The 142,929-nt window shown below is 48.6% G+C and overlaps 2 protein-coding genes and 1 long non-coding RNA gene across 7 annotated transcripts; all 3 read right to left on the reverse strand.

Moving 5' to 3' along the window:
* Nucleotides 1–927: 927 nt before the first annotated feature.
* On the reverse strand, nt 928–75,838 carry PROM1 (prominin 1). Of its 5 annotated transcripts, none has more exons than XM_054688030.1 (29): nt 75,774–75,838; nt 75,352–75,494; nt 72,484–72,555; nt 63,071–63,124; nt 51,929–52,312; nt 51,674–51,700; nt 35,381–35,436; nt 32,586–32,612; nt 31,904–32,109; nt 26,324–26,444; nt 24,412–24,475; nt 22,889–22,978; nt 20,486–20,703; nt 18,361–18,435; nt 16,194–16,257; nt 13,319–13,478; nt 11,551–11,703; nt 10,885–11,008; nt 10,122–10,225; nt 8,679–8,763; nt 7,100–7,246; nt 6,435–6,506; nt 5,269–5,361; nt 4,101–4,154; nt 3,779–3,859; nt 3,604–3,675; nt 3,008–3,100; nt 2,239–2,354; nt 928–2,026 (listed from the first exon to the last, which is right to left on the reverse strand). In XM_054688030.1, the coding sequence occupies exons 5-29, from the start codon at nt 52,128–52,130 to the stop codon at nt 1,990–1,992; spliced, it is 2,541 nt and encodes an 846-aa protein (XP_054544005.1). In that variant the 5' UTR covers nt 52,131–52,312; nt 63,071–63,124; nt 72,484–72,555; nt 75,352–75,494; nt 75,774–75,838; the 3' UTR covers nt 928–1,989. The 5 variants fall into 5 exon arrangements, with proteins under 5 accessions (XP_054544005.1, XP_054544007.1, XP_054544006.1 ...); XM_054688032.1 differs by lacking the exon at nt 75,774–75,838 and having other exon boundaries at nt 928–1,248; nt 1,750–1,773; nt 75,352–75,767; XM_054688031.1 differs by lacking the exon at nt 75,352–75,494.
* Nucleotides 75,839–90,862: 15,024 nt separating this feature from the next.
* Nucleotides 90,863–95,098, reverse strand: LOC119261111 (uncharacterized). Its single transcript, XR_005128920.1, has 3 exons — nt 95,025–95,098; nt 93,725–93,878; nt 90,863–91,794 (listed from the first exon to the last, which is right to left on the reverse strand). It is a non-coding gene; the product is annotated as an uncharacterized LOC119261111 (long non-coding RNA).
* A 2,631-nt stretch (nt 95,099–97,729) lies between these two features.
* Nucleotides 97,730–142,777, reverse strand: TAPT1 (transmembrane anterior posterior transformation 1). Its single transcript, XM_037529034.2, is given in 15 exon segments — nt 97,730–98,862; nt 101,023–101,183; nt 102,376–102,452; nt 105,500–105,568; nt 105,912–105,971; nt 107,310–107,419; nt 108,646–108,726; nt 109,595–109,664; nt 109,839–109,936; nt 111,238–111,373; nt 112,510–112,672; nt 122,176–122,294; nt 133,456–133,586; nt 142,595–142,681; nt 142,684–142,777. Coding segments are annotated over 15 exon segments (1,674 nt in total). The 3' UTR covers nt 97,730–98,644.
* Nucleotides 142,778–142,929: the final 152 nt, after the last annotated feature.

Consider the following 142,929-nt stretch of genomic DNA (forward strand, 5'->3'; position numbering starts at 1 on the left):
TGTATCTCAAGTAATAGAAGTGATCAAACTGGGGCGGGTCTCTCAACGTTGTCTGTAAATTAGAAACACCTGGGAAAGTGGAACATTCCACATGCATCGCAACACCCCTACCAGTTACATCAGAATCTCTGGGGTTTGGACCAAACATCAGCATTTAAAAAAAAAATGCCTCTAGGTGAGTCCTCAGAAGAGCAGGAGCTGGGCCTCGTGGTGGAGATCGAGAGACAATTTATGTCCACGGGCCGTGGATGAGCGCCGCGGCCTTGAATACGGACAAAAGGAAGAGGGGACTGAGGCACTGCTTTGTGGGAGGTCAAAGAGTTTTTCATTTACGGTCCTTTCTGATGTCGTTAATTGAATTTGAGGCCTGGGTGTAGTGGGGACCTCTTCCACATCCACGTTGCTACCATTTTGGCTATTTGCTGCCACTTCTGGGTGGCTCTACTGGGTTAAATGATGTCCCCTCTTTGCCCCCCATTTTATGTCACCTAGCACCTGTGAATACTTGCAGATAGGCTGCCTGCAGATGTGATGAAATTAAGATGAGGTCATTCCTGGTTGGGATGGGTCCTCCTGCAGTGGTCCTGAAGAAGAGGGGGTTGGACACAGCCACGTTAAGGAAACTTCTTGTGATGCCGAGAGACAGTGGAGTAAGGCTCTAGAAGCCAAGCAAGGCATTGGGTTACCAGCAACTGCGGGCTCTGGGGCGGGCCGGGGAGGCTCTCCCTCAGTCCCTCAGGCCAACCCTGGGGATGGGCTCACAGCAGACCCCGGCCTCCTGGCTGAGGGAGAACGCATTTCCCACGCTTTGAGCACTCATCTGGGCACGAGGCACAGCAGCCCTTGGAAAAGCAGCAGTGATGATGCCAATGGTACTGACTGCATCCAGGGGTGTCTTTTCAATAAGAAGACCAGAGGCGTGTTTCTGAAGCCATCCTTTATTGTGACACACACATCTGCTCTCTGCTGAAACTGCACTGCAAGTCCAGCATCTTGTGTAATGAAACGCGACAGAACTCGGGTCGGGTTCCAAAGACCCCACTGGAAATTAACACGCGCGCTGCCCGAAGAAGTCTTCACCAGGGCGAGGACGCAGGTGAGAGCAAAACTTGGGAGATGAGCGAGCGATCATGGCACCTGCCCTTGCTCCCGGGCCCCAGACCGGTCACTCAACTCTGGGACAACTCTGGGACGTCCCGAGGGAAGGTTTCTCTTCCAGTATGTAACGACACTGCGGATCAAAGTCTCCTGCAGAGTGGAGAGACTTTGTTCACACAGTCTGGTTGGGGTGATGTCTATGAAAATCAATATTACCATTTATCATACTGCAACAAAAATAAATAGGTCAAACAAAACAAAACAAAACAAAAAGCTCACGTTGTCTCTAAGATGAAATCTTCACACCATGCATTACAAAGACAATGCACGGTCATGAAAAGTATGTGACAATTTGGTAAATCAGCAAAGAAGCTAACAATTTACATTTTGTTGCCTTTAAAAGCCAAGTATCAACACATCCATTTTGTAGGTTAACAAGGCTCACATGTAAAGTATTTCCTAATTCAGCAACTCTTTCTACAGTCCCCTCTGTGCCTGGGCTCATTGTAAGAGACATTGGCATTTATTTTTAGCTGGACATACTATCGTTTTGTAATTTAATGCTCTTATCAATGTCATTTTAAAAGCCTTCATGTAACAATAAAGGCTTCCAGTCTCACTTTATGATTATGATAAAAAAGGAAGACTTACATTTTCACAGGTGCAGTTTCAAAACTACAAAATACAAAAAAGGGAAATACAATTTTTTAAAAAATGACCATTACCATCAACAGCTTCCCCCTGGCACCCCCATTTTACTCTGGTAAGGCTCCCAAGGATCCAGATGCAGAAGCATGTTGAGGAGATGCGTGCAGTGAAACTGAAGCACAGAAGTTCAGCAGACAGAGAGGAGGCGGACTACAAAGCCCAGTGCAAACTAGTGAGGACCAGCTACAGAGTGAAGCTCGAAGCCTCAGGCACAGGAGAGCTGCAAAGTAGAAACAAGAGCTGTTCATCCAGGAAGCCAAGAAGAGGAAGCAAGAGGGAAAAAATAACAAGCATCAGAATATCAGTCCAGAGCAAACACAGAGCAGGCACGGCCCCCCTCCTAAAAAAGTGAAGTTTCTCTCCTGGGAGTTGTTTTTTTTTAGCACCACTTAGAAATGGATCCCACAGCCTCTGTGGAAATTCGCCACTTACTCTTCATACACGTCCTCCGAATCCATGCAACGATAGTACTTGGCCAGCTTCACGGCAAAAATTAGAGCCGGGGTTAAAAAAAAAGTAGCTTCTCCTATGCCAAACCAGAAGAGATTCTAGAGGAAAAGAGAAATTAGAAGAATGAAGTGTGGAAGGGGAGACATTAAAACCACAGTTGCTTGGAGGGAAGTGGTTTGCAGTGTCTTAATGGAGTTCTCAGTTTTTTCATTGAAACCATTTGTGAGCTTCACAGGAGCCAGTCACGGTGCAAAAAGTACCTGTGATCCTAATTAGTAAATGAAAACCTTGGATGGCGCCTGCAATGTTTATTTACAAATGGGGAACAGCGGCATCTAGTGGCGAGGCAAGGGTTTGCACCTAGGACCCCAGAACTCAGGGGGACAGGTGTGGGAGGCCTGCCGCGTGGGCTGGAGTCCCTTTCTGAGCTCTTTGTAGTCAGGGCGGCTGGTGAAGCTCTCTGGCCGTCTTCTGCCTCTGAGCAGAGGGACCACAGCATCTTCATCCTGTTACAATATTGTGTGAAGGAAGACAGAAGCCATGCTTGCACATAGTAGGTGCTTTTTGAATCTTCTAGTCTATTAGGTGTTATACGCACCCACCTACATTTTAGATTTTAGGTCGTAGATTCTGTAACCATAATAGATCCAAGCAGAAAATTATTTTATGTTAGAGTATGTATTACCAGTTGGATAAGAGAAAAAATGAGGAAAACATTGGGTCTCCTTATTTGCGAGAATGGAATTCGTACCGTGGGGCCAATAATGTAGCTACACAGGAAGATGTCAACAGCAGAATCTAAAGCGTTGGCCACGGGTTTGCAGGAGGCCATCTGCTCTGTGATCTGTGGGGGTAAAACACAGCAAAATTTGAGCCACTCCTCAAGGCCAAAGAACCAGCTACACCTTTTCCCTTGGCCGATTCTCATAAAGGAAAGCTGTGGCCTCTGAGATGTGGAGCTGGGAGACGAAAGCGCTGAGAAGCGTCCTTCGGTTTCTCTGTACCCCACTTTCTGTGTTATGCCTGTGCTGTGAAAACCTCCCAAGTCCCAGGCATCACCTCCTAATAGCCCCTGGGTTGGCTCCTGGATGGCTTCCAGATTCACACTGCTTCTGGGTCATTGCTTCTAAGACGCACAAGGTGAGCTGGGGGGGATTCCAGGGCATGATCCCCCCCTGGGTCAGGCCACTGTGCCAGCCTTCAGGCACGCCCAGCACGTTCAAAGTCTACTTACTTATAACTAACCACATGACAGAAATTTAATTTTCTTTCCCCCTGATTTTATCCCAGAAAATGACTCCTCTGACACATGAACTACTTCTGTTCATACAGGAGAAGGCTACTTACAGCACCCTTGACCCACTGCAGGTAACGTTCAAAGCGCCCTATTATTCTCGTCTCCACATACTTCTTGCTTTCCTGCCAAGAGGTCCAAGGGTAGAAGACCATTAAAATAACTGTACCACGCGGCTATGTTCGCATATGTGCCATTGACATCATTACTTTATAAAAGAAGACTTACTTCCACAATAATAGAGGAAATACGGCTCGTGATGAAGTCCTGGATGGAATCCAAGGAGGCCAGGATGCTCGTCACCTTTGCCTGGAGAAGGAGCACCCGTGGACGTGGTGTCCACAATGAAGAAGTTAGTCAGCTGGCAGTGGATGCTGGGGCTGACTTACAATTGTGCCCACCTAGAACTTGCATGGTGTTATAATGCAGTGTTACTTCAATAATTGTTTTTTCCAAAAGAAAAATGAATCTGCGGGCTAACAAATTCTCTGAATGCCTGTATATGCTTTTGTACCAAACCCTGAGCCAGGAGCAGAAAATCAGTCCTTACCTCCATGCCACTGGTCAGTTGCTGAAGCTCCTTCACGCCTCGGTGTGCAGAGTCCTGGGGAGCAGACGAGAAATATTTTTCGACTTTGTATGCTTCAAGCAGTGAGAGCACAAGACTTCTGTCCCTACTTTCTCCCCCCAAATCAGCTGTTCAATGTGATTGCTTTGTAGTGGTTTAGCTCTAGAAAAACAACAGACGCAGGTAGTTGTGTGCACAGTACATCTGTGCTGCGAGAATCTGCAAAGGAGAAAATCTGGGTGTGGCCACTAAGCAATGAAGGGCAGGATGTCACAGGCCAGGGGCAAAGCCCCCCCAGGAATTGGCTTTGCTCAGTGTCGACATTAATGAGAGTGGCTGAGGTGAAGTGTTTTAGCTGAGGGATGGGCAGACTTCATCATTGAGGTGCCAGACAGTAACATTTTAGGCCTCGTGGGCCATAACCCAGCTCCTCAGTGGTGCCGGTACAGCCAAAAGGACCATTTGTAATAAGTGGGCATGAGCGGGGGCGGTTTCCAATAAAACTTTATTTATAACAACAGACAGCAAGCAGATTATATAGTCCAGGGTTTGTAGGGACAGAACCACGTGTCTGTCGGTGGACAGATTGCCCCGGTTCTGAAAAGATCAAAGAGAAAGAACAGGCCTTACCCTTGCCTCACTTATTTCCTGGCAGGGTTTGGACAAAAAGCACTGGAGAGTAAGAGTGAGCTCAGAACAAAAATACCAGTCCCGAGCTGGGTGCCTGGCCTGGAGACCTCAGGAGATGGGAAGGAGAGAGAGTGTAAGCAGCAGCTGCAGACGTAGTCTCGCTGCGGACACTCAGGAGGGGAAAGGCAAGGATGCCTGCAGAAAAGGAGTGGTGAAGAGGAATTTTGTTTTCTTTAAAGCTCAGCTACTATCCTTTTTTTTTCTAGTAACTCAGTGTCTTCGCCTGAGGACATGTCTTAAGGGAGGACATGGCAGGGAAATTCCCTCTGGGGCTTTGCCTCTGCGATGCAGGGATAAGGGCAGTCACGGGCACCATGCAAGCCCCTCTAGCTTCCCCTTCCTCGGCGCCTCTGGGGCATAAACGGTCAACTGGGTTTGACCCACGGGGATGCGAGCGTGTCCTTAAGCTAAAGGAAAACCAACAGGTCACAGTGACAGGCCAGCCACCCGGGATCGTTACCATGGTTTGTTGCAAAGGAATGACTTGGTCACGGTGAAGATTTCTAAGGGTTTGCACGTTGATTTTTAGAGAGTCTTTCAAGCTTCCAGGGGGCTGCAAAGAGAACAAAATAAACAGAGATCAATATCATCTTTCTAGACTCTGAAGCACACTCTCTGGCCATGGGAGCCGGTCGGGCAGCTGGGCGGGCGAGCAGCCAGGGGGGTGACAGCTTGGGGGTGGCGGGGTGGGGTGGGGGTGGGGCAGCAGGGAGAATTGGTGCCGAAACATCCTACTAAAATCCCAGACCCGCAGGGTCCACGCGTCAGCTCTGCCTCAACACCAGCGGCTGTGCCTCCTCTTGGCCATGTTCTATAACAGAGCCAGGGGGCGGGGGGCGGGGGGGCGCCACTGCACAGAAGTTATGTCCCCATTTTACCGATGGAAAAAACTGGGCTCAAATGAGTAATTTTCATTGAACCCACACTTTAACAGGGTCCAAACGACTGATGTACAGCAATCCTATGCCCCCCGCTTCCAGGTGCAGGTGCGGCGGCTCAGCCACAGAGGGAGACACATCTTGCCCAAGGTTTGCACAGCTAGGAAGTAGCTAAGGCAGGATGCGAATCCCCACCCTCCCCCAGAGCCCAGGCTCCTCATCACAGAGCCTGCTTCTTCCTGGGAGGGACCCTCTATGGCCTGTAGTCACCAGCCCCAGAGGCACCGAGGAAGGGGAAGCTAGGGGGGCTTGCACTGTGCTTTTGACTTCCCTTATCCCTGTGTCATTGCAGAGGCAAAGCCCCAGATGGAATTTCCCTGCTATGTCCTCAGTTAGCCCTCTCTGCTCTGCAAGAGTGTGTGTGTGTGTGTGTGTGTGTGTGTGTGTGCGTGCGCGCGCACGCGCGCTTTCACGTGTGTATGGTGGTGGAGGGGTTGATGGGTAACAACAGGTCTGGGACTAATGCAGCCAGGGCACTGACCCTGAGGTGGAGTGAGGTAAGGAGCAGCCATGTGCACCCCGAAGCTGCTGGGGGGCCATCATACAGGACATCCTTTCCCCCTAACAGGCGCACTGGAGGTGGCTTTGAGCCTGGGTGACCTGCGGCACCAGGAGCCTCCTCGGCAGAGTCCCTGGGGACAGTGTTGGCATTTGACATTCCCGCTTTAACAGCACGGTGTGAACTCACCAACGTTCTGACTTTCGCATCTAGATCTTTGGCAGATGATAAGAGATCCACCTTTGTGGGAGTTTTACTTGTCTGTGAAAGAGGTGGGGAAACAAGCTGTGTTATGGACGTGGGATTGTTTGACCCCCAGAAAATCGCACCCCCCGGTGAGGGTGGTGCCATCGCCTTGCTAGGCGCAGGTAAGAACACATGACAGCACATTCTCTTCATGCAACTGCATCATTCCACCACAAGAAGAAATAAAGGGCAGATACACTACACGGCAGGAGAGTCACATCAGGATACGTGAAAGGGACAGTTGCAGCGCGAGATGCCAGGTCGCCCATTGCACGCCCTCAGGAAATACCCAGAATGGGCAGATCCACAGAGCAGAGCACCAGGATGGTGCCAGGGGCTCAGAGGGGAATGGGAGCAACCACGTGATGGGAAGAGGCTTTCTTTTGGGGTGATGACGATATTTGGGAGCTAGAGGGGGTAGTTGTGCAAGCATTGTGCTCAGTGCTGGTGAGCTGCTTGCTTTAGCTCATTTTATGTTATGTAAAACTCATTGCAATAAAAAGAATCAAAACTACAAACCAAAACACAAACATGCAAAATAGAAACACACATATCTGACACTCAAAATTTTCCCGAAAAGATCAAGCATGAACCCCGGGGCGCTGTACCTCAGCCAGGTAGGCGCGATAATCTAGTTTGTTGACTCCTGAAGAACTGAAATCCAGAAGGTTTTTTCTTCCTGTGTCATCCAGAAGAATGATATTGTTAACATTTATTTTCAGATTTTCAAATTCCTTGTTTATCCTGCCGGTATGCTGCAGGATTGAAAGAGAAGTTGCAAATAAGTCCAAGAAGGTCCAAGATATTCTCCAAGAAAGTCATAAAGTGAAGGCTTTAAAAGAGCACTAACGTAACGCAGGACGAAAGACTAAATCCCTGATTTCCTGATGCCTCTCCTTTTCCTTCCTCTTCCCTCCCTGCGGCCACCAGGCAAGAGAGGGTGTCATAATAAGTCACTGAACTGCATCAGGGTACCAGGGCAGGGAGCCTCCCACTGCGGGGGCTGGGAGACACAGACATGTGCCTTCTGAGCTGGAGGCCGCCTGTGGAGAGGGCTGGTCAGGCCGCACCCCGGCAAGGAGGCAGGAGGCCTCGGGCAGGGGTGGGGAGACTTGCAGTCCTGGAGACACGGGCTGTCCTAAGAGCAGGTGGCAGTTGCAGGCAGGGTTGGTGCCTGAGGTCTGGGACTGTCCAGCCTGCTTACCATGGCGCAGAGAACATGGCTCAAGGCACACAGGCAAACGAATAGAGGGCATCTATTTTGGATTTGGGCACAAAATTCTTGTTTATTATGTATAGAGGCAAACAGCATTTAAGGAAGGATTAGCAACACAAACTCGTGTATAGCTTTCAAATAAACCTCTTTGCCTTGCAAACGGGTGGCCATTGTGGCCTCATGGTGCCTCTGGAACTTTCTGTGGGTGCCAGTGGGCAGGCCAACACCCTCTTCTCTTGCATCCCTTGGTGTCTGCTTGCATTTGGGATGCCCAGAAGAAAGAATGTTGCCGAGTTCTTCCCTGCATAGCCCAGGAGGCCAGGGGAGGGGAGAGGAATAGGCCAAGCTCATGGCGCCCCCTAGGGCTGGGCAGCTGAAATGCCCCTGCTCCTTCTCTGGACAGTCTGCTCTGGAGTCGCCCCTCCTGAGAGTTTAAGACTCAAGCCTTGGTCTGGGCTTGGGCAAAAGAGAAGAGGTCACTCCATCTCTCTGCTTCCACCCTGGTGGTCAAGTTGCCTCTTGCCATGGGCCAGCCAAGTTGGGCCCTGGGCCACAGCCATGATTTGCAAGAAATGATAACAGTGTGGGTCATAGTTCTTGGTGCCTTATTTCTTCTGCAGGGACTTGGCAGAGAAGGGTGGCCGGTTTTGGGGAGCCACATCCCTGGGAAACAAGTGGGGCTTGCTCTTCTGGGAACATAGGTGCTCAGTGAGTGAGATGGAGGTCCTCCCTCCCGAGCATCCACCACAGGCCCCTGCAGAGCCGGAGAGTGATCTACAAGGGACTCATGCCTCGAGAAGGACACTGGCTGGGGGTGATGAACACGTTTTGGAGCTGGGGTGAGGGCTGCACAGCCTGGTCGCTTCAAAATAGTTAACTTTACATGCATCACACCTTAGCAAAAGGAAGCACAAAAACAAACTGGCTTTCGTGAAGAACGCGTCATCTCATGACTGGTTCTACTGACTTACCTTCCGAATGTCGAGATGCTCACTGATGTTGTACATGTTCTCCAGCTTCAAGGTCGCATAAATACCTCTGTTCTTTTTGCAGTCACTAGGGGAACAAGGGAAATCATGAGCTCTCTGTCCACACAAAGAGACAGGGAAAGGTTAGCTGTCTGTCTTTGTGTCGGCTGTGGACATAGAAGTGGCTTCTGGTGTCCACCCAGTACTCAGTCCCGGGGCACCCACCAGCCCTGATGCCATTCTCTGCTCTACTCAATGTCCATTTGGGGAAGACACAATAGCTTTGGTAACTAAGTTCTCATTCGTCTCCTTTGTGCTGTTTTTCAGTGTTGTGAAGGATCACTGATTTAAAAATTGGGAAGAAACCAATTCTCATTAACACAAGATAAAACAAAATAGATCCACACTTTTTGGGAAAATGTGGGTTACAAAGGACACCAAGAACTTGATTCAAAGTTCTATCAAGCCCCAGTCCGGCCACGTGCCTCCATATTTCCACAAGTACAGAGCTGACATTTGCAGCATGTGAACATAAGTCTCCAGCTGGGAGAAGGTGCTGACTTGGGTGAAGGAAGGAGACGAGGAAGGGCTGCAGACATCCTCCAACATGGGCAGCGCTCTTGGCTGCAACCCTACCTTGGCTTCACTGAGAAATGTCCTTCGCTACCAAGTCCAGGAGGGTGGACTCATCTCGTGCCTGTCACTGCCAGGATGGGCTTATTTTCTTCGCCTGCAGCCAGAGCCCTCGAGCCCTGGGGCTGCCTGGGGGAAGCAGCTTGCCCACACCTCTCGAGGCGTGCTGCCCCCTCAGGAAGCCACAGGTTGAGGTGCTAACTGCCTGTGGTTTCTGGGCTGAGAGGAAAGCACTGGATGGCCAGTGTCTGGGGAGGGCGAGGGCTGAGGGTGCACAGGTCTGCCGCTCACTTGCTGTCTCTGTGATGTGATGGGACGCTCTTGGGGTTCAGATTCGATGCCCCCTGTTGAACAGAGGGGACGTGGAACTACCGAGGTCACAAAGCCCCTGGGGCAGAGTCAGAACTGAAGCCCGGGCAGCCGGCAGCCTTTGCTGGGCCACCACAGGTCTGTCTGCAACTTGGGCCCAGTTGTGAACTCCTGTCATGAGGCTGTGGGGCAGCGCGGCCTGAGAACAAGAGTCTTCACAGGGTCTCCTGAAAGCATCTTCGAGTCCCAGTGACTGCTGGTCAGTCAGACTCTGAGACAGCACCATCCCAAGGTCTGGAAGGAACTTCAAGCTTCCACAGTCAGAGGAGCGACTGGTTTTTGGTCTTATTTCTACTCTCCGTTTGCTAAAACCAGAGATGTGTCTAATTCTAGAAGTGGAAAAGTCTTTTCTATTTGATTAAAGATACTTTGAAAGCAAAATTCTCATTCTGGAATACTAATATTTAAGTAGGAAAAGAAAAAGCACAGTGCAACGATTGATACCTGTAAACTTGTTCAAAAGTGAGGGTAATATTTGGGTTGTTTAAAACCAGGCCAGAGAGATAGTATTTCCATTTCTCATTTATCAAATATGGTGTATCCACAATCTGAAACAAATTAAAATTATTTTTTAAAAAGAGACAGTTTGACACTAACATACACACATGTAATAAAATGAATATTCTATTAAATATTTCGGGGTGAGGGGGAATGTTTCCACAGCAGGACTTTCCTTGTGAAAATAAAGGCATGGAAGGAACAAGTCTGTCAACCCCTCCAATAAGTCAAGACGACTTCCTAAAATTACCTTCTCTGGAGAACATGCCATTTTAGTAAAAGAAACACATTAGGACTGGGAACAGAGTAGACGACTCAGGAGAGCAGCAGAAGGCCATGACGCAGCTCTCCGGAAGGCATCTGAGATGCCAGGAGATGAGGGAGACAACAAAGAATGCAGTGAGACTGGCATGGGGGGTCAACCACAAGGAGCAACTGGCATACAAGCCATGGAAATAGCTTCACTGCCGTGGCTTACAGAAAAGCAAGCCGTTCATGGGAGACGAAGAAACAGGTGAAAGCTCTCTCCAGCGCGGCCTCACCGGGTGCTGTGTTGTTATAGATTCTCGTCAATTCTAAATCAGGGAACCCGGCTTCCATCTGCAAACCGCTCACCTTTTTGCACCACTCTTGAAGCGGCCCACAAGCAACGGGCCACCCAACCCGGCGCTCCCGCCCTGTCTTTCCAAGGCACAGAAACCGCATTTACCTGGAATAGCTTCCTGTTGTGGTAAGGCTCACAGACCAACTTTTCCACATTTCCACCAACGACGAAAGTGAGGACCACGAAGGCCATGCTTATCCAGCAGATGAGGAAGCTGAGTCCGACCCCGCTGGAGACAGAACAAAGCAACTTAAGAACAAGGAGCGATTCGATGTTACCTGCGGTCACCGGCTCTGCCTGCTCAGAGCATGGAGGGCCCAGCTCTGCAGCGAGCAGCCCAGCGGCCCAGGGCGGGAGGAGACAGCGGCGGGCCCTGGAGGGTGAGCGCCCAGCTGGGACCAGGGACCCTGGTGGCCGGAGCCTGGTCTCCCTGCCGCCCAGAGCCAGGACGCAGACACGGGCTCAGAGCCGCTGAGGGAACCAGGCTTTCTGCAGAGACACGGGGAAGGTTTTGGGGCTTCTGAGGCAGGAAATGTCCCCTGGGAGCATCTGGAAGAGGCTACTGTGGCTTTGCACCCAGAGGGATGGCAGAGAGCAGCATGCAGGGCTGCCGGGGGGCAGGTGGGGGTGCCCCAGACAGGGCCTGGTGCGTGCAGGGGGACGCTGCTCTCCCGTGAGCACAGGTGGGACACAGCCCGTTTCTCTCGGAAGAAGGACACGCTGCTGAGTGTGAAGGTGAAGGGTGGGGGGGTGAGGGGGGCAGACACTCACACCATGAGGAAGATGCCGCCGGTGTTGGAGATGCAGCCTCGCCTGGCCGGGGTGGCCTTGGGCTCATAGCCCAGCGTGCCACACAGCAAGCCCAGGCAATAGAAGACCACCACGATGGTCAGCACCTCGCAGATGATCAGGCTGCCCAGCCACCTGGGGAGGCAAGCGCCGCGTCACACACACCCAGCGCCCTCAGCGGCGGCGCGGGAGAGTCCCCGCACTGGGCCTGGAGCCCTTGAGCCATCCTGGCTGATCGGGTGTCAGATTCCTGTCAGTCTCTGAGGGTGCCAGGTTGTGAGATGCCCCCTTCCCGCCTAGCCCCCAGCCCGGCCAACAAGAAGCCTTAGTTATTAGCTTGGCTTTGCAGTTCAGGGGCCGCTCCTTTCTGCCCTCGGGGCCACGGGGCTGAGCAGCAGTGTTCATGCAACTCCAAGGCCACCGATTAAAAACACCCTTAAGACTTGAGTTCTTTTAAGGTTCCTGAGGCTGTGCGAGCTTACTGTAGTCATGATGAGATGTAGACAAGGATACAGAAATCCCGGCTCTTTCCTGTGGCCCTCCTCTAAAATGTTGCTGTAGGAATCTTAGGGAGCCGAAGGGGAGCGGCACTGTGTTCTTTACTGAGCCGGAAATGTTCCATGTGGTGAGTGAGATGGATATTTTAGAATTTTAGGAGCATCCTAAGTCCCCTGCCTGCAGGATGCAAACCTCGATGTCGTGTCCTGTGGGGCATTTCAGGTAATGGCTCCTCAATTAGGTCTGGCTGGCTTTCCCAGAGGCACCACTGTTTCCCGCTGCTGAGGAGTATTCCCCAGGAGAAATGCCTCCCAACCTTGAAAACACTCAGAAATAAAGAATTTGCTTCTGCAACATAAGCTGCCACTGAAGTTTTTCATTCAATTAAAAGCAACCTCGATAATTTCAATAGCCATCTGCAGCCATTCGTGGGCTTTTGTCCCAGCTACTGGGAGCACAACACTAGTAGGCTGGGAAACCGCCGCAGAGATTTCTCCAGTTAACGCAAGCCCCCCAATTTCTTTTTAAAGATCAGCTTGACATCTCAGGGTTGGGGGAGGTGAAGGCCAGTTTGACCAGTAGGATGGTGACAGTGTCGGGGCAGAAGGGAGAGGGCATCTAACACCCTCATGGTCCTGGACACCTTCCCTCCCGCACACTGTGGCTGAGACGCCTCCAGCCTCTCCCCCGGGCAGCCTGCCCACCAGACGTTTCCAGGCAAGAGCCTGAGCTCTTACAACAACTGACTGGTTTCGAGGATGCTCCTTCTGCAAAAGCTGACTTCTGCATATTTATTTTATTAATCAATGAAGAAAAGGATATTCTCCACATGCCTTTCTCAATTACTTTGAAGCTTTGGAATTCTGTTATATGCCTTAGATAATTAGGACTAAGATTCTAAAAGTCACTATTGACATTAAAACTGAAAATTAGTGACAATGTGGCTCAAGAACTTCCAGTCTTCAAATTAAGTGTGTGTGTGTGTGTGTGTGTGTGTGTAATGCTACATGAATTTGTACCACGCCTTGTGCAGGAACCATGTGAATCTTCTCGGGAAAGCTCCAGTTTTTAGCATATGAACCTCCAAAGTGAACACCTCAAATTTTTAAATGAATATAAACTTGAGTTAACCTTATCAGGTTCTGGCTTCTGTATAATTTGCTCTCAGGATTATTCTGGTTATAATGCCAGTTTTTATCCCATTCCATAGCAAGTTTTGTTCTTGTTTACCAGCCCAAAGGTGGCAACTCACCTGTACAAATCATATTTTTCCACTAAGGGTAAATAGTGGTCGAAGTAAGTTTCAGTGTGATTCAGGTAATCCAAATAAAGGGACAGCTTATCCTGCAAAGGGAGCTGTTGAGTCACTTTGTCAATATCTGAACTGAGGGAGTTCAATTTACTTTTGACATCTGAAAGCAAAGAAGCCACAGCGAGACATTTATAAGACTAGAGGAAACACACTTTGATTTGGAACTGAACGTTTCAACCACCTTTACTTCTTTCAGAGTCACATGTGTTTAAAATATGAAAAGTTTCTACAACAAGCATGGATATAGCCAAGACATCAAAAAGCAGTTATGTAACAAAACAGCAAGCTCTGCCACTGACTTTGATGATATGGTGCTGAAATCAAGCCAGAGTTTTCTTCTTTAGTGACTTCACTAAAGACCAAAAAAGGCATCAGGTGATCAATTAATGGAAGGTGTGATGATGATGGGCTAGGTATTTTTATCAATATTAACTCACTTATTCCACTGAGAGAGCTTTTCTTACTCTTACTAAGTCACCCTGAGCTCAGGGAGGTTAAAGTAGTTGCCTATAGGAATTTTTTTCCCCAGAAAGCACAAGAAAGGGAATTGAAACTCAGGTTTATGTAATGCTATAGTTTCTGTTAGGTGATTTTGAAAAAAAAAAATGAAATGACACAGTATTTCCTCCACACTTAAAGTGGCTTTCGGGAACACAGTAATTCTCCAGCAACGACTCTGAACAACTGACCGTGGGGGATATTTTTGTTGAAATATAATTTGACTTGTACAAATCAAGACTTACTAAAATAGCACATTTATGTCTCTTCTGCAAAAAGAGACAGTATTCTCAGTGGTCAAGCAGTTTTTATTACTATCCAGCCTCACAGTTCAGAGAGGAGGTGAGCTCCAGTTTTCTGAAAAATGGCGGCCCTGCCAGGACAGGCCCTGGGGTCAAAGCCATGGCTCCCGCAGGCCAGAAGCAGGTCTCAGCCGCAGTGATTCTTGACAAGGACATACTAACCAGTGAATCTCCACCGATCCTGAAAGGGAGATAACTCTCTGCACTGACAGAGACAAGATTAGCAGTTCTAACAATGTGTTCCTGGGACTCTTGGTGAGCCTGAGTGGCAGGTTCCGTGGCTCCAAATGCAATTCTATCAGAGCGGTGGGAGCATTTTCCAAACTGTACTATTTGCAAAACAATGAGATCTTGAGAGCTCAGTGCTTTCCATGGTAGCTCAGGGCCTCCCCCCAATGCCTTGTTTGCCCAAAAACCCCAAGATTCCTGAGAAGATCCCAGGGGTCTCTTTCTACACCCTGGGATTTCTGGGATTTTGAAAGAAGAGTGTATGTAACCCTCCCCCTTGCCACACAGCACGGCTCCTAGGCTTGTCAGCGGCGGTGACTATGTGGCTGGGATCCCCTCACAGCAAATATCTTCCTAAGGCCTCACTTTGGATGTCACTTCCTTCACTTCCACTGCTCTCTCCATGAGGACCCCTTGCATGTATCTCATTATGGCACCAGAGGGTGATCAATGGCACCTGTAGCCATGCTGAAGACAGGCATGGGGCACGTCTATTCATCACCCATCCCCAGAGTGCAGCGGAACCTGGCACACCACAGGCGCTCAAAATGTGTGTGCAGGGTAGGACCAGATGTGCAAAATATGGGAGTTAAGGGTTTTTATTTCTTCTAGAAGGATGTGAAAATAAACAATTGCTGTTTGGGCTGATGGAGGGCTGCTGGTCCAGACCCAGGAAAACTCTGGCTTGTGTTTAAGCAATGACACTGTGTACAAAGGGCCTCACTCATGCCCATTTCACACCTCGCTTGACCAGACTTACAGGGGGGGCTGCACGTATTGGCAGAAGAGGTCCAAAGGGGAAACAAAAAAAGTAAACACAGAGATTAGTAAGCAGGTGGCTATCAGACATACAACATGCATTAGCCTTCAGATGCTAGCAGAGGAAAGCATAAATTTTGCCTTAAATATCTCTTTTTTTTTAATGTATAATCTTAGATTAAACAAAGGGAAACTCACAAACTATCTAAAGCGCTGTGAGGAAGGATCAAATACATTCACCCAAAGTCTGAAAGGGTTCAACGAACACCATTAGGGAAAAGAAAATTAAAAACCTTTAACACAGTATTTTAAAATTGCCTAGTCAATAAATAAAAAAGCACAGAGATTTTTTTTTAAATAGAAAATAATCTTATGGTTTCAGAGATTTCTCCTTTTAGCAAATAACCCAGCTTTATTCCCATTCCTGCCAAAGAATTGTTTACGATACATTCATTCTCTGTACTTTCACCCCCAATACAATAACCTGAATGCAACATGATTCAATCAACTAAGGCCAGCAGAATTCTCTCAACATCAGTTCTATCTCTCCAAAATTGTGAACAACCTTACGTGACTAAAATACAATTATATCGGCACCAGATGTCAGATGAGCATAACAAATCCTTAACATAGCATTCCTTTAAAAGTAAATTTTAAGTTCATTTTGAAAATATAATCATACAGTTTTTCCGCAGTTAAAAGCACAGAATGTGACTGTGGCTGCTGTTAGCTGTGACAACTCAAGCTTGTCGTCACTGTAGGGCACTCAACCGTGCAGCTTCCTGCCAGCTCAGTGATGTTGGTAACTGTTCAATAGTATGATTGTTATTTTTAAAAAATCAATATCAATGTGTAAAGATAGCACAATTGAAAAGCTCTGATATCTGCATAGTTTTCAAGATTTTGTAATAGTAAGAGAATGTTTTGAGAGGAAAAGGAATACAATTTTTAATAGAACATTGCTTTGTACTAAGTATCCAATTCTTCCCAAAGAAAGGTACAAAATTACTGCAAACTATGAGTCTCACCTAATATGATGTCCATGGTTTCATCTTGCACCATCTCAGGTATATCATTAAAGGATTTATTGCCCTAAAAATATTTCAAAATAAATTAATATTCACAGTAAACAGTTAATAAAACTAGTATTCATTTTGCAGCTTAGTACTGACTAGAGAAGCAAAATTAAAATGCAACATATAGGTTAAGGTGAAGATCATCACCATAGGGTCCTTAAAAGTCTAAAATTGACTCCCCTTAGAGAGGATATTCTATAAAATGTATACATCGAAGATCATGTTAAAAGTTTTTAAAATCTTTAACTTTTAACCCATGTTAAAAAGCTTTACATGCATTTATACCAGTGTTTCTCAACTGGAGAGATTTTGTCCCTTGGGGGATAATTGGCATTGCCTGTAGACATTTTGGTTATCACAATTGTAAGGGTACTACTGGCATTGTGTGGCTAGGAGCCAGGGGTACTGATAAATATCCAAAAATGCAAAAGGACAACCCACACAACAAAAGGTCACCCACTGCAAAGTGCCAACAGGGATGAGATGAAGAATCCTTGAGTTGCACAGTGTACCATGTGCAGACACAAAGTGAATCTCAAAAATTAGTCTTACTTTCCAGTGCAATTAAAAATAAAACACAAGCTCTAATGTTGTAGAAGACAAAACTGTGTCCTAAAACACCGCTTAGAGAGATACAGATTGTAATGAAGCTAAAACAAAAACAAAAGAGCCACTAAGCTGTATCACTTTGGAGCTAAGTCCAGGACAGAAAGATGTCATTATTTCCAAGCAACTCAACTGAACATCTATCTTTTCCACTGGAAGGGTTTGTGTTTTTGAACTATCTGCTGGAGTATGTTGCAAGGGAACAATGTAGTGATTACAACCTGTTATGAACTGAATGTCTCTGTCCCTCCCAGACTCATACATTGAAACCTTAATAGCCAAGATGATGATATTAGTAGGTGGAGACCAAGGTTATTAAGTCATGACAGTGGAGCCCTCACGCTGGGGTCAGTGCTGTATGGGAGCTCTCCCACCCATATGAGGACACGTGATGAAAGTCAATGACAGTCTGCACTCAGTTGGGGCCCTTTACCAGAACCCAGCTGCACTGGCACCCTGAACTGTGAGAGATGACTTCATGTTGTGTATAAATCACCCCATCTACAATATTCTTTTGTAGAAGCCCAAGCTAAGACACAAATTCCTAAGATTCACGGTGCCAGCCAGTTTCCACTTATGCTAGCTGTGTGTCCTCCATCGTGACCAAGTTATCCACCTAGAACAACGGTGCTGGGCTGGTTTTCTGTATACCTGAGCCTTCCATATTTACCTTTGTTGGGCCTGGTGGCCCATAACCCATTCGAAGAGGTCTAATGGCTAGAAGGTGGCTGGTCTCCTGGTTCAATTCCTTCTTCTAGCAACAAGCTGCACCAACAGGCAAAGGTGGAGCGTTTCTAATGACTTGTGTGAACTTCAAGTGCTGACTTGTGTCAGCACATGTAAATGAGTGTTTAATGGGTATTGGATAATTCTTTTACACCCGTGTGAAAAGAGAAGAATAAAACTATTCTTTCCCTTCCCTGTAGGGCACTCTCATTGAATAATAATTTAAAAAGAATGATTACTGTGTTTGCAATATATTGGTTGAATAGCGATAATTTGTATGTTGCTGGGGAAATGAGTGTTACAGACAGATGTGGTCCCTGCCTTTGGGAAGATTTGCAATCCAAGTGGCCAGTGCTTGGTTGTCCAAGTAGCCAGGCAAAGGGGAGGGGAGAAGGCGACCATGCCAGGCACAGCACATATGTACAAAGTCAAGGAAGTGGGGAGAGATCATCCCAACACGGCTGATTCCTGGGGTGAGCAGGAGTATGCTGCAGCGGAATCAGCACCAACCCTTCACATCTGAGCACTGGGAAGGTGAAATCATGTCTTTCTTTTATCTCTTGTGGTCCAAGCATGGTGATTTGCACATAATAGATGCTTAATAAATACCTTTTGCATTGGCATAATGAACAGAATTACCTGGCAGCTAAAGAGTTCGGTCTTCTTGGCAATCCCTCTCCAGAATGGCACTGCTTTTTTTGCTCTTACCTATGATGTACTAATTTACTCTTTAAAATGATATAAAATAAGCTATTGTATTTTTTCCAAAAAGAAAGAAGCAACATACCTTTTGAACCAGGCCAGACAAATCCGTTTGAAGAACATCATTAATAGTATCGATGTGTTTATCTAAAGATGGGAGCTGAAAATGCATGAAAAAAATAAAAATAAGGAGAGATGTAAGATGATTACTCCCCCTCCAAATAATTTGTCATTAAAAAAAAAAAAAGGCGTCATTTCATATTCAAGTCCCTCAGTCTTTATGTGACAGAATATGATCTAAATTTCATTTGAACAATATTCTACAGTTCAGGGAAAATGGCCTCTATGGAATTGCTAAATTTTATTTTATTTATTATTTTTTAAATGGTTAATTTTTTTTAATTTTTTGGTAAAGATTTATTTATTTATACAAGAACCAGGGTACAGGCCAGATGCGCAAGAGGGTGAGAGAATTCACCAGAGACAGAGTAGGGAGCAGAACAGGCACAAGGACTGAAGACACTGCTGAGGGGAGCAGCAGGCAAGACAGGAGAGGTCTGCCGCGTCATGTGTGAATCCCCATGGCCGGCTGGGAATCGAACCTGCACTGCAGAGGCTGCGGACAGCTTCACCGCGCCGCGCTCAACCCTGCTGTACCACCGGGGAGGCCCAGAATTACTAAATTTTAGGTGTTTGGAGGTGTCAACTAAAAAACAAGGGAAAAAACTTTTACACAGATTAAGTATGTATGACCTCACAATTTCAGAGACTGAGTATTGTTGGATTGTAAAAAGCTTTTTAAAAACATGTTTAAAAAGTAATGCAGTTAGTGGTTATAACGGTGAGGGGTTTGGAATAAATTTTCCATTTAAAGCAGTATACAGAGATTTAAAATGTTCTCTCTTTCACCAATATTGGACAAATGTCATGGGCCTCCTGACACTATGTACCAAAAATATCATTTTTTGATATCCTTGACGATATGCACAACTCAAATATAATCAAGGGGCAACATCAGACAAACCTAAATTGAAGTTTCTTCTAGAAAACAAGTGTCCTGTAGTCTCCAGAAATGTTACTATCAACAACAGAAAAGCTAGACCCGGGCACTGTTCCGAATTAAAGCAAAGTAAGAGACGTGACGAGCGGGGACCATACATTAAGGGAAAAAATATCTGTGAAGGGCAATTTTTAGAAAACATGGCAAAATATGAAAACAAGCCGTTTCTTAGATAGTAGCATCAGGTCAATGTCATATGTCCTAATTTTGATAATTGTACAGAGCTTCTATCAAGTTAGGAAATGCAGTGAAAGATTTAGGGGAAGGTGCCCGGTGTCTGTAAGCTATCGCCAAATGATTGCGCAAAGAGCAAATGGCAGATGATTTTATACACATATTTGATAACAGTAGGAGACAGAGGTACCTAGGCAGGTAAACAGGGAAAGGATAGGATTAAGGAATGGAGCAAATTATCGACAAGTGGTGACTCTGGGTAGAGCGGGTGGGTAAGGATTCCTTGTCCCAACCTTGCAAATTTTTGGCATGTTTAAAGGCACCTGAAAACTAAAAGTCACCCCCACCCCAAAGACTCATCTCAAACAATTTAAACGCAAGAGTCAAAGCTAGGCTCTGAAAAGCTGTTGGATGATGCCTAGCCGGTGGGGTGGATTCACAGACAGGTGTGTTGGTTGTAAAGCGTCTGGATAAAGGTGATTCGCGAGGTCTGAAGGTGAGAAAACATGGCCACGCCCAAGGGCTCCTACAGCCTGCTGCGTCTCCATCATCACACCGATATAGTCAAAGTCGCCAGCCGACACGATTATTTTCTCTACATTCCAGAACTTTAAACACTTAAGCTGCTCCCTCCCCCCCTCTAACCTTGTCCTTGAGAACGCGGGGAACTATTTTCCCTTAGGCATGTGTGGCTAGTGTCTGGGCGCCGCATGCAAGAACACATTTTAATTTTTAAAGCTCTATGAAAATGTGTTCTGTGGCTTTTTTCTTTTTAAAGCTGAATCCATTCAGATATGTTTCATGGAACTGATCACAGGGGCCTCTTAAGGAGGGGGTTCCCGATATTCCCTGTCTCCTGCTGCTGCCTTTTCAGAAAGGGCCACAGAGACCCGGAGCCCGTGCACCTGGCTGCACCTGGCCATGCCCACCCGCACCCCACCTGTCCCGCGGCCAGGCCTGGCAGGGGGCGCCTCACCTGACCCGGGTTGGCGTTGCCGTCCAGCTGGCTGAGGGACCGTCTGATGCCCTCACACGCCGCGGCCCCCGACTGCTGGAAGCATATGGGGTCGTTGAGCGAGTCCTCCACCTTCTGCCTGACGTCCTGCAGGCTGGCCATGAGCTGTGCGTTGGCGATTTTCAGGTCTTCTAAGGTCTTGTTCAAGCTCACCAGGGCGCCTCTGGTCTTTGTGATTACTGCAGGACACCGACACCGGCCATTTCAGAACAGAGGCATCCGCCTGGCAGGCGGTGGCAACATCCCTGCCCACCTAGACAGGTTCCCTAAAGGGACTTGGGGAGAACTTGCAAATGCCTGGGGAGCAGCCAGAGAGCACCGTCAGAGAGGAACACAGGGAATCACCAGCCTCTCCAACCTCAGAGCTTCCCGCCTGGGGCTGATTCAAACACAAAGCAGGGCATGTGCCCACAGAGCAAGGGGAGTCTGGGCGCAGCACCCCCAGTCCAGACAAAGACACACTTGAGTCCTAGACAGTTTCCACCCTGACACCCGTCATACCCAGGCATATTTGAGCTACAATATCCAAGATGCTGGGACGAAACCCAGGGCCACGGTGGTGAGCGGGTTTTGGATTCGGGCCAATCTATATGCAGATCCCAGCCTCACCACTTGCTCTGTAATCCGAGGCCCATTCAAGAAGGTTCTGGCTACTTTCTCATCTGAAAATAGTAAAACCAAGCACTATAGTGTGAAGTGTGTCTGAGATGTGTGGATGGGCGCTCAAAGTCCTCAATGGCATGAGTCTCTCTGCTTTATTTGGGGAGTCCCACCGCCCAAGACAGAACCTTCTACTTGGGAATCCCTAGTAAATGTTTGCTGCCCAGATCGTGCCGTTGTGCAGAGATCTTCCGTGCTCAGCGCTGGGAGGGAGCGAGTCACAGCTCTTCTCTATGGTGACTGAAAGCCCTGGCAGGGCCAGGTGCAGCCTTAACTGAGAGCGGATGGCACGTGTTCTAAGCAGCTCCTGGTCTGCGGCTCGCCAAGAAGCTGACCAGGCATCAGGCCACAGGGGGTGGGGCTAGGGAAATGTGTCTGTCCTCAGCCCTTAAAACTGGCTCCTCCACTTCCCCTGACAACTACCTAAAACTCACCCGGGAAAACTACGCCGGCGCGCACACATACACACCCACTCACGCGCACACATTTTAAAGCTTCCGTGTCAAGGAATCTCACTGAAAGTAGCCCGAGCTGTCACCTCTGCTCTGTGGCTGCCTTGTCATAAGTAGCTCCTTGGACAAGCTCTTGTACCTCTCGGGACCTCGGATTCCTCATCCGTGAGAGAGGCTGTTCAGGCGCTCCCCGCGGACAGTCTGCAATTCTAGGTTGTTTCCCGGCAGAGGCAGACTTGCTCTTAGGAGATGCCGCCGCCCATGATAACTAGGTCTGACTTGGTAGCGGCTGTTCTTATCACCCAAGATGCCGTGGAAACCTGGCCCGACCAGTGCCCCGACACCCAGGGTCACGCTGTGTGGTCCCTGGGCCCAAGTTCTATCACCTTATCTGAGGAGAAAACTTTCCAGTCTTCTTCAAACCACCTTTTCTCTGGGATTTTGGTCCAGCTGCACCGTAACCACCTTTGAGGCTAACATAGTATTTAAGACTTTCTCAGACAGGCACGCTGGCCTCCACTCTCATCTCTTCCTCCACCCTCCACGATGGCCGATGGAGCCGGCAGCTAGGCCTGGCCCTCCAGGCATTTCTGGAGAGCTACACAAGAGGCAGAGCACAGTGGCAACTAGAAACACACACACACACACACGCAAGCCTCACACTTCAATGCTGGGGCTCTCCCTTCCACTTGGACTTCAGAATAGTCAGCCTAAGGCGAGGAAGAAACAACAGCTGCAAAGAGTGATGGGGGACAAAGTGAGTTCACAGGCAGGCCCGCCTGCAGTCAGCTTGGCTGGGGGCTCTATTCTGTCACGTCCCAAAGAGGACAAGAGGGGACAGACGCCTGTTTCCCAAAGACGTCACGGTGCTGCGCGTCTGTGAGTCTCTGTGGGGCCCTCTGGGGTCGCCCCAGGCCGACCAGGACCACAGAGTGTGCCTCTAAAGCCAGCGGGAAGAGGTTTGTGGGCTCTGAGAGAAAGCAGAGGCACACGGCTGTGTTTCAGTGACTTCACTGACAGAAACGGGGGTCAGGCCCTCCTGAAATTCCACCACCATCACTTCAAGTGACTTTTGGGTCATTAGAACCCCAGCTTCGGCACAAGCTTTGAAGAGAAACAGAACCATCATGACCTGTTGTCCCCGCCTGGCCTGTTGACGTGAGCACAGAGGACCCATCCCTGCCACCTCCCAGGGAGACGGGAAAGGCGGGGGCGCGCGGGGGGCCTAGATCGCTTCTGTGGCAATTCTCACCTCTTGCCATGGCCATGATGTCATCCAGAACGGGCATCACTCTAGGTCTTAGTGGCTCTTGAATCCCACCTCCCAGCAGGGTCTTAATATCTAAAATCAAAGGAACATGAGGTAGGTTCGTTCACATCTTCATCACCCTGAAGGGTCTGCCCGGGAAGGCATCTTTCATTCTCCTGCTGTACAAAGTCCATTTTTCATTCTAGGATCTGTTTAGGGGCTTTGTTTTTAAGTAACGCTGGCTTATAACATTGCAGGTTTCAGCTGGATGAGCTTGCACATCCACATCTGTGTCTACAAGGGGGTCGCCACCAAAAGTCGAGCTCCCACCCTTCCTCTGGCAGTGGGCCCGCCTCCCTGGTTGCCACACCCCCCTCCCCTCTGCCGCTGGTAACCACTGTTTTGTTCCCATCATCTATTCTAGTTTGCGTCTTCATTTGCTTCCTGTAAAACCACCTCTTTCCCAGCCAGCACCTCTTTCTCCTTCTAACTTATTTCACTGAGCACAATACCCTCGAGGTCCATCCGTGTTGGTGCAAAGGGCGTGATTTCATCTTTTTTGCTTGATTTTTCTTTTGTAGCTGAGTAGTATTCCCCTTGGGTATACACCACATCATTTTTATTTATTTGTTGATGGGCACTGAGGTTGTTTCCAGTGCTTAGCTACCATCAATAATGCCACAAGGAACACGGGGTGCATTTAAACCTTCAAGCTCGTGTTCTCATGTTCTCTGGATAAATACCCTGAAGTGGGATAGCCGGGCAGAGGGGCCTTCTATTCTGAAGGTTTTGAACACTGGGGCTGACTCCTGTGTGGAGATTTCCTGACACTCTTTCAAGTCCCCACCCTGGCAGTGCCCAGTGACGTGGAGTCACCACGGACTCGGTATTTATTACCCCAGGGACACGGTTTATCATCTTGCCCCTTAACTGCATGGCCCCTCGTCTCCTCAGCCAGGCCAGGGGTTCTCAGCCATAGCAACTGGGGCTGGATGATTCTTTGTTTTGGGGCATCCTGTGCATTGTAGGGTGTTCAGCAGCATCCCAGGCCTCTAGCAGCACCGCCCCCGACCCGAAATGTTTCTGGAGTTGACACGTCGCCTGAGAGCACCCGTGGGTCTGCCTCCCCTCCTCTGTTTCTGAAGCCCACGGCCTCTGGGGTGTGTGGTGGGGGAGTCCTCTCTGTCCTTAACAGCCCAACAAAGGCCATTTCCTCACTCAAATGGGGACAAAGGGACAGGCGTGTGACTCAAGGCAGCACCAATGTCCTCACAGTGAGTGCTGCTGCCCGAGGGAGGAGCTGCAGGTTATCACTGACTCCAGGAAATTTCTTTTCTGCCTTTGCCCTACTTTCACGAGGAACTTGTAGAAGCAGCAAGCTTCGTTTCTTCCCCTGTGTTTGCTGAGAGCTGGTCATCGAGTCTCTTAGTCAAAACAAACAAGCAATTGCTTCTCGGAATTTTGGCCGAGATCAAGTGCAAAACAAACAAGCAGGAAAATGGGAGACAGCTCTAAAGGTTACTCACCGTCCAGGTCGGAGAACACCCTTGTCTTGGTGGATTTGAACTGGTCTGTCACATATTTGATTTGCTGAAAAAGAAGAAGAAATGACATGGAATCTCCTCTTGGAAGGACCAAGAACACAATTCAGGGAAATTTCACATAGAAAAAGCATCCCTGGTGAGAGCATTTGAAATGAAAGCAGGTTTAAAGTGGTATTTCTATTTCTGGTCACCCAGCCTCCAAGCCAGGCTTACTGGCCTGGGCTCATGATTTCTCATGTCCCGCGGACTGGCTGCATGGACCTTGGGGCCAGCTGAACCCCTCTTTCTCTGCAGGTGGACTCTCACCCTCCAGGTGGCCATCTGGTGGGGGGGTTATATATCCAGGGCAAGAGGGCAAGATGGACCCCTATGGCCTCTGAAACCCAAGCTCAAAATTAGCATGAGGCCACATCCGCCACATTCTTTTGGACAAGGCGAGCGGTACTTGAGGGCTTAGAAAACAGATCCACCCCCTGAAGAAGGGTCTACGAAGAATTTGAGACCATTTGTAATTGACCTCACTAGGATCCTTCGATGGAGCGGTGCTGGCTGAACCAGCCTCCGAAGGGGCTGCTGGTCCTTCTGTCCCTGGGTCTTGCATGTTTCCTTCCCCGAACCCACTGCCCGCTGGAGGCCGCCACTTAAAACCTCCTCGCCTGTCTTCTCAGCGAACACACACATCATTATGTGATCTTTCACGTCTTCAGGCACGAAAATGAGTGTAAGTGGCAGACGATGTTCAGGGCCAGTCACATTTCCTCTGCAAACTGATGATTCATGTTCTCTACTCCAGTGTTTCATAGATGTGTTAGAGCGCTGCATAGATTCTGAACTACAAAAGTTTCCTCCAAAGTCATAACAATTTGCCAACCTTCCAGTGCAGGACTGCAATCCCAGAGTTCCCCAGTCACGATGGCTGTGTGGTTAATTTTGCCAACTTTTGAGGGAAGGGGTTTAACTTTGGAGTCTTTAGCATGAAGGACAAAATATCAAATATAAATATATATATTCACAGATTGGAAAAATGTAAGATTTCCCCCCGTGCACAGCCTATGGAGCTGGATACAGTGAGGTTCTCTCATCTCAATGCTAAAAAATGCCCACACTCTTTGCCCTTTTAGTTCCAATGGAATCCTAAAAGCTAGTGCACTATCTAATGTGCTTGTTATATTTTTTAGAATATAACCAGCTTGGAAGAGCACATTCCTGTGTGGGAGGCCCATGGATTTAGAGTCTTTCTAATGAACCCAGGAGTTGGTGCTGTGAACTCAGCCTCACGCTGGGGCTGCTTCTGCACAGGCATCCTGGATGAAGGACTCAAAATGCTTCTGAGACAGAAAGAAGGGGTCTCCAGTCACCTGGCTGCCCTTCTTCAAATACAGCTCATGTGCATGAGTGTGCGTATGTGTTTATGTACAGGAGGGTGTGTGTGTGTGTGTCCTTCCAAGGGAGCTTATATGGCTACACATATGTTAGCAGATGGTGTTAGTAAAGCAGAAAGGTCTCATTACAAGCAAATGATGGGGAGTTTCTTATATTGCCCTCCCAAAAAGAAAGGACAATGGCATCTAAAGATTTTTCCTTTAAAAAGAAATCACATGACCCTTAAGTATTTTTATAATATGCACTATAATTTTTTATTATGCCTTTAAATAAAAACACCAACTATGGCACTATAATTTTGTTCACTCATGGAAATCAGTTGGTGGTCCCTGCATTTATTTATTGATAACAGTAAAAATTGACCCCTGTCTACACTGATTCACTGGGTTTCTAGAAGGTTCAAATGAGATCCTAAATATATATACATACATACATATATGTGTGTGTGCGTGTGTGTATTCTGAAAGACCCCAAGCAGAAAGCGTCTGCAGTAAATGGATAGAGTTTTTACCTCTGGAATTTCATTCAGGAGAGTTCTCATGTCTTTGAAGTTGCTGTTTACGAGATTCCCAGTCTTCTTGATCTGTGTCCGGAGGCGCTGGTTGGCCAGAAAACCACATAAGATGCCAAAGCTGCAGCAAAGAAAAGGGGGTGGGAGAACATTGACTGTCAGACCCAGGTGGAGTGCGGGGTACAGGGCAGCCCTGCAGACCAGCCTGTGTAGAACCCCAGCAGGGACAGGCTTCCTCCACCATGACCTGCCACTGTCCAGAATGCACTGCACCTGCTGCTACACACCCCACATTTGAACTTGCTCCTGCTCCCCAGAGAAGGCCACTAGGATAAATGCCCAGATGCTAAGAGAGGACTGGGCTTTCTACTGGTTTTGGTTTCTCTGATGGTCTTTGTCATCCTTACAGTGACCAGTCTGAACAGAAACGTAAGTTATTTAGCATGAAGATGCCACGGAAGCAACGGGCAGTAGGCTCCACACTCTATCGGACCGTTTTTATATAAACATCAAAGCCAAAACAAATGATGGCACTGAAAGGCAGTGGCTGTATTTGGGGAGGTGGCTCATGACGTCCCCGGTGTGTTGGCTTCAATGCCATTGGTGCTCATGTACTTACAACTTAAATAGACTCCAACCAAGAGTTTCAAAACCCTACATGACAGGCATCTTGCATGAAAAGCTACCCAAAAATTAAAAAAAAGATCCCAGTCATGTAAATTGTCCACATTTAATCATCTTAAGGCCTCTTAATGCTGACTAGTTAATAAACCATCTCCTAACTTGAACTAATCTGATCAATAGGTCAAATTGTTTTTGTGTCCAAGCCTTTGGACACCAAAAGGTTACTTTCGTACTTGCTAAATGTCAGGCCTTCTTGGATTTTTCCACTAGATGGCAGCAGGGAACGACAAACTCAACAACACAACACATCATTTTACTTAATGGAAGCTAATAATGAAATCATTTGTAGTCCTCTATGGACGGTCTGGATATGTTTCTAGAACACAGTTTTGCAAGTAACAGGCAGACTCGGGGGGGAGAAAAATCCCAATGCAGAAAATTAATACTTTGCGTCTTCACAAAAAGCATCTTCAGAGGCTTTACATATTCGTGTATTTGCAGCTAGGGACCCCAACGGTGTGCTTCCGTGCAAAAGTCACAAGTGGCTTGGAAGCCTCTCAGGCCTGGTAAGAGGTGGCCGTCCTCCACCCACTCAGGGTCGGGACTCACTCCCAGGAGGGCCGGTTCACAGCTGGCCTGGCGTTCAGCGCCCCTTCCCATGGCAGCGTCACGAGGGCACACGGGTCCCCCCATCACTCATGCCCAGGGCCCAGCAACTTTCTCATTGGTGCTTTGCGGTAGACTCTGTCCTGGAGTTGGGGCTTGGGTTCCGGTCCCACTGCTGCCACTTCTCGTGCCCTGCGAGCCGGGGAAGTCACTTTGCTTCTGTGCACTCAGCTGGTGTCACCAAACTGAAGATCGGCTGTTTCTCAAACTGCAAGGAGAGGGGGGCTGGAGGGCCACTGGCTCTCTGAGAATTCCCTTTTGAAATCGGGGTTCTTGCAGATGGTAATCTCAAGCACAAGAACATTGGCCACATCCTGTGCCATCTGGAGTGACCACCCGATCGCCTGTTTTTGTCAGTCATAAGTCTGCCTGGAGGGTATGAGGGAGACATTCCTCGCAGGCCAGTAATAGTAAATGATGCACTCGGGCCAAATCAGACCAAGTGACCCCAAACAACAACTTGGAGAAATGTGTGCAGAAGGAAAAAGACAAGAGTGGAGTCATCACGTCCTCCTGGGGCTATCTTTGCCAAATTTCAATCACGCTATTTACCAGGAAGCCGCGGGGTTAGCATCTGAATACGGCTCCCACCACAAGATTTCACCCGGGGACTGTTGCTCTTGGTCCTCAACACGTCCAAGGGGCTTTTCATTCATCGTGCTACAGACCCATTTTGTCACATGTGAAGTCAAAAGGAACTTGGGAAGAAACAAAGCAACAGGCAAATTCACTTGGCTTCCACTACCTCCTTGCATGGGAGAGAGCCCCCAGCCTTGAACTCCAGGACGATCTCCCTGGAATTCTACGGGGTATTTCTTGCTTCATGCTTTGTTCTGTTTTGTTTTTACATAGGCCTGATTTCACCCACGAGAGGTGGAAACCGCTTCTTTGTCAACTTCTCACAACGCAAAGTCTCTTGTCCATGGTTCGTGTTCCGTGAAGGTGGGTTTAAGGGCTGGAAATTGATCCATTTGGCCCATTAGAAGATTAGCTGTATATTTGAAGGGTTATCTCAGGAACTGTCTTTGTTTCTTTATTGAATAAATGCCTTTACTCAAAAGGTCACCAATCAGTAAAATGAATTTGTAATGCAACACTGCAATACGGTACTGAATTTCAATGCAACATTTGAAAAAGACCCACATTTCTGCTAATCAATGATGGATCCAATTAAAATAAAAGCACTGATGCGAAAAAATTGTACTAAACAGTATCATGGAATAGAATTCAGCAACTTTCAAAAGCTGATTTTAGGAACCATAACCCATTGTAAATTTTGTATTTAAATGAAGGATGGCAGACTCAGCCTCTATTGAAATCTGGATAGAAAATAAAGAATTTATACTTCTCGCTGCAGATGAGTTAGACATTCCTTACGATTTTAAGCAAAAAAAGAAAGAAAGAAATTACATGCATTCATTTTTTAGCCACCACCAGTCAACTATTAAGATAGGAGGATACCAGGGGAAATTCACAAAATTTCAACTTACACAAAAAAGGAGTAAAATACTAAGACTCTCAACTCTCTGCCATTTCACTGAAGCATGTACCTTCAGGCAGTGCAACACAATTTGTTGGAATTCTTAGCATCAGATAGGAATTATTTATTTTGGTTGCATGTCAATATCTATCTCCTGTATTTTAGTATGCTCATGCCAATTTTCTCACATATATACTTAAAAGTAATATTAAGAGCTTTTAAAGAGTAAGGCTAAACCTTTAAAATTGGAAGTAAATTTTTCTACCCATTTGTATTGACTCAGTGAAATTAGCCAATCAAAGTCAAATAAATGTTTTTGGTCTATAGCTGAGCTCTTATTTTTAAAGGTAAAATTTTAATTTAGTTTTTAACTAAGTACCCTCTCTTCTACATTAAGAAAGCCTCGTGATTTCCAGGCATACTAGCTTAATTTCTTTCCAGAACCTTGAGGCCTCTAAGCCAGGCATTGACAATCACATCCTAATAAAAAGCGAACTTGGAAAAGAGCCATCTTCCTGAAAATGACTGGGATTCAGTTTTCACCGTGGCGATTGGCAAAAGCTGACTTATCGTAGTTGGAAACTTAGAAATATATTGAAGAAAGAAAGGCAAGGCTGTTCCCTTTGTTTATAACCTTTTTGAAATTCTGAAAAATGCAGTGATGACAAGGAAGAAGGAAAGCAAGGAGAGGAAACTTGGCTTTTTTCTAGTGTAAGGCACATCTGCTTAAACAGTCTACAGTGAGAAGTAGAAATCTGATCCGCTGATGGTCAAACAGACTTCTATAAACACATGTCAACGTCTGTGGGACTCAAACATTCCACAGCAGCCTCTGGAAAAGTTCAGAGAAAGAACATGACTGCACAGATCCCACATACGCCGGGGCATTTTCCATTCACACCTCTGCATTGCTCAACTTAAAAAATATTTACTTTTTTTTTTTAAATAAAGAAGGATGAATATACTATCAGAGCACTGGAGACTAATTTAAAACCTGACTTTAATTTTAATTGTAACACTTTGTATCGAGAGGAAAAAACTAGAACCGAGTCTGACAAAAAGTCAGTAGATCAGTTTAGGTTTTAAAATCCTATGTAAAGATTATTTATTAATAGTTTCCAGACTCTGCTGAGGGCGGTGGAAACCCCAGGTTCAACCCTCCTTCCTTTCTCTTTCTATTTTGTTCACAATCTTCTCCCCCTTATTTTATCTAATCTTCTGATTGTGTTGACATGTTTTCTTCTCCTTCCTATCTGCTTACAACATAGAAATCTATGATTCCCCCATCCTTTAATCTTTTGGCTAGTTTTGAGTACTTGCAAACTATCCACCACCTATCTCTATTAAGGGACTTGTATTTGCAAACCAATGGGGACATCAAATTAACTATTGCAAATAAAAAAAAAATAAAAGGCAAAGAAGTTGAAACTCCTACTCTGAATTTAAAATAAACAATGCCTAGTAGTACTCACTTCGATGTATTTCTAACACATAGGTAAATTCGATGCATTAGGTAAAATAGTCTTAAATTTGTTGCTTAGTCTCCAATAGTTGATCAACTTTGGTTTAATTATGTTGATATTTAAAATTGTAACTTTCAAATTAAAAAGTTTTACTTGGGTGAAGAACAAAATCTTAATTGAATAGGTAAGGGATAATAGAATCACAGTGCATATTTTTTAAAAAGAAGTTTCCAAACTAAAATATGCTCAGGAGTAAAACACTTACTTTAATTTGTTTGATGGGTCTGCATTCTTGAAAATAAAACATAGTAGCATATATTTTATATATAAATGAACATCAAACTTCTTTCTGACTTTGTAGTTTTGTTGTTTAGAAATAGTGTATATAATTCAATCAGTTCAGGGTGAACTATAACGCGTACGATACAGAAAGTATATAATATCTCATTGTACATAATGCAAAATAAAGCCCAGTTAAAAACAAAAACCCAATCCAGGTCATATTCTTCATTAAAAATGAAGTAATGTAATTGTAATAAACATTTATTCAGCTAAATGAGTAACTACATGCACTATGTTCCTGACATTACATGCCACACCTATATCAAATGAAAAACTAGTCACTTGCTAAGTAAATCATCACATTAAAAAGAAACCTTAAGGGCAAGTATTTCCAAATGATACTCTGACACCTGAGCCTCAGGGACCCTGACTGTCAGAGGCTTTGGATGAATGAAGGGTGGACATTCGACTCTGGGCCGGGACTGACATTTCCTGGCCGCTGGGGCGGAGGTGACGTCCCTCAGCTGGGGCCTGTGCATTCCTGAAAACACTTCAAATACAAAGCAGGGAGACAGGACATCTGGAATGACCATTGGCTGATCCTAAACTGCCTTTCATAGTCTGATGTGAAGGAATAGTCAGTTGCAAATTATTTAAAGAGGAGAGAGATGGGGGGGCGGATAAAGGGAATGGGGTAGCAAAGAGCGATGGGGAAGAGGGATGCACAAATCAGTATGGGTCCTGTCTCCCTGCAGGCTGCCTGTCCCCAAGCAGGTATTGAAGATGGGGCCGCTCTGGGAGGGGACGCCTCTGCAGTCCCAGGTGGATGAGGACGTCTCCCAGTGGAAAACTGTGCCACAGGGGCGGCTCCCACATGCGTTTAGGGAACCCAGGTACCACGCGAACTTCCGATGAGCCTGACTTCTTTTTCACGCATCCCGCACACTCATTTTTGTCCTCTCTCTTCTGTTCTGTTGCTGTTTTGTCTTAAACTCACGGCATGGCTGTTAAAACAAGACACTCCCCATTGACCTGAAAATCAGCCCTCGTCCAGGTTCTACTTGCCTTGCAAATACACAGACCACCGAGAGGGAGATGGCGAAGCACTTCTTCAGGAAGGGCCCGTTTTTCTTCTGTCGCTGGTGCATTTCGCCACCGCACTTGTTACAGCAGCGACACACCCCGAAGCAGATGCCCACCAAAGGCATCAGAATCACAAAGAGCAGACCCAGGCCGGCACAAAAAATAACTCCAAGTTGGCCTACGACAATCTGCAAGGCAAGCAGAGGAACAGCGTGGAGGTGACACAAAGCAGCAAGTAGGACATCCCAGAAGCCCACATGTCATGCTTTCAAATCTATTTGCATCATGAGTTGAATCTGCGTGTGTGTGTGTTTGTTTGTGTGTGTGTGTGTGTATGTGTGTGTGTGCGTGTCTTTCCATTTGGAAGCTCTTTCTTGAAATCCAGGAAGCGGGGATTTGAGTTGTCAGAATATGGGACGCCAAGTGGCTACTATCTCTTTCCACCTGCCAGGAAAATGGTTAGATGCAGAGTCAAATGTACAGAGATGTGTTGCTTTTCATTTCTGAACTTGATCAAAACTGGAAGAGAAGGTTTAGAGGAGGTGGCAAACACGAAACTGGAACAACTTAGCATCACAGTGGGGATGACAGTGAAGAAAGGAAGGTTATGGCAAAAGTGTTCCTAGGCCAAGTGACATGAAAGAGCAGCAGACAAGGACTTTACCTGTACAATCAAGTACACATGTTCTGGCTGTTGTAGCCCAAGCCATTGAGGAGTTTGTTTAAGGAGGCGGCAGCATGCAACAAGAAAACAGAAAAAGTTTGATTAACCACAACCGAGAACATGAATTTTGCACACAGAGATAATCACGTTTCGAGAAGGATGAACACAGACGGGAATTGAAATTGAATGTTGATCAGAAGAGCAGGGCTTTGGGGTAGAGTCAAGAACTGGAACTTTGGAGTGTGCACTTGGATTTCTCGAAGGATCTCAAATCAGTGAAGCGATCAGTTGTGAGCAGGGAATTGGAGCTGGGACCGCTTCACATACATCTGCAAGATCTTCATGAAAAAGTATTAGTGACTATCTGGAACCCTTTCTAAAATGAAAATCCAATGTCATTCCCTTGTGTAAAAGCATTCCAAGGATTCCCACCATTTTATATCCACTCTTCTTTTTTTTTTTTTTTTTTTTTTTTAAATAGAAGATTTTTTTTTTTTTTAATAGAGGCATGTTATATTTATTTATTCATTTATTCATTTGTTTGTTTTGTTTATACATGCACTGGGTACAGTCAGAAGTGCGGGAGGGTGAGAGAATTCACCAGAGCCAGAGAGGGGAGCAGAGCAGGCAGAAGGACCGAAGTACACTGCTGAGGGGAGCAGCGGGCAGCAGGAGAGGTCTGCGCGCCATGTGGGACCCTCCTCCGGTGGCTGGGGAGCAGCCGGGGATCGAACCGGCGCTGCAGAGGCTGCTGGCAGCTTCGCAACCCAGCGCTCAACCACTGCGCCACCGGGGAGGCCCTATATCCACTCTTCTTAATATGCTCATATTATTTATTCTTGGCCTCATGTCCCCACTCTTCTAAACTCTTCCAGTCTCCAAAGGCTAAGATCATGGTCTCTCTCCTTCCTTCCTCATTCTGGGTTTGATAAGCTGCTTCCTTACCCCAAAAGTCATTCCCACCTATTTTCCCCTGATGAAATTCAAGTCTTGGCATGGATATTGCTTCCTCCAGGAAGTCTTCCATGATAACCCAGTCTGGATTTGCTGACATTGCTCCTTTGTGCTCCCTGGGGTCCTTCTCAGAGTGACTGGCCCCGTGGTCATGCTTGCCACACTCTCCCATGTGCGCAGCCTGGGGTGTAGGGTGCGATAGCCCCCCAACTTTGAATCAGACAAACTGACGAATTGAGGGAGTAGGTGCCACTGATTTGGAACAGCAAATCCTAAATGGTAATCCAGGGACAGGGGTGGATCAGCTTTGAGAACAGACCAATCCGTAGAAAAATAAAGAAGATGCAGTGAATTTCCCATGAATTAAATGTACTCAATTTATAAGACTCTCCCTTTGGGGGTGGGGTGATATTTGTATGAAGGGAGCTAAGGTTATTATTGCTGTTATGGTTATTTGTGGATTTCTATAGCTTCCTCTGTCTAGTCCTCCTATCTTCTTCTGGCTCCATCATCTCAAATCTTCTCTTCCTGAGCCTCCATTTCTGCCTTACTATTTCTTCCAGAAATAACCAGCCACTGTCATATCTGATGGCTCCCTAAGTCCAAAGCCCAGCTCTGAGGGTGTCCCGCCTGCGCACAGCTCGAGACACTCAGAGGAGAGCTGTTTCTCCCCAATTAGCCACCTCAGGACTATAGCATGGTGGCCCGGAATGCATTTAATCTTTTTGTTGGGGTGTTTGGAGTAAGACTGATCTGGGCACGAACCCCAGCTTGGCCATTAGTGGCTGCGAAGCCTTGGACAAGTCCCTAGCCTCGCTGAGTGGAGGGTTGTCTTGTGTCTCCAGCACGGGGACACTTGTGCTGGGACAGGACTTGTGAGTTCTTGAAGCTCCTGATCCAGGACTGGCACATGGCAGGTGACCCCAGAGAGGCAGATGGCACAGAAAGACTCACTGTAAGTAGCTTTCTGACTTGAATGTGCTATAATATACAGTAAGAATCTGTGGCTTGTATTATACCACGTAGAGAACAGCAATGCGTAATTCAATGTTTTCGTATCTCGGCAAAGAAGACACATTAAGAAACCTATGTGGGGTGCTTTGTTTTTTTACCTGGAGAAAGGCTGGTTCTCAATATGCTGTTATAATTTGGACACAGAGATCCTTGGTTTTGAAAACAGAGATATTGTTCACAAAAACACAAACAAACGAGAAGCAGTAGGGAAGGTTTGTGCATCCAGCTAAGCGTTTGCAAAGAGCAATGAGGGGCTCTTGTCCATTCACTCTACTTGGCAGCCCCACTCACCCTTGTGACACCAAGCCACAAAGTCATCGCCAAAGAGAAAATCTCTGGCCAAAATTAGCTGTCTTTCCTCCACCATCCCCTGAATGTTGCTTATAAATATACCCATTTCCTTCTGCTTTTTCTTCCCTAAATAATTAGGTACCATCTCTGCCAACCTAGCTCTTAGCCCCCCCAAGACTAGGGGTTACCTCCCTCCTCCACACCTTCTTCCATTCTAAACAGAAGCCCACACAGACCTTGCTCAAAGCCAGGGCTACTTTTCAACAAATTATCTTTTAAAAGTTCCCACAGTTCAAATCTCTTAGGGGGGTCTCCTAAGGAAAGCTGGCTTTTTAAATAACACCCAGCTTGAAAGGTGAGAGTTTCTGCTGCCATTCAAATGAGATTGAGAAGTTGTCTCCAGATTCCAAGTCCTTAGTCACAAAAGGTCACAAAATCCATAGGTTCAGCAACCCCTGGTTTGAAGATTTATTTTCGAGCCACCCAAATTTGTCTCATACTTATTTTTTAATAACAAATACATCAATAAAAATTACCTTTTTAGAATTATATATGAAGTCAAGCCTCTTTTGCAGTATTCTTCTTATAGCATCTAGGGGCAAAACCACAGAACAATATAAAGATTAGTTCTTCAATAAAAATACAAAATGCTTCTTTAGAAAATCTAAAATTGGTGAGTCTATATATACTCACCAATTATAGTACCTCTATAGAACATTAATATAATTTTATTCCTATTTCTTAACGTGGGAAAATAACTGAATGAACGAGGCTCTGACCAGAATTGAAGAATGCACAACGGATATCTTTTACTTACTACTTTGGCGGTGGCAGAATGGATGGGCTGCCACTTTTAAGAGTTTTCAATGTCTCACAATATGCCTAAATGTTTACCAGCAAACCACACACCTCATTGATAACCATTGATAAAAGATTACATTGAAATGGCTCCTTCTTAATTATTTGGAACCACAAAAGCAACTGATTTTTTAATCATTTCACATTTATGTAGTATTTTATAAATGACTTAATAATTAATGTAATCCAAGAGTTAATGAGGTGAGACTTCCTTCTTTTCCTGTCTCTTAGGGGTGTAGGAATACCCTGGAATGCTGAACAAAACCGGTCCTTCTATGCAGGTTCATATGGGGCATCCCAAGAAACAACATGTACATTGTCCACACTCAGGGCCAAGTTATCCATTTTCCCTCAACTTCTGTGAGTCTGTAAGCAGCTCTTGGTCAGAGCCAGACATATATGGCAGATCAAGGCAAAATCCTGAAGTCCAGGGGCCTCCTTGGTGGCGCAAGGGGTTAAGCACCACACTATGAAGCAATCCAAAGCCTCTGCAGCACCAGTTCAATCCCCAGCCAGCCAGGGAGCTACCCACATGGCACAGCAGACCTCTCCTGCCGCCTGCTGCTCCCCTCAGCAGTGTACTTTGTCAATCTGCCTGTTCTGTTCCCCGCTCTGTCTCTGGTGAATCCTCTCACACCCCACCCTCCACATCTCTGGCCTGTACTCCCAGCTTTTGTATGCATAAATAAATAAATCTTTAAAAAAAAAATCCTGAAGTCCAAGAGGACGCTGAGACATAGAATGCATCAGTGTGCCTGGCGCCTGCCATTACCTCCACAGCAGACTGAGTCACGAGAGGGACATCTTCAATGGGAATTGAACTTGTTAGCAGGAGCAAATGGTGTCCCTTACCCTAACTAAAAAAAGCCTTAACCAAGGAAGACTCCCAACCTTTTCCTAATTTATGTTTCCTCTACCTATAGCTTATCCTGCCAGCTTTGGCTAAATGATGGTTGACTGATTTTTCAGGAGAGGTTGCACACCCACAACACAGCAAGCCGACTGGGGCTTGGGGAACCTGTTAGGTTGGCACTAAAATAAAACTGAAATGTTCAAAGACATTCAAAGGTGGGGATTTCTGTATTCATAAAAAAGAATGCATAAGAAGATATTCGGATCCAGGGCCTCCCCGGTGGCGCAGCGGTTGAGCGCTGGGTTGCGAAGCTGCTCGCGGCCTCTGCGGCGCCAGTTCGATCCCCGGCTGCTCCCCGGCCACCGGAGGAGGGTCCCGCATGGCGCGCAGACCTCTCCTGCCGCCCGCTGCTCCCCTCAGCAGTGTACTTCGGTCCTTCTGCCTGCTCTGCTCCCCGCTCTGGCTCTGGTGAATTCTCTCACCCTCCCGCGCTTCTGACTGTACCCAGTGCATGTATAAACAAAAAAAACAAACAAACAAACAAACAAACAAATAAATAAATAAAAACATGCCTCTATAAAATAAATAAATAAATTAAAAAAAAAAAAAAAAAAAAAAGAAGATATTCGGATCCAGAAAAATCGTCACAAAATGCAATTCAGTACAACTCTGCTATAACGCTCTTCTCACACGAGTCTTCTCACTCCTGGGTCTTCAAAGCTTCAGTGGTCTCCTGCAGCCTGAGAACAGGTCTATGAACTTTTCCAAAGTTTTACTGTCAATCGAACTTTCTAATCTGAAAAAGACGTGTTCCTAGCTGGTTTAAATGATGAACTCAAGCATGTCTTTGCTGGCAAAATACTTATGGAAAATGCTGTCAGGTAACTGTTGTGCTGGGAAATGCTTCCAAGGGAGGTTGTGACTGAGTTGGCAGAAGGCCTTGGTACCACCCCCAGGGTAAACCACCGGGAAGAGCTGGCTAGAGGAGTTGGGAGCACCGCCTCCAGGCTCAGAGAGCTCTTCCCAGAGGAGAATGCTGATTCAAGTTAAGGCACAAGTTAGCTAGTGAAAATATAAACTTTTCTGTGGATTGTATGTGGCCCCAAGCACTTCCTGCAGAGCTCCCATCTGGAAGAGATCTCGGATTACTGTAGCTGAGTCTGGTCTTCCTTCTTTGGTCTAGGGTTTGCTGGTTTTTTTATTTTTATGCCTTAAACTTCCGGATTCAGATTTCCAAAATGAAAGTTGTTTCTCCTTTCGACAGAAAAATAGCTCGTTCATTGGAACAAAGTCAGAAATTTCTTGTCATTTGGAAACTTTGTCTCAGTTGACATTTCATCAAGAAAAAAATGTTTAAGGAACCAATGCATTGCATGAAAATGATTAAATCTATGTTAAATCAGCATAGCAGATGGGATCCTTTCTGGCAGCTGATAGATTATTTGAAAAAGAACAAGCTGGGGGTCATGCCTTAGACATTTTCCTTTCACTGAAGCATGCATGTAAATGCACATTCATTTGCCCACCATTTGATGCAAAGTCACAGTCCTTTTTCTGAGTTTGAGTCTTCTGGTTAGGATGAAGGTGAGTGGAGAGAGCTCCTCACTCAGTTCAGGGTGGGCTGTGCCAAGCACCCCCTCTCCAAACCACAAGCTTAGGGTAGGTGAAAGTGGCTTCATCGGTGCAGAGTCACGCCAGCTACACTTTGAGCAGAAACTTTGGAGAAAGCATTAAGTGACAAGAGACTCTGCCTCAAGCTATGGAGGGACCTGGCTTCACTGCTTCTTCAGTGACTGGGAGAAGGTGAGGGCTGAGCTGTTCTCCTGTTATACTCTCCTCCCCAGCACCACCTTCCTCAGGTTTGAGATTCTTCAAAATCAGTGTTTAGGAGGGGAAAGGTACCTACATCTCTCCCCATCTTTCTCTGTAATCACTTGCTCTTTTCTAAATTCTCCTTCCAGCACCCTGTTAGCCAGTTAACCTAATATGCTGATCATGAAGTCACAATGTTTTCTGGTTTCCTCCTTCTTTGTTAGGGTTCTGAGTCAATGGAAGAAAAAAAATAATTGGGAAAATGTGGCTATTATTCTTAATGAGAATTAATTGTAAAAAAATCAGAATTCTTCTTAATTTTGGTAGGTTGGTAATGATACGTGGATTGTCAGAAATATCCATTTTTTGAGAAATGCACATTGAGGTGGAGGGTGAATTGAGGTTGCTATTGTTTAAATGCTCTGGAAAAGGAAAATGGGGGGCGGGGAGTAAGAGGTAGATGAAGCAAATATGACAAAAAGAGATAACTTTTTCATCTGGACAACTGACATGTGCTGAGTCACTGTATTACTCTTTCCAGTTGGGGTAGGTTTGAAATTTTTCATTATGATTTATGTTAAATCTTGCGTCTCTCAAATTCCATCATCCAACTCATCACATCTAATCTACTTTGAGTGGCATCATCTACTAATTATTTCTGTGGCCTCTCACCTCTCTGCTACACCATTCTTCTTCTACACAGTGCTGTTGACTAGCCTCCAACCCTTTGCCATGGCCTTCACTAATTTTCTTTAAGGCTTTCCCTAATAGGACCCTATCAAAGAGAGCAAAGCCTTTACAGCCAGTGTGATCAAACCTCGATCCTGGTTTACCTGGATGGTTCTAGTTTACACCTGTTATCCTGGCCTAATCATTACCAGTGCTCCTTCTGCTCTTAAAAATATCCTAGTTTAGACAAATTAAATGATCACCCTAAATCAGTTGATCCCGAGTTCACACTCCAGACATGATATTCTGTGACCTTGGAAAACTCTGGGCCTCAGTTTGTTATCTATAAAATGGAGGTAATAATACCTACCACTAAAAAAATTATAGGTGCAAATCTCTGAACAAGATGCCCAGCACACATGACCCCTCTGAAGTTTGTTGATATTATTCCTCCATCCATCAAAAACCCTCGGTCTATCCTTCCAGGTTAAAACTTGAAGTCTTCAGCTTACTTTTTCTCTTGCTAACTACCTACAATTCATCACTCACTTGTGATACTGAAATGAGAGACAGATGCTCCCTGGATGATTCTCCACAAACATATTTCATTGCTTCAACTAAAGAACCATCTATCCCTTAAAGCAGGAAATGTTCTCTCTCCTAAGCCCTAACCCGGGCTACGCACCTGTGCCAGGTGGTCAATAAAACTCATGCACCCTGAATTAGGCACCTTAAAAAGCTAACATTCTTCTAGGCAAGAATACTTTCCTTGAAAAAAAATCTATAAATACTTACAGAAATACTTTAATTCAGAAGATTTGTTGTGTTTTGTTTTAAGAAGTCCCCACATGTCTATCACCCCAACATCTTTATTGAGACCCAAAGGGGATGGGTTAAGAATTCAAAGACTTCTTACAAACTAAAACACAATCATTATGAGTCATCATTATGTTGAACTTTAAAACCCCAGCCATTCCAGTGGTACATTAAACATCAGACAAAAGCTTATTTCCCTATAGCCTAAGTCCTCAATTCAGTTTGCTTTTTTAAGGTGCAACCCATTTTTTAAGCCTCATTTATCATTGTGAAAAATCATTATGATTAAAATCCCCCCAGCACAGTCACTTCTATGTAATCCACACACAGGAGACCAGTGGTATGTGGCTCGAAACCAGACATCTGACTTGTTCTGTTATTCTCCCAGGCTGTACTTCTACGCTTACATCTGCATGAGGATATAGTGTGATTTTAGATATAGAAAAACAAAAACAAAGCATTTGCCTAGGGGGAAAAAAATGAAAAACAGACCAAATGTAAGCAGAGGTTATCTTTGGGTAGAGAATGGGCCCTTTTTGTTTGTTTCCATGTGTTTTGTAGGAGTATACAGCTCTCATAAAAGGAAAATAAAGGTATGTATGTCTGCTGTGCGTGCAGTGAATGGCACTACAAAGAGTGATTGAACCGTCGGCTCACTTAGTCAACAAGAGCACATTAATTCCAACAAAGCTTCCCCCATTTTCTCCAAACACCAGGAGTCCAATTCCCCACTACAAAGAAGGCACCATGGGCCTGTGTGCCCAGAGACCTCCTAGCAACACCTCCTCTCCTCTTTCCTGCTGGCTGATCTGACCAGCCAGCTCAGTCTGGCCCTAGGGCCTTCCCGTCTCCAGTGTTCTCACCTGGAAAAGAAAGCACGGAACTGGATGACTGCTCCTGCTCGGATGACCTTCTAAATGACAACTCCCCTACAACCAAATGGCCCAAAGCCAATTCACAGTAAGCAGATTAGGCAGCGGGTTTCTATATAAAGAGGGGCCAGCAGGGACTCAGAATTAAAACAACATGACGACCCTAATACCTAACTTGGTAAAAAGGCTTCTCACAGGCAAACGCCTCAGAAAGGAAACAGATGGGAAAGTGGTCGCTCTCAGAGAAACCAGAAATACATGTTCAACTGACGAAATGCAACGTCCCTTATAATCAGTGCAGGTTTGCGAATGCCCAGCCCATCACTGCGTGTGGCATGAGCCAGGGCGGACCTCCTGGTTAACTGACTTTTCCTCCAAAAACTTTGGAAATGAACCTATCTTTGGAGAAATAACTCTACGCGGTGAAAAGAATTTTAAATGCATGACTAACAAGTGAAAAAGTGGAAATAAAAACAGGAAGGAATGAGTGAGTTTCCATGTGATTCTATCCACTTTCTCCATGAAGTATGAGGTCACTGGCTGGCAGAGGAGGGCTCAGGGTAGAAATATGAGAGGAAAAGAGAAAGGATGTAAGTAGACGCGGGAGCGGGATTAACGGAGCGGAGAGGGCTCAGGAGCAGCAGGGTCCTCAGTGATCTGGGGGTGCACACGTAAATTCAGTCTGGAAGGCGCAGCTCCCTTTCGTCTGGGGGCTCTTGGTTGCTCCAATAGACATAATTGTGAGCAGGTCTGGGGTTTTGCGGAAGAGACTCGTCGTGGGGGAGAGAGGAGGGCAGGGGGATGTTTGCAACTCAGACTGTGGTTGCTCATGAAGGGAGGAGAAGCACAGGCCAGGCGTGTCTTGTGGTTTTGTCAGGGAAGCCACTTGCATGTGAGGAATCATGGCAGGGTCGTGAGACACCAGCACTGTGAGGACGCTGGAACCAGCTGTCCTGGCAGGAGGTGGGACATTTGGCCAGAAGGCACAGCGGTGTGAGGGCCTGTGTCAGGAAGGAGCTTGCAGAGTTTCAGGAGCTGGAGGCACCGTGGCCACAGCTGGGCAGACAAGCGCGCATCCACTTACGGAGGAGGCTGATATTGTTGGGCTCGCACTACGTTTCAGGCTCTGTGCTGGGCTCAGGGGACCCGGAGGGGAACACAATAAACAGAGCCCATGTCTCCAGATGCTTAGAGTCTGATAAACAAAAAAAGAAAAACCAAATATTTTCTAGAACACCAGGGTACATGTTGCAAAGAATAACAAAGAAGCAAGGGAGGGACTGCTAAACCAGACAGCGTGGCCAGAGGCCGTCTCTCTAAGGAGCTGGCACTTGAGCAAAGACCCTAGCGACTGGAGAGGCCACACACAAGAGAGCCACCAAAGCAAAGGGGACAGCAGATGCTGAGGGGCTGAGGCAGGACAAGAAGCAGCCTTATCAGGAGAGCAGCAGGCCAGGGGTGCATGGCCACAGTCATTTCACAGGGGAGACTGTGTGCACCCCTCCCTGGGCCACTGCTACGTCCTGGTGCCAGATTTGAAATGCACTCTGCCCAGGCCAGCGAAGGGTCCTCAGGAAGACCTGCCTGCCCCGCGTCTGCAGGCCTCATCTGTGAGGGTGGAGAGCTGTGCCCCGCAGGTCCGAAGAGCACATCTGTTTATGCTCAGCTTTCTACCTCAAAGACGTACTGGGAATGGCCCTTTAAAGAAATGGAATTCCCAGCAAGGCTGGCAGGCTGGGGTGCTGGGTGGTTTCATGCCCTGGAGTTGCTGAAGCCCCGCCTGTAGCCTGTAGCCTACAGTCAAACCTCATTAGGCTGGGCTAGGTCAGCCAGTCCCCAGGGGTTGGTTCCGCCCCCTATAACCTCCCCGCCCCAGGGTGCCAGGCCATTTACTTCCCACAGGGCTTGGAAAGAGCCATGATCTCAATGAATTCGGGTCACACGGCATCAGCAACACCACCAAATTAAAACATTTTCAAAGCATAGTTCAGGATCCCATAGATCCTGCAGGAGGGAAGAGACCGGGCAGAAAGGCCCACACAGGAAGCAGCTATGGGACCCTTTCCTCTGAGAAGTCTCCTCCCCCCACGATGTCAAACAGAAACGCGGTGGCTCAAGCCACTTTCTGTAAAATGCTCACCACCCTCCTTGCCCGCCACAGACTCCGCGGACCCAGGCCGCGCCTGGGGCTCCACATCCCCCTCCTCTGCTTTGGATTTATTGAGCTCTTTCATTAAAAAAAAAAACCCACTCAATAAAGATTTGGCCTATAGGGCCTTTTATTTGTATTCCTATTCTCCCTGGGCTTATAGACAAAATTAAAATAATATGAATAACGAGGATGGAAATGGAAGCGCCGAGGAGGTGCGAGGGCCGGCTCTGGGTGAGGCTCCACGGCCCCCCACGCACCTCGTGTGTTTGTGAGCAAGGAGCCCCGAAGCACTGGGCACTCTGTGTCTGGGCCTGTGGCTAAAGGGGAGAACTGGAGGGGGGCAATGCTTGAATTCCCCAGCAGGCCCCTAGAATTGTTCAGGCCAGATGCTCAGGAAACACTCGAGACTAGGAAAAGTTTTTCTCCCCACGTTCTCACAAAAAAGAAACGCAACAACGGCCTCAACGACAACTCAGGTGACAAGGAAGCAGGAGCTCCGTGTCCTCGTGCAGGTGCCCCGCAGGGAGGAGGCGCGCGGGGCTGGGGGTGCGTCAGCCCAGGGCCCGGCTCGGAGCTCGGGACGGGGCTGACAGGACACACGGGGACTCGGGAATTTCCACCAGAACGGATCACACGGACTTATACTTCCTCTCTGTGGTTCATTCCTTTTCAAAAAGGCAAACTTCATTCAGCTGACTTCAGTCAAACCGTGCGAAAAAAAATGAGAAAGCCAATTGGAAATGATAAGCTATTAGAAATTAAAGATGAGACCGCCACATTCCAAACCCACAGAGGAAAACCTAAAAAATTGTTCTCAGGAGAAATTTTATAGACTTTAATGGATTTATGTAGGAAATAAGGATAAAAATGAAACAAATCAACGTTCATCAAAAAGAAAGTGCAATAGACTTCCAAGCATCAATGGGGGAATTAGTAAAAACAATGGAGAGACCAAAAAAAAAACAAAAACAAAAACAAAACAAAAAAAAACAAACCAAAACAAAACAATGGAGTGATATCCAGAGAACAATTACCGGGAAAGCACAGGAGCCCTGTCCAATATCACAGGGAAGACTGACCTGGAAAGCAAGCTGCACAACGTCTAAAAAGGTACCTTGAGTCTCCTGGTGGCCTAGGGGTTGAGTCTCAGGCTATCACTGCTGTGGCCTGAGTTCGATCCCCGGCCAAGGAGCTACCCACAGGGCACAGCAGACCTCTCCTGTCTCCCTGCTGCTCCCCTCAGCAGTGTATTTCAGTGGATCCAGCTGCTCTGCTCCCCACTCTGTCTCTGGTGAATCCCCTCACCACCCCCCACCTCTTTCTCCCTCTCTCTTTTTAAAGATTTATTTATTTATGCATAAGAGAGCTGGGGAACAGGCCAGCGATGCAGGTGGTGAGAGGACTCACCAGAGACAGAGTGGGGAACAGAAAGGCAGACTGACAGAAGTACACTGCTGAGGGGAGCAGCAGGCGAGACAGGAGAGGTCTACCATACCATGGGGGTTGCTCCCTGACCAGCCAGGGATCAAATTCATGCTGCAGAGGCCACGGATTGCTTCGTAGTGCGGTGCTTAACCCCTTGAGCCACCAGGGAGTCCGCTCTCTCTCTTTTTAACTCTTTAGCTGAGAGAGAAGAATCTTTGTGAGCTAAATGCATGGATGATGTGACTCTGATATGTAAATGTCACTCTTCAGGAGCTAAACCTGACTTTCCAGCTACCCAGTACCTTTTCTCAAAAACACTGGTGACGAGACCACCTGCCAGGTGCCATTGCACTTCGGCAAATGCCATTTCACTTCTTTGCTAAGTGGGCGGACTGTTTTGCTGGATCTTTTCCAACAAAGTTGCACAGAGGACACAGCTTACACAGCAGAAATCTCATCTCAGTTCTGGGGCAGGACATTCAAGATCCAGGTGTCATGCTCCCTTTGAAGACTCAGGGTTTGTTCTAGATCTCTCCCAGCTTCCGCTAGTTCCTGGGCTTATGGCCACATAAGTCCAATCTTCACAGGAAATCCTCCCTGTGTCTGTATCTGTCTCCAAATCTCTCCTTTTATAACGGTGCTGGTCATGCTGGATCAAGGCTCACCCTAATACCGTCCAACCTCATGTTAACTAATTGCATTTTCAACAACCTTATCTCCAAATAAAATCACATCAGAGGGACTAGGGGTTAGCGATCAATGAATCGGTGACAGAAAAGAAAGAAAAAAATCAACCCAATAATACTGCATTTGCTCCCAAGTTTCTTTCTGCCTCTTCATGAATAAAGAGTACAAATGTGTAATTAAATTTTACATCAACCACGGAACCAGGAACATAAAAAAGAATGAACGCTGGAAATGAAGTCAAATGTTCCATAAAGATTTAACAAAGGCCCGTCAATTTAGATGAAATTACCGTGGGTAAACTGCTCTTTTGCAAATAGCAAACGAAAAATCTAGAACTCTGAACTCCAAGTGGTTTTGCTCCACTTCAAAGAAATTAAAACAAGGAAGCCAGAAATTATAGAGAATGTATTTTTGGAGCTGTTTATATCAGAAACGCTAATCATGAAACTTCAAACAATTAACTCATAATAAAAAATTTAAGCCTTGGACTTACATCAAAAGATCAGTCAATGAAAGCTTTTAGTTCCGGGCTTATAGAACCTGTTTATTTTAGAAACAGACATGGAGCGATGGCCACAAATTCAAGTCAAAGAATATGCAAAGTATCTCACTGTTTCCTTATGAGTTTTAAGATATTTGAGAGTGTGTTTGCAAGCATGTTGAAAAGACTGGTGCTGTTGTAAATGAAGAAATCTAAACCATGATCATCAATGTCGCTAACATCACAGTCATCATAATGAAGAGACAGACACTACCTATCTCCTGACGCAAATTATAATTGCATCTTGGAGTTGTTTTTTGCCCCGAAAATGAATCTTCATCTGATCTTCACACGTACTAGCTTATAGGAGATGCCAAGGACAGAGGCACATGCAAAGACCACTCTAAAGATAGAATCAGCCATGTGCAGTCAATGACAAAATACCCCAGAAAAAGCAACTAGATTTTTCAATAGAGAAATTACAAGAGGGAAAAAAACATGGAGGGACATCCTATTGGAAGCACATCAACCAACTGCAGTGGGTGGGCATATTTGTGTCCTGAATGAAATAAACTTTTCTAAAATAGACATTATGAGACAACCAAGAAATCTGAACACTCCCTGAATAGTTGATCTTGTTGAGCTACCCACATGGCGAGGCAGACCTCTCCTGTCTTGCCCGCTGCTCCCCTGGGCATACTTTCAGTCCGTCTGCCTGTTCTGCTCCGTGCTCTGTGTCTGGTGAATTCTCTCACCCTCCCGCGCCTCTGGCCTGTACCCCAGCTCTTGTATAAATAAATAAATCTTTAAAAAAAAAAAGTTCTTATCAACAAAGTAAAAGCGGCCACCATGAGCGCGGATGCCCACGCCAAGCCACCTAGACTTGAGCCTGTGCACTGGCGAGCCATGGGGCCTGGTCAAGTCAGCGCCCTGAACCGCAGCCCCCTTTCCATGCAAAGCGAGCAGCAGCCCCCAGGGCACTGGTGGGTCTGAACTGCCGCGGACACACGGAGCTGCCCGCTGCTGCAATGTTGGAATGACAGGAGGTGGCAGCTCTGGGCTGTCCGAATAGGGAGCAACACCGGAGAGGGAAGACCAACAAATATTTGTTCTTCCCCTCCACCACCTTCTTTATGGGCCCGGCCCATTGTCAATACTGGAAGGGGACAGTCTGGTTTTGTCTGGATTAGGTAAGAACACACAGCTGCTGGAGAGAAAATAACATCCTCCATTTAGGTGGCTGACCGCCCTGCCACCCCCTTCAAGAGAAGCACCTCCCTGCTGAGTGCCCCGGGGCAGTGAAGGCCCCCAGGCTGGGGCCCAGGCAGCGTCACCCTTGCTGGCCCACGGCTGGCAACGCCCTGGTGGCCACACAGGAGTGACTACGTGGAACTCCCTGGCCCTGTCCAGGAAGCTGGCCTGAAACCTGGGGTGTAGACAGCCTGGTTCTCACCCAGAGGACTATGGAAAGGGGGGGCACTGCACCAGAGTGGGCTAGGGAGGGGGGTGACATGGTGACAAGCAGAGTGCAGCCAGGAGAGTCCCGAGGGCTCGCTCTGCCCCTGGGGGCTGACCTGAACCGGGGTGTCACCTGGGGTCCTGATGATAAATTTCCCCCCATTTCCTAAGCTAATAGGTGTGTGCTACCTGCAACAGACTGTGCTTCCACTGACTTGAGCACCCCGATGGCCTCTCAAATCCTGCAGAAACCAGGGTTAACTCTTTCTTCTTCCCACTTATCCTTCCCACCCCTGCTGAATCCCAAAAGTAAATCAGATTAGCCTAAAATGCAGTTAGAAATAGGTCAACCATCCCAAAATCTAATTTAAAAATATACCAAAATGGGACGGAAAATAATTCTTGAGAATTTCTATGAAATTAGAAGCAGAAGAGACTGTTTTTTTCTCTCTGCTTACTCCATCAGACGGGCGCTGACCCGGGTCAGGACTTAAGTGGGGTCCATCACAGACACAGGACTGAAGAGGCACTGCTCGCCATCGCACCACGTCACCTGCAATGCGCACTTGTGCCGAAATGAGTTTCCACAGCACACATGCTCACGTCTAAAACCCTGGGGTAAAATAAAAGGGAGATAAATTACACACAAGCTGAGCTGCAGGATACAGGACAAACAGCCCGTCCTGGAGACGGGGGTTCTCAGTCTGCTCCTCCAGCTGCCCCCTGACAAGCCATCGTGTTTCGACTTGGTTTCCCATCTGCCCCAGGAGATAGAATCAGCAGAAAGGCCACTATCATCTACTCCCAGAGTCGGAAGATGCCAGCACTGAGCAAGCACGCCCGCTGCAGACCAGGGCAGCAGGAGAGACCTGGGAATGCAGAGAGCAAGAGGCTGCCTGATGCGGGTCCTTCTGTGGGAGCAAAGACCAACCGGTGGCCTCGCAGTGCACGCAAGCCCTGGCTCTAGCTGCTGCTCCGCTACTGGGGCTTTCCAGGAGACCCAGAGGCTACATTTCCAGAGTGATGGCGCTTCTTCTTGCAGGGGAAAGATATTTATTTATTTATGCATACAAGAGCTGGGGTGTAGGCTAGAGGTGTGGGGAGTGAGAGGACTCACCAGAGACAGAGTGGGGAGCAGAGAGGTGGATCTACTGAAATACATTGTTGAGGGGAGCAGCAGGGGAGACAGGAGAGGTCTGCTGCGCCATGTGGGTCAGCTCCCTGGCTGGGGATTGAACTCGTGCTGCTGATAGCGTCATTGTGCTCAGACTTAACCCCTTGCACTGCCAGGGAGGCCCCTGGAGCTGCTGCTTACCAGACAGTTCCTTATAGAATGTTTGGGGGTGGGGGACAACAGCAGAAAGGCATTTTAAGGATCCCTCCTGGAGACAACTTCTTGTGCCCCCCTCTGACACCGATCCTGGCATCTAATTTGACCAATTCTTCCTCTCAAATCATAAAATAATAGTGGCCACATTTATTGAGGACTTGCAGGCAAGATTTAAGCAGAGGGTTTACGGAGGATTTGAGGGTGGGTGGGGTGTGGGGACCTGCATCTGAAGAGGTGTGAACCTGTACCCCCAAATCACAAACAGGCTGCACAGCACCAGTACCTCAATGCATACATGCCTGCACACTTGATAGAAATCTGTGAAAAAGATAAGTAAAAATAAACACAAGCTTTCCATACGTCATCTCATTTGAGCCTCACGGATAAAAGCTATAAAGTAGGTTTTGAACACAGTCAGGTCACAGCCCTGGGAACAGAGGTTCTGAAAGCTAAACACCTTGGCCAATATCATGCAGCAGATAAATGGCAAAAGGCAGGACTTGAACCTGGCTCTCTGCACTTGAGATGCAGCCTGCATCGAAGCCCCGCCGACCCCTCACTCTGTTAGTTCCTTATGGGCTCCCTCTCGGCTGCAGGGGACCCACCTCCCACGACCCCTCCTACCAGCTGCTGTTGGATTTTTTCTCCAAACCCCTATTCCCCTTCTACCTGGTTCCCAGTACCCAGCAAGGCAGACCCAGAAAGGAGGGGATTTCAATAGCAATTGCCAATGAATGGCCCCTCGCCTGGAAGTCTGCCTAAGCTTCCTCCCCTGCCAAATTCCCCGGCCTGCCTGCCAGGGTCCTCCAGCTCAGGCTGCCCCAAGCTTGGCCGACTTTCCCCAGAAACACCCACCTCATGCTTCTCCTCCACGCTCCCGCCATGCTGTTCCTCTGCCTGGAAAGCATTCTCCCTGACGCCCCTGGTCATCCTGCCATCAGGAGGATGAACTGAATGAACAGACGAATAACACCCCAGCCCACCCGGTGTCCACCATCACTGTCCCCTTAGCAAGCCGAAGCCCAGCCCAGCCCAGGGCACTGCTCTGGCAGCTTCAGACCAAGGTGGGCATTTATGACACAGCCGCGCAGGTGCTAGAGCATATTCTGGCACAGTGTGTCGGCACCTGGTCTAAGCTAAGCTAAGCTAAGCTTTTCTTCCACCCAGGAGGTAGGTCTTTGCCTCACGCCCAGGCTAAACAAAACCTCTCCAACCTGCTTCTACAAGGACACAACATCGGCTTCTCTTTAGAGAATTCCAAATGCCAAATTTGGTAGACGGCTTTAGCTGGATGTGAGATGTGAAAACAGAAAACTCCCCATTCCCATGGCACAAAAGAGGCGGCCCAGGCTTCAGGCCCCTCCGTCCTCTTCTGTCCCAGCACCGGCACGTGGCATTCACATGGCCTCTACTCTTCCCAGTGAAAGAATGCACCTAGGTTCTGTGATGCACCTGACTCACCTTCTGTGAAGTTACCACTCCATGGAGGAGCCACCTGCAGTTTTCTGCTCTGGTTAGTGCATTGCTAGTTGAGCTAATAAATAGGAATCGATCTTTCTCATTCTCTCTCACTCAGAGTGTGTGTGTGTGTGTGTGTGTGTGTGCGTGCACGCCCTGTCACTTATGAAGACGTCCATCTATGATTTGGCTCTTGTGAAATGGGCTCCCCCATAAGGAAAGACCACAATTGCCTCATATGGGTCTTTTATCCTGCAAAGCACCTTACGGGCACTCTGAGGCTAATCATGACATCTAGTAATGGCAAGAACACAAATGATGGCAATGTGGAAGAAAATCAACACTCCAAGACGTCACCCCCCCATGTTCAATGTCATCTGCTTTAAGTCACTAATCATTTATTTTGAAAAGGACAGTGCTGGTCTGCTCTGGCCTAGTTTTGAAATTTTGGGGAATTTCTGTCCCCAAAGGCATAAGCACAGATGAAGTTCGAGGGACACGCAAGGCTGGCGCCCCAGGTTCCATGGGACTGAGGCGATCCGGACGCCTCCGTCTAGACTAATGATGTTAATGGATTCAGAGTCACCGAATGGACTAGAAGTCTGTGCCACCTGAAGGAGGTCCTCCAACCTGATTACTGAAAGGAAGGCTTCCCAGGACACTACTTTCTCTTGTAAAATAAGCCGGTGAAGCCTTCCTCAGCAATCTGAAAGGAGCCATAAACCAACATATGGAAAGAGATTATGGGATGAACTAATTACATGTTCCTTAGAGTGGAACATGGGTGTTTCGCAATCTTCTTGAGGAAGTCAAAGTAAATCCATATGAAACAACTGAATTCTGTGTCTTTTACATAAAAAAACAAAGAAACCAAGACAAGAAACACTATTAGGCATGTTTAGTCAATGATTTTTCTGTCAAGACCTACAAATAAAAGAGAACGATCTGTTGACAACAGTGAACACTATTCAACATTAAGAAATAAACTCAGTTTATTGTCTATGCTGTCCTTTGGCGTTCCCGTTTTTAGGAGCCTGACATAAACAGTAACCAGCATTCACGGAGGAGTCTCCTCCACGACAAGAGGGCCACAGAGTGATGTATTCATTGAACTGAAATTTAAACTACCAAAAAATTGAGAACCACACTTCAGATTTTTCCATTCCTTAAAGTAAGACCAAAAGAGTAAAACAAAATTTAGCATGCAAGTATTTTATGAAAATTTATAAATGGTCCATAATATGAATGTAATATAAATAAGTCCACAATTCTCTCTCTCTCTCTCTCTCTCTCTCACATACACACACACACACGCACATACACGGACCTCTTATGAATAACAGCTGCCAGTTAAGGGAGCTCATAAACATAACCACGCTTTTTTCCAGCTTTTAGTGATCAGTGACAGGACTCATGTCTCTGTCATTAAAAGAACACGCTTAGGGGAGTCGTAGCATTAAGATTATAAAAAACACCCCTGGAGGGTGGGACCCCATGCCGCTGAATCATGGGCTGTGTTACCTCAACTTAATAAAAAGGCAATCAGAAGTGCAGGTGGCCAAGCCCTCACAGCAGACCCTTCCTCGAGATCGCTTTCATTCTCATCACCCCGTTTAAGAAGACACTGTGCCCCAGAGACACAGAGAAGCACAGACAAGCATGGAGACATGGAGCCGGGGAAGCAGGAGGTGGGGGCGGGCCACAAAGTCCCGACAAGTGCCCTCCACCCCGGCCCCAGCTCTCAGCACTAACGTAAATAGCAGCTACTCAAGGAAGCAGGTTACTTGGGGCCTGTCCTTGGCCTAAGCAATGTCAAAATTGCGTTTTGTGGGGGTGAAGGAGAGTGAAGGGGTCAAGCTGGGAGGTCATTATCAGCGTCTCACTGCGAGACAGAGCATTTGCATTTTCAGCCTTCATTTTGTAGCCCAAGTTTACCCATATTTTATCCAAATAGTTACCTTCTGTATGTATTGGAGAATAATTCACTGCCAGAGGAGGAGGAGGAGGTGGTGGGGAGAGAGAGAAGGAAGCTGAAACAGCGGAAAGCCAACGTCGACGACAGAGTTTGACTCCCCTTCCCGACAACACGCGTAACCCGGCCCGGGTTTCCTCGACTTGGGCCTGAGCCCCCTCTGCGTGGGTGATGCCATCCCCTCCACCTCGTCCCCTGCAGTCCTGCCTGCCCTGATGGGGTCCCTCCCGCGGGCACCTACCTTCCGGGAGGGCCCCGGGCAGGACCACGTGGAGGAAGCCGCGGGCCAGCCCGAAGAGCAGCGGCTGGGGCTCCCGGAAGACATCCGCCTCGTAGCGGGCGGGCGGCAGGGCGAATTCCAGCCGCTCGGGCTCCCCGGGCCCGGTGCAGGCCACCAGCCCCAGCAGCAGCAGGCAGCTGAGACTCAGCTGACACAGGAGCATAGTCAGCGCCAGCCCCCAAACATGAGGCAGAGCGGGGAGGCCTCCCTTCTCGGAGCAAGCCTCTCCGGAGACAGCGGAGACGCGGCGAGGGCTGGGTCAGCCGAGGCTCCCGCTTTCTGGCCGGTCTGGCGCGGTGAGGGGCTGGGTCTTCTCCTGGAGCTCAGTTGCTCAAGGCACCATCCCTGGCAGGGAGAGAAGGAGGCAGCGGTCACCACGGTGCGCAGCTTGCGGGCACCCAGCCCTGAGCCTGATCTGGGTAGGAGATGGGTACTCTGAGCCGGCTGCAGAGCCCCAGGGCCCGAGAACCAGAAGGCCCCTCCTCAAAGGGCCAGACTCACAAGGCAGACCCTCTGGGGTCAGCACACACCAGCACAGGGAGTGCTGAGAAGCTGTGCGCCCCTGGAAAGGAAGCCGGCGACAGCACCTCCTGGATCCCAGCTTCTGTCCCACATGCGTCACCAGGGGGGCCAGTTGCAGGCACGATCCCATTTTACAGACGAGGAAATGGATGCAGAAAGGCTTGCCCTTGTCGGCGCTGATCTATGGTGGACCAGAATTCAAGCCCAGCCGCCCGCCTTCAGGACCCAAGCAGACCAGGACACCAGGAGGCTCCCTGCCGAGACCCCTCCAGGGGGCCCCCAGCATTAGACTCAGGCGTGGGTCCTCTCCCAGGGAATCTTACGCTGCTGTTGCTCTCCTCACCTGCTCACTGGTCCGATCTCCAGCATCCCCACCTGCACTCACCGCCAACCCACGCTAGGATTGCAGAACATCGAGGTTGGAACCAAACTCGCTAAGGCCCTGACACTGCAGCATCTTTCTAACAGTTCACCAGGCGATCCCAAGGGAATCCTTCGCCCCAAGTCAGCGCCTGGACAGCTAGGGGTCCAGGAGATGAGAGGAGGGGCACAGCGAGAAAGAAACAAGACTAAAAGCAGCTACCCTCCCGTGGCTAAGTGGGGCCAGGGTCGGAGACCTCTTGCTGAAAGGAAACCTGAATGCGCCGAGAGAACTGTTTCGCTGGTGCCATTGCATGGGGCTCGGAAGTCAAACAGAACCCCCCAGAGAACTCAGGGGGGTCATCAAGAAAGTGCCACACTGCACAAGAGGCTCAGGACCCATCACCTCCCTCCCACCAGGTCAACGAGTTCAGACAAGAGGTGAGAGAGGTGAGCTCTTTGAGTGGAGATATCAGTTGACCTGGAACCCTTGCGCCCTGCCTGGTCTTCCACCGGCTATCCACTCCCGCTACTTCTGCACCGAGCCGCCGCCTGCAGGAAGGCTCTTTATCAAATCAGGGGCTGCTCAGACCCTCAGTGGCTCCCAGGTCAGACCTCGCAACCCCCTTGCTCCCGTGTCAAGGCTCCATCTCACCCACCGCAGAGCTGGTGACCATTTGCAAAGTGCTGTCGCCCCGCCAGCCATGGTCTCTGTGCCAGCCCGGCCTGGGCTCTGGACTGCTCTAGGCTTTCACGGGTTCTGCTAGGAAATGAATCCCGCGCACATCCAAACACAGCCTGCCCTGCTCAGTCCTCACGTCCTTTCCAGAGAGAACAAACAAGAAGGAAGCAGCGCAAGTTAGCTTTGGCAAGGTCCCTCTATGAAGTTGCCAGGCCACCCAGGGTCAGAGGAAGGTAGTTAAGGAGGAGTGTGGCTACCAGGTAGGATGGGACTAATCTCCCGTCAGCAGGCAGGCGTGCACACACCCACCCCACACCATGCACACAGACCAGATGCTAACTGCTGCCATGCACGCACCTCCCACAAGATACATACCACACGGAATAATACACACTGTGCACACACACATCATGGACACACGCCACACACTAGCACATGCCACACACGCCGACAACACACATGTGTACGCATCACACACGCTCCCTGGATCTGCACACAACACACTCACTATGTTCCTATCACACACAACACACAGCACCATATGCATGCATGCATACATGCACCGCACTCACAATACCCGTCATCGACACACATTCCCTGGAACCACACTCACCTCTTATCTCAGTTTTCTGCTAGGGGACAGGCAAGGAGCGCGGCAGCTGGAGGGATTAAAGGCTCAGCTGCTAAGAAGGGCTGGCTTCCTGGTAATGCCACCAACCCCGGGCCAGGTCAGCCGGAGACACAGCAGGAGAGAAATAGCCAAAGGCCCCTGGGAGAGCCATGAATAAACATGTTCAAACTTCCTCATGAAAAGCAAGAAGGTAAAGTCCCTGAATGAAATACAAACTGCTCCCTCTTGACTTCTCCCCGCCCCCACCCTCCCACTGCGAATGGAAGGATCTGGAAGGATTTGTCCAGTTAGCACCTGGAGCTGTGGGGCCAGAGTTCTTTACACCTTGATCCAAAGTGTAGGTCTTTCTTACTTCTGAGCATTAATTTTAAGACAATCACAAAATTCGGCTGCTTAGGGCCTCCCCTGGTGGCGCAGGCGGTTGAGCGCTGCGCTGTGAAGCTGTCCGCAGCCTCTGCAGTGTGGGTTCGATCCCGGCGGGCTGGCGAGGGTCCCACATGGCAGGACAGACCTCTCCTGTCTCGCCCGCTGCTCCCCTCAGCAGTGTGTTTCAGTCAGTCTGCCTGTTCTGTTCCCCGCTGTGTCTCTGGTGAGTCCTCTCACCCTCCCACACCTCTGGCCTAGACCCCGGTTCTCGTATGAATAAATAAATAAATCTTAAAAAAAATTTGGCTGCTTACAAAACACTATACAACTGTTTTCAGTGGTGGTGCCAAAAGAGACGGTCTGGGCTTGATAGGCAGGTATAAGGGGAGCAAGAGTGACTGAGAGCAGCCCTGGACTTCACCACTGCCGAAGGTTCTCAGGGGCCAACAGGTACAGCTGCACAATGTGGGGTGTAGACCCGAGATGCAGACCATCCACCTAACTTCTCCGAGCGAGGCCCACTCATGTGCATTTTCCACCCTCTTGCCTTTGGGCTGATGCTTAAAACAACTGAACTTTGAGATCCAGAACTATTCTGAAGAACACCAGCCTGGCTAATTCACGTCCAAAGACGTGTTGGACTCCCCAAACACCACCGCAAGCCAAGGCCCTGCCTGCAAAGACTCTTCTATTCAGCTGCCATGTGGGGGCCCTGATTTACTCATCCCTGTGCCTCCAGAGGCTGGCACGCAGTTGGTGGAAGCTTCGCAGGCCGCAGGGCCGGCAATGAGAGGTAAAGGGTGGAAATGCTTAACGAGTCATTAAACCTGCTGGGGAAGCTCTGTAGGCACAGACCAGAGGTGGGGGCATGGAGATTGTCCATCATTACAAAGAAAATTCCACAGAGGAATGAATTTCCCCCTAGCCAGCCCCTCCAAAAGAAACCAAAAACCCAGACTATAAGGACTGCCTGGAACGAGGCCACTCTCTGCCCACCTAATAAACCTGCCTTTAAAAATACAGCCTTTGCCAGCTTGTGTTTATGCAAATGTCTTTTTAGTAAGCTCGGAGTGCCACTGACTAGGAAGCCATTGAAATCTTTCTCAGAGGTAGCCCAAGGACCCCACTCACTCACTGAAGCCCAACATCTGAGCCCCATGACAGGCACTCGGTTCAAGGACTGCTAAGATCAAACGGGAAAGGGAGGGCTGTACCTATGTCAAAACTGTATCAAGCGTTTGTTGATTGAAGTTCCACAGCCTCGGGAGAGAGAGGCTGGGGTGTGCAGCTTTGCTCTCCAGCACATGTTCTCCACAGACTGTCTCCTGTCAGATGCTCCTGGGCAGAGCCTGGGGTCTACCATCCTCGGGACCACCTCTTCTCCGGGACCTCGGCTCTGCAGGCGCTGCAAGTTGCTCCCTCAGGGCAGCAAAGGCACTCAGCTCATCAAGAGCCTGAGCCTATGGGCACAGATTCCCGGTTTCCGCTCTAAATGCATGGAATTCAAGCCAACCAGGAAAGGGGCTCAAGAATGCGCACTGTGAGCAAATAGCTGACATGACTATGATCCTGAGACCAGAGATCAGTGCTTCCACCAGCACCGGTGTCAGCACAAAGACAGCGACGGTGGACTGACCATCGAGCTTCATGGCCTCTCTTTCGCTGGAGCTCCTTTTAAAGGATCTTTGTAGTAGATGTTTGTCATCTGGGCATTTTGGCAGGAGAGATGGGAGCTACCGAACATCAGAGGTCCCCTTTGCAAACCTGAGGGCAGCAGCCCTGGCTGTCATTATGAGGCCAGCTGAGGCATCCAAACTGTGGGGTGGAGTTGGTGGGGTGTGCGCTGGGGCTCAGGCTCAGCCAGACAGGTGCCTACCCTGGGCCTGGAGCCACACACTTGAGGAGGGGCAATGCCAGCAGCCACCCCCACGTCACACTCCCATACTAATCAGGGGTCCCGACTCCCGCTCCCCTGCATCCTGGGCCTGGCAGGCCAGCCACTTGCCTAAGCCACTCGGTACCCAGTCTCTTTTCTGCTAAAGTGACCCAGAGTTGGCTTCTCTCATTCATAACGAAGCAACCTGACCCTCAACAAATCCTCAGGGAGCTTTGGGCCTCCTGCTAAGCTTGTTTCCTTCCTTCCTATTTTAAACTGTACTAACACAACAGCATTTGGTTTCAAGTTTTATGATTTTCCCTCTACCCCGCAGTGCTTCACCGTACTAGAACGTGGAAGCAGTCTGGCGTGGAAATCACACGGACGGTCATAAACATATGGCCGGCATACGGCAGGCAAGCAAGGCTAAAGGGCACTGTCTAGAGACAGTGGCGGGCTTTGAAGACAAGCCCCAGCCCCACCTTAGCTGACACTGAGCAGTTGCTTCTCTGCCCGCGGCCCGGCTTTCACTCAGTGCCAGGGGCTTAGAGACCTGAGAAGCGCCACACCTGGGCACGGTCCTTGCAGACCTGTTCTGCCAGCCGGGCATCCGCCCGGTAAGCGCCACTGCACCACTGCCCCGAGGCCCACCTTGACAGTCAGGAACCGCCAAGAGTCTTCAGAGGGGAAACTCACATGAGTGAGGAAGAAAACCGAGTAGCAACTTCACGTCTTGAATCCCATGAAGCTGAGATCCTCAGCCCTGAGCCACAAAGCCAGCCCTTCCATCCGGTGCAACCCACCCACAGCTGCGCTTGGGCGAGTTTCCAGTGGGTATTTGGGGGGGTTGGCAGAGGGGTCGAGGATTCCAGCCACACACCTGCTTCCCTTAATCAAGGTCAGCTGCAACCCTCAGGCGCCCCCCGAAAGTCTTTCTCTGGGAGAGACGCCCGCGGGCTGCGGGGCTACCTGTGGCTGCGGGCAGCTCGCGGCACCGGCTCCCCGCGCGCCCCCAGCCTCTCCCTCTACCCCCACCCCCGCCCCCGCCGGCCCCCCTCCGCGCCCCCAGCCTGCTCCAAGCAGCCGCCTCTCCCGGCTGCGGACACAAAAGAAAGGGTCCGGCGGGCGCGGGAAGGAGCAGCTTGGGGGATCTGGGGTTGCCGGGAACTTGGCGGCCCGCGGGGCGCCCCGCTGTGGCCCGGGCCGCGCGGACGGGGGTGCCCCGGGCAGGGGACCGGAGCGGGCTGCCCACCTCCGCTGGATGCCCGCCTGGCCCTCGGCGGCGCGCAGGGAAACTCAACTTGGGGCCCGCCGCCCCCACACCTCGCGGCGCTCCCTCTGTCCGCACTTTCCTTTGTTGTCCGGGCCGGCGCCGGACTGGCGGGGGGCGCGCGGGGGCGCGCGGGGCGCCCAGCTCCCGGCCCGCGATGGCGCGAGGTCCCCGCGCCGCAGCCAGAAGGAAGGGGCGAGGGTGGTGCTCCCAGCCGGGGGCGCGCGTCCTCCCGTGGGCTCCCGGAGTCGGCGCGCCCTGGCACCCCCAAAGCCCCGTCCTGTGCCCTCGCGAGCGGCCCTACCCGGTCGGGGCCGCTCAATGCCCGGCGCCCCCGGGGCGCCCCCAGCGTTCCCGGCACCGCGAAGCAGACCCCAACCCGCCCAGAGGGGTCCGCCCCGCTCCAAAGAGCAAGCCCGCGGCCTCCTGCTCCCCGACCCCTCCAACCCTCGCCGCCCAGCCGCCGGCCCCTCCCGCGGCTGCAGAGCAAACCCACCGGCGCCGGCAAAGTTTGCGCGCGTCCTCGCCGCCGGGACCCCCTCGCCGCCCCCGGCCGCGCTCCCGGCTCGCGCCACCTGCTGCCGGACTGAGAGGGGGCGCCGAGGGGAGCGGGGCGCAGCGCGAGCCCCGCTCCCCGATCCCCGCCCACAGCCTGCGGGAAGGCGGCGCGCTGGGCTCCCGGGGTCGCGGCCCCCTCCCCTGACCAGGGCGCGGCCGCTCCCCGCGGGTCCCGCCCCAGCCCCCCTCAGGCCCCCACCCCGCGCCGCCCCCGCCCTCAGAGCCCCGCTCGCCCGAAGCGAATAAATCATGAATGATTTATGAGCCGACTTCGGGGGCCACCGCGACGGCTTCCCACGGGCTGCCCGGACGCGGGACCTGGGCGCCGGGGGGGGGGGCGCCGTCGAGGCCCTGGGTGCGCGCGGGACCCGTGGCGGCCTCCCCCGCCCTGCGCCGAGACTCGGGATGGCCCCGCGGGGGGCGAAGCTCCTTAGACTACTCACCCCGGCGGGCTGGCGGGCTGGCGGGTGCCTGCTGCCCGGCCCCGCGGTGCGTTTTAAAGGTAGCTAAGTCAGGGGTCGGGGTGGTGCCTGGACACGCTCCGGCCTGCGCCCGGGGCAGCTTTGCCACGGTGCCCTGGGCGCCCACCTGGCCCTGGACGGCACCCCCTTCCTGCAGCGAGTCCTGTTCTCCCAGCACACCCTTCTGGAAGCACCTGCCTGCTTTTCCCAGCAGAACCTTCTGGGGATGCTGCGACCCTCCAAGCAATTCCATCAGGTTCTTCTAGTTCCAGCTCAAATGGACCTGGGTGACTTGTCCCGGGCCCTGTAGACGCTTCTGCTGCCGCCTGCAAGGCGCTTACAAAATTATTTCCCTAGGGAAAACCCAAAGCACTTGGTCCCTGAATGTGCACCAGTCACAAAACCAGTAGCTGGAGTTGCAAGAAGGGCGGACGGTGTCCTTGTCCCCATACAGACACACAGACAGCCGCTACAGCGGATGACCTGGAGCACCGTACTTCTAGCACAGCAGGTGGTAGTGCATTCTGGAAACTTCGGAAACATCCCCTGCAGGCAAGGCAAGGCCGCCAGGTCCTCTGTGGCTTCGCCTCACTGCCCAGAGGTGCCTGTTGGAACAGCTCCAGAGACCCCCGGCCCCTGCTCAAAGGCAGCAGCTGTGGAAGTGTAACAGGGTGGTCCCCAGGAAAGGGGGAGGTTCCCTGCCCCACCCAAGGGAGGGTGGAGCTGAGCAGGAAGAGGAGAAGCTGGAGAAGAGACTAAGGAAGGAAGCAGGATGGAGCCAGGAGCCCTGGAGGAGGCGCGTGGAGCCTAGAGACACGTGAAGAAACTGCGCTTGTCTTTTGGTCGTGGACGGGGTGACACAGATGTGGGTGAGACCCGTGGGGAGGTGACCATGGCAGCTTTTATCTTGATGTTGATTTTGCTCTTTTCCTTCCGGGCTTGTCCGGTTGTTTGTGACCCTTTTCTGTGGGTCCCCACTGGAAGATGCTTTAGACTTGTGGCAGGCCTTGGGGCCTTGCTCTGGGCCAATCCCATTTGGATGGACTTTTACCCACGAGGGGATGGGTCACTTTGGGTGCTTCATTTAGAAACTAGACTCTTTGCCTTTCCTGTATTGTTTCCTAGTTTTATTAAATTTCCTTCCCATTAAAGTGTCATATGTTTTGTGTTGATGGGGCTGATGGCAGAACCCATTTAGAATAGGCAGGTTTGCGGGGTTTGGGCTGCCCCTCTCCCTGTCCTATAACAGAAGGAACCCAGAGCTCTCCCTTCTCTGACCTGCCCCTTTCTGTTGCTGTGGCCGAGCCTCTCCCTCTCCGAGCCGCAGCTTCCCGTCTGCAGAAGGAAGATAAGTTGGCTCGTCGCATAACTCACATATATGCCTCCTGTATATTTCATTTTTATTCCTAGCAATAAAACCCCCAGCAGTCACAGTGGGGCCAGCCAGCACTGACCCTCGACGAGCAGCAGCTGGGATGGGCCCTGACCTGGGTGTTCTCTGCCTTCGCGGTGCCGGGAGCAGCAGAGCAGTGCGAGCTGGTGGCACCGTCTCCATCTTTAAGGGAAAGGCTGGAAGGGGGTCAGTCATCTGCCCCAGGTCGCCATGCTAGTTACGCGAAGTGCTGCCTCAGAGCTCAGACCTGGCTTCCAGAGCCAGGGAGCCCACCTAACACTCCAGCCCTGGGACAGCTAACCTAGAACACTCTCGGGCCTTGGGCCCTCCCAGCCCCACCCCACAAGCCCTGGAGGCGGTGAGGCAGCGCTCAGCCCTGGACTGACAAAGCCATCACCTGCCTTCCTGGGCATGGTGGGCTCCAGTGGCCTTTATCCATTTTCATACCCTCCCCCAGCCCCTCTGCCTGGACCGCTGCAGGCACAGGCGTTCAGGAAAGGAATGAGTGAATAATCAGCATAGAATGTGATGTTAAGATCTGCCTGGGAGGCCTTATTTAGGCAGGGACAGGCCTAATGCTTAGCTCTGCTCAATCCCATGGGTGCCCTAATCCCACAATCCCACTTCTTAGTACAAGTGAGTGCCTGGGTCACCTGTTCGGGGCAGGGCAGGAGCGCAGTGCTTCTCGCACACACCCTTTCTAGCTGGATGCAGGAGGCCGCCTCCCACTTGCAAGCTGGGTCCTCAGCGCTCTTGCCTGGTGGAATGTAGCGTGAGGCACCCTGGAACTTTGGAAAGAACCACAGAGTCCAGGTCCTGTTATAGCCGCCTGGGTGGGCCCTGGCAAGTCATGTGGCCCCGGGCCTCACATGGCCATGGGCCTCACATTCCTCCTCAGTTCACCAGCTGTGCTCTGTGACCACCCCGGACCATTTGGGATGTGTGGGTGGAGGACAGAGCCTCGCCCCCGGGTCCATCGGATAGTGGCGGGTGAATGAACAACAAAGGAAAGGAGACTTAGCAAGGCCTCGCATTACAAGGGAAGTGTTAATCAAGATTAATTGTTGGCATCTCACGGAACTTCATCATTCAATAGTCCTCAGCTTTAATCATCATTCAATAGTCCTCAGCTTTCACAGGACGCTTCTTATGAAAGATTGCATCGTCTCTGGATCATTAAGAGTATGTTATTCTAGTGAGCCGTACAACTTGTGCCATCCGTAACTGTGTTCTCAGAAATAATGTGTCTGTATGACAGATGAACCTGGCATAAATGGCCCTTTAGAAAGGGAGGAACATCTTGTCTTCTTAAAACTGAAATATATGGGGGCGTCCCTGGTGGTGCAAGGGGTTAAGTCTCAGCACTAACTATGAAGCTGGCGGCAGCCACTGGAGCACAAGTTTGATCCCCGGCCAGGGAGCTACCCACATGGCCCAGCAGACCTCTCCTGTCTCCCCGCTGCTCCCCTCAGCAGTGGATTTCAGTCAGTTTGCCTGTTCTGCTCCCCGCTCTGTCTCTGATGAATCCTTTTACCTCTCCACACCTCTGGCCTACACCCCAGCTCTTGTATGCATGAATAAATAAATCTTTAAAAAAAAAAAACAAAACCTAAAATGTATAAAAGATCAGCCAAGGAGGGAGAGAGGGAGGGAAAGAGATTGCTCTTTATAGAAAGTCCACTGGTTTTGGAGGGCCTGGTCCTTGCAAGCCGTACTTTTCCTGTAAATGTTTTACCTTATGATTTTCCTGCTCCCCTTGCTTTGGCCTCCTTGCCTCCGGGCTTCGATACCAGAAATAGCATTGCTGGTGTTTAATAACTAAAGCCAAGAAAACATTCTTCTCATACTTGGGGAAACTTCAGGTAAATTTGCGGCTCATCCATCATGCCCACTGTGTGCTAACTTACGGCAGAGGATGAAGACTGCGCTAGGGTTTGGACAAAGGGAGGAAAGAGAGCAAAGGGCGCAGGCCAAGGATGGTGCCACTGAACTTGGATTTGGACCACGAAACCCCGGGAGACCCTGGAAGGGCCCCTCCCACCTCCAGGGGCGGGGGAGGTGAGGGGCAGTTTCTGTTTTATGTGCAGAATCTGTCCTCTGGCAACCGTGACAAGTCTGTAGGGCTGGATTTCGTTCACCTGTGCCTTTCCTGCATCACGTCATTTGTAATGTCCACTTATTCAAATGGGCCCACGATTTGCCTTTAGTGTCCGTGTGGAGGAAAAACCTAGAGACTCAGAAAGCAGAGAGTGATATGGCCGTAGGAACCGGATCTCATTTCCTGAAGGATGGGGAGGTTCTTTCCATCTAAATGCTATTGAGAGATGGAGGGCAGAGGTAGGCAGGAAAATCCCCACTCTCTCATGTTATCACTGTCCTTTTTCTTTTCTTTTTTGATAAAGATTTATTTTTATTTACTTATGCATGTAAGAACTAGGGTGTAGGCCAGAGATGCAGAGAGGTGAGAGGACTCACCAGAGTGGGGAGCAGAACAGGTGGATCTACTGAAACACACTGCTGAGGGGAGCAGCAGAGGAGACAGGATTTGGGATGAAATAGTGAGACCCTCTAATTCCTTCCAATAATCTGATAAATCTGAGGGATTCATTATGGGAGGAAGAGAAATGACGACGGAGAAGACTGTTCTAGATCAGTGACTTTAAAGCGTGGGGTTCTTGACATTTGGGGCAGGACCATTCTGTGTTGTGAGGCTGCCTGTTTCTTGTAGGATCTTTGAAGCACCAGGCAGAAGCAGCCCCCACCCCCACCACCCCTCACTGTCCCCAAGTGGTGACAACTTAAATTGTTCAAACCTACAGGTGGATTTTCTTTTTCAGCCACCGGAGAAGTTATTGCATTTGGGCAGATCATGATCAGATAATTAACAAGGGGATCCCTCATTAATGAGGCAGATGGTAAGGATTATGGGCATGAACTGAAGGGCATCTGTGCCCCAAACCCACCTGGTCCATTTATGTTCCTACCTGACCCTGGGGAGTCAGTCCTCATGTTGATTCCACATCATTTCCAGTGACAGCCTGCCCTGGAAGAATTGCAAAGAGAGCTATTCAGGAATGTCGCTGCCCACAAGTATTCTAGCACTTGGGCACTCACAAATGTCTGGGTGCTGGGTGCTTGTCCTGATGTATAATCGGTATTTGTTCTGAGAATAGCTTGGTACTTGGTAAAAATCAAATTTATTCCTGATAAATTTGGACATAAAAAAATTCAGAAAAAATGCCAAAAGGACTTAATGAAATTTCTGATGACCTAATAAAGTGCCTGGTATGTTATAAGACTTCAGTAAATCTCAGAGGAAAAACGGGGCAATAAAAAGAAACTATAAGCTCTTAAATGTAGTCTTTTTACATTTACGAGAGGGTTAAAAGTTCTGTCCATCCATCAATCAGACAGATTTAACGACAGGCTGCCACAGGCCATGAGGCAGATGTGGTCATAGCTGCAGACTGGACATAGGCACAGGTCGCTGTGTCCCCAAGGACTCCTGTCCTTGCTGCTGCATTTATTGACCCTCTCCTGTCTGCCAAACACTGAGCAAAGTATTTTGGTACATCCTCTTATTTAATTAAACCCTCTGTTGTGGGTGTGATTGCCCCCAATTATTTTCCAGAGAGAAAAACTGAGGCTCACAGACCCAGGTTGTACTATGATTAGTTCCATAGTAACAGTTACCATTTATCAAACTAAAGTTTACTCTATTTATTTATTTGTTTATTTGTTTGTTTGTTTGTTTATTAAAAAGATTTATTTATTTATTTATTCATACAAGCACTGGGTACAGTCAGAAGCGCGGGAGGGTGAGCGAATTCACCAGAGCCAGAGCGGGGAGCAGAGCAGGCAGAAGCGAAGTACACTGCTGAGGGGAGCAGCGGGCGGCAGGAGAGGTCTGCGCGCCATGTGGGACCCTCCTCTGGTGGCCGGGGAGCAGCCGGGGATTGAACCGGCGCTGCAGAGGCTGCGGGCAGCTTCGCAACCCAGCGCTCAACTGCTGCGCCCCCGGGGAGGCCCAAACTAAAGTTTACTCTAAATGTTTCCTTTAACATTGAAGATCATCCTGCAAGCAGGTATTAGCCAAGCAAATGAAACCAAAATCACCTGGGTGGTGAGAGGTGCAGGCAGTAGGCCAGGTGGTGGGGCTTCTGCATTTACCCTCCTACCCCCACAGGGAAAAGCCCATCCTACTTGATTAGGTTTTCAACAGGCAGGTAATAAACAAGGACCATTTAACCCAATAACATGCGCAAGGGCCAGGCTCCCGGGCCCTGTATCAAAGTCCCTCCCTAGGACTCTGAAATAGACTCCCAGGGCTGGAGTCCAACTCTGGCGCAGCTAACTTCAGGGGCCACCTTGGCCTTGGCTGGTAACCTAATTCCTGCGAGCCTCAGTTTCCTCATGCGCAGAATGGAACTGTGGCTGTCGTCCCGCTGCATTTGAGAGCTTTCAATGAGATAGTGTAGCTGATCCTGGAATCTGGGAGCAGGCTACTGGGGACTCCCACATGCCCTTGACTTCAGACTCAGGACGCACACCTCCCTCGGGGGCAACGCTGAGCTTGGGCTGCGCTGCTGCTGTTTCAGCCATAGCTTGATGAATCCCTCCACCCCTGACTTCAGCCAAGCGAGCCTCGTGGCTGTGGAGCCCTGCCTGTCGATGTGCTCGCGAAGAAAACTCAGCAAATGTCTTCAGGGGTTTCCTTTGCCCTAGTGCCCAGTTCATGGGCCTCCCCACTGTTCCAGAGAGAGTGAAGCCCCCCAAATGCGCAGAGAGCACCTGCCCCAATGATTCCCAACGTCTAGCCCACCCACCCCACTGGGAGCTAGGCTGAGGGGGTCCCCCACTAAAGCCCAATGCAACCAACACATCCTGACCTCTGTTCAAGTCAGGATCCCAAATTCCCTGCATGATGAGGGCCACCAGTCCCTGAGGGGTGCAGAGGGGACCCCCAGCACAGCACCTACAAAGCTTCCTTGTACCCTCTCCCCCAGGTTCCTCCCCCCCAAATGCCCTGCTCAGTTGGTCCTGGATGGTGGCGGCAGAAGCAGCAGGATGTGGGGGAGACTATAGCTAGGAGATTACTGGATGTGGCCACCGAGGGGTCTGGATTTCTGGGTTCAGGGATCATTCCTTCCGTCTTACCACAGGAGAAAATGCAGGCACACCTGGCTCTACTGTGCTCCACAGATAGTGTGATTTTTTTTTTACACCAGCAAAAAGATTAGGACTTGCTGAACGTTCACATGGTGTAAGGGGCAGGACTGGACACAGTGCAGGTTTTCTGATCCCATGCAGATCGGGTAAAGGAGGAGTCAGAGTCCTCAGTAGTTTTGCAGGTTTTTTATTTGGGGTTCACCAGGCATTGGCAGGCAGGGGTGCTGGCTGGGGGGCTGGGAGGCTGGCAGGCCTCCCAGCCCCCAGCAAGTCCTCACTCTATCTGGGCTCTCTAGCGTTCGTTCTGCTGCTTCTCGGCTTCGGCTGCGGCTGCGGCTGCGGCTGCTGCTGGTGCTGCTGGCGTCCCCCGTGACGCCGCCCTTAAAAGCACAGTCTTAGCTCAGCTGAATCCCATCTACCTATGCCCACACCCTATTCCAGGTGCCCACCATCAGGCATGCATTCAGGACAAGGATCCATCATCTATCCTGATGGCGGAAGGGCAGAAAAGCCTGATATTTTCTTTACCCTACAGTCTACCCCCTCAGGGTTTTCTGCCATACAGTCTATACATATATACACAATTTTCTAAGCAAACAAACAATGCAGCCATGGCCCACAAAAGCAAATACATCAAATAACAAAATACAATATAACAAAATACAACAGAACACAAATAAGTCCAGGCAGGGCACCAACCAAGTGCAAAAGACAATTATTGGTACCAGCAGATGAGCCACCAAATCTGCTGCCGAAAGCACTGCTCATACGAGGGAGGGGAAATCACACACGGCATCTGCTATAACACACCAGGAGCCGTTAGGCTTCCTGGCCTTCTCTGGCTGTAGTCTCGGCTACAAGGCACACACAGCATCCACCCCCAGGATGCACTAGCTCTGGGATTGGCAATTTTATTCTGTTGGGGGTAATCACCAACCCTCAGGGTTTCTGTCTGCAGTCGCTCCAACACTCGGCCTTCATGGCCACCCATGCGACTCGCAGACCCCTGCACTCAAGCCAACCCACTGCACAAGCACATGGGTTGGGGATCAAAACTCTACATGTGGCTTGGGCTCCACCCCAAGCCACGCTCCCCACCCATCCCCCAAGGACAGGTTCCTCAGCTCCTCACCCTCACTCAAGAATGAGCAGGGCATCACCCACAGGTGATTTTACGAGACTCACAGTTCTTCAGCATACCCAGGCTGCTTAACAGCCGCTTAGGGCTTCTCAACTTAGCATCAGTACCAGCTTTTGCCTTCTTAGTTGGCTTTTCTCCTCCACCTGGCTGCTGGGCATGCACAGGCTGCTTTTGGCCATCTAGGCCCACTGGCCACCCCAGATTCCCATCTCCTGGGGTTTACAAACAAAACTGTTCCATCCCCAGGGTCCCAAAACATATCAACCTGCAAGGTCCTCCGCCTTTTGGCGGGATTGCCAGTCCAAGTCCATCAGTCCATCAGTTCAAGTCCATTGGCCTCTCCCTGCGTCAGCAGTGGCCTGCTGCCTCAGGGGTCATTGGCTGGTCCTTTCCGGTGTCGTTGGCTGGTCCTTTCCGGTGTCGTTGGCTGGTTCTCTCGGGCGTCTCCTTCACGCCAGGTCTCGTCCTGTAGCTCGTGGACGTTGTCCACCTTCTGTGCCACCATGGCGCCTCCAGCGTCATCACAGGCAAACAGTCTGTTCTCCTTAGTCCCTCCAGGTCTTCAGAGGGCTCCATACCCGTCTGCATGGATCCTGCCGACTACGCCAATTGTAAGGGGCAGGACTGGACACAGTGCAGGTTTTCTGATCCCATGCAGATCGGGTAAAGGAGGAGTCAGAGTCCTCAGTAGTTTTGCAGGTTTTTTATTTGGGGTTCACCAGGCATATGGCAGGCAGGGGTGCTGGCTGGGGGGCTGGGAGGCTGGCAGGCCTCCCAGCCCCCAGCAAGTCCTCACTCTATCTGGGCTCTCTAGCGTTCGTTCTGCTGCTTCTCGGCTTCGGCTGCGGCTGCGGCTGCGGCTGCTGCTGGTGCTGCTGGCGTCCCCCCGTGACGCCGCCCTTAAAAGCACAGTCTTAGCTCAGCTGAATCCCATCTACCTATGCCCACACCCTATTCCAGGTGCCCACCATCAGGCATGCATTCAGGACAAGGATCCATCATCTATCCTGATGGCGGAAGGGCAGAAAAGCCTGATATTTTCTTTACCCTACACATGGTGACTAGCATTTTCAGCAATAAAGTGTTTTTTAATTAAGGTATATGTGTTGCTTTTTCAGACATAATGCCGTTGCACACTCAGTGGACTACAGTATAGTGTAAACATAAGTTTTATATGTGCTGGGAACCTCCCAAACTCATGTGACTTATTTTATTGCACTATGAGCTTTATTGTGGTGGGTCTAGAACAAAACCTATAGTATCTCCTGGGTGTGCCTTTAGGGTATTGGAAGAAGCCCAGATTGTACCCCTTCATCATGGAATGAGAGCCAGCCTGGGGGGCGGAGCAGGGTTGGGAGGGTGGGGGCATCTGGGTGAGCTGACTCTATGACCTTGCACAGATTAGTTCCTCTTCCTGAGCCTCAGTTTCAGCTCCACAAAATAAGGAGCATAATGAAAACATGTATCTCACAAAGCTAATTCTTGATAAGAAGTCTGGGCCTCCATGGTGGTGCAAGGGGTTGAGCACAGCACTGTGAAGGTATCCACAACCTCTGCAGCACAAGTTCGATCCCTGGCCGGCCAGGGGGCTACCCACATTGTGCAGCAGACCTCTCCTGTCTCCCCGCTCCTGCTCCCCTCAGCAGTGTATTTTAGTCAGTCTGCCTGTTCTGCTCCCTACTCTGTCTCTGGTGGATCCTCTCACCCCCTGCACCTCTGGCCTGTACCCTAGGTCTTGTGTGCATAAATAGTCTAAAAAAAAAAGTCCGTCTGCGCCTTCATTACCAGGAGACTTCTCTCCAAGGGCTTCCCATCAGCTGAGGACAGTGCCCTAGTGATGCATGCAGCCCTTGGGTCTGCTCAGGCTCAGGCTGAGTCTAGGCTTCCAGCCACCCCAGGGAGGCAAATGCCCAGTTGCAAGCTGGTTACCTATATAAGATCACTACGTAGGTGTTCATTTAAGAAAGAAGCATTCTATTCTCCAGCCCAGCTCAACATTTTAAAAATGACAGTGGCTGAAGAAGAGCCCTGGGCTGGACCAGTCCCCAGGCAGCACGCAAGCTAAGACAGGGGCTGGACCACTCCTTGCTGACCAATATTCAGTCTCGTCTTCTTCTATTCTGAGATTTTCAACTGAGCAGCAGGCCTGATCTTGAGTAAAAACTACATTTCCTAGTCTGCCTTGGATCCAGGTGTGCCCCTATCACTGAATCCTGGTCAGGCAGCATTAAGCAGTAGTGGTGTAGACCATCTCTGAGAAACGTCCTTAGAGGGACGATGCCTTAGTCAGGGTAGTCAGGGTTCTCCCAAGGACCAGGGCAACAGGATATCCATATAGAGATTGGCAGAAGGACTTGGCTCACGTGACTGCAGAGGCTGGGATGCCCCACAGCCTGTGCTCTCCAAGCTGGAGTCTCAGGAAAGCTGGTGAGATGATTTAGTCTGAGACCAAGCCTGAGAATCAGAGGAGTTGATATAAAGCCCAGCCCATGGATAGAAGAAGGTGAAGTGAGTTGCCCCAGCTCCAAGAGGAGGCAGTATTCCACCTTGTCCTCTACTCAGGCTCTCAGTGGACTGGATGATGATCAACAGTACTGGGGAGGGCAGTGTGCTGTGCTTACTATTTCAGGTTAATCTCATCTGGAAACACCCTCACAGTCACACCTAGAAACAATGTTTCATCTGGGTGCTGGTGCCTAATCAAATCAATGCATGAAATGAACCCTGGCAGAGAGAGAGGGTGTTTCCTTCTGCATTTCTGCCTTCTACCTGCTGCCAGAATTTGGACAGAGGGCTGGAGCTCCAGCAGCCACCTTGGATTGTGAGTTGACTTTGAAAATAGGAGCCATACGTTAACCAAAACAGAGAGACACCCGACCGATTGGGAAAAAATCTTTGTACTCCATACAACTGATCAGGGACTGATCACAAAGATATACAAAGAACTCACATGGCTCAACAACAACAAAGTAAACAATCCAGTCAAGAAATGGGCAGAAGAGGGCCTCCCCAGTGGCGCAGCGGTTGAGCGCTGGGTTGCGAAGCTCCCCGGGGCCTCTGCGGCACCAGTTCAATCCCCGGCTGCTCCCCGGCCACCAGAGGAGGGTCCCACATGACGCGCAGACCTCTCCTGCCGCCCGCTGCTCCCCTCAGCAGTGTACTTCGGTCCTTCTGCCTGCTCTGCTCCCCGCTCTGGCTCTGGTGAATTCTCTCACCCTCCCGCGCTTTTGACTATACCCAGTGCATGTATAAACAAACAAACAAACAAACAAATAAGTAAATAAATAAATAAATAAATAAATAAATAACCCTCCCACACCTCTGGCCTGTACCCCAGCTCTTGTATGCATAAATAAATCTTAAAAAAAAAAAAAGAAATGGGCAGAAGAACTTAGAAGACATTTCTCCAAAGAGGAAATGCAAATGGCCAACAGGCATATGAAAAAATGTTCCACATTTCTTATTGTCAGGGAAATGCAAATCCAAACCAAACTGAGATACCACCTTACAACAGTAAGAATGGCACATATCAAAAAAAAAAAAAAAAAGCAACAACAAATGTTGGCAAGGATGTGGTGAAAATGGAACTCTCCTACATTTACATTTCTGGTGGGAGTGCAAACTGGTCCAACCACTATAGAAAGCTGTCTGGAGGTTCCTTAGTCTACTAAAAATGGAGCTACCATAATGACCTGGCAATTTCACTCCCAGGGATCTATCCAAAGGACACAAATACATTGATCCAAAAGACTACCAGTACCCCTGTGTTTATTGCAACACTATTTACAATAGGTAAAACCTGGAAACAACCCAAATGCCCAAAAATAGATGACTGGATCAAGAAGATGTGGCATAGATACACAACGGAATATTATTCAGCCATTAAAAAAGATAAACCCATGCCATTTGCAGCAACATGGATGGAGCTAGAAGGAATTATGCTCAGTGAAATAAACCAGAAGAAAAAAGAAAAGTATCACATGGTTTCACTTATAGGAGGAATACAGGGGAACTAAGTAAGACATCAGGAGAAAAAATAACAGTACAAAACACAATGAAACAAACAAACAAACAAAAAAAACCAAACAGATAATTGTAAACTAGAGACATCCTGCAGGAGAGAGGCGGTGAGAGGGATAAGAGCGAGAGAGGGAGGAGCACAGGGGACTGAGGTGATGGTGCTGATGGTGCACAGGTGCATTGGTGGAGGAAACTCTATGGGGTCTACACCTGAGGGGGGGAAAAAGCAATCATTGTTTAAAGATGAGCAATGATGTAAAATATATATAAATAAAAAAGAAAATAGGCGTCATAAAAAGCCGAACACAGCACTGGGTGCCTAACCAGGGGAGCTCCATTCCAGCCCAGCCCCGGCTTCTTCTGCAGTTGTGACAAACTTCTATGGGGGTTAAGCTACTGTTTTTTTCAATTTTTCTGTTTCTCATAGTAAACTTTCTTGTAACTAATAAAATGCCAATAGGTCACATGTAACAGAAATGGTGGGTTTGTGGGGGTTTCTAGTCATCAATTTCTGACTATATTAGCACGGCGTGTTTGCAGGGACACCCTCGCCCTAACTGCAGACCCTCTTTCAGGACACATCCAGCTGTGGCTGTTGCACACTCAAGAGAGGAAGAGGTGGGATGGAGCTCAGAGCACAAAAATTGCAAATCCTGAACAAACCACATCATTAGTTCTGCTCTTTCGTTTAACCAACATGGACTGACTTTGTGCTGGGCTTTATGCAAATTCTCATTTAATCTTCCCCAACAATATATTGATGGAAACATCTTCCGCATTTTTCAGATGAGGAAACTGAGAGGTAAGTCCACGACTGAGACTCAGTCTGTGTCCCTTCAGCCTGCACTAATTAATTTTTAATCACTAAATGTATCCTTATTTCACGAGTGGGAACTTGTCTTGGAGTTCCCCTTGCCTTAGGTATGCCTTAGATTTACTCCAACAAGGCAGAGAATGAGACAGTCTAAAAAGTGTCCTGTTACCCGGTGGTCAGGGTGAAGGAGAGTGGGGTTGGCCAATCAGTTAGTGCCTTGTGCTGTTCCTGGGATGGCTCAGCATGGATGTGGTGTTTATGGAGCAGCTGTTGCTCCAAAGTGTGGGCATCACCCTTTTCTGGAAAGAATCCACATTGCCCCAGCATTCTTGTGTGGCTCAGAAGGAAAAACACCAGCCAGGCAGAGAGAGATGGGTCTGGTTGCATGTCCACCACCTGTGTGTTGTATGCTGTGTGCTGTGTGCCTTCACATAAGCTGGCTACCCTCTCTGGCTTCTCAGTTTCCTTTCAGGGCCTTTGCTGAGCTCCTTTGAGAGTGCCCTCATTCAGACCTGGTCAGGGCAGAGCTATTTAGAGTCGCCCAGGAAATTGCAGTCTCAGAACATGCTGGTTGGTACCCCAAATAGTCACATAAACACCAACCAGGCTTCAGTTTCAGTTTCTTTTTATAAAGAGAGGAGACATTGGAGAAGGAGCGGTTGTTACAGTCTAATAGTCAATGCAATCGTGTTTTACCCCCTTCCTGACCTTTCTCTTTTGGGAACCCCCGTTGGGAAGGAGTCCCCTTGAAATGTCTTTGAAAACCTATTTGGTGATAAGAATTCCTTAGGGCTTTTGATTAAACTAACAAACAGTACCAGGATCCCCAGGGAACCTTCTAGAGTTGTGATTCTGCAGATTAGAGAAGTCATGAGTAAGTACTGTTAAAAATAGAAAAAAGTCCCAGAATGGAGTCCTCCATGCTGGACCCTTATCCAGAATTAAGACCTAGTCTCACTGCAGTTTCAACGGGAAAATCATGAGGCCCAGAAAAATATGAAATGGATCGTTTATCCTCAAAGTATCATCCTGAACCAACCCATCTGGAGTTTCCTCATCAGCCAGGTGATGTCAGCTGCATGAGAAGATCCCCCTGCCTTGAAGGTGGCTGTGCCTGAAATCATCTTTTCTTTTGCTAAATACCTGAACACGAGGCACTGCGGGTCTCTGCAGTTTTGTGCACTGCGGGTTTGTTGCTTTTTTTCAGGGCCAAACTGTGTAAACATCTGACCCGGTTTTGAGAAATCACTCACCTCTAGTCACAAAGTGGGGGCCCCTCTGCCTCCTACTGCTCCTCACCACCTCCATTTGCAGGGTCACTGGCGCTGTTGGAACAAAACAAAGGGTGAGTAAGTAAGAGCAAACACAGAGACAATGAAAACCCAGCTTAGAAAAAACCAAACCAAACCAAAGGAAATACACAGCAGGCAGCCGCCATTGTCTCTGGGGAGAATGGACAAAAGGCTCTCTTCTCTATTCTTATTAAAATTTCTCCTTATGTCCCAGATTTCTATAAAAGCACTAGCTCCTTTGTCAGTTAAAAGGAGAAAACTTTCTTTGAAAGCACAACACTCACGGCATCATATAAAAGTGTTTATATGATGTTCAAGTTTATAGGGGTACATTTTGGTAACTAGGTTTTCAGGGCACACTGGGGGAAAGCTTGAAAGTTTAAAAATGTATTCATTTTACTCTGCATTTAGTTCAAGATGTTAATAGAAATATTTTACAGGACAATGTTCATGTTCTGGTAAGTTCTGTTAAATGGCAAAGTGCATTATTTGGAAAGTTGTTTTTTATGGAGAGGGTTGTTGTTGTTTTTTCATTTTAAGTGTTGTTAAGTTTTATTTCTTCAGGCACTGAGCTAAAATGAGCAAGCTAAATTTGCCCAGAGCTACCACTCCGGGGCGGTCCACTCATGCCTCTATTCTTAGCTTCAATGGAAGTTTTAAAAATAAAAAAATTTAAACTATGACTATAGCTGATGAGTCCAATGTGAAAGTTACTGAGCAGTGATGAGAGAATTACCTAGAATAAATTGAATTAGCACATGAATGCTCACAGTGAGCTCTTTGGGGTGCTACCAATACCTCTCTTACCTGTTCTAACCCTGGGGAAGCTAGTCAGGTTGCTTTGGTCCAGAAAAATGTCAGTTTATAGGCCTTCATCCCAGCCGTTGTAGCATGAGGCTGTACAGTTCACACTCTCCTCCCCCAAGACAATGTGAAGATAATATCAGCATCCTTGTCTGCTCGGAGTGTTTTGCTCAGGTTTACACACCCATGCCTATGCTGTGCACTGTCTATCTAGACCGTCTTCCAGAATCCTACTCTGAATCCACAGGAATCAAAATAATTTAGCTGCATACAAGCCATTTTGCCTTTAAATGTAGGTCTAAATTTATTTTTTTTTAAATTTTTTTTAAAGATAATTTTTTTAAAAGATTTATTTATTTATTTATACAAGCACTGGGTACAGTCAGAAGCGCAGGAGGGTGAGAGAGTTCACCAGAGCCAGAGCGGGGAGCAGAGCAGGCAGAAGGACCGAAGTACACTGCTGAGGGGAGCAGCGGGCGGCAGGAGAGGTCTGCGCGCCATGCGGGACCCTCCTCCGGTGGCCGGGGAGCAGCCGGGGATCGAACCGGCGCCGCAGAGGCCGCGGGCAGCTTCGCAACCCAGCGCTCAACCACTGTGCCACCGGGGAGGCCCTGTAGGTCTAAATTTAAACCATGGTTCTGCATTGTCAACCTAAATAAAGAGGTAAATTGAGGCAAAACTGTCAAAAAGGTGCGTTAATTAGGGAAGAGCAGAGAAATTGAGACTCAGGACACACACAGCAAGGTCCGGAAGAGGCCCTCGAGAGCTTCGGCAGCAAGTCTTGGGGCTCTAGTAAGAGCCTGGTAAGCATCTGTCGCCTTTAATCATTTACTCAAGTATTTATTGAGTAGTTACTATGTGCCAGGGCTTGGGAGTTGATGGGGTCCAGAGAGGGCCACCCCAAAATAGACCCATGTTGGCAAGTGTATTATTTTGGATTAAAATTACTTAAACAGTTGGTGCCAGAACACTTTTGACCCCTGAAAGCAGGAAGTAAATCTCCACGAGAGGTGCCTTCCTGGCCCGGAGGTGAAGAAACAGCCCCATCTCAGGTGATGCAGGGCTGAGGTGTCTGTATCAACAAGCCTCGCTCTCTCCATTAAGTTACTATCCCAAGACTAAATTTCCTGATCTTGTCAATTCTTTACCCATTTAGTGTTTCCTTGTAAAAAGGGAAAAATGATATGAAAGTTAGCCTGCTTTGGCTACTTCTTTGGGCCATGTCTCTCTGTGGCTTCCAGAGGCATGAAATTAAATTGCCTTTTCTCCTGTTAATCTGTCCTTTATTTTAAGGGGTATCATAGTCAAAAGCCTAGAGTAGAGGGGAAAAGATTTTACCCCTCAGAAGCAATACTGAACAAAACACACTTCTTGCCTTCAGGAGGCTTACAGCCCACTCCTCGGATGATAGACATCCTTAGAAGGTAGCCCCAGGAAACTAGTACTGTGAAATAAGAGGAAGTGTGGGAGCAGGTGAAGTTCCCTCTTCTCCATGGGGTTGTCAGAGACCTCGCTGAGGTGAAACCCGAGCAGAGACAGGGATGAAAGGAAGCATCTACGGGGGAGGGCTCCAGGGAGGAAGAAGAGTGGCAGGTGCAAAGGCCCTGCTGCAGGATGGGCTTCCTGGCCTCCAGGTGCAGCAAGGAGCCTGGGAGAGTCTGTGGAGGGCTTGGGGCCTTTCTTCCATGTGCCCAGCCCAGTTCAGTGCTGTGCTAGGGGAAATAAGGTGAAGGAGCTGGAATAAGCACAGATGAAGGTTTCTAGACCCTAAACTCCAACCCGCTCCTGGATCCTGTGCTGACCCGCCAAGCCTGGTCCTCCTGGAGTTTGAAGGAGGGGCTTTCTTGGGCAGTTTCTCTTGAAACTATTATTCCCCCATCTTGCACACCCTCACAGGAACCCCTGACCCAGAAGCAGCCACCACACAGCCCTGGACACCATCTTTGGGCAGGAAATCCACAGAGAGGGGGTTGGGTGTCCTGGCTGGACGTGCCTCCCACACGGGCATCCTCCACAGTGTCTCACCTGACTCTCCAGGGCTGGCCGCAGGGAGGGAGATTCTTCACACGGGAGGTCTGCGGCAATCATATCTGGCTCCCCCTTTTTCCTCGAGGTGGGGTCCTCCCTGCTGTCATCACCCCCTAGGTCATAAGCCTCTCTGACCTAACCTTGAACACAGACCCTTCCTTCAGTTGCCCGGCTCAGCGTGACTGGGCTGGACTACTCAGTGGGACTTCACAGGGAAGGACCAGGGGACCCACAGAGTAACTGACAACTGCCACCAACATGGCGGTTCCCAGAACCCTCGAGGCCACCCATGGCTGCCTCTGCCTGGCTTCTTTCTCAGCAGCAGCCACTGCCTTGCAGCACCTGGCACCGCTCCTCCATACCGGGGGTCCAGGTCCCCCCCAGAGGGGCCCACAGTTTAGAAGGTGGCTGCTCCTCACCAGTTCAGGGCCTCCCTTTCCAGCTACTTCCTGTCCCAGCATCCTCTTCTGCTTGATTGACATCGGGAATGCCCACTGTCGTCCGGGAGACCCTGCCCAGCATCCTGGGTGCTGGGACCCCAGCTTAGACACATCGGAGCAGTGTCCTCTCAATGTCACTCAGAGGTCACGGGTACTCACATGGGAGGCTCCTCACAACTCTGCCTGGTGTGCCTGGACTCAGTCTCTGCCCTGAGCTGTTTGGGGCAGCAATGCCCTCCTGGCCTGGCCTCTCCAAGCTCATGGGGTAACCGGGAACCTGCCATGCGGGCTCCTCGCTCCACCCTCTGCCTGGGCCCCAAGTCCTCCCAGGGCAGAAGCTGGGTCTTTGGCCCAAAGGGCAGTTGGGTTCCCAAGGATGATCTGGAGACCTACTAGTATCAGGTGGGGACGTGACTCTTTTTCCCATCATGCCTCGGGCTGAGGCGCTCTCACCTTGTTTGTAAGAGAGATACCAACTACACTGGGCAAAAGAAGAAGCTGTGCCAAGGCTGAGTGACTGGGTCACAGAGACCTTTGCGGTGCTTCCACGCTGTTGCACGCATGGCTTCCTCGGGGCAGAGGGCGGTTTGGGAGCGCTGGGGCTTCCCCACACCCAGAACAAGGCATAAATGACACTATTAGCAGAGAATGCTCTGTAATTGTGGTGACTTGCTGGCCTTCTACCAGTAAGCAACAGTGCAATGCCCTGCCCAGGTGCCCGCTCACCTCCTTCTTCCAGGCTTCTGATTCCTGGCAGCAGGAGGAAGCAAGGCCCAGCACGCATTTCCTTATGTACATGGTATGGCCAGCAAGAGCCTGGTTGAGAGGCCCTGGCTCTTTGAATCCCAGGGAACTAAAGACAACAACTGCAGGAAATTTTTGAAAGTAAATTTGCATGGTTTTGGCGGCTGGGGTTTAACATCCACGCCCCCCCCCTTTGGGCCCCCCTTTTTAGCTCTGGCTGCCCTGGTCACCCAACCCAGCCGTGGGGGTGGGGGGTGGGGGCAGGGCAGTCTGTTGTTTGCCCCTTTCATAGTCAAGGAAACCCAAGCAGACAAACTAACCCAAGCCAGCCAGCTGGTCGTGGCGTGGTGGAGCTGAGACGCAGACCCAAGCTTTGCATCCCCACAATTTCCTCTGAGACAAGCTTGAGCGCTGCTCTCTGCACAGGAGGAAACCTTCCAGCCTGGCCCAAGACGCATCTCTGAGCTCCCTCACCAGCTTGGCCTCCCAAAGAGTAGCTCAAACCTGGCCTTGGACATCTCCCGAGAGGCAGCCGGCAGGGAGGGTTCCAGGTCCCAACACTGCTGGGACCTCATCTCGCTCTCTTCGATCCCCTCAGACCAGCTTTCCGGGCTTGTGCTCAAGGAGGTTGTGTGGGGAAAGGAGCCGATGTGAGGGGCCAAGGGACTTACAGGGAAAAATGAGCCACCTAAAATCACAGGTTAAAAAAAAAATCACATCACAGGTAGAAAGAGGGATTAGGCCCAGAGGAGCACATTCCCTCACCTGCCCTCCTACCCCTTCCTCAGCCCCACCCTCCCTGCCCTGGGGGCTGTACCTGGAGGAATCCAGATGCTCCTGAGGAGCAGAGTGAGGGGGTGAGAGAGAAGGAACCGCAGGGCTGGCGTGAGCTATAGGGAAGGCCCTTTACTCCCTTTTGATAAAACTGACGCTCAATTCGCATGACATAAAATTAACCATTTTAAAGAGAACAATTCACTGGCATTTGGTGCATTCACGCTGTGCGGCAGCTCCTGCCTCTCTCCAGTTGCAGGCATTTTATCTCCCTGAAGGAAAGCCCCTGCCTTCACCTGTTTCCCTTGCTTCATGGAGGTGGCGCTGGACAAGCCTCTTGCAGCCCAGAGCTGCAGGTGGCAGGGGCTGCACTGGGGGCTGTGTTTGAACCTTTGTGGAAGCTTTTTTGCAGGTGGTAATGAATGTTACACCCTTCATGGTAGAAAACCTGGAGACTGAGGAACGTCCAGAGAGGAAACTTAAAATGGCTCCAGTACCATCCTTATTATATTTTCCCCAACGCTCAATGACACAGGGGCCATTCTATCTGCAGAGGAAGAAACTAAGGGTCAGAGAGGTCAAGCAACTGCCCAAGCAGCTGCGTGTGCCAGGTCATGGTCACTGCCATCGCCTCCCCCAGAGTAGACTTATGCCAGTGGCCAGGACCACTTACCTCTGTGTGGTTCCAGGTTCCTGCCTCTGCCTTCCTGGCTTCCCTCCTGGCTTGTGGCTCTGGTCATCTCCTGGCTGTCCCTGCAGAGGACTGCCGGGGCTTCCAGCATGTGGGCAGGGGTGCAGGTGCTGTGGCAGCAGGCTGGTCCCTCCCTGGGTTTCAACCACCTGCACCGCGCAGGTGCTGCTCGGAGACCATGCAGGGCCCTCGGGCGGAGGTGCCTTGCCAGGAGATACGGTCTGCAGTCAACTGGGTGTCAGACAGTGGGCCCGACCTGGCAGACACCATGGCACCTGAGCCTCCCCACTCTGCCCCTTCTAACAGAGAAGGGCAGCGTCTGAAGTAAGGCAAGAGCCTCAGCGAGGTGAGGTCTCAGCCTGGCGTCTGACGAGGCGGCACCTCTCGTTCAGTGGTTGGTAGTCGGTCTTGTTACCAAAACAATCCGATGGGCCATAGAGCCTTCCCTGAGATTCCACAGGAGGGCTGCGAAGCTACAGCCTTTTCCCAGGATGCTAATTAAAAACTCAACCCAACCAATGCAGCACCATAAATAATTCAACTTGGAGGACCTCGGGGACCAGGGTTCACCCTGCTGCCCTAATCCCTGCAGACCCTGCTTGCTCTTGCAGTTCTGTCTTCTGGAGGTTGCCCAGAGATGAGTGGACTTCCTGGCAGGAGCGGCTTCCCCCCGGGAATCCTGGAGCCAGAGGGGACACCTGAGCCTCCCCACTCTGCCCCTTCTAACAGAGAAGGGCAGTGTCTGAAGTAAGGCAAGAGCCTCAGCGAGGTGAGGTCTCAGCCTGGCGTCTGGCGCTCAGCCTGGTCCCAGCCTGCTGGACCTGCACATCGGCCCCCAAGCTCATCAGTGGAAATTGGGCCTTGTTGACTGAAAATAAAAGTCTCAATGATCATGAGACAAGAGCTCGTTGGATGATAAGGGAGATGTCCATCCTGCGGAGCAATCTGACAGATTTTGCTCTACAAGGACTATTCCAGGTCTCCCTGATGGTGCAAGGGGTTAAGCACAGCACTGTGAAGCTATTTGCAGTCACTGCAGGATGAGTTTGATCCCTGGTCAGGGAGCTACCCACATGGTGCAGCATACCTCGCCTGTCTCTCCCCTCAGCAGTGTATTTCAGTAGATCTGCCTGTTCTGCTCCCCACTGTGGCAGCTCCTGCCTCCATGGTTGGCAATGCCACTGTTGCCACCATTGCTCGCCAGTAATTGGATGAAATTAAGAGTGGCTGTACTGTGGATGCTCACAAATAGAGTACGTAAGACCCTCTTCCCCTGTGCGCTGGACTGGACAGTCAATGACGGGTAAGATTGGGGGCAGACTAAAGAAGGCACTGGCCAGCCTCATGTCTGTGACTCCTGACGACCTAAGACAGGCGCAGTCCCCGAGGGGCTTCATCATAATAAACTTTGGCGTTCAGATCAAACAAGGCCTATAAGCCTATAAGCCCAATCTAGGCAATAAGCCTGCAGTAAAAAACCCCTTCTTTGCTTGAAAACAAGGCTGCTAAGAGCGTTGCCTACAAACAAGCCTGATGGAATTACCTACAAAGCAGTTTAACCATTAACCAGTTAATCATTGTTTCTGAATAAGTAGTAACTTAGCAACGTGTCCATAATTAATTTTCTTACCTGACTTTTTCTATATATGTAAAAATCAGTTTCAGGAAATGTAACCACATATGCTTAGCAACTTGTAAACTATTAGCTAGAAAATTGTATTCTATGCCTAGGTAACAAGAAACATTGTTATGCTGGGAAAATAGATTTTGTGTGACCTAATGTCTTTTGAAAATGTATAAATATGCGTAATGATTTGAGCAAATTACACTCAGATTTTCACTCTCCCTTGAGTGTGTCTGTGTGTCATTCTTTCTTGTCCCCCGCCCTAATTCCTTCGACAACCTTTTGCTCATTCTCACTCAACCCTGAGATTGTCTCGATCTCCCGCCACCGCTGAGCTGGTCTGCGGCACCCCACTCTGTCTCTGGTGAATCCTTCCACCCCTCACATTTCTGGCCTGTACCCCAGATCTTATACACATAGATAAATAAATCTTTAAAAAAAAAAGAACTATTCCAATAATCACAAGTTTCAGTTGAGCTGATATAAACAGGAGCAGTGATCACTGACATAAAAAATACGTAGTTCTTAATGGGGGGCTTTGGCGTCTATAGGTTTAGCTCTTTCTGTGTCCAAAGTTATCGTGACTGAGTCAGAGGTGGTGTCCATGCGCAGAGGAGGGCGCTGCTGGGGTCCAGTCGCTTCTCTGATTTCTAAAGAACGCATTGTGGAGGCGTAGGGTCAGGAAGTACCACTGTGCAGGTTTTCTCATACCCAGCAGACTGGGTAAAGGAGGAGTCAGAGTCCTCAGTGGTTTTGCAGGTTTTTTATTGGGATTACCAGGTACACGGCAGGCAGGGGTACTGGGGGGTCGGTAGGCTGGCAGGCCTCCCAGCCCCCAGCAGGTCTTCACTCTGGGCTCCCCGGCCTTCTCTCGGCTTCTCTTTCAGCTTCTTCTGGCGTCCCCGTGACGCCGCCCTTAAAAGCCCAGTCTCAGCCCAGGTGAATCCCATCTACCTAGGCCCACACCCTGCTCCAGGTGCCGCCATCAGGTATGCATTCAGGACCGCAAGGATCCATCATCTATCCTGATGGCGGGAGGGCAGAAAAGCCTGACATTTTTCCTTACCCTGCAGGAGGCCAGAGGGGTGTCCATGGTTTCAGTCTTCCTTAGCTCGCTCCTGGTCTTCAGTGGGGTCGAAGCCTGGTCTGCTGCAGGCAGCAGCCTCTGCTGCAGGCTTCACATCACAGAGCAGGGCCTGGGCCAGCTTCAGGGCTGTGTAGATGGCCTTGGTCACTTGCCTGCTAGATGGCGGTAGGGTGGGGGGATCAGGGGTGTCCCCAGTATATTTACAATGTGTTCACAGTCAAAATGAGCATTCGAACCCAGGAACAGTTCTCACAGAGTAAAACCTGTTGCACTGCTTTCTAGGGCCTGGGCCTCAATTTGATTATGTAATAATAACAAGCGAATAAAAAGCTTAACTGTTGAGGCTTTTGTTTCAGTCAACAGTCTGGAAGCAGGACCCCCCCCACCCCCTTCCATTCGCATGACGTTTCCCAGCACCTCCAGCTTGGGGCTTGGCCTGGACTCCCCTAGGCCTCTGCTTCTGAGTTCCCAGGGCGTCCGCGGGGGCACCCTGATGCCAAACTCCGCGTCGCCACCTGTCCTGTCCTTCCTGGGGAGAAGCCGGGAGTCCGGCTGCTCTGTGGGTGGCTGCAGCCCGCCACCCTCCTCGGTGGCAGCTGCTGGCTGCCCTCCGGTCCCTGGAGGAGCCCTGGAGAGCGGCCGCGGAGCCCTGAGGTGTGCACTGCACCCGCCATCATCTTCATCAGCACCTTTCTGGGCTGGGCAGGCCCAGAACAAGCCTCTTCTAAGCAACAGAGTCTGTCTTTCTCCACCGCACTCCTCAGGGGTGTATCCCGAAGAGACCACCCCCCCGGGGTCCACAGAGGTCACGTGGGCTGCCTGAGGTGGCGCATAAGTGAGTGGTGGGGCTGGCGCCAAGCTCAGGCAGGCTGACTCAGGGCCCACAGTCCCGACAAAGCCCGAGGTCTGCTGCGGCCTCAGCCATGGCTATTCGACGGGCGTGACGCTCTGTGGGAGGACGGAGGAGCGGAGGGGGACAAGGACGCTTCATTCCAGGCAAAAGTCACGAATTTTAGGTGCATGTTCTGTTTCTGGCAACCAAAAGCATCCTAGCTGGCAGGTGTTCTGGAGGCCCACGACCATGAAGAATTTTGCATGATCCTTAAAAACTCTGATGCAATATTAGTTCATCTGAACCTCACGATGGGCCGGGGAGGTAGCTTAGTTTTCAGAAGAGGAAACTGAGAAATAGAAATTACGTTTGTCAGATCTCTTTTGTTTGGGAGTGTTTAAGCTCCTGCCCCCACGGAGCTTGAACACAAAGGGACATTGTGGACTTCGGTGGAGAGAGAATGGGGTAAGCCCAGGCACAGCTGAATCCACACTTCTAGCTCTGTTGCCAGCTTTGGCGCATTTTCTTCTTCCCGGCTGCGGGCCAGCTTTGTTGGAGCAGCAGAGACCTTGACCTCGGGCACCCAACGCTCTGTCCCCATCTCACTGGATTGGGGCCCTCAGGGGAGGGTGGCTCAGGGCTCACATGTGAACCCCAAGAACCACTTGCAGGGAGCAAGAAAGGTAACAGCGGGAACCACCAAGAAGAGAGGATAACCAGGCTGAGCCAAGTGGCCCACGGCAGGGTGGTCCTTTCCTGCCTTTACATCTTCCTTGACCCGCGGCTTCTGTTCCTTGTCACCTCATCCTCCAGATCACAGGGGCCAGACAGCAGGAAGCGGTTTGCTCATTCATTTCCTCAACACTCGTGCCTGGCTGGGGAACGCCGCTGATACTGAGCCTCTTGTAGTTCAGGCTCGTGCTGGGCCCGAGAGAACCCCCTCCTCACAAGCTCCTGCGAGCAGAAATCATGCCATCACAGGATTACTTCACACACACGCCAGCTAAGACTGTGTCTGCAAATACCAGAAAACCCAGGGAAAGGCTCTTCAGACACGGAAGACAGCAAAGGAGAGCAGGAGCTGAGATGCCGCCAGCAGTTTCCATTTCTCATTTAAAAAAAAAAAATCTGGATTCGTGTTGGGGTCATGCACCTCTTTAGACGGCTAGGAAAAGTTCTCGCTTATTTTCTGAAAAACTTGTGAAGATTTGGTGTTTTTTCTTCCTTCAGTGTTTAGCAGAATCCACCAGGGCATGCCTGATGCTTTTTTTGTAGGGTTTTAATAATCTGTTCACTTTCTTCAATAGGCATAAGGCTCTCCCCTGTGAGTTTTGCTCATCTCTGTCTCTCAAGGAATCAGCCCATTTAATCTAAGTTATCAAACTTATGAGGAAGCATCTTCAAGTGTGCACACCTTTGGTGTATGAGTTTGCTTTTCTGAAGTGACTTCGGCATCCTAAGCCAGGTAGGTGAAAAGGTGACAGGCCTCACCTCAGTCACTTCTTTTTTTTTTTTTTTAGAGGCATGTTTTATTTATTTATTTGTTTGTTTGTTTGTTTTCGTTTTATACATGCACTGGGTACAGTCAGAAGCGCGGGAGGGTGAGAGAATTCACCAGAGCCAGAGCGGGGAGCAGAGCAAGCAGAAGGACCGAAGTACACTGCTGAGGGGAGCAGCGGGCGGCAGGAGAGGTCTGCGCGCCACGTGGGATCCTCCTCTGGTGGCCGGGGAGCAGCCGGGGATCGAACCGGCGCCACAGAGGCCGCGGGCAGTTTCGCAACCCAGCGCTCAACCGCTGCGCCACCGGGGAGGCCCTACTTCTTTTCAAGTGGAGGAAAGTCTGACAATTTGCTGCCCACATCACCACCAGCCACTTCTGGCAGCGTGAGGCCGGCGTGTCTCCCACAACCAGAAGGTGAGCGTGTCTTTGGGTTAGCAAGTGTGTAGCACAGCTATTTAGGGGCAGATGAGCAGCTAGTGGTGGTGAGCTCCGGCTCCTAAATGATTACTTTCAAGCACTAAAGTTGACTGCTAAGTTGTTTCAATAATAACAATGTAACATGAATGTATTTTGGAATAAAATATTAGGTTTAATTTGTATTGCCCAGTGTATTCTGTGATTGAAATACTCACTTTTTGCTTTGTTTTACCATTGGAAAATTTAGAATTTAGCCAAATGCCTATCCAGAGAGACTCCAGAATGCACACTCAAAAACCTGCACAGCATAGGCTGGCGTGTGCACGCGTGCGTGCACACACACACACACACACACACACACACACTTTCTACCCAGCCCTCATCAGGCTACTGTGTCATCACATTGACGTTAATCCCGATGACTTGCAAGTAGTTCTTTTGTTGACATTCCTGGTGTTTCCAGGGTACGTATTAGCCGGGCCATAATGGATCTCAAATCCCAGCTTCCAAACTATTTTCAGACCCCCAGTGCTCCCCTCTGGACTCTAAGTCTTGAATCTGATTTGTTTTGCCAAAATTCCACATTTCTTTTGAATTTCCTTGCACTACTCACAGCACTCTTGGTGGCTGCGTAAATGCCTCCATCTCTCGGCTCGTGGAAGGACGCGGTTGGCACTTGCCTGCAACGTCTGGGACGCGTTTCACAGCTGTGTCCTCTAAGCCTCAGGATTAGCTTCCCTGCAGAGGACTCACAGCGAGCTCTGGGGCAGGGCTTCTCCAGGCAGATGTTTCTCTTCCTCCTGGGGTGGCATCTGGAGCAGCTGCTCAGGGCAGAGCCATGGCTGCTCTGTCTCTCTGCTCCCCCGTCCTGACATACCCTCAAGGCCACCACCTGATCCAGGAAGGCCGCTGGAGCTCCTGTGCCTGACCTCTGAATTGGAGGCTGGAGGGAGGGTGATGGAAAGGCAAAGCGTCCACGGCCTTCCTGCCGCTGGCCTTCTGGAAATTCTTCACAGACTTTCGTCCGTGTTACTGTGAGAGAGATGCTTGCTGTGCACTTACAATAAATTGCTTCCAAACACAACGCCCCATGTTAGCAGGGTTCATTACTGTCTCTTGCCGTCCAGATGCTCAGCCAATAAATAGGAGAGAGAAGCCATGTCCAGCTTCTAGGAAGTTTTCAAAGCCTGGTGGGAGGCCCTTCCTCTCACCCGCTCCTGCAGGCCGGCAGGTGAACATGATTGCTGGGCCTTAGGAGACATTGGGCATGAAGGGGTGGAAGCATCCACTGAGGGGTTAAACCAGAAGATAGCAGGTGCTGAGTTCCTTGATAATCACAGAAGGTCATCCCCACCCTGGGGTGCATCCCTGCAGCCTCTGTTGTGAGAGAGACATCAACATCTATCTAGAGTTAGTCACTGTTGCTTTGAACGTTGTTACAGCAGCTGAACAAAAAATATCACAACTAAAACGTGGATGGCTACCAACTCGTGGAGAGCATGGGCACTGGAGTTGGAGGACGTCACACTCTCTTTGGGGCACTTAACAGAATCTCCAGGATTTTTGCTAACTATATTCCCACCCAGCTCCTCGCCCAGAGATTCTGGTACATTCTCATCCTGCTGGAAGTGACTCTAAGAACTGCATTCCTGCGGACTTGTGTTAGGTATGATGACAATGTAGAGGAGGAAAGAAGTGGAGCCTGGTTCAGTTAGGAGGTGATGTGGGCAGAAGTGGGCAGGCAAGGGGGTGGCTGTGGCTGAGATGATGACAAGAGGCTTGGGCCTCCGAAGCCCATGCAGTTGGGGCGCCATCTTGGAAGGCTCTGCCGAGGTGTCCTGCTTGAAGGCACGAGAGAAAACGGGTGCATGTAGAGAGCAGACACCAGAAGGAGCTCCCCGGAGGGACTCCCAGGTGTGAAGGGCGGAGAGGAAGTAGAACCCATGCACTCAGTGGAAGAGACAAATAGCAGTTTGACAAAGGACAAACCAGGCCATGCAGGGCAGAGGACACCAGGCTGGAGACCAGCCCCAGCTAGAAGTTGTGTCAGGGGTCTCAGAGAGGAGAGGACGGCATTGGCCAAGTTTTCTCTCGGAGGACTGAGGAAAAGTGGAGCGAGATAGGAGTGAGGAAGACACAAACACTTTAGTTCGTGCAAGTATCTCCTACTGAGGGTCTCAGCGGGTCTTTATTCATACCTTAAGGCAAGCGGTGAGATGACATCAGCATAAGCATTAAAGCAGAACAGAGACAATCATTACCTATTTTCTCATGAACATACAAAGACCCTCTTGATCTCATACTACAAAAGGACAATTCTTTAATCTGATTAAGAAAATCAACAGGGACAATGACTCTCCTAGGTACAACTCTTTTTCTAACATTAGCAATTGTCTAAGACAGTACAAAGTTCAGTAACAATCAATCATCCTGTCAAGCCTTCCTGATTTTGGCGTAGACATAAAAGTCCATTGTTATGCTACACTACTAAAATCAACCCATTCTCTAGTACTCAATTCATCTAGACTCTTCTCAATTACTTCAAAGTGATCTAAAACAACTCATCAAATCTATGTAAGTTCTACTGAAGTCTAACTCTTAACTAGAAATTCCTAACCTCCACACACCCTGCGAACTATTGGCCTTATGCATACACCAGGGGATGTATTGTTGCCACAAACAGGTACCCCCAGGTTAGGCTATGGTTTCCAAGCACAGCTGGTTCAGGGCAGCTTGTTCTCCATAGTTCTCAGGGCCGAAACATTCCTTTCCTAACTATATCTTTAACAATTTTTACTTCTTTTGTGATAGTTCATGCGCAAGAACAATGAGCCAATTGTCACCTGGGTCCGAATTAGGTTTTCACAGGCCAGTTAATAACTAACTTACTTCAGCATTAACCAAGAACAAAGAGGAGAGCATTAGCAGGCGTTGCCATGAAGACTCCCTAGTTCAGATCTTCTTTGGGAAGTGTAAGAACTCCCCTCTTCTGGGAAGTACAACTTTCCCTCTTCGGGGGGAGCACAGGAACTCCCCGCTTCTCGGGAGTCACCCCCAATGCCCGGACCATGTCAAGAGACAGCATGGGAGGCGCAGCCTGCCGCAACACCAGACGGGCCGGTCTGTTTGGAGGGATGGAGACCCAGATGGAGGCACCAGGAACACAGTCCGGGGGACTGACCATGCAGAACAGGCTGGTGGGCTTGGGGTTTCCAAGGCTTTGCTGTCCTCGGACGATGTGGCTGAGGCGTGCTACAATGGGACAGGTGGTGGCTTCCTGAAGTTCAGGTCGAAATAAATAACGAAAAAAAAGCAGGCAGCTGTGAAATAATGTTAGTGGATCTGGTCATTTGCTAGTAAAATAGGTCACAACCTGCCCTTACTTTTGCAGGAGGCTCGATGCCTTCCAGACTAAGTAACTGGCTGGGCCTGGTGCAAAATCTAAATGTGGGTATCTTTTTTACAAATAAAGAATTTCAAGAAGATGACATCAGGGCATTAAAATGAGCATGGGGCCCAAGTGGCAGCACAGCCCCTGCTCCTAAGGGGCTAGTCCCAGCTACTCTTTAATTTCAAGAAGTCTACCAGATGGTCCAGCCATCCAAGTGTTCAGAGCAAGTATCATTTTGGCTGCTCAGCATCAGCTGCCCCTCCTATTTGTATGGATCCTATGGGGGACATGATCCCCACCCGCTCTCCCAGCCTCAGGCAAGCAGGTGCTGTGCCCCAGGATATTGTGTCTCCAGGGAGTGATGCAAATGCCCTGGGTCCCTGGAGACACTTCCTGGTGCTGCTGGCAGAATTGTGAGGTTGGGCAAAGGAGCAGAAGGGGTGGCTGTGAGTGCCCAGGGGGTACGGGGTGTGGCCTGATCTACCTTTTCTTGTGCTGCATTCTCCACCACCCATTCACTACCACCCTCCCTTACACCACCCATTCCCACGTGGAAATACATGGGGCGGGTGGGGAGTGTGTGTGAGCCGCCCTCAGATGCAACAGTTCACCAGGAGGACAGGCCGAACCTTGCAGGGTTGTCCTACAGATGTGGTTTACTACAGCAACAGCTGGCAGATGGTAATCAGAGTGAGAAGAAAGAGGGCCTGAGGAAGGGTCCAGGAGGGTCGGGAGCAAGTCTCCTGTGCCACCTCCCAGCAGGGTCACAGGCACGCTGGCCTCTCCCGCCAATACCGACACAGGCTGTCACCCGAGCCTGGTGCAGTTTCCACGGGGGTAGGCTCATGGCCAGAGGTGACCACCTGCAGGGCTAGTTGGCTTCAGCATCCAGGAGCCCCAGAGGCAGCTGATGCTGCTTGTCCCAAGGCCCCCGCGGTATCACGCTTGGTGTAGACTAACATCTGCAGAGCCCGGGCCTTCCCCAGGTAAAAAAATGCATCCCCACCAGACAGAACCCCTCATGGGCTTCAGGCACCTCCCAGGAACTCGAGGCAAAGACCATGCCTTTCTTTGGTGGGGGCTACCCTTCCTTGCACTCCAAGCTTCCTCCTCCAACTCCCATCCATTTCTCCTGGTGCCCAAACCCTTTCTTAGGAAGCCCTTCCAAAGTGCCCACTGCTTAGACACTCTGGGGTAGGCACAGTGGACACCCTGGTCTCTATTTCCCACGAGTCAGCTGAACCGGAGAGGTGTCGGAAGGTCTTCAAGGTCACTCGGGTCATCCTCTTGTCCCCTCGTCCTGGGACCTCGGCCAGTGCCCTTGGGCTCCATCCAACTCAGCTGCCAGGGCCAGCTTCTGCCAGGAGGAGTCAGTCATTGGAAAGGTTGAAAGACTGAGGTCAGCTGAACTCAGCTCAAATATTTGGGGATCTGAATAAAAACAACATACGAATACCTGCTGACATGAACCAAGCATTGGCCATGGGCAGCATCCTCAGGAAAATACAGGGGCAACAGTGGGTGGAAGAATTTCTGTAGCTCGCTGCAAGTTTTTACCAACAGCTTCTCTTTGTAGGGGGCACTGGCCAGACTTCCCAGGGCATTTGGCAATAGCAGGGGGCATCTTCACATCCACTCGCTGGAAAACAAGCCCCCAAGACATTGCTCTTAACCCTGAGCTAGAGCCCAGTCCTCTGCAACACACACATCTTGTCCTCGGAGACAATCCCCTGCAGCCCTGCCTCCAGCTGGCCGCGTCTGCCTCGGGGAGCCCTAGGAGGAGATGATCGCTAAGGTAACCACAGGCCCTGGGGTGGGCAGGTGCAGACACACAGCAGCTGCTGCAACTGTGCACGCAGCTGCTGCCCAGCCCTGGAGGGATCCCTGGGGCGCTCTGCCAACAGAAGCCTCAGACCCAGGCTACCTGGAGAGAGATGCCTGGGGAGAGGCTTCCTGGTCTCTGCAGTGCTTCAGTGGAATCAGGGAGTCCCTGGGACCATAGAAACCATTGTTTCTAACTGGGGATACTGAGGCCAGGAGGCAGAAATTAACCTCTATGGTCCTGACACCTACTTCTCCTTCAGGGGTGACCTCTTGATGCAGTGGCTCTGCAAGGGCCCTTCAGAAAGGGGTTGAATATTGCTGCAGTGGACAGTGGAAACCATTCATTCAGCAATCATTTATGAAGGCTGCCATATTAGGACCCAGGGCTACCATTCAAAGCATAAACTGGGTGACTTAAAATCTCAGAAATTCATTCTGATACAGTTCTGGAAGCAAGAAGTCCAAAATCAAGGTGTTGGCAGGGCTGTGCTCCCTCTGAAGGATCTAGGGGCGGGCCCTTCCCTACCCCTTCCCGCTGCTGGTAGCCCCAGACATCCTTGGCTCCTGGTGGCCTCACTCCAGATGCTGGCTTGTCCTTCCCACCTTGACATGGTCTTTAGGCCTGAATCCAGACCATCTCCTCCCAAGATGCCTAACTTCATTATATCTCAAAGACCTTTCCCCAAATATGGCCCTGCACGCCTGTGGCCATACCCTGTGAGCATGGGGGGAGGGACAGCCGACCACACCTACTGTGTGCCAGACTGTTCTAAGGCTTGGATGCAGCAGGGGGCCTCCAGGCTGGGCCCAACTTCAGGAAGTCTTTGCTCCAAGGGGGGACAGGCAAACACCCTGTAATTTCTACAACTGCTCTGAAGAACACGTAGGAAGGCAAAGCGACAAAGAGGTCAGCGAAGCCCTTTGGGAGGAGGATGCAATTGAATGAGAGGGGTGGGGGGCCCCATGTCACCAAATCGCCATCGGTGCAAGTTCAGGGGCCAGGGAGGCAGCTGTGAGCCACAGACCCTTGGACTTCAGGGTTTGATCTGTGCAGGTCACTTATGTCCCATCCCCCACCCAAGAAATTCAAAAGTGTATTTTCTCTTCCTTATTTATTTATTTATTTTTTAAAGATTTATTTATTTATTTATTTATTTACACAAGCACTGGGTACAGTCAGAAGCGCGGGAGGGTGAGCGAATTCACCAGAGCCAGAGCGGGGAGCAGAGCAGGCAGAAGGACCGAAGGACACTGCTGAGGGGAGCAGCGGGCGGCAGGAGAGGTCTGCGCGCCATGCGGGACCCTCCTCCGGTGGCCAGGGAGCAGCCGGGGATCGAACCGGCGCTGCAGGGGCTGCGGGCAGCTTCGCAACCCAGCGCTCATACGACTGCGCCACCGGGGAGGCCCCCTTATGTTTTCTTAATAACGTTTTCTTCTCTCCAGCTTACGATGTTGCAAGGATACGTACAATGTAAGGGAGTATAACACATGTTGCTTCTCGATGATAAATGCCGAAACTATTATACTATTATCATACAAGATTACTTCGATTAAAAAATAAGTAAAACTTACAAATATATGTTAATGGGCTGTTGTGTTATTGGTGAGGCTGCCAGCACCAGAGGACCGTTTCTGTTAAGTTTGGGGGGCGTCGATGTGCAGGGAGGCGCCTCAGAGAGCAGAAACTCCACAGCTTGTGTTCCAGAGCTTGGGCTCTGGGGGCGCATGGGGCGCCCTGTGGGCCATGTACCTGCAGATGTCTGCGCAGCAGCACAAGGGGAGATGCTGGCACCTCAGACCTGCAGGCACCCCTTATGCGGTCCTCGCTGCCCCTAGTGGCAGCTCTGCCTTGCAGGGTGCTAAGGAGACGCATCTGGGTGGGTATTGGAGACTCCACAACGTGAGGACTTGACCTCCTGAAGTTTGGAGGTCACCGGCACTTGGCACCCCTTTCTGGAGCTGTGCTGGATTGGCAGTGAGGAGCGGAGTACTAGGAGGTACTGGGAGAGATGGGGCTCTTAGCGGTTGTGTTCCCCACACCCTCCACAAAAATATGTTGAAACCGTATCTCCCGGAACACTCAAGTCAGCTTCGCCACCATCTTGGATTCTTCTGCTCCCGGGACTGAAAGCTGACCTGGAGCCCAGGTCTCTGCAGGGACCTGGGGCCCAGACTTCCAGGAATTGAAGAAACCCTGCTGAGGCCACAGCTTGAACTAGAGGCTGGCCAGCAAAGGCCACAGAATGGCCAGGGCATGCTGCCTGGCCACAGATGCCAGGTACTCCAGGCCAGCTGTGCAGCCGGGTCAGGGGCTTGCTTATTGGCACAAGAGCAGGAAACAAAAATCCTTCAGGCTTTCTAGGCAGGGAGTTAGGTGCTTTTGAAATCTTAGGGATGACAAGGAATCCTGCCTCTGCTGATACTGCATTTCCTTGCACCTGCGCTTCTCTCAGGTCTTAGTCTGATCTTTAACATGCAGTAGCTGTCACGTCTCACAGTTCAGAAAAGGTAGGTGCGGAAGGAATGACCTCAAGCACCTGCAGAACTTCAGCAGAACCCACACGTCGTAAGAAGCATCCCATAAGCGCACACTAGGATTATTTGTTAAAACCTTCAGCAAATGGCCGTCAACATCCACTGAGATTATGGTGTGTAGGCTCTTCAGTTGTAAATGGCTTTTTAAAAATAAAATCCTGTTGTTAATTAGTAACTGCAGAGGGGGCCGTCCTGGTCAAGGGTTTGGAGGCTGCCTCTGTGTGTCTAGACCAAGTTCATGAATACATCAAAGAGTTCCAGCTCCCAGGTGGGATACCCCTTCCTCCGCGTTTCCAACGGGGTCAGCAGCTTGCTCAGGGAGATTATCGTGTGGCCTAATTAAACAGTTGGAAGTAAAATGATTTTCGCAAAGTTGAAGAAAGACGACAGCGATATCAGTCATCTCTTAAAACGACAGTGTTAATGAATGCCTTTTTAATTAGGAATTCACAGGAATTTAATTTGCGGAGGCAGGAGGGTGTGGTCCCAGGGGCTGTGGCAGGAGGGACCTGCCTCCAGGGTCTTGTCTCCAGACGCATGGACTAGAGCAGGTTTTCTAACCTTCCCAGGTCTTGTTTTCCTATGAAAAGTGAGCAGAATTAAACAGGTGTCGTCTATTAAACAAGCTCACCGAGGAGCACCTGCTCCAGAAAGTATCACTCCGACAAAAATGTGAGCTTAGCATCATCACAGCCTGACCGACTCGCTCAGCTACCAGTGCGGGGGAGCCAGCCCCTCTTTACCAGAGTGGCCGGTGTTCTCGAACTACCAACACAGTCCCCCCCAAGACTGCAAAAACCATTTAGCATGGCAGGGCCAGCACTTACAAAATACAGAGACTAATAGAATAATAAATCAGAGTAAAGGCAAATATTGTCTGGTGAAAGCTTACTTCTTAGTTACATGTGAGTACACCAGTTTCATTGTGAAATACGCTTCTGTTATGGATTGCCACCCCAAATTTCACCCTGCCCCCCCCCCACTGTTCTAAAACCATGGTGAAGTACACTCTTGCGACACCACCTCCCAAACCCCTTGCAACTGACACCAAAAAGAAAGATTAAAGCTATGAACACACGGCCACCCTGGTGGCGCAAGGGGTTAAGATGCAGCCTATGAAGCTATCGGCAGCCACTGCAGCCAGAGTTCGATTCCCAGCCAGGGAGCTACCCACATGGCACAGCAGACCTCTCCTGTCTCCGTGCTGCTCCCCTCAGCAGTGTACTTTGGTCAATCTGCCTGTTCTGTTCCCCACTCCGTCTCTGGTGGATCCTCTCACCCCCCACACCTCTGGCCTGTATCCCAGTTCTTGTATGCAGAAATAAATAAATCTTTAAAAATATAATAAAGCTATGAGCACAAATGCCACTAAAATGAAAAGTGTGGAATTGGTGGCCCCAGAGGGGAAGGCATTGGGGGTCAGGTGAAATGGGTTGGAAGGGGTTCAATTTTGGTATGGTGGATGGAGACTAGACTTTTAGTGGGGGCCCTGAGCAGTGTAGACAGCACTGAGTTGTAGTGTTGCACACCTGAAAGTTGTCAATGCTATAAACCAATGTACCTCCATAAAATCTATTTAAAAATATCTAGTAGATATTTTGAAATATTTAGTGTCAGGGCCTCCCTGGTGGAGCAGGTGGTTGAGCGCAGCACTGTGAAGCTGTTGCAGCCTCTGTAGCACAGGTTCGATCCTGGCCGGCTGGGAAGAGACCTGCATGGCACGGCAGACCTCTCTTGTCTCCCTCGCTCTCCCCTCAGCAGTGTGTTTTGTCAGTCTACCTGTTCTGTTCCCCGCTCTGTCTCTGGTGGGTCCTCTCACCCTCCTACGCATTGGCCTGTACCCTGGTTCTTGTATGTGTGAATAAAGCTTAAAAAAAAAATATTTAGTGACATTCATCAAACGAGGCAGCCTCAAAATAGTCATCAGGCTGGCAGGAGTAGGCCAGTCCTCCAACAGGCCATGTGCCCCGGGAAGCCATTTTAGAACACCCCAAAAGCTGTTTGGGGGCTTTGTCTAAGTCACTCTGGCTCTGGAACTTACACTGAGGAAATCATCAGACAAATGCCCATAAAAAGGAACTGATTAAAGATACAGCCAACCATGGAATCCCATGCAGTCACTGAAAATATTTGCGATTGTTGCCATGGAACGCTCTTGCCACATGGAAACAGAGCCTGCCCTAACTCAGCGTGGCTCCTGCTGAAACACACCTACATGTGGGCGCCTCAGCCTGCACATTTCATTAGAAAGGGTCTGAAAGAGCTGCACCCACCGGGTGGCAAGATGCCAAGTACTCCTCTGCCCACCTTTTTCTTAGGAGCATTCTGACTTCTCTGTCGTGGCTATTACTTAAGGGTGGACACTAATAAAGGTTTGCAATGTGTGGTACCTGCCATTACTCGAGCCAGGAACGTGGGGTGCTCACCCCACCTTACTCCTTTCATAAGTACACATTCGACCAGTGGTGGGAACCCCTCCCCTCCTGGAAGGGGTTGGTAAGCCATTTTACCCAAATGCTTGGTTTCCTGGTTGTTACACGGCTACGTGGCTGGTGCATGGGTCTGGTGGCTTCTAAGGCGTGAAGGTGAAGGAGCAGCAAGGTTGCCTAAGCATCCCAGGTGTCTCATAAGTCCGTATCGAGGTGTCTCATACTGGGGTGATTCCTAGCCAGAAAAAAAAGGGGATTCAACATTAATCAGGAGAACGAGAACAATCCATTCATAATCCAAATTCTAAAAGTTAATGCTCAGCAAAGCCAGTTTATTAGATGGGACAATTTGGAATCACAGGGAAGTCTGGAAAAGGTGAACAGAGAGGTAAGAGGGAATGGAAACTTGGTAACTACACAATTTTGTTAGAAGACAACTGGAGCGAGGAAAAACTCTGGTGCTGGTCAGTAGGAGCTTTGCGCGGGGCTGTTCTGAGGTCCGTGTCTGGGCCGTGGTGAAGGGCGGTGCTTGGCCACCAGACGGGCCAGCGCAATTAATCTTTGTTCAATCAACCCAGGATTTCAATCAACCTGGCAAGATGTCTATGCATTTCCCTTGTATTTCACTCACTGGTTAACCCTGACGTTATGCTATTTCTGACCATCCCAGAATTTATATTATGTAGCCATATTGAAGATGAAGTGAGAACATAATGAAAGTAATTGCAGCTTCAGAAATACCTACTTACTTATAGACCACCCACCCTTCCTGAGTGTGGCGTTCTGATTCCTGATCTAATCCCTTTGAAAAGACACCAAAGGGGGTCTCCCTGGGGGCGCAAAGGGTTAAGCACCGCACTATGAAGCAATCCGCAGCCTCTGCATCACAAGCTCAATCCCTAGGCGGCCAGGGAGCAACCCATGTGGCATGGCAGACCTCTCCTGCCTCTCCTGCTGCTCCCCTCAGCACTGTATTTCAGTGGATCCACCTGTTCTGCTCCCCACTCTGTCTCTGGTGAATCCTCTCACCCCCCGCACCTCTGGCTTGTACCCCAGCCCTTGTATGCATAAATAAATCAATCTTTAAAATAAAAAGACACCAAAGGTACTTAGGACACACCCCCTTCTCTTCATCTGCCAAAAAAATTGTATGTTCAAAGCAAAACAGTGTGCAGAAGCCGCCTCTTTCTCTCATTACTTGAATCATCAAAGTTCAAACCCGATTTCACACACTGATGCTCACATGCTGTTTCTTCCTGAAATATAGAGCAAGGCCCTCTGCTCGCCCTGCGGAGCATCAGCCACTCCCCACCATCCCACTTTGCAGAGGCTCAAACTCCCCTAGCACAGCAACTGCTCTTTTTTTAGTCGCTTCTCTTACCGGTTGCACGCACTGGCCCTTCCCTAGGGAACAGTCGGCCGCAGACGCCTGGGACGTCACCTTGGGTGCGCTCAGGTCACTCACCGGGCCCCACACGCCTCCAAGCGGCCCCAGACGACTGTATTTTTCTTTGGTTAACCTTTTGCTTCCAGCTCTCCGTGCTGTCCGCTGCCCCTGCCTGCTGTCACATGCACAATTCGCTGCGAGAAGCTGGCCGCAGCCTGTTTGGTCAAGTCGGTGAACAAATACAACTTTCCCACTTCGGGTGTTCAATGTTTTAGCTTAAAGTTTAACGTGCGGGTTTAATGTTCCGTTCAAGGCAGGCAGGGGTGGGGGCTCTGACAGCTGACCAAGTGGAGCCTAGTCATCGCCGTCCTTTTCCATACGGACAATAAACAGCAAACAGCACACAGCACGCAGAAGCGTCTTTGCGAGTTAGCCCTAACCCTCCTCGGGCCCCCTTTTATGGCAAGATCTCCATGGAGGCCCTGTTTCATAGCGCCTCGTGTGGGCTGACACTGACCCTCCGGAGCTAGTGACTTAGAAACCTCATGAGTGGATGTCTCTCTCATGTCGCGTCTATGCTGAGTCTACGCTGAGCAAGCTGAGGCCTCTCCCCTCCAGGTCCCGCCATCCCCTGGGGGCTGTGCATTTATCTGCATGCTTGGAGCAAGGTCCACGGCCTCTGGGTGCCAGCTGGTGGGCTGGTGCTAGAGGGGGAAGGGATCATGTGGTGTGTCTCCCTTCCACATGCAGCCCTTGGTGAGACTGAGGCACGTGGCCACATGGAGCAACAGGAGGGACTGGGGGACATGGTCCCTGACAGGCACGGGCCCCCTACAGCTCTGTTCATGGGACAGAACACGTAGCCAACAACTAGCAGTCTTTAGCGGAAAAATAGTTTCTTACTTGCGTTTGTAAGCACACTGTGAAACTGCTATGTAATTATTTTAAGCAAATCCAATAGGAAAAAAATGATTTCCATTAAAAAGGTTCCAGAGTGATATTTATTTTTGAACTGGAAAATAAGCTTGAGAGATCATTTGTCTCCAGCAGAGGCTACTTCACTGGCTTATATACCGTGGGTCTCCCCAAAAGAGCAGGTCCGCGTCTGTCATGGTGATCCAGCATCGAGAATAGTTCCCGACACACGGGAGGTGATTAAGAAATCTCTGCCGAAGGACTACACTGGACAGGAGAAGCGGAAACACAGCAAAATGCAGTGATTTTAAGTGGTCTTGTGAATTTATCTTTCTCTGCTGAGTTACCAGGAGTGTCGGGGACAATGTTGAGAATCTAATTACAAGTTTCTTCCATCTGTATGTGTGTGTAGGCGCACGAGGAAATGGAAATCTAAAGGCCAGCCAAGGTACACAGGGAAATGTGGACACGTTCAGGAATGACGCTTGGTATTATTTCTACTCCAGAGGAAAGCTAGTGAGTCTGACCTGTCACGTGTGCCTTGGATTTAAAGCAAAACCCTGTCTTGAACTTGACTCAGCTGTGAAAGGCACACAGTGTGACATGGAAAATACCTGGGAAATGCAAGTTCCTTCATTTGCTGAGAGATACTCAGTGGTCTTTGAGCATAGCTCAGCCTATTTTTTTTTCTCCCTCAAAAACAATCAAAACAATCAAACATCTTGCTATTATTAAGTCCAAAAGAATAATTTACATTCGACAGTCCTATCACTTGAAAATTAGAAGTAAATTCTTCTTATAGATTGGGAAATTCACGCCAGCAAATGTAACAGTAAACATTACTAAAATAAATTCAGTGACCTTTTTAAAAAAGATTACAAAATTGAATTTATTGAGTTTCACACAAGATGCACTTATAAAATTAGTATTGAATGCCATTTTAACAGAAGAAATGAACATCATTCCAATTTCCCAATATAGTCTGCAAAGGAAATAAAAACTCTTCAAAAATGACAGCACAATAACAGAATAATTCAAGCTGAATAGAAAGATAAACCCAAATCATATTCTTGCTCTGATCAGGGCTATGTTTGGCAAAGTTTTCCCCAAACTATTCGAATTTGCAGTGGACACTGTTCCTTTTGATGGAGAAGGTAGGGAAAATGAATAATAATTCTAAAACGGGGTCTCATGGAAACATACACAAAACAATTAAAAGTCATTTGTAACTTAAAATACTTTCTAGTTTCACCAAAGCATTTCTGTACACTTTTACTCTATGGGAACATTCGTTTTCAGATGTCTTTAGTTAATGCAAAACATTAACATTCACTTTTGCGTTTCAAATGAACAAGGTAAAGCATTAAAACTTACTTTAAATTTCACCCAGGAAAGAGACAAATCACCTAAAATTTACTTTCTGTATATGCTTGACACATCGCAGAGCTGAAGTTCAAAATGAAAACCTCGAAGGAAGGAACAGTAGCAGTGACACCTGGGCACTCTGCAGAGAGAGGCAGCACGATCTTCATGAGCACGCAGAAGAGGTTTCTCAAGATCAAGGTGGTGAAGATGACTTGTCCATGATGCAGCTCACCAACGGGTCACCAACAGACGCAGATCCCTCAGCACACACAAAACCAGAAGCACCTTTGGGTGGCTGCTGCCCACGCCACTCAGTACCCTCTCTCGCCAGGGCAGCAGGTACCGGTCTGGTGCCGCTGGCCCACGCCCACACAGGTCACACACACATCCCCCACCCCCCGGCACCCCGACAATCAGACACCACCCACACACATACAGCATAGCCCCACCCCCAGCACAGGTGCCCCCCACACTTGAAAAGAGACTCGGATGGTTCTGTGAGCCCAGGCAAGAGGCTGCCACTGCCCCCTAGGGGTGTTTACATCAAACGACACCTTGGATCTTGCCCACTGACTGTTCCTCAGCAGGTGCAACAGCCGATCCTCCTAACAATTCATGAAGCAATGGGTTGTAAAGCGAAACCAGTGAATTAGACATTCGAGTTAACACTGCTCAGTATAAAAAGTGCCTTTTTATAAGGGAATTGCTAGTGTATTTGCTGTAATTCAACAACAGACAGCTCACATTTTGCTTAAAAGAGTAAACTGAAAAATCATGAGACATTTTCTCAGCAATGTATGACCTTCATTAACTCATATTTTAAATAAACCAACTGGCTTAGGGAGGGTTTTTTCCTCTATAAAATGCTACTATTCATCATGTCTTATTTAAGGGAGTCTTTTATTCTGATTAATTCAGATACATCTTCAAGGGTTACTCTGGTGGTAAGAACATTTAGTTTCAGTGTAATTATTTCTGTTGAATGCTTTGGCAGATGAAGTCGTCCGGACAGTCCGTGGGAACAGTCCGAGGCGGGAGGGAAGCCCGCGTGGCAGCTGCAGGACCCGGTGTCCTCGGCCGAGCGGCCTGGGGCGCGCGGCGCCTTCTGGAAGCGCAGCTACAGGAGGTGGCGGGCTCGGCGCCCGACCCGCCGGGGGCCAGGAGGAGCTCGCAGCTGCTCGGCCCCAGCCTTCAGCCGGGCCCCGAGACTGGAAGAAAGATACTAAGATTTGCTCTCCAATAATTTAAGTTTTTAAATAAATATTGACACGCCACCCGCAGCCTCTGTCCGTCCCGGCAGCCCTGGACGTGCGCCGGGCGCCTGCGGCCATGGGTCAGTCAATGCGGTTCCCGCAGATTGTGAACCTGTCTATCTCCAGCAGATCTCTCTTGGAGGATCTGTGCTTTAGTTCAGAGTTCTCCTGGGCTATGTCCTTCTCGTCGCCGTCCGGGGTTGTCAGAAACTGGTCGGAGTTGCTGGTCACAAGTAACGGCACGACGTTTTCCTTTGGGTGGAGCGGCTGGCTGGTGACCGAAGCGGACAAGGTCTCTTCTGTGGAAGAACAGACCCATTTTGTCAGAAAAGGGACTCCTGCCACAGCAAACACACACTAGCACACAGCCTGCCGAGAGAGGGGCTCAGCGTCAGGCTTCCCGGGACACAGGCGACAACACAAGCACGTGCTCAAGAGCCATCGCCAGCGTGAACTCGGCAGCTACACTGTTTGTTCACTCAGCCAGAATTCTCAGGGGGCTCTCACACGGTCACGTCACAGGTCAGATTCCCGCGGAGCACACCCCTTCTATAAAATCAAGTCCTCACACAATTTGCTGGACCTGAAGGCCAACACTGGCTCCCATGCTCGGGACACTGGGGCCCAGCAGGTGCTGGACATTCCCCCTCAGCGTACTGTCACCTCAGCTGCACCGGGTCAGCACGTCACATGTCCAGGAAGTCCAAGCCAGAGGTAAAGACCATGCAGCAAAACCCCCTATGCTTCTGTGGGCCCCAGGGCTCCTGGAGCCTGGCGCAGGGAGCAGCTGGCTGGGAAGGGAACCCTGTGACCCTGGAATCATCCTCACAGAGCAGCTGCCTGGAGGCCACAGCCACGCCACACACTGTGCAGGCTTCCAGAGAACCACCTGACGAGTGCAGACAGATGCACACACTTGCCGAGACCATCCCCGAGGCTGAGACACTGACACGCTTGTCTCTCTCCTAGTCATTCCTCCCGGCCTGGTCCCTGAACTCCGCTGCCATTCCTTGTCCCCTTCAGAACACGATGAATGGGAGGCTGTCTTGAGAGTCAGCATCCCTTTTCACCCCCAAAATGGCCCAAGCGGCCCGACTGGCAACTCCCCCACTAAATGCTCTCTGGCCTGCGGTGTCCTGGCATCAGACTCCCTACACAGACACTTGTCGGAGAGGAGTATTTTCCTACTTGGTCCTGGTCCGATGGCCTTGGACTGCAGCATATGCTCAAGGCTCTACCCCACTAGATTAGAAACTTCTTGAAAGCAAGATGTACACACTAATTCCTTAAGGCACTGAAGAAGCCCAGCATAACAGAAGCCTTACAGACCCTCCAGGAAACAATGTAATCTCATGTCATTAGTGCTTACAGAAAAAATTCTTCATAGGATTCTTTATAGGAAAACAATGATGATACAAGTTTTTATCTAACTTCATTTACCTTCCTGTAAAACATATACTTGACCAATACTCTCACTTTGGACAAGACTGGCTCAGTCCAAGTCTCACCTCCTGCCCCTTTTCGAGAGCAAACTCCACACTCCCAGAGCACTGAGCGCAAGTCTCTGGATGCCTGCCCAGGCCTTGGTGATTTCGCTAAAGTCGGCCCCTCTCCTGAAAGGTCGCTTCACCCAGCCTAACTCTTCAGGACTGAGTTCAGGTAGCACTCTCTCCAGGAAGGCCCCTCTCTTGCCCTCCACTCCCACGTGTCTGGACGGCCACCTGCACCAGCCCCCAGCAGTCTGTGAGCCCCGACAGGCACAAGCGACTTCTCTTCCTAACTCCAGCATCTCCGATGCCACTTGCACGGTCGCGCCACACATTCAGAACAAGCCAACTAGACTAAAGTCCTATGAACAAGCACTTGTAGGAAAAGGGAGCTGCTATCTAGTAACCACAAAGCAAGTCAGTGTCCCACTTGTTCCTCCAAGTCTTCAGGTCAGAAACCCTGGCAACGTCTACTCCTTGTTCTCATGCTGCACAACCTCAACAGCCAATCCAGGGCTTCTTCAGGGCTACCCAGAATCTGGTCAGCAGGAACGGGAAGGAAGGTGTCGGTTCCCCCAGATCCCATCACTGCCCTCTCCCCGCCTGCTGGAGTTTCCTCTGAGCACTGACTCCCCAACACAGTGCAGACCCACTGGCCACCTTCGTGCCCTCCCTGACCATCTAGGGTAAGCCCTGCCTTCCTCTCCACGGCAGCCCCGGGCCTGGGGCCTGCAGGCAACAGGCCTCTTTGTCTCTACGGAGCGGTGACCACACCTCTGAACACCGAGCGAGGAGCCTGGGGGAGGGCTAAAGGGGAACATAGGACGCGAAGAGCAGTTAGGCCCAGTGCAGTCAGGCCCAGTGCAGTCAAGCCGGCAAGCGCTGCCGGGTGTGGCCCAGGTGCTACCTGTCAGGGTGCCCTCAGACAAGGAGCTCAGAAAGGATGCAGGCGAGGGAGAGGAGCACACATACCTTGAGCGGGTTTGCATTTGTTTTGCGATTTACTGCACGGCTTGCCGGGAGTGCTGGTTGGGGGAGGGTGACACAGCTTCTCCTCCATTTTGGCTTCCTTCACATATTGGCAAGATTTCCCTAACAGCACGATGCTATTAAGTACTTTCAGGGATATTAACCTAAAACCAGAAAGGAAACAGTCACTGCTGGGCTTCACCCGAGTGGCTGCAAGGGCCAGTGCAGCCCTCGCTCAATGAGGCGGCCCGAGGGCCAGAGTCTGAGCAGGTCCGTATGCAAAGCTTCCTGAGGCTTCTTCACCACAAGGGGACATGCTTGATAAATTCCCTAGTTCTCAATATAAGAAGTGACATGACTTAAAAGTCTTACCTGATGCTAAATTATTCAATATTTATTGTCTTATAAAACCAGTACGTTTCATGCAGGTGAATAAAAGGGACATGTAATTCCACACACGGTGACGATCGTGGCGTCTGCCGTGTGAGCAGACAGTTTCGCTGCTCAGAAACGGGGTCTGCTTCCTCAGGAGGTGGGAGCAGAGCATTGCACTGGGGGCCCGAGAGTGTGAATCCATGTCCTGACCCCAAAGTGGAGCACCTGTGTGTGCGAGTGAGCGCCTCGCCAGGTAGTCCAGAAAGGAGGTGATCCTGGGAAGGTGCGCAGGACGCGCGTGGCTAGAAACATCAGGCAGTTTTGTTATTTTGTCATCGCTATTGTAGTATGAATATCTTCTCTGCCGGTTAAAGTTTCTCAGTGACATTATTTTAACAGTCTCCTAACGCTTAGTTGTATGGGTTATCACGTACCGAAACTCCAAAAAAATCCTTAATTAATGGAGATTTAGGTTATTTCTAATATTTTGCTGCTACAAGCATTCTGATTAAGAACACGCACGCACGTTACACCTGTACTTGCTCGAGACACACCCCGAGCAGAGTGCGGGCTGCCGGGCGGCGGGGCCGCAGCTGACAGGCCCTGGGCCGGGCGGAGGAAGCACAGGCCCGCGTCTGCTTTGGGTTCCCATGGCACAGGCCCGGAACATGCTAAATGCTAATGTGGCAAACACAGTAGAAACCCGAAGATGCTCTTAAACACATCGACATGTCTAATGGCAACGGCAGATTTCATCATAAAAGAAAAAATGGGGGAAAACCATCCTAAGCAAAAGCATTTAGGTAAATGATTTTATGACAGATTAAACAAAACAAAATCTAACATGCCGCTAACACAACTATCAAGTAGCAGCGCACTTAACCTAGCAGCGTGGCAACGAGGTTCCTATAAACTCCCATTACATCTGCACTCATATGTGACTAGAGAACCAAACACATGTGCAAGAACAGTTCATCTTACCCCAAATAGAAGAGGATGACACAGGCATACGACAGGATCCCCTGCACTTTAATTGAGCTTGTTACGACTCTGATGAGCTGGCCAGAAACAAACCAAAACAACAAAGACACACAAACACAGAGTTATCAGTTAATATCTAGAAAAGGATCTCTCCATACTGATTCTAACACTTTCGGCCTACGCTGTGGCCTGTCTAAATCCACGTAAGTTGTTTTAGATTTGTCAGTTTGTGCCTGGTCACCTGTGAGCCTGCAGTAGATCTGGATTTGCTTGGGGGACCTACGGTCTAGTCAGAGGAGGGTACCCCTGGTTCATGGATATCGTTTACTTGTGCCCAACAGAAATGCAAGTCAATTGATTTTTGAAACAGAAAAATAATCTGGAAAGTAGAAATCATCTCATCTCCCCGGACGCGTCTCTACCAGAGCTGAACCGGTGAGTGGGCTTTTCCCTTATTCTTGCTTCTTTTGTCCTTCGGTCTTGAACTTTTTTAAGAACCTCCCAATGACTTGCAGAAACAGAGAAACAAGGGAATTTTAGGAGTTTTGTGCTGTTGTTAAAAAACGAAATACTATTACAAAGTAATTTACCTAGAGGTTGGAAAATGTGTCTCTCTTGGATAGTGACATTGAACACCTACTTTCTTACTTCTCTCCCAGGAATAGAGGTGGACAGCATTATCCTGAGATGTCCGCTGAGCCAATCTGGTAGACTCTATCACCAAAACGCATTGATGCCTATTGGATTCAGGATGGGGCTGGCCCACTGTGCGGGCCTAGCTGGACTCTACATGGAAATGGAAAATGAGGGAAAATCGCTCCCCTTGTCTGCTAATGTTATCACCAAAGGGAAGAGTCCACTAGAAAGTCTTAAATAAATATGACAAGATGATTTTTAAATGACATTAAAAAAAGTGCCTTTAATCCAAAGAGCCATTGGGAAGAGACAGAGGGACTGACACGGCGTATGTTCACACAGTTCCACCGTGGGGAAGAAGAGAAGCCGGCACCTCTGTCAGTCTCTAGCAGGGAAATGATCTGCTGTGCAAATATTTGTGATGGGAATCAGAGTGGCTCCTACAGCAATATAAACAGTAAACCAACATCCCACTCAAGGCTTTACTGACTACACTTTCATCTAATATATTAATAATGTTAAGATATGCAAACTTCAAAGTCTAATTTCCATGAGAACTTATTTCATGATTTCCTTGAATTTTTTTATATGAGTCCATTTTAGGACCAAGGTAATATTTTAGAGGAAAAATTGCCACTCTTGGACTTTAATTAAAGAATCCACTGATTACTGGGACCTTGGTGTATTTATTCTACAAGGTTCCCTGATGTCTGCCAAAGCTGGAGTGTCACCCTATAGCTGCGGGAGGAAAGTGCTGTGAAAGAAACCCCGTAGGCCAATGCACAACCACACAATTCCCACAAAAACAGAGGCTTTCCCAAAGGGTTTATTAGTCAACTACTAATTAAGCTTAAGTCTTTTGGCGCAACCACTGTAAAAACGCATTAAAAGAATAAAACTAAGACTGGAGGATAATTTAAAAATATTAAATTAAAAAATTAAAGTCACACTAATAGAATTTTATAGAAATCAGTTACTAGATAATCAACTATTATTTGGCAAAGTAGGACCAAATTTAAATCAATTTATTTGGATCTAACCAATCCTTTAAAAAAATTAGATAATCTAGGTTTATCTTCACACTGTACCTGTCATATTTTCAGTTGTAGGGAACAAATGTACAAAAATTTAATACTCTATTTTATCGGGCTCCTAAACTGAAACACTTTTACTCTTTAAAATCCTCCACACTTGCAAAAATTCTAGGACTTTCTCTTCCCAAGCAAAGAAAGTTATATTATTATATAATAAGCAAGCCACCAATAAAACTGAAAACAATGATGATATATATTTGCATATATACACACACAAAGGAAGCCTACTGAGTGATGAAAAAAGATGAACACTTTTGCCATTTGTAACAACATGTATGGAACTGGAGGGGACAATACCAAGGGAAATAAGTCAGGGGAAGAAAGAAAAACACAGATGGTGTCACTTATATGCGGAATACAGAGAAACCAAGCGAAAGGACACACAGAACCAAACCAGACAACAAACCCTAGAAATCTGACTGTGGAACTGAGACAACCAGAGGGCACCGGGAGGGTGGAGAGCGGGTGTGGAGGGGCCCAAATGACTAAGGAGGAGGCGTTGGTGCTGGGTGTGGGTGGTAACATGCACCTGAAGGAGGTGTGATCCTGTACCTCTGAATCGCATTTGGTGTTGTAACCAAAGTTACCTCAATTTAAAAAAAAAGCTGGCCTGTAAATGGCAGTTACTACAAGCACAGTGGCTGTTACCTGCATTCTTAGCATATAAGCATATACTCTATGTGAATTTGAGATAAATGTCAACAAGCAAATAAAAAAACATTTTAAGTGGGTGACTTATTTTGGGCTGAATTTAGTAAATTTTAGTGCTATTATTTAAAAATATATGACATTCCTGAAATCTAATAGTAGAAATTTTCATTGCAAAAACTTAAAAAATTTTTAAAAAGTGATAATTATAATGGATCCAGAATATTTCTTCATTTGATCATAATTTATTTAACCTATTTCATTTGTTTCCAAATTTTTACCACTGTAAATGCTAATGCATTACAAAACTTGATCTCCAATCATCATGGACCTTTTAAAACTATTTCCTTAGGATAAAGCCCTAGACTGGAATTACTTCATCAAAGCAGAACAGTGTCAAACTGCTCTTTAGAAATGTCGGTTCAACTTGTACTTCTATTAGTATGTGTTACAGGGGCCACATCAATGCCTACACCAAGTATTTCCATTCAAAAAGCAAAATCTTTGCCAAAAAGAGTCTTCTTGTTAGGAAGGCCACTACACAGAGCAGTCCTTTACAACGCCAACCTACTGGGTGGTTGGAATCCAGGGCTATGCTAGAATTTAAAACACATTTTCCTTCCAAGGCATTTACCATCAATTTTTATGTGAAGTCCTTTGGAAACAAACTTACTGATCTAACACTCATGAACATTTTATGATGATGGCTATCTCTTTATAAAACAGGGAAAAACATGAGGGCTTACCAAGACAGCCAGCGGGAGAGGAATGAACCCCATCCTCCGGGCGACAGAGTCGCTGTAGTCAGTGTAAGCCTGGACAGAGGGAGAAGGGATTTATGGGGTTTAAGCGGCACTCACCAGCAAATGTTCTAAACCAGTCAGAAGGTGTGAGCAAGCAGGGAACCCGCCACCCATTGTGCCATTCAGTGAAATTATTCAGTAATCAAAATATCTCTAAGAAGTTTTAACTATGAAAGCTGTGTAATTGCAACAAGACTGCAAAAACTATGCTTCTTAGTCTTGTTTTTATTAACTTGTAAATGTGTAGTGTTGAGAACAGAGAAAAATGGGGAGTTTGTGTAGATTTCCCTAAACTGACACTCTACGCTACAGTAAGCCATGGCAGGTAATTTCAGACGTCTGATGTGATGCTCACGTTTTTCTGTCGGCTGCTAACAAGGTCAAAGGCAAGGCTGGCTCTGTATTCACTGTAGACCTAGAAACAAACAAGAATGAAACATTAACGTAGTACAAACAGATAATGTGTGAGATTTAGGCTTCACAGATGAAAATGTGTAATATTAACCAGGAAAAGGATGCCAGTAGCCAAGCAGACCCTCCGCTGTTTCCCTACAATCAGGGTGAATCGGCCTCTCTCTTTCAGGCCATGCCCACAGGCCTTTGGAAGCATCTCCAAAAGAGCATTATTCTATGACTATGATCCTCAGAGTTCGGAATTTTGGGATGAGTGGCCATTTTAAGTAGCATAACACATGCAAAATGAATGTGAAATTCTACATTATATGAACAGTTAAAAATGATTACTACTCTGTATCTAACATCAGCAATGCCTTCTCAGAGGGTGGACACTAAGCAAGATGTAACCCTGAGCTCAGCAGTCACGAAGGCGCTTACGAATTGTCACTTCCACTAAAAAGTGCACTAAGTGATGGATCATGCCTATTATTGGTATTTCGACTTCAGATGTTAAGAAAATTATCCCATGAAAAAGGAATGATTTGAGGAAGCCAAGAAAGCAAACAATAAAATGACTCTATCAGGGCTTCACAAGAAGTGCATCAAGTAATCCAAAACCCATCATCCAATCAATCACCAAGTGCGGCTACTAGCACACTGCACCAGCTGTAGCTGCACTAGATTTTAAATCTTTGTCTTTTGAAATAAAACAGTAAGTATCAGAGGAAGACAAAGTACAACCTAAATAAAATCTAGAAAACTTAAGTAATGCACTAGGATATTGTTCTTGTGTTTTACAGACAATGAACCTGGGGCAACATATCTATTCCTGGAAATTCTACAGAAAATTTGGTTCCAGTATTAAAAATAAACTCTCAGAATTTCATCAAATGTTTTCACCAGAAATTTATAAGGCTCTTGTCTTCCAGAGTTTTTCAATCACATATTCATAATCACAGAAGAAATAAATCTATTTCTAAATATAAAATATTTTAAAACTCTAGCCAGAGAGAAAAGATTTGTTAGCCTAATGCTTCAATAGCAACAATATTTTTAAAAGTTTAAGCAAACAGGTTATGACAGTATTTATAATGACCCTGAGTTAATAACACTTTGACTTCAACTACTGGCCAACCTATTCCTCCACCCAAAAGTACCGAGTCAGGACTATTTAGTATTGAATCGTATACTTTCAGAAGAGTTACAATTTTTAGAAATTTGAAATTGCACGACAACTTTGAAGTGACAGTACTCTGCTAGTCTCTTCATAAAGACAGTAATAAACCTGCTATTTTACAACATTATGACAACAGCCTGATGTCAATGTCAAACACTGGATTGCTTCTTAAATACTTACGTCTGCAGTGATGTCGTTGAACTTGGTGATGAAGGCATGCTTTACTATGTCCACAGCAATTTCGGATGCGATCACCATACAGACGTCTGGAAACAACACCCAGAGATGATCTATAAAGAAAGGGGGACACAGAGAGTTAAATCTCCCATGATGGACAGAATCCATAGTGTCACAGGCTACCACAGAAATCTGAAATCTCCAAAGGGGAAAACTAGCTTTTAGTACATGGTCATAGAGATAGAATTTAAATATGCAACTAGTTTTCAAGACCTAAAATGCGGGCCTCCCTGGTGGCGCAGCTGTTGAGCGCTGGGCTGCGAAGCTGCCCGCAGCCTCTGCGGCGCCGGTTCCATCCCCGGCCACCAGGTGAGGGTCCCACATGGCGCGCAGACCTCTCCTCTCAGCAGTGTACTTCCTCAGTCTGCCTGCTCTGCTCTCAGCTCTGACTCTGGTGAATTCTCTCGCCCTCCCGCACTTCTGACTGTACCCAGTGCTTGTATAAATCAATCAATCAATCAATCAATCAATCAATCAATCAATCAATCTTTGGAGGGAAAAAAAAAAAAGACCTAAAATGCAAAACATAATCTCATTCCTGAAGAATAAGGTTATACAAAAATGTATGACATAAAAAATCCTCAAAATGACCTGACTTAACTGAGTGAGTGATCACTGTCCACCAGCTCACCTCAGCAGCACCAGACTATGCTAGAACTATCTGTCTATTCCTCAACTAGCCTGGAGTCCCACAAATGTCCTAGGACTTATGCACATGCCACGTGCCCAGCACACGAGAAGCACCTGGCAAAGGTCAGCTAACTGGGCAGGTGGTGGAAGCGCTTGAATTCGCAACAACTTCCTGTTGCCTTGATTCCGATGCACATAAGCAACCAAATTTACAGCTTTACAATGCATCTCTCTAATTCATCTTTACTCAAATGCTAATAAGCGGTGTGAGTAAAAAAAGGAGTAGAAGTTAGGGAAGAGCAAAAGTCTTGGTGAACCTTTCAAATGAAAAGGACGTGGTTGTCTTCAGGGAGGCACAGCAGCCCGCCAGCTCCAACCATAAACAAAGGGGATTGGACGCTGCAGCGCCCGGCAGCACCCAGTTCTAAGATGCTGTGAAGGTTATGGGAAAAGAGATGCCAAAGGCCATTGCACACGGCAAGGTGCCCACCGAGACACAGAGAAGGCGTGCAGCCCATCCCACAGAACAGCTGCTTCTGGAGCCAAGCAATGGAGCAGTTGATGGGATAATGCTTATTTTATTCCACGTAAAAGAACGATTTTTGGTTCAAGAGTAAAATGAAAAAGCACTGTGTTAAGGGTTACTCACCTGGATTCCAGGAAAACTGTTCCATGTTTCTTAGACACACTATTAGCAAAAGCACATAATTTGTGAATCGTTCCTTAATATCTGAAAGAAAGTGAACGTATAAAGACTATAGTGCACATAAATAATAAAATATAATATACAGATAAAATGATTTTCTTTTAGTCAGAACAATACAACATTATATTATGTACAAATGTCTGTAAAATACACCACCTTCTATATCTATATGGGAGGGTGCGACATAGGTAAGCTACTTGCTTCCCTCACCAACATAATTCTAGTACGGGAAATTCCACTTCTCTACAAACTTCAAAAACCATCTAAACCCTCAGTCTGCATCAGACCCCTCCAATGATCTTTGGGAACAGATGACAATCGTCTTCATTTTACAGAAGAAAAGCAGAAGCAGAGAGGAAAACAGAAGACACTGGGTACACTGTGAGAAGCAGACACTAGGCGGCTCTGATCTCTGGGATCTAATAAGATAAAGTTTCTGGCGGTAAGTTCTGTGGCTCCACACTTCTCAGAATTAGAAAGGAGGCCATAAAGCACAGCTGAAAATTCTGTGCACGAGAGACCATGTGAGGTTTACAGTCAAAATTCTGCTCTCGGCAGCAATGTGAGGATGTGGGGATGATCCCCCAGCGCTCTGGTTTCCACATCTATAAAATGGCATCATATCCTCTGCTGCAAAGAAATTTCTGGATTAAGGAGATGCTTCAGAAAGCATGCTAAGGTGTTACACAAACATTGGTAGTGTTTTACCATCTTGAATATCCCATGGCTACAATAACCAAGATGAAAAACAAATTTAGAAGAGATGTTAAAAGAGTAAGAGAAAGCACAGCTTCAGTTAAAGAAACAGAACCCACGAGAACCATGACATTAATTTCAATATGAACTACAAAGGAACAGCCCAAAGCTGCAAGCAGAACCTGACTGTACGTACCGCTATTGGACATTTGAAAAAGATTGTTTTTTTCAAACTTCTTGAAAACACTTCCTTTAATTTCAACAAACTGAAATAGTAAACAAAAAACAATCATCATTATTGCTGTAACAATAATGGACATGCCACATAACATCCCAGAGAATAAATAACACTTAGGAAAAATGATTTTCTCCCATCCAGAAATTGCCCTTAACGTGATGACAGAACATAAAAAAATGTAAAATAAAAATCTCATACTTACATTATTGGACATCATGATAGTAAGCAGTGACTTGTTGTGTGAGTTAAAAGCTACGTTGAGGGTTGTTGCTTGAACCATTATAAGGATTGCATGCAAAACTAGCAGTAAGTGATGTCAAGGAAAAATCTTAAGTCTATTCTTATATTATCAATAGGTAATATTATAAAAACTTGAAAATGAATAATGAGGGGAAAAGATGAGTCTTGTCTTACTTATTTTATTATCTTTGAATTTCCTGTTAGCTATGACTGGCAGAATTTGCAGGACAGGTACACGCACCCCACATGGGACAGCCAAAGCAGGCGCAAAGCTCCGCATCATCTACCTGGGCCCTGAGCCTCTAAAACACAGTCATCTTTTTCCTTCTCAACGCTGGCATTTAAGAACAATGTTTGGGAAATAGGCCCTCAAAAAACTGTTATGTAAATGAAAGAAACGATGGCAAATACCGAAAGATGAGATCTAGGTATATTCATCCTGAATTAAGATAATTTGCCTCCTAAAATGCAAAGTAAAAGTCTGGAAGTTATTTTCCCCTATGGTTCTTCAGGGGAATGGAATGTAAGGCATTAAAAAATGTCTAACAATTAAGGTTCTTTTTCATGTTATTTTTGAAGACACATAAGTTGCAGGATTTTATTCTTAACTACATGTGGAATAGCTTATTTTGATTAGAACAGTAACTATTTTATTCCATTATATTTTGAACAAGCTATTACTCTCATAGAAATCTCCCCACTTAGACCCTTTCGACATCACTCTATTGGAGAAAGTACATAACAATCACATGACACGTTCCTGGGAATGAGTCCTGATCCCACATGGACATTAGTGCAGGGAAGCATGTGTGTGTCAGTGCATCATGTGGACACACACACTGTTCATATGGGCTATATAGTAAAGCCTTTACTCTCCAAAGTAAAAGCTTCAGAACTGGGGGTTGGGAGGGTAGGGAGGAAGAAATCCTTCCTCATCAGTTTCATATTTAACTTCTAGATGAATTATATACATTTTAAACTCAAGGTTATAATGAAGAATTCCTAGGTTTAAAGGACATTAAGAATTAAGAATTCCTAGGTTTATTTCAAGACAATGGCACTATAACTATGAAAAAGTTACACAGAGCTACATAAAGTATGTATAAATACATTATCCTTTTATTCTAAAATCCTTCCTTAATAATCAGTTACAGAGGAATAGAACTGTTTTCGAGGAGACTGAAAGGCACTGCATACATGGGGCGCCTTCATTTACAGTGACGCTTATTACCAATTTTTCAAAGGAAAGTAGACATTCACACGCATGCACACATGCTTTAATTCTCAGGACCAGCTAGCCAAATAAAACAGTGCAGCCTATGCACTGACTGTTGGATTATCTGGTGAACCTAAGAGGATACAGACATAGAGAACGGCCATGAAGAAGTGAGGAATCACCCCAATGTGGGCTCTCTTTCTTTCTTTGGGCTCTGTGGCTGTCCAGTAGAGCGCATCCAATATATCTTGTCCAAATGATGAAAACAGACGATCTGCTACCTAGAGAAAAAGGATTGGAGAAGCGTGTTTTAATTTTCTATTTAAGTATATTGCTAAAATTCAGCTGCGACTCCGATGCTGGACATCTGACTTCTTAAATGCCTCTGCAAGGCAAACTTTGTCTAATTAGCTGTGTTTGCAAACAAGTATTACATAGTGGCAAACTACGGAGAGGAGATGAGGTCCAGGCTTTTCTTTCTGTTCCAGAGCCAAGCAGGATGCTACTCTGGTTCAGGCCCGCCCACACCATGGCCTGTGTCCTCTGTGGAGGGGGCAAGCATATGCAAGAAGCGTAGACCAGGACGCTGCTGTGGCTGTGAGACAGCCAGTCAATGCATTTGAGAGCTGCATGGCGTCTGTGGAGAGACAGCTCCCAGCGTTGGGGCAGAAAGCCAGCAGCCCTAAAACCCTTCTTGTCACTCATTAAGAAAAATCCCTTCCTGGCTAAGTTGAAAGATAGGTAGACCATGCTTCTATTCCTAAAAAGCAGTAGAAGAAAATGCCACTTGAATCTCAAAAGTTTATTATATAACCTAAAATAGCTTATTATTTAAAAAACTTGTTAGATAAAGCAAAGCATTGTTTTTCTTTATGTAACTGCACAATTCATTTTTTGTACAAATGCTGACTTTCACAGGCTGATGACTTAATGTGAACTATATTATATTAAAAAATGAGAAGGGCTAGGAGAAATAGGGAAACAAGGCTACCTGCTCTATGCAAAAATTCAAAGCAGTTTAAAATGTAAGTCTATTACAGCACATACAGGCAACGCTAACATTTTGCTCATAATTTTAAAGTTCTAGAAAAAGGTACATGAGTCCCCAATGAATTTGTAAAACAAACTTTCCAAGCACTGACAATTTACATTCTCAAAGGGGGTACTGACTCAAAATGTCTAGGTGGTGGGCACCCACCTTCCCTACTGGGGACCTGCCAACCTAGGTGTGTCCCTGGATAGCAACCCGGCACCGCCTCCTCAGACAGGGAGCTGTCGGTCCCAGCCCTGTTCTGTTAGATCACAACCTGCATTTGAACAAGGCCCCGAGCGCCTGTGGAAACAATGAAGGCGGAACAGGGGTGCTGGGCTGCCTACGAGATAGCACAGGCAGCGGGGGAGAGGGCGGGATGCTCACCTCGAGCATGTTGTAGATGATGTAGAGCTTGATGACCGACTGCCCCCTTATCAGGTGGTACATCATGGAGTAGTCAACGTAGTGCATCATGAAATAGCAGATGACCAAAATGACACCCTTCAAAATGTCACACACCTGGGCAGGCTGGAGCAAACGTCTGTCCCTGAAATGCGCGAGAAGGAATGAGAACGTGAGGCTCACTGAGTCCCACTGCACACACTGGCATACAACGGTGACGTCAGGCTGATGTTTTAAAAACTTTGCTCCAACAAGGAAGACTACACTGACGGACTCCAACAGGGGGAGCTTTCCAGCCACGGCAGGAACCACGGGTTAAGCAGAATCACTACCAGCACTGGACGATGGCAGCGAGTGGGCACAGAACAGGTGACTGACAGAGCGCTTTAAAACCATGGACGGCCATGATGAAGACGGGCTCTGAGGCCCTGCGCCCGCTGACCGGCCCTTCCACACGCTGGCATCTGTGCCTGCGTCCCACACTGTACACTCACTACTGAGTGGCCTTACGAACTTCCCGTACTGATCCATCAGGTGCTGCTCAGCAGCGTGGGCCCTAAGGAGGGGCTCACTGCAACCGAGTAACGTTTTATGACGCTTCCGTCTTTGCTACAAACCACGATGCAAACCCATGCCACACCTTTCATAAAAGTGTATCTGCAGAAGTTCCTAGAACTGGACCTTCCAGAAACCCTGCTAGCAGCAGCTGAGTTGCCGTCTGCAAGGGCCGCTCCTGCTGACACCAGCACTGGGAGCCGGCCCAGCCCTTGCTTCTTGAACTTCTCTCATTAGGTGACTGGCCTTCTGAGCTCATGGTATGAGGGGCAAAACATAAATCACGAATGGAAACACCTTACTAAGACATCTGTGCAAAAATCCTACACACACACACACACCCCACACACACATGAAAAACAGAAGCAAGCAAAGATGTCTTTCGCTGGGCGTGAGCCCCTCTGACAAGATGAGGAGACACTTTCTCCAGGTCTGGCCTCCTGCCTGGCGGTTTCCATCAAGTGCACTCACAAGAAACCCTGAGCATGTCTGTGAGAACTGGGGATCTCCGTGTGCCCATGTTTTTGCCAGCATCCTGGCTCCCCCTAGAGGCGCGTGCTCCCAGCTGCCTTGGGTCTGAGCAGTCTAAGCTTAGAGGCGCCCTGGCCACCTACTCTCTGCATCTCGTTCCCAACCCTCATCCACACTCAGGTCGGGGGGGTTCTGTTCCTCCACTTCCCCCTCCCCCACCACAGAGTTCAACAAGGAAGCTGCATGTCTCCCCAACTCCACCCTGCACAGAGCTGACCAGGTGATGGGGAGCTGGGCTGCTGAGACAGAACCTCCTCGCCCTCCGACGAGGCCAGGGCACCTGGCTTGGCATCAGGCATAAGCGTGATCTGGCCACAGGGAGAATGTGGGAGCCAGCAAATGCCTGAAAAGAGGCCCATTCTGTGACATCTGGGGCCAGGAAGGACTACAAGCCAGTGGGGAGACCCTGGACCAAACCAAACAGCCTCAATGAAATGACAGGAAGAATTTGCTGAGGCCAGACCACATGTCTGAAAAATGGACACAACATGACTAGAGCTATTTTTAGCACCAAAGTTCTGAGCAAAAACCATATCTAGGACCAAGCTGACCACCCCCTACCGTTACTCCCAGCCCTTCTTTTCTCTGTGTGCCCCTCTCTCCCAGGACGCAGGCCCCTCCCCAGAGCAGTCTCTCCCATCTCCCAAACACCAGCCCAGAGCAGACCCTGCTCAAGAGCTCTTCTCCCACCAAGGTAACCCCACCTCCACTCCCATGGGATTGAACATGGAGGGGGCATGACACTTGTGACAGTTGGAGCTAGACATGTTTTTAATTCAAATGCAAGAAGAGGTGCTATTTTGAACACACAGGCTCCAGGCTGACGTGTGGCTGTGTCCTGTGGGACAGAGCACACTGCTGAGCACAGGCTGAAAATCACAAACCACACACAGACCTGGGCCTTCTACTCCGAACTATAAGCCGTAGTTTATGAATTAAAGAAAATATAAAGTAGTCTAAAAATAGGGTAGGGCCTCCCCTGGTGGTGCAGTGGTTGAGCGCTGGGCTGCGAGGCTGCCCGCAGCCTCTGCAGCGCCAATTCGATCCCTGGCCACTGGCGAGGGTCCCACAAAAAGGAAAAAAAAAAAAAGGGTAGTATAAATTCGTATTAATGACCAAAATTATTTGGTAACTAAAGAAGCAAATTATATTTAGAGCTTTGGCTACTACATTGGTTCTTCCTAATTTATTGATCTTAGTCAAAGCAATTTTATTTAAGAGACAAAGCATTTTCGAGTATCAACATCCAACTGTGTTCTTTATAAATACTTGCAGCCAAGGAACAATGCATTAGCATATCTGTGAAGAAATATTCTATTTAATACAAGTCATTTACAGAAATCAGAACGACCAAACACTGGAACATATATCCTAAAATAACGTAGCACCACACATTCTGAACCAAAATGATAATAAGTTAACATTTAAAATTAAGTGTGAGCAGCTTTATGTAGCCTAGGATTAAGTGAGGTTGTAAAAAAACACAAAAATTATAGAGACTCCTTGTGCTACAATTCAGTTGCTAAGTGGCAGGCACTTTGCACAGACTCACTTTTGTTTTCACAATAACCCACTGGGGGAGGCACCAATGCAGTCACCACTTGACAGAGGAGGCAGAGGGCGGTTAGCAGGTGCTGCAGCTGCGGTCAGGGAGGTAAGAGCGGGCAGAAGCAGAGCCTGAGGTCTGGCTCCAGAAAGCATGCTCTTCTCACCACCTTCCATTCTAGACCTCTCTTTAAAAGACTTTGAATCTTACAGGAATCAACTCAGTACCTTCTATCTTTCATCATAATACTGTATAATGTATCACTGTACTGTCATTTGGAAAAATTATTGTGCTACAAAACCAGTATATCTATCATTTTTGTTACTGATTTCTAAAAAGAAACCAATAGGACAATATTCCATTGAATCTACTGCTTTCTGTGCAGTCCCTGTTCTGGTGAAATCCTTCCACAGTTAATGTAATTAGTTGCTATTGGAGATGACTGATTTTCAAAATTAAGGAGTATTATTCAAATAAAGAATTAAAAAAAGCAAAACTCTTAAACAAAAGTTTTATTTGCAGTGTACTTCGGTCCTTCTGCCTGTTCTGCTCCCCACTCTGGCTCTGGTGAATTCTCTCACCCTCCCGCGCTTCTGACTGTACCTAGTGCATGTATAAACAAACAAATAAATAAATAAACATGCCTCTATTAAAAAAAAAAAAGTTAAAAAAAAAAGTTTTATTTGCACAGAAACAGCCCTGTTAATGAAAAAGCTGAAAAAAAAAAAAATCGTGTTAAGGCAGTATCTTAGAATATGACTGTATGCATGCTTTGTCGTCCCTGAGTGAACAAAGACAACCTTGAGATAAGTTCACCTGGTTAAACCCATTCGAACCAGTTCCAGATCTGTGTCCTTCTCTGCCGGGGTATTTTTAGATGACTGTCTAATAAGCATTTCCAAGTCCTTTAAGAAGCTTATCCACAGCCTTGTCAATCAACTGTGAGTTGGTTTTTGAATACCACTTTGGGCTGAAGTTCTTCCTTATAAATGCCTCTTAAAAGGTTTTACTGCAATTCATTTTGCAGACACTGAAAATCCCACATGAACACAAACAAGGGGAGTCAGCTGTTGGGCAAAGTGGAAAGCCCACTAATCTAATTTACAAGTTTGGTTTTGAGTTATCACCAGACAAGTAATATTAAACAAGACATTCAACAGAATTTAAGCATTTTCAAGTTAAACCACTCTTATAGAATCCAAATGTTTCATATTTCTAAATTTTATCTTTTATAAATTTAAATTTTTCCATTGGATCTGCACGATTACCAACCAAAGGCTCCGCATTCGGGGGACGAAGGAGGTAGTAGGCAGAGAGGATCCAGGGTCAGAGGGTCACTCCCCTCTGCAGCAGGAGGTAACACACTGCCAAGATGGAAATGAAAGCTGGTGGCAGAGAGAGATCAGGAAAGGGGGATGCGCAGAGAGTAGGAGAGAGGGGCCACCCTGCCTGGGGTGGAGACGCACCCGAGTCAGCTTGAGGTGCCACCTAACAGAATACGGACTGGCTTTTCTTTCTCTGACTCTGACACTTTTAGCTCTTTGTGGAATTGAAAGAATGAAGAAACACGTACTACTGAAATGTAAAAAAATATATTAACTATGGTTCCTAATTTTAAAAGAGAAGACCCTTTATAATGGTAAAGTGAATTCAAATAAAATATTGAGATTAAAATGCCTTCCGTAGGTAGAAAACTGAGTACTTTAAATCTTAAGCTTTCCTGTCATAGAATAGAAAAACAATTACTAAATGCTTAAACTAAATGATTAAAGCCTTTCCTTGGGCTTTAGAATAATTCCAGAGTGTACTAGGAAAATACTGGCTTTTTAAAAACCATGTTCAGTATTTGGAGTAACGAAAAATAAACTGTTCACATGGGCGAGAGTCAGCGCAGCTCACCAATGCCCAGTGGTACAAAGTACCTGGGGTCGAGTCTAGACCAACACGTGCTTCTTAGAGACCATGATTTGGAGTGACGCCAGGGGAGGTCACGGATAGCTCCTGTGTACGCACGGACACATTGTATGACCCCGTAGGAGGAGGAGCCATCCACCTGACGTGTCCATCTCCAAGCAGCTATGTCTGCCTGTTCTGCTTTCATTCAATTAGTATTTGCACTGATGTCAATTTGGTCATAAGAGTAGAAGGAAAATCAGGGTTTACTCACCACAAGGAGTCCCTGTGGCATCACCTTCCATTCTATAAAGAAGTGAAAGTGCTCCTTCCTTCCGTCTGATTTATGAGAGAGAAAGAGAGAGAGAAGGTTGTAATGTCGCTACTCTAGTCGGAGCGTCCTGGCGAGGAAAGGGGCAACAAACCTGACGTTACTAAGACCCTGGCACGGCAAGCATGATGCCCTCTGCCGCAGGCGCACGGTGGGAGCCCTGGTGGGAGAGGCCGGCAGAGGACACCACCGTCCCGAGGAAGTCGCCGGGAGCCCGCCCTGCGGTGTCAGGAGCCGCACCGGTCACTAAGGACAGAACCAGGGAATCAGGGCGCACATCTAGAAGGAGAAAGAGTGTGTGTGCGCGTGCACGTGTGTGTGTAAACAAAGGCTAAGAAATTCTCAAGCACCTGAACTTCATAGTTGTTCCAGAGAAGAGAGCTTCACAGGAAGTGAACTGTCGAGGGACAAGCCACCACTGCCTCTTTAAAAGGCCCATAAAGCCCCAAACAGGAGGTGTGCCCAACACTGGCGAGGGGCCAGGAAGTGTGCCTGCGCTTATTGTATTTGCTCCAATAGGAAAGGCCCTGCATTTATTGCCTAAACCTACGGCCCGGTTACTGCTGTCTAAAGCGCCCTAGCCAAGTTTTCAAAAATAACTTATTCTTGCCAGCACCAGAGAGTATCATTTTTCTCTATAATCTTCCTCAACTTTTAAGTCAATTGTGACTGAGAATTCTAAACCACAAAATGAAGTGGAACGTTTCATTAGGGTACAGGATTCACAAACATACCAGGTAAATTAGAAACACTTATGGCTGTTTTTTATAAGAAAATTTGGAAACATGATGTCAGATTGTCTCTTTAGATACAGGATGGTCTAATTTTCTGAAAAATAAAATGCTTGCAGTCTTTCAAGAAACACAGCTCATACAATGAATCAAAACTTAAATCCAATTTTGATGTCCTCATTGTTAAAAAAAATTACCTTAGTACAGTAAAAAGTTTCTCAGAAATATTTCTAAACTATATTACCCTATCTGGGAGAGAAGGAATAAATATATAAAAGAATATGAATGTATCTGTTTATTTTATTCTATGACAAAATAAATGGGGGCAAAGGTATTTCAAGATTGTCGACACATTAGCGACAGTCTTCACTGAGTATTCCACAGGTGCTAAGGACCGTGCAAACTTTCCATGAAGCAGCACACCCCTTGCAGACAACACACCAACACCTCTCAAGTCAAGATAAACAGCCTACTAACATCTCAAGGCAACAGTATTTGACAGGACCAAAAACTAGCAAAATGCAAACAGTGGAGCAGTCCTATGAAGAGGGGTTTTGGTGGGGTGGGGATAAGGGTAGGCAGAACTGCCTTGGCCCCCAGGCTTCGTGAAAGGCAGAGTCTCTGTGTACTTAGTTGTCAGTACTTGAAGAAGCTAAAACCAAAAACCCTGGGAAGTACGCAGATTTAAAAACAGGTTGAATGAATACATTCTAAAGCCAAAAATCTGGGGGACTGTCAGCTTTCAAAGCCTCTCCCCAAAGTGGTACTAGATGCAACTGTGCACAGAAGTGGGGAGAGGGCTTCCTATCCCTAGTGAGGACGTGCTATGGAGCCTATAATGATCCAGGGCCTTCTTATTACCTCGACAAAGAATGAAGAGAAGTAACTTTTTTTTTTTTTTTTTAAACAGAAAGAAGACTGAAATATAGGAAAGTGAGAAAAAGAAAACCAAAAATACAATTAACTTCTTTGTCGGTCTCTTTTAATTTCTTCTTATCTCTGAAAAAATCAAGTCAGGCTGAAGGAAAGAGCACTTCTGCTGTCTGAAAAAGATGACACAGGATACAGCTACAGGCAAGACAAGTCACGTGACCTTCAATGGCCGTGGAGACTGCTAGAAGGAAAGCTAGAAGAAGGCAGAATTTGGCTACTTACACATGTTGTAAAAATAAAATGTATTTTGATATTCCTAAAATATTTGAAAGGTCTTAGACTTAAAACTAGCAATAGCTTGGTTAATATAGCTTTTCACATATTTCAAGTTTCAAATACTTCATGCGGTGCTTTTAAAAATATTGCTCAAAAAAAGAGTTTTCTAAACAGCACTCTATCTCTCTCTTATATGCACACTTTCTTCACGTTGATAAAGCACACCTAAGGCACTAAGGCAGTATTTTCACATGCTATATACAGAATTGGCCTACACTCACATAGAGTATGTAAAAGTACTAAAGTCCTGTCATAGAATTCTAACTGTATTTCATCTCATATGTTTATTAATAACAGCATGACATAATTCCCAGGTGATTCATGCTGCAGGAACAGCAAGAGCAGTTAGCACAGGAAACGTAAGGCCTCTCACAAGTTGTGTGTGACAGGCTGCCCTCTAGTGTCATTTTAGGGTATAAAACCTTGAAAAATAAGAAACCGCTAAATGTTAATCTAGGATGAAAGGGTCAGCTCCAGGGATCTTGAGCCACTCACACTTGAGGCATGTGGGGAAGGGGAGGGCAGACCCCAGCTCCCTCCTTCAGTATTCAGAACACAAATACTTCTCTGTGCCTCCTCTGGTGCCCTGCTTCCCCAAGTGACAGGGCTCTACATGTCTTTGAGACAGGTCTTAAAACAAGCCTCAGGTGGCCCTCACCAGTCACTGACTGGGTGCAGGTCGGCTGAGTGCTGACATACCGGGTTCCAAAGGAACCCCTGTGCCAGATAGAACAGGTGTGTCTGTGAAAGCCTCACTTAGGGATGGTGAGAACACGAACAGGCCTTGCACCGCGGACTAGAGAGTAAGCGCGCAGCCGTCCAGACCATGTGCAGTGTGCAAGTCCCTGGAAGGCACGAGACATTCATGCCAGGCAGTTTCTCCTGCCTTTATCCGGTTTGCATGGGTCTGTCCTGGTCCAGCACTTGCCCACGAAGATTTGTGCTTAGGAATGTCTTATTAGATTTTTTTTCTCTGGCCTTCTGAAAAGGTATTTGAAAACTGATTTCATTGAGCCCCCAATGGGGACAAAAGAAGAAGTATATGGGCTTAGGCTTGGTTAGTATTAAATTACTATGCTACAGATGTCTTTGAAAAAAGGTCTGCTAGTAAGAATAAAGTCTTTTCAGAAATTCCCCCAAAGTATAAAGGATGCATAAATATTTTAAAGCAGAGGATTAAATGCCTAAAAAGAATCATTTGTAGCACAATCCACGAGGGTTCAGGAGACCAATGCAGCAATGGGATTTCAATTCTTGTACTGCGTTATGCCAGGCAATCTTAGTATTGTCTTATTTCAGACTTTTTAACATATGATCACCACAATCAATAAATTCTTCCAAATTATACTAGAAGAATGTCTTCCTTAAAACCAATGAAGGCTTGCTTTTTCAAAGGAGCTAAGTGCTAGTTGGGTGCTCACTCACTGTGAAGTATATCCTCACTTATTACTCTTCTGAGACTTAAAAAAAAAAAAAAATCAACATGTAATTCTGTATATTGACCAGTAAGTTTATAATTCAGTTTCCATGGTTAAGCTATGGACTATCATTATACTATATATATATATATATATATCTTATGTACTATGGAACAGGAACCTAATTTATAGCTAAATGAAGCTTGACCACATACTGTCCATTTCAGCATTTGAAACTATCTAGGAATGAAATGTTTTTAGAAGGAAATAAAGGTTAGAAAAGCGACTCAGGCAACGGTGCCAAAAACCACACAGCCACCAACAGTTTCCACACAGAGCAGGGACGGGCTGCCAACCATGCCAAGGAAGCAAGCAGAACCATCCCAACTTGTAACCTCAAGGCCAACAGACCATGAAAATCTAGGTGAGCTCAATGTTTCCAGCCGACTATGAAGTTCCCAGTTTTGGGAAGAAGGAAGGGAAGGGAAAGTGTATTGGTTCCCATGTCCTGTGGCACTGCAGGCAATTGCTGCCCCCCTCAAATCAGGGGGGGTCTCAGTGTCACAGTAACTGAGGCCCAGGCCACCTGAGATGGAGGCGGCGCCCCCGTAGTGAGGGCACCGAGGGGCTTCTGACACCACTGAACCCAGCCACACTTTCCAGGTGCTGGGAAGTCAGGAAATGAAGGCACAGGACGAGTGAGCCCAGTGGCAGCGAGGGCTCTGGCCCAGTTCTAGCCGCTTCTACTCCTCGCCTGCGTTAGTAACACTATTTTAATGGCCAAAGCAGAGAGCTGGTTCAAAATCATTCGGGCAGGGTATAAAAAGTATATAAACATTTCATACAGATATCCCCTGCCTCGTGAAAGCCTGCCTTACACCACATCACTTTCATGAAAGACCTACATTAGTTTAGTGCCTGTTTTTGTTAATTGTAAAGAAACGCGAAGAGGATTTTCACTTTGACAACAAAAAGTGAAAACAGCGTTGCGTGTGTTCTGCAGCCCACTCTTCGAGGCAGCCCACTCTTCAGGGCCAGAGGGCACCCCAGGCTGTGCTTTCACCAGATCGTTCCTGCTCCCACATTAGGGTTCCTTGAGATTTTGCACATTATTTGCTATGATTTGTTAGATAATTTTTGATATCTGGGAATGTGCAAAAATTTTTCCAAAGAATGTAATGATAACTGCTTCTTTGCTTTATGCCATTTGGCTTATGAAAGATTTCAGAGAAACATGCTACCTTCAGGGAAATCTACATATTAACTATTAAAAAGACAAGCTGCACTAATTTATGCATTAAGGGCCAAAGTGTGAAGGAAACTGTATGAATTATGCCTATTCTACAAAATCTATCCAAGTGTTTATTTAGTGTTAACACGAACGAGCAGTAAATACAGCGTGAACGCCCAGGGGGCTCGCGCCTGCAGACTTACCTGAAGCCGTAGCAGGGTAGTGTGAGGAGCCTGAACAGGGCCAGGAAGACTCTCAGGGGAAGCAGAGTGAACACGTACAGAAACGCGTCCAGGCACAGAAAGATGCCAAAAACCATGAGCTGGATGTTAAAAGGAGAGAAGAAAACAAAGCAAAATGTAAAAATAAACATTCTGTAAATAATTGTAGGTGAAAAATTCAAATTGTCAAGGCAAGTGGAAAGTTCATTTCTTATAACTGAGCTATGGGAATAATGTTAGTAGTTCTTCTTGGGGTAGAAGCCATCATTTCATGAAAATCCTTTTTCAAAGTTCAAGTCAGTAGATGTTCTCCCCGCCCCTCTGGCCTGCCCTGACAGAAGCCAATCCCTTGGAGTCCAGCTGCCCGCCACGCTCCAGGAGACGCCTGATGTGCCTTCCGGGAGTGTCCTCAGGCGTGACAGGTATGACAGGAAACCTTTCGAGTAAAACATTTTAACTAACTTCATTCATAATTTTGTTGTTACCTATTCATCGGAATGCTTCATGGATGGGGAAAAAAATGGAGTAGGTTGACTTAAAATAGGGTTTGTGTTAAAAATATGTAAAGTGATTACTCATTTTAACACAATTTCACTTTGCCTCCAACTTGTCCTCTGCCGGCATCGAGCATACCTGGAGCTGCCAGCGTTTGTATCTCTCCCCTTTTCGTGTGTATGAGCCACACCCCTATTTTTTGGATAACATTATACATTTTTACACATTAAAAGCTTAGGACTAAATTTCACAGAGGGAGGGTGGGGCCCTGGGAATCTGCAGAAGGACCAGGCCCAGGCTGCAGCAAGAAGGGGCCTCCTGTGCCTGACGGCAGCGCGGAGGGGCCACAGATATTGCCCAGTGACAGCGCCTGGAGCGGTCAGCACGACAGATCTCAGGTCCAACGATGGAAGGAAATTCAGTCAGGCGGAAAGAAAGCTCTCAGGTCTGTGAGAACATGTAACAGAAGAAAAGTGATCGAAATACCTTTCAGGATTTGGAAATGGGGAGAAGCGCCTGTGATGTGACACCTTCCCCTGAAGCAGTGTTCTTTCAAATTCTTTACAGATAAAATAAGAAAATTTCCTAAAAAGTTAAGGAGGTGATCCTGAGATGCTTGTCCTTGAAGAGGGAATGAACCCGGGGGCGGGGGCGGGGGGGGGGAGGGGAGGGGCGTGGGCAAGCCTAGGCCCCAAGGGGAGCAGTGCCAGCTGGCTCAGGGAGCTGGTGAGTGTTGACTACCTAAGCCCCCCTCTGGGAGGGAGTGATTATCATCCCTGCTTGACACCCAAGGGTGCCACGGCCCTGGGAGCCGCAGGCTGTGGTCAGAGCAGAGGAGCTGGGTCAGTCAGACCCCAAACCCCACAAATTCTTTGAAGTGTGTGAGCAGAAAGCAGGTCTCACTTTTCCGGGGCAGAGGGCGCACATATAACTTTCTTTCTGCTCATTTGTCTTTTGCCAACCTGCCTAGCCGACAAAACGCAGAAATAATAGGTATTTAGTGACTCAAACTTACAAAAAGGCAGAAAAAGCTCACCTATTTAGATTTATTGCTGGCTCTGGAAATATGTTAAGAATGCAAAGCTTTGCGGGTACATTATTAATGAGAATGACGTGCACTACCACACCATCTCCCGTGAATGTGTACGGCAGCTTGAAACACTAGGTGATTATCACATGCTTTTTACTTGAACAAAATAACCATGAGGTATTCAAGCTGCCCTAGGACTCTCTGAAGATTTGCCCTGAAAGTGACATGCCCTGTCAATGCCACTTGATATTTCCAAGTAAATAAAATTTCTTTTTTTTTCTTTTTTCTTTTTTTAAAAGATTTATTTATTTATGCATACAAGAGCTGGGGTACAGGCCAGAGATGCAGGGGTGAGAGGATTCACCAGAGACACAATGGGGAACAGAACAGGCAGATCAACTGAAATACACTGCCGCAGGGAGCAGCGGGTGAGACAGGAGGGGTCTGCTGCGCCATGTGGGTAGCTCCCTGGCCAGTTGGGGATCAAAATTGTGCTGCAGAGGCTGCGGACAGCCTCATTAAGTAAAAAGAATTTCTTTTAATCAAACATGATATGAAAATGCTCCTGTAAGTCAGGGGTGAAGACCTGCGCTCCCAGCCGACATCTCACCTGCTGTGTCTCCTCTCCTCACCCTGCGGCTCCTTTGCCTCTGGGTGAACTTGGTATCTCACTGTACACTATCTCACCTTCCCTAGGGAAGGCCTTTTAGTGCCTATATCATCTCTTTGTTTTGATATAAACAAAAATAGAAATCAAAGTATGTTGAAGGACCAAAGCACAGTGAAGCTGCCCCGGGAGAGTCACACACTGCACTGGGTACCTCCATTCTGTGGCGGACCTGCGTCTTCCCAGGGATAGGAGACAAATGCCACATGTAGTTTTATGTGATAACTCCTAGGTCTTAAGTAACTTGCCTTATTTAAAAAAAAAAAGAAAAAAGAAAACTTTCCAGGGCAGACACATCCTTTGGTTTGATCTTCCTTCACTCTTTTAATCAAATATTTATTGTACAGCCCTAATGGGGCAGAGACTGACAACTGAATAAAACACATTCACTGTTTTAAAGGTCATGCAAAGGAGCTTAGAGTCCAAAGAAGATTCCATCTCTGATACCCACCCCGCTCAGAACACACTTTACCTTGAGATTCATACTCACATCCACACCCAAAACCCAAAGGAGAAGTGTCACAAATTAACTTTTACTCCATGAAATGTAAGTTGACACTTTCTATTTCTCCTTTAGAAAGAATGCTGGCCTCACTGAATTCCTGACCCTTTAACAAAACTTCTGGGCCTTCCTTTAAGGACATTTGAAATCTTAAAATAGTAATAGCAACATCATCTACAGCTAAGAGGGAGGCATGACATGCTTGGAGACTGGCTCCGACTACATGGCTATCCGGCTGCCCGAGAGCCTGCAGAACCAGGAGCTCCCCCGAGTGGAGGGCGGCAAGACTGCTGTGCCGGTTGGGAATCTCCAGCAAGCAGGGATCTACGCTGGTGTGAAGGTGATGGCGCTCAGTTCTATACTGGTGGGGCTAGGGGTGCATTAGGACATTAGAAAAGGGACCTTTCCCAGGGAATCCACAGTCTAGTGAACTGGACAGACCAAGTCCTGGTTGAAAGCCATGCCCCATAAGGGCACTGGTGAGGAGAGCAGGTATGTGGAGTGACCGTGTGTGTGTGTATGGGTGTGTAGGAGAGAAAGAGAGAACACACCTGGCGGAGGCAGGAGAGGAATCAGCAAAGCTCTCCTGCAGAGGGGACAAGATGGGCACCGGGTCCTGCCAGGCCTAGGGTAGAGGAGCAGGATCCCAGACCAAGGGCAGGGCAGGCACAGGTGCAAGGCAAGCGGGGGGCTATGTGGCAAATGTCATCATCACAAGAGGGACAGACACTGTCCTCAGTAACCACTGAGTTCTCCATTGTTCTGGAAGTTCTCAATAATCCTACCTGCAGAGATTAATTATTATTAGAATGAGTTGTTATTACTAAGTTTACAAACACCCGATTTTGAAAGCAATTACAACAGATTCAAGTTCACCTCTATAATAGTGATTTTTATTCATGTGGATTCAAATGTTTGTACCCCCAGGAGGTCTGCCTTCTAGAAGACAGCACACAGGCCCATCACTAGGAGCCTGGCAATGTTGACGGGCCAGGTGACATTCACATATGTAACCAGGAAAACAGACACGTGATAGAGGCTGGATCATAACCACAGCCTGCAGCTGACATGTACTTATCGAGATAGACACATTTACTTGAGGTGAATCAATCACTCAGTGAAGGTTTTCATGTGAGGAAGACTATGCACACGGGCAGGTCTGGAGATTTTGTTGCTTCTCTTTCTTCTAATCCACTTTGAGGTTGTTATATTCGAAGCAACTGATGCCTGTTAACATATTTAATCCTCACAACAACCCTTGAGACGGGGACCATAACTTAGTGTTCTGAAGGGATGCATGGGCTGGGGAGGCCTGCTGCGTGGTGGGAACAGTGCTCAGGGCTGGCTGCTCCCCGAAGGCTCCATGCGCCTGAGAGTCACGAAGCAGAGGGGAGCAGCCACCGCAGGGCCATCGTGACATACCTTTAAGGTTCAAATCTATTTTCTGGGGGCGTGATCAGTGGCACTGCAGTAGGCTGCGAGTAAGCAGAGAAGACAGGGAGGATACTAAGGCCTGCGTGACAAGCACAGAGAAACACAGCAGCTCAAGACTGTCTCCAAAATCCAGCGTGACAGAGTAAGCTGCCGACTCCAAAGGACAGCCCTCCAGTCCAGGTTCGCCAGGATTTTTTAATACACCAGTGACTGGGACGCAGGCCTGGGGTCTTTGGCCAGCTGCCCTGGACAGTGGGTCCCACGGACCACAGGGAGCGGGACCCATACTGGGCATGGAGGCCCTGTGCGCCTGCGTGGCTCCCCATCACACCGGCCCTGTGGCTGAAGGGCACCACTGCCACTGCTACCATGCGGTCCGGTGCCCAGAGTCAGAAGGGAGAATGCTGCAGAGCGAATGTGGGAGTGTGTGTCACACGACTCGCAGGAATGGGAGGGCTGGCAGGCAAGGTGGTGGAGATGCCGGGATCAAGGGCTCCCCACTGCTTTCCTGCTTGCCACCAGCTGCCTAGTATGATTTCTGAGTCAGGGTATGATGAACAAGAGCTACATCATGAGAGAATCTGAGGGATGACCCCCCAAACATGTTCTCATGAAATGAAGAGCGCAGTGAGAGGTCAGCAAGTTGGCATGACAAGGGCCCGGGTGACAGCCTCTTGTCTGTGGTGAGACCCCAGGGCTATTTTGCTGACATAAAGGTCAAATTGTGGCTCTGACCACATTTTCTTAACACATATCTCACCCTGAGAATCAACAAAAAGGCTTTATATTACAGTCTCATTAAGCGCATTATTTTGAAAGGAACTCTGAATTATTTCTAAATGTTACCTCCTCCCTCGTGATATACATAAAATAGCCCTTTCTGCTTTCACCCCAAACCTCTGTTGCTGTAGATAAACTCATTCACGGGGTCACACACTGGCAGCCCTCTTTAGATAACCTGGTCCAGCCTTCTAAGGAAGCGCCACTTGGCAGTTACTTGCAGACCTGAGCCGAGAAGTTACGGTTGCTGAATCCTCACCCCAAATAATTTCCCTGTGAGACAGTAGCCTTTCTTCCCTCCAGTAACAGTAGTCAAGACCTAAAAATAACCACCTCCTATACCATCAGCAACGCTTACATCATGCCTTCAACACGGCAAACCTAAACCTTACAACCATTTGTTAGATTCTTATGACAACTCAACTTAATTCCACTTATGAGTGAGCATCAATTTAAAAAAAAAAATGATTTAAATAACTGCATTGTATAAAGCATGGTAATAATGAAAGACTGCCAAAAAGCACAGAATTACAGTTAAATCATAAACATTTTTAGTGTAGGTCTACTTTCTCAATAGGCAAGGTCACATCAACAGATGGAATGAACGAGAGTTTTGATCAAGGGCTTCGTGACCACCATGACCTACATCTGACATGTATTCACCCTAAGGACTGAGTTCAGGAGACAATTAAGTCAACTGAAGATTTAATCTGTACAAAGACTACACACACAAAAAGACCTTGAGATCCTGCTTCTCCCATTTCCAATCCATGGTGAACACTGCGGTGCTGATCTGTCAGAGGCCCAGCTCTAGGGGTGGCTCACTCAGCTACCACTCGCCAAGTGTCTTCCCCGAGCTGGGAAAGCGTAACCCTCAGTTTCATTCTCCCATGCAGCTGGGGATGCTGTGTGACCTGGCCTGGCTAGGACGACATCAGCAGAATGAAGCATGCTGGGATAGCTGGAAAACTCTGACTGTGAAGTGGACACCTGGAAAGGTGGCAGTGCCCATGCCCTCTTCTGTCTGATTGCAGATGCTCTGCCTGGAGTTGCAGCTGTCATCTGTTAAGAGGTAATGGTAACAAGCAAAAAAGCCAAAAGCCAACCTGCCAAGGACAGTAGGGAAAGATGAAGACACCCGAGTCCATGCTGGCTCCCAAGTTGCTGGACGGAGCCCTCCTTCCACTATCTTTGTTCAAAAACCACACAAATGAACAAAAATCTGACCTGGTGAACACACTGGCAGGTTCCTGCTACAGACAGCTAAAAGTATCCCTAAGAAATACATTTTAGGGCTTCCCCTGGTGGCTCAGCGGTTGAGCGCTGGGCTGTGAGGCTGCCCACGGCCTCTGCAGCGCCGGTTCGTTCCCCGGCCACCGGCGAGGGTCCCACAAAAAAAAAAAAGAAAGAAAGAAAGAAATACATTTTAATAGCTTCCTCCCAAAGCCTGGTCTCCAGTCCTCACCCTGACTGCCCACGGTAACTGGACAGCCCACCCGACGGGCACGCGTGTCTGTCCTTGCACTGTGTGTACCTGACAGTGGCCCACCTCTGCACGGCGCCAGCACCCCGGGGCCCAGGCATTTGTGCAGGTGCAGGCTCACAGGAACGGACACCCTAAGGGGCACACCACAAAACCAGTCTCTTTTTCTCAATATCTTGCCATTGCTTTCGCAATTCCCATTTGGTAAGGAAATGTCCCCTTCTCTGAAACACCTCAGTAGTGCTTTACTTATACTTTAATGGCACATCACCTTGTCTCTTCTGCTATATTCACTTAATGTATTTTCTCTGCCCAGCTAGGCTAACAGTGGGCGTTATGTTGGTCACTGTGCTGCTACACTGTGACAGTGCCCAGAACAAAGACCTCAAGGACAGAGAAAACTGTTAATTGAGCTGAGCAGGTAACTTGTATTGCCTTGAATTAGCATTTAAACACATTAGGAAATTTTAGTAAATACTACGGTGAGCATCTCTTTACTATTTCCTGAATTTTGGGGAAAAATAAGGCCATGAACTCCAAAAGGACACTTTTGCACATGCATGTTGCAAAATGTCCCCATGGCGTCAAAATGCAGAACGTACACACGAGTCTCCACCAAAACACAGGCTGGAGGGGAAATGTCTGGTCGTCGTAAGTATGAGGCTGGCACCCACGTGGACGGAGGAAATGGAATTTTAACATAATCTCTTGCAGCTGCTAAGGGATTCACGCTATTTTTAACTGCTCAGAACAAAGTCTAGCACCTAATCCTTATTTGATAAATGATATTTGTTTTATTATCAACACAAAAATAGATGCCAGAGGTGAGATGTAACTGGCTGAATGGAGAAGCCATACAGGGCAGTACACACACTCTTACCTGAACCTCCTCTCAAGGAAACTGCCTCCTCGCCTCCCCTGTCCTAACTCAGACTTCATTGCCCCCAGGTCAGACTATAGAGGGTTTGGCAGAAAATATCTAGGTGATAGAGCGCTTATCTCTACGGCCATCAGTTATGTCCTCAAAGAGAGCACCTTTACTCACAAGGCAACCAGGCTGGCAGCAAAGAGGGAAGAAAGCAGGTTTCCCCTGGAGGCCCTTCCTGGCTGTGGTCAGCCATGGAAGGAGGCGGAGAGCCAGAGGACCCGGGGATGGCAGGGTTAGAAAGGTCCAGCACAGCAGCAAGATGACTGACAGCCTAACGGGGACCAAAGCGGGAGAATGGGCCCCTCCTCGTCTGCCACCTAGTACAGTCACAGCCACACAGAGAGGCCGCTGGGATGCACCCTGGGGACAGGAACCTGAGGCATTCCTCTTGCTCTCAAGAGCAGAGCATTCTGAGTTTGCTGAAGTGAACAACAGTAAAAGATCTTAAAACACTGATACTGGGCTGACATTGTAATTAACAGGACCAAGAAACCCAGGCCTGGGGCAGAAGGGCGGCTCCTGCGCACACACATCATGGCGCCAGATAGCAGAGGCTGCAGCTCCTTCCCTCAGCACCTCCCATTGGCCTCGGCTTCAAAAGTGCAGCCAGCAGCACAGCCTCCTGGGCTACTTGGGGGAGAACAATGTGGCCCCAAAGTGGGCCAGATAAGCAGTTAGGAGTCGATCTAAGAAGAGAACCCAGGTGGGGGAGCAGGTGCAGAGATTAGCAGTAGGAAAGAATGTTCCTCCAGTGTCAACAAGATTTTACACTCTTACTTTAGAATGAGAGAGTGAAAGTACTCATAATTAGAAATACTATTATTTTAAGGATGTAAGCAAATCCCCTTATTAAATGTCAAGAATACTGTGTTTATCCACTAACAACAATTCTGGCATTTTTTTTTTTTTACATTAGTAAAAAGTTCATTCAGTAAGATAGTGAGGTGACCTTTCTTTTCACTTTAAATACAAACATTAATTTCATGTTTTATAGTATTTGCAACCCTTGTAGAAGCAAAGTGCTCTTTAATTATCAAGTCTCTCTTCCTGAAAAGGTTATGTGAAAATATCATAGCATTTACTTTTAAAAAAGAAAAAAAACGGGCAAAGTGTTTGTTACACGCTAGAATAGAAAATGTAAACAGAAAGGAAACCACTAAAAAAATAGCATATTAAGATGACTGTCTAGAGAGCTTCCCATCTCTTACACGAGAAAATCTACACATCTAAGACACGGGCCTCGGCAGAGTCAGAGCAGCGCTAGCTGGTCCCTGAGCCAGTCATGCTGGGACAGAGGGGCCTTCACTCAGCTGCCTCCCTCGGCCTTCCTCCAACTTGCACTTAGATGTTAAGAAGACACGGCTCTCGGGCCTCCCTGGTGACGCAGCAGTTGAGCGCTGGGTTGCGAAGCTGCCTGCAGCCTCTGCAGCGCCGGTTCGATCCCCGGCTGCTCCCCGGCCACCGGAGGAGGGTCCCACATGGCACGCAGACCTCTCCTGCCGCCTGCTGCTCCCCTCAGCAGTGTACTTCGGTCCTTCTGCCTGCTCAGTTCCCTGCTCTGGCTCTGGTGAGTTCTCTCACCCTCCTGCGCTTCTGACTGTACCCAGTGCTTGTATAAATGATAAATAAATAAATAAATCTTTAAAAAAAAAAAAAAAAAAAAAGAAGACACGGCTCTCTAGTGAAAAATATGACATCCTTTTGTGTATTTTTAACTATAAGGCTTCTGAAGTGTTGTTCTAGGAGCCTACATCAAATTTCCTAAAAAGGCCCAATGCCCAAAGCCCCTGTTTTGAGAAAGAGGATCAGGGAATTCTTACAACTGTGCAGGAGCAGTGTTAGCCCACCGTTTCTGCTGCTACACAGCCACAGACATACAGATGAGGCCTGTGCCCTGAGGCCTGCACCCTGACACTTTCCCTGTTCCTCCATTCCGTGCTTAAAAAAAAAAAAAAAAAATTTAAAAAGAACCATAATGGAGCCTGTTTGAAAACACCACCCACACTTGCGTCTCCCGAACCTGTGGGCACTTCCCCAAAAGACAATTCAATACTCACATCAACAATGTGAGAGGCATTCACGTTCTGGTGAGATCTCCACCCAGAAGTGTGCTTGTTATTGCAACGTAGCTAATAAAGAACTATACCCTGGTTCTACAAAATAAATAAATATTAAAAATTAAGAAATGACGAAGAGAAGCGCCGGGCACTGAGCCGGCCCTGACCAGGGACAGTGAGGGGGGCGGGTTGGGGCTCAGTGCTTCAGGCTAGGAGACACCCCACCGAGGAGCAGCCCCTGCTATGTCCGGTGCATGGCTGTGGGCTGCAGGTGGATCCCCTTGTTCTCCCCAGAGGACAAAAGCATAGGAACCCAGGGCTGCTCAGGTGGGAAGCCCTTGCTGGTGGAGGCTGAGGCCCAACATGGAGGCTAGATGTGGCCCCGTCCTTGCTCCCCTCCATGCGCCTGGGCAAATAACCAGGTCTTTTTGGAACTGAGCTCTGAAAAAAACCTTTGGAATGATGGGGTCATTGGAACCTCGAGTTTATAGCCGGCGGGCCAGGAGCCCAGGTGACATCCTGGGTCTGTGACTGGCATCTGAGCGGGTGTGTGGCAGCCTTGCAGGATGACCCTGTATCCTGTGGACTCAGATGCCATTCTCGGGCAGTGTCAGGACTGAGCTGACTTGGAGGACAAGGAGCCGGTGTACTAGAATTGCTTGGCAGGGGATGACCCCCCATTGTAACTGATGGGAGGAAAAGCAGTCATCTCTGAAAAGCAAGTTTAAAATATGTGAAGAAAGACATGACAATTGGTTTAATTATTTTTGCAACTCAAAGAGACTGTAACTCCCCAATCTTGAATATACACAGATACAACGGGAAGGTATCACTGGGTTGGAAAGGAGAGCCCCAGAAAGCCGGCTCCCCCACGGAGCCCCAGGGCTCCCAGAAGAGCAGCAGTCACTAAGCACATTTTACCACCCCGACCAAAGCTGACGGCTTCACTGCCCGTCTGCTCCTGCTGGCTCCAGCTCTCCAAAGCCCCACCTGGCACAGAACTTCCTAAGCTTCAGCATGGGACATGCCCGAAGACCAGGTGAAGCCACCTTCCTCGCACTGCCCTTTCCACCGTAGCTGATTCCTCCTTTTACCAAACAGAAGAACTATCAGGAATAAACACGTCAGCAAGCCAGCGGGCCCTCTCTGCTCACTGCCCGCCACCCAGCAAGCTCTTCCCACCCCAGTCACAGAGAGTATGGATTCTAAGAAAGGGATCAGAATATTCCAAGTTTTATGCTACTACAAAAGTATGACATGTCCCGATAGAAGAAATCTGGAATTGCTCAGACTCACCGGTAGCCCAAGCAATGCTATCTGACTGGCGTGGGCCTGAGACAGCAAGGGAGGGAGTGGCATGTAGAGCTGGTGCTGCAGTCACTAGGCTCGCCCCGGGCCGTGCTGCCTTCTGTGATGAAGGTGAAATGAATTCCCTTTCTTTTTAAAGTGACTGCCATTTTTGTTTTTAATATGAGGACTTTCTGAGGAATGAAAACATTAAAAAGGACTAAAATTAAGTAACTTATCACGTCAACTGGGGAAAAAACCAGAAAGACCTAAGGAAGCACAGAAGTGGAGATTCATTCCTCAGCAAAAGCTAGCTGGCTGGGGCACAAAGGGAAATCTGGCATGTATAGTAAGAAGCAAAATCAAGAATCACTGGAGTGGACACTAAAAACACAATTTAAAATTTAAAAAATACTCTCCCTATATAGGGAATTCCTACTTCCCAATATATTTAATTACCTATGATCACATCATTTCCAGCAAAACTCGACTCAAGCTGTCCCCATCTTGGCGGGGGGGCGAGGGGGAGGGAGTAGGTATGATGAACATGTTGACATTACTTTTAAAATGATGTCTGGAAATAAGAAAAAAAATGGTACCTTTTCCAATTCCCTGGGTATTCGCATACAAGTGTACACGCGCTCTCTTCTTTCTGTGTACTTGGCCTCATTGTGCTCGAGGAAGTACCCTCGGGTTAGTTCAGCGCTGAGGAACCTCAGCAGCGAGAGCTCTACGGGAAAGAGGACACAAAACAAAGACAACAGTGTTTATCAGGAACTCACTGGGGGCTGGGGCCACAGGTCACGCAGCTCTACAATGAGAATAAAACCAAGGACTCTGATTCCGTGCCCAGAACTGAAGAAACTACACACGAGTCACCAGCCAAGACCCCAAGAAGGTGGTGGCATGTAGCTGCCATGCCAGGGGCGCAGCAGGGACTCGGACAGGGCCAGAGCAGTCACACGGCGCTTTGGAGAGCCTGCCCTGGCCTCAACGGTGACCTAGGACCTGGACGGTTGGAGAGATGACGGGAGGTGAAGAGAGCAAATACCAAGAGTGCGTACAATGGGCACTGCACATGCGGAATGGAAAGGGAGCCAGGTCACCTCACGGGCTTGGCTTAAGCCCCAGACCATCCCGGGCGAACGACATGGGTTCCGCGCGATGCAGCGTCGCAGACTCTGTGCGAGTGTGTGCACGATGCCATTTCCTGGGGGCTGGCTCACCAGCAGGATGATGAGCATGATAAGCTACACAAGGCAGAAATCAGCCAATTCTGGAAAAGCCCCTTCCCCTGATCTGTCCGTTTGCCCACCCCTCTGTTTACCTACAGTCATGGGGTCACCTCAGGCCAGAGGAGGCTGAAGCCTCTGTGCTGGGCTCTCTCTGCAGACCTGGTGGGGAGCTGCGGCCGCCCAGGCTGACCTGGTCCTGTCACGTGACACCTGTACCCGAAGCCCAGCACCCCCGGCGCTCCTCCACCTGCCTCCTCACAGTGACCTTCCCTGCTTCGGGTCTAGCAGCTCACTTCCATATTCAAAGGTAACAATACACCAAAAAATTACACACACACACACTTTCATGCCAGGTTCACACACTGTTTGGAGGCAGGGAGACCATGAGAGCCATCTGGGCACTGAACCCAGGAGGACAGCAACTCCTACCACGTGTCGAGCGCCGTGAGGCTCTCAGCGCGTTTGCAGCCGAAGCCACGAGCGCAGACGTCAGCGCTAGTGCAGGTACCGGCAGAGGATAACCCGGTGCACAGAGAGAAAGTTTTTGGCTGGGGACTCTCTCGGGACGTTGTGGGCAGCCTGGACCCAGTGTGAGAGCTGCTGTCTGAAGAGGAGGAAAAGAGCCCCTCTGAGCTGCAGACAAGAGCAGCCCAAACTAGTGACGATCCACCATCGTATTCAGTTCGGTCTCCCGTGAGAAAGAAAAGGATGTTCTGATCAGCTGGCATCTGGCATAGCATTTTCTTCCTGTAAAAACTGAGAGGCAACAGGACATACAGAAAGCAGAAGAATCTGCTTTTAGATGTTTTGCCTGCACCAGTGAACTCTGGCTCATGAGCCTGGAGGGCGGTCACTCACCACAGTTCTGCGCCGCACCTGACCTGGAGTCCCCCATTCTTGCCTGCCCCCCCACTAAGTCGGCGCTTCCTCCAACCTCTGCTGATGGCACGTGAGTCACTGGCCATGGGAGGTGGGTCAGAGGTGAGACCCACAATCCAAACCCCAGAGTCACAGGCTCTTCAGGTCTGCCCGCTGAGCCTGGCCTGTATTTCCAACTGCCTCCAGGCAACTCCACCTGGGGCCCCAGAGACCCCCCTAACCTGCCGCAGCGACTTCAGTGTCTTCTCCACTAAGCCCACCCATCCTCACTCACCTCCCCCCCCCGCACTGGGCACAGCCAGGGAGGCAGCTGGACACCAGAAGCTGGAGGACAATCTGACACCCCGCTCTCCCTCCCACCTCTAGTGCTACCGCCTCTTCCTCAGCAAGGTTTGCCACCTTCTCCCTCTTCTCCCTCTTCTGTCTCACCCTCATTTGCCCGTCGTCTCTCCCAAGGCTGCTGCCTCCCTCCTCCTGCCCCTTCTCTGCCCAGGCCCTCTTCCCACCAGGGCAGGTGAGGGCCCGCCTGTTCAGCAGAGCTGACCCAGACCCCATCCGCGGTGCGCCTCACCTGCCCCCCCCCCCAGCTCTCGGGGCACCATTCTCCGCTCACACTACTTTTCATTTCCTGCCAACACATCGACAGGTTTACACCGCCCTGTGGCTAAGGATTCCCCTCCGTGAGTGCTGGTGCACCGCGCACGTCCCGGCGGGCAGAGCCCAGCCTTCCCAACCGGCCACGGCGCCCCCCAGCCTGGGCTCCCGGACACGCCACAGGCCTTTCCCTGACTGAGTCTCTCCTCCTCCTGCGCCTCCTCAGACACGGAGAGGACCAATGCTGAAGCCATGCCTGCTTAAAGGACACGGGGACCAGACAAGAGCACAGCAGAGAAAACAAGACAGAAACCCAAATCCCATGTGGCCGAGGCAGTGAAGACGATGCCAGAGAGGCCAAGCCTGAGCCAGAGCTGCCCGGGGCCAGGGCAGAGGGAAGGAGCCCCTTCCTCGTGCACGACCAGGGGACAGTGGGGCCGGCAGCACTGGCATGGCGACACGCGTAGGAGACAAAAACAGGACATCACACAATTTCCCACTTAAAAAAGCAAATTAAATCAGAAGGCTGAGCTAGCTAGGCCGGCATGACGGGGTCTTTCCTGACGACAGCAGCGTCTGGCTGTGCTGCAGGAGAAGAGAGATGGCCAGTGGAGAGGGGCTTGGCACCAGCTCTGTCACAGAGTAGTCCAGGCCCTGCTCATGGCCTAGAGTGCAAGGTGACAGAAGCGTGAGGCCGAGGGCTTGTCTGCCAAGTGACACGGTTGGGGGACAGGGGATCTGCACAGAAACGCAGAAGCATCACCCCATGTTTGAGACTCACTAATAATTTCAAAAGCCTGTAGCATTAACCAATCCTGGTTTGGTGGTTACCCAATGCCGAATGATGTTACTACTGCAATTCTGGTTTCAGGGATAAAAGGTAACATGATGAGGGTATTTAACAAACTCTGTAACCTAAGTCACATCTTCTGAACGAAGTTCTATACTAAAAACCCACTGTGAGTCTGAGATCAGGTGCCATGTATGGAGTGCGCGCCAGACATGAGGGCAGCGATCACACGGGTTTTTAAAGACACATTAAAGCAGCACTAACAAAAGAACCAAGCTTCAAGGGCGAAATATTTCGCAAGTTTCCTCTTACCTCCCTCGCCCCACTCTGGAGACCTGGCCCTGCTTACGGGACTGGAACCCTCCCACTCCATGGCACTGAGTTTGACACGGCCTTGCACACGCTGGCCACATCACAGAATTCTCAGGACAATGCTGAGCTCTAGAAGAGTCGGGAGTGGAGTCCACATTTTGCTAATAAATGCAGAGGTTAGAGGCTTGTCCCAGGTCACTGAAGAGCTAAAGGGCCCTTGGGAACGGAAGCTCCATCTGTGAATGCCAAGGCCAGCGTGCTCGCCGCCCGGTCCCGTGGCCACCGTCCCCTCTGTGTGACAGCCACAGCAGAGAAGTCAGCGGGGCCCTGGCGCACCTTAGACCAGGCAGAAAGAGCCCTAGACCCCAACAGCCCGTGCCCCTGAGCCTCTCGTCAGTGGCTGTGCCTGGGTGGCGCCCACCTCTCCAAGACCCTGCCACACGGAAGGATGGGGCTTTGTCTGCTCTGCGGGCTGCTGTGCTCCAGTACTCCTCTCCTCTCCTCTCCTCGGCGGGTGTTCACTTGACTTCTACAGCCTCACCTGAGCAGTCTGGCCCCAGATGCTGGGCGCAGGCCGGGGCTAATCAGCTGGGAAGGGCATTGTTCTCTCGCCTACCCTGGGCACCCTCTGGGAGGATGTGTCAGCCAAGTGCACCTGAACTTCCCCAGGGCTGTGGAGCCACTTCATTCCTCCCTAGCAAAAGCAATCTCATTGGTTATCCCAAATATCTGTCTTGACTTTTTTTAAAAGAAATCATTTTCCATAAAAAAAATCCAAATGTTTGCTTTCTTAACTTATTAGATGTCAATCATTTTTATTTCATATGTCCAGTTCTAAGAGGGAACATCATTTAGTAAAAATCTTTTTAAAAAAGTACTTCACTAGGGCCTCCCCGGTGGTGCAGCGGTTGAGCGCTGGGTTGCGAAGCTGCCCGCGGCCTCTGCGGCGCCGGTTCGATCCCCGGCTGCTCCCCGGCCACCAGAGGAGGGTCCCACATGGTGCGCAGACCTCTCCTGCCACCCGCTGCTCCCCTCAGCAGTGTACTTCAGTCCTTCTGCCTGCTCTGCTCCCCCCTCTGGCTCTGGTGAATTCTCTCACCCTCCCGCGCTTCTGACTGTACCCAGTGCATGTATAAACAAAACAAACAAATATAATAAATAAATAAATAAAAACATGCCTCTATTAAAAAAAAAAAGAACTAAAAAAAAAAAAAAAAAAAAAAAAGTACTTCACTGGTTATAAACAAGTGCTTCTACATTTGAGAATCAAGTTTCAACAACTGTGAATATTTAATAGAAGGAAAATTATGCCAATCATATAGCCAACTCAATTCCTGCAGGGTACTTTTCATCAATCTTCAGCCCTAACACACACTTGCTCTGTGATCCAATATCTCAAATTCAGAAAAAGTATAGTACATTACAGGCGTCTTCCTTATTCCTAAAAGAAATATGTTTACTTGTTTTTTGAGAGCTTGTTCTAGAAATAAGAATACAGGATTTAAAAGTATTAATTAAAAGTAATGAGTAACCGTAAGTATATTTATAAGCTAAGTAATAAGTCTAAATATATCTTTCTTAAAATAGCACTGACCATTAACCATTAAAAAAAGTGGGAAGTAATATCTGTTAACAGTTAGGAAAACATTATGAAACATGCAGATCTCCAGTCTTAAATAATGTAAAATTATGTTCCTAAGGCTACACTAAAAAATAGGACTTAAGTTTATTACACAAATATAGAAGTGCCCCTGGACATGGCTAACCAGGAATCAATACAACAGTCATTCTGCCTTCAAATCAAATGCAGTGAAGGCACCATACAAGGTTTTAAGACTCTCGAGCTGTTCATAAATGGTCTCATTTAAGGAAGCAGAGTATTGGCGGATTTTCATAAATTTCTAGACGGAAAGCAGGAATAAAAAAAGTAATGCCTTTTTCCAAGTCACAAGGTTACAAAGTTAAGGACTGAAAGTGGAAACACGGTGTCATTAATCTGTCAGTCACTGCCACCCTCTTCCCAAAGCCCTCTTACACGAACCTCCCCTAAACTGAGCTGCAAACAAGCTGCGAGGGTTGAATTCTGGAGGGTAAACTAGGTGAAGTTACACATTTTAAAAAGTTAAGATATTGAGCTGGTCTAAGACCAAAATGACTAACTTTTCATTTTGTTTAGTTTGCATGAACTAGTTAAGTAAAGTGAGCTAGAAGTTTAAGAGCAGGGCAATAGTCTGCCAGAAAAGAAGAAACTAATTTGACTTTATCCGTATCAGGATCATGCTCACTCCAAGTTTCCCAGTCAGTTTTACAGTTATCCTTATTTTCCTCTGTAAATGGGAAATCACTGTACTCTAGAGCATAATTTCCGAACCACAGCATTTATTCCTCCATCAGGACAAGCTGGGGACAGGGTAACTGTAACCCTGTGGATGTGGGCTGATTAAAAGAGCACACACTTAAATAAAAATATGACATCTGTAAAATGAACTTAACAAATTGTAATACCACAAAAACTAGGACATATGGAACAGTCAAAACCTTCACCTCACTCAGAATCTTGTGTGAGAATGGCTAAAATGAAGAGCAGTGGGTTTCTGGGGTTTCAGTATTTCTGCCTCTGCTTATTCCTTCGTGGTGGAAAAGCACCCGGTCTGCATTTGGGTGGAGCAGAGAAGAGAAGCACAGGAGATGGATGACAAGTTCCAGTTCCAGAGGTGAAGCGCTACCATTAAAAAAGAGGAGAAAACAGTCTCCATGGCAGGTCACGGTCAGAAACAAGGCTCTGTCTGGTCCAGCCCCTGCGCTAGGCTCTTGGGTTTTGTCAGCAAGACCTTACCCTGCACAGGCCCCGACACCTGCGTTATCTCATCCGCAACAGTAGGTGTTATATTTATGTTATCCCAAGTCTTCCACTGTGAAGTCCCCATGGTTACTAAAGCCAATTTAAATACTTCAGATACTAAGGTATTTACTAGAGCTATGAAAGGAAGCCGAATGGATTAGGCAAGCAGTGTAAACAAGTGTGAGTCTACAGAGCAATCCAACAGCCAAACCAAGCCAAGAACAGGTTGCCTAATTCTTAGTCCAAAGTTGACTTGCTGGACCTGGATCCCTAAATGGGAACATGGCTATCCAGAAGTTCTCCCACTTAAGAGTCCAGTGGAGAGCAAGCACAAAAACAGGGTGATATGTCTTATCATCTGATCTTATGTCAAAAAAGAGTTGGTAGTATTTTTCAGAGTTGGAATAAAAGACAGGAGAGATGAAGCTGCAGTTCCTGACGCCCACTAACCCAGACCCCAGACCGGTGACCACCTAAGGCAAAGGCAGAGAGCGGGAGTGAGGTCCACATTTACCTGTGCTGAGGTGTAAGTACCGGCACTTGAGATTTCCAGTCCACTGTCATGCTACACAGAAGTCACAGCACGAGTTCGGCCAACCAAATGACAGAGAAGACTTTGGAAAGACAATAAAGCTTCACAGAGATCCAAGTGTTTGGTATACACAGCTGTATATACACAAATTAGTTTCCATGCATTTATTTTCTAGCCATATATACGAACAAGGAGAGGTATAAAATAAAAAATATGAACAATGTAGTTAGATTTTTTTAATTGGACAGGAGGGTTTGGAAAACACCTAATTTGTATGTTCATTTTAGGAATTCTAAGTTTTTAGGATAGATTGACCAACGTCTTATTTGTAAGAGCCCAAAATGCCTTGAGAGAAATGATAAAGGAGACTTTGGAACTAACGGATGATTAGGTCACCAACACACAGTTTATGACTTTCAGAAATGCAAAACAAAGGCTCCCTCCCTTAGGAAGAGTGACTGGCGCATCTGAGGCAGGCCGGGCACTAGGCCATAAAACCAGGGCGGTCTTAAGTCAAGTGCCAGCACCTTGGCCGGGAATACCTTTGATTCTGGGAATACCTTTGATTCTGGGAAAAACACTTCTCACAGAACAAGAGTTGGGAAGCCCCTCTGGTCCAGGCCAGCCCTGGACAGGGGAAGAGGAAAAGGCTGAGGAGCAGGGGAAGGAGCAGGGCTGGGGGATTGGGGAAAGCAGAAACCACTCAGGCCTTTGCGGATGGCTGAAAAAACTCCAATCTCCAGGAAGCTCACCCATGATGCCACGCAGAGCAGAGGCAGATCCCAGTGTAAGGGGCCTGTGTGGAGGCCCAGATGGCATTACACTGGCTGGTGACCCCAGCTGAAAGTTTCTGATGTGCTTACCTATGTCCTGATCCCCCAAAGCTGCCACTGTCATCGCTCCTCCACATAACTGATAGAACTGGGGAGCCAATGAGGCCTATCTCAACAACTGAAACTGGAAGTATCTCCCTGATGATAACTTTCTGCAATTATAGGTTAAAAAAGTCCAGCTTCAAACATGTTAAGTAAACCATTCTCCGTCAGTCACACTGATGAAGAATGTGGGTGGGGACATGATGAACTCTACGGAGGCCTACCCTACCAGCCAGGCAGACCCCTCCTCAGGAGGGATGTTGGGGGTACTCCAAGGGCCCAACATCTGTGTACCTTAAAAGACTCCTGACAACTTCATTTTCTGTGCACGCAAAACAACAAAAAGAGGCTTTTATAACACTGACTTTCCTGAAACTCAGAAATATTTTTAAAAAATTATAATGAAACCTGACCACATTTGTTTCTATTTGCACTGAGGCACTTTTAATATTGCACTGGGGCACTTTTAATATTCAAATCTAAGTAAGTAAACAGCTAAGAGATTTACTGTCTTGTCTTACTTCCAACCTGCCAATTCAAAAAGTAAAATACTCTTGCAAGCAGGTGTTTAACTGACATCTACACCCAACAGAGTTGAGAATTTTTAAGTGGTTGATTGAAAAAGACTGAACAAGGCACCGTCTGTGCTTAATTTTTCAAAGACATGGACCTCTTCAAAAATTGAATCTATGTCTAGTGAGTACTGACAATAAGCAAATCAAGGAGGATCTCACCTGATGAGCCTTAGAACATTTAAATATTCCTACATTTTCAATTCCTGCATACAAAATAAATATTTATTTGCATGACCAGCAGGAAATGACGGCTAATACAGTCCCTATGGGGCGCCAGATGCAATTCTCTCTCTGGGAGAAACGTTAACTGAGTTATGCTTCGGTGGCTGTTCAAAAACTTACAATTATGTAAGAATTAAAACGTGATCACCCCGTGCAACGAAACACGACGTCTCAAAATCTTTTTCCTTTAAACCGAATGCACCGGGGCAACAGGCACACGCGTGCAATGTACAAAAATCTTTAAAAGCGAGAACAAAACCATCGCTTCAAGGAACCACACAACAACACGCTCCGAACTTGCCACTGAAGCGGGAGTCACAGCGCATCTCTGCTCACCCCGCAATCACATATTTTCCCAAAGTGGCTCCGAGCTCCTGCTCGGGGCGAGCTCGCAGGTGCCATGTCGGGGCGGGCGGGCCGGGCTGCTCCGGGCCAGCGACCCAACTTCACGGTCCAGCCCGTCCTGGGGCGGCGGCGAGGCCAACCTCCCCGCGGGCGCGTTAACAGGTTTCTGGGGTTCAGTGCGCGTGAAACACGGAACCGAGGAGTCACCTTGGCCGAGAGGAGGCGGCGCGCTCGCCGCCCGGGGCTGGGCTCCGGGGCGCGAGGGTCCCAGGGCGCGGCGCGGCGGGGGCGCCGGGGGTCCCCGCGGTCCCCAGAGCCGTCTGGGGCCCGGGCGCCAACTTCCCGCGGCCGCCCGCGGGGGGACCCCCAGCCCGGCGCCGGCGCGGGGTTCGGGCCGCGCGCCCCGGGCTGTCAGCGGCCGCGGCGCCGCGGGAGCCCCGGGGAGCCCCGGGGACCCGCGCGCCCCGCGGCCCCGGCCGGCCCGGGGTCCCCCGCCGCCCCGCGCGCCCCGCCGCGGCCTAGCGCCGCCCGCCTCACCTGCGCGGCCGCGGCGCCGCTCCCGCCGCCGGTCGCTCTCGTAGAAGCCCAGCGTCTCGGTGCGCTGCGGCGCCGGCGGGGGCCGTGGCCGCCGCCCGGCTGCTGCCCCTCGCCGCGGCCGTCCCGCTCGGAGCCGTCCGCGCCGCCCTCTCCCGCGGCGGCCGCGTCGCCGCCGCCCGCCATGTTCCGCGCGCCGCCGCCGCCCGCGCCCGCCGCCTCCCTCCAGCCGCCCGCCCGGCCTCCGCCTCCGGCCGGCCCCCGCCCCGCCTCGCCCCGCCCCTCGGCCGGGCCCGGGCCGCCGCCGCCCTCCGCGGCCCGCCGGCCGGCGCGCGCCA

Source organism: Talpa occidentalis, unplaced genomic scaffold (genome assembly GCF_014898055.3).
Source record: "Talpa occidentalis isolate TD23 unplaced genomic scaffold, MPIMG_talOcc4v2.1 talOcc4.6, whole genome shotgun sequence".
In the NCBI taxonomy this organism is placed as follows: Eukaryota; Metazoa; Chordata; class Mammalia; order Eulipotyphla; family Talpidae; genus Talpa; species Talpa occidentalis.

Excerpts from the sequence above, each read along its gene's own strand:
- PROM1 (XM_054688031.1), bottom strand. The coding sequence starts at position 52,130 with ATGCTCCTGTGTCAGCTGAGTCTCAGCTGCCTGCTGCTGCTGGGGCTG. Across the intron at positions 11,009-11,550 it reads GGCGGCATCTTCCTCATGGT|CGGGGTCGGACTCAGCTTCC; the intron begins GTGAGTGTCTGC and ends TTCTGTCTCCAG. Across the intron at positions 4,155-5,268 it reads TTCCTTTGCAACAAACCATG|GACTCTGCACACCGAGGCGT; the intron begins GTAACGATCCCG and ends TCTGCTCCCCAG.